Source organism: Zosterops lateralis, assembly GCF_965231275.1.
Source record: "Zosterops lateralis genome assembly, chromosome: 15".
In the NCBI taxonomy this organism is placed as follows: Eukaryota; Metazoa; Chordata; class Aves; order Passeriformes; family Zosteropidae; genus Zosterops; species Zosterops lateralis.
In genome coordinates this window covers 2,961,589-3,103,473 of record NC_139775.1, presented here as the reverse complement: position 1 = coordinate 3,103,473, position 141,885 = coordinate 2,961,589, and the positions used below count along the sequence as shown (strand labels likewise).

Below are 141,885 nucleotides of genomic sequence, written 5' to 3'. Positions count from 1 at the left end.
AAGGACTGGGGCAGGGACAATGGCTTGTACTGGCCAGCATGTCCTGATGTCACCTGGGCTCCCCAGGCCCCCTGCTCACACACACGTGGCAGTAACTTCCAGGGAATGGCTCAAAACCTCGAGGAGTGACCAGCACTGAGTATCTTGGTGTGATATTCCAGCACATGGATGGAGCTGGAAATGTGTGTGGGGTAGGGGCTAGTCCCAGGCTGGTTTATCATCTGAGGGTTTCTCTGTGACTGACTGATATGAGGAGAAATGTTCCCAATTCTCTTGTTGCCACATGCATTTGTTCTGTCTTGCCTGTGTTTTGAGGTTTTAAATATTCTCTTCCCAAAGGGGTCATCTGTTCTTGGTTAGCTACCATGAGGCCACCCCACAGCACTGGTGGATTTCAATGGCTAGAAGGACTTGTCATAAAAGGCTCTAAGCTCCCCAAAGGCTTTTTAAAACCACATTTTTAAATGAAGTTTAAGAATTGGATCTGAATGCTTCTGAACAATGTGATCCTGGAGCAGCTGGGCTGAAACCTATTCATGTTGGAAAACCGTTGCTGCATGTGCCAATATTGCAAGAGCAAATATTGACTTACAAGTATTGCATTTGCATCTATGAAGAATTCTCACTCTCTTGTTCGAGTACCAGTCCTTTTCACCTGCAGCCTTTCTCCTGAATAAATTGCTGCTGTAAATTCCACTGTTTGTTAACATCCTTGTCCTCAGGGTGTGGGTGTGCCCTTCAGGCTTTCATGGAAACACAGAGAGAAGATCACCCTTTTTATACAGAGAATTACATTTTTTTCTGAAGAATTTTTGAAGTTTGTGTTTTCTGTTTTCAGTGGTTACCTTATATGCTCATGGTTGAGCTCTGCTTAATTCCTCCTTCATCTGCAGTTGGGCAAAATTATTCCTATTCTCAAGAGACCTGAAAGACGAGAGCCTTGGGTTGGGAGGGAGGCAGAGTCCAAGCACATCTCTCACCTCTGGGGCAGCTGGAAGAAAATTACTCCAGCCACAGATGTCTCAGCTCCTCTGCCCACACGGCAGTGACAGCCCAGCAGCAGCAGCAGAACTCCTGGGGCTGTCCTGCAGCCAGTGGAGGCTGGAGCCAGGTTCACTTTGAGATTTGTGCTTTGAACTGTGCGACAATCTTTTCACACTGATCTGAAATGATTGTTCTGAGTGCTCAGACCCACCAGGGTACTGCTCATAATACTGCTTATAAGGCCAAGAGCTGTTCTGTGATGGAGGCCACAGAGCAATTAAACTTGCCAAGTGCAAATTGCATTGCAGTGACCCTAAGAGCTCCTGTAGGGGATGAGGGGTGGTACAGCCTGGGGAGCAAGGAAGGCTGGTGGCTGCTTGCTGGCTGCTGTCACCAGAGGCAGATGTGTGGATGGCCAGTGGAGGAACCCCCAGATGTTTGCATTCACAGGGAGATGAGACACCTGCAGAAGTTACAGAGAAGCTCATCAGGGTCCAGCCTAGAGGGTGTTATGCTTAGAGTCAGATCATATATATTAAGTGGTTTTCCCAGCCTAGGAAACCTCATGGCCTGGATGAAGGCTTCCCAGAGGATGCTGTAGAGCAAGCAGAGCTCTGTGAGTTGTTGGGGAGAATGGGATGTGAGTGTTAATACTGAGCTCTGTGCACCCACTTCTGTTTACAGCAGGGGGTTGACATGACCTGCAGCACAGTGCTGGGCTGAGGGGCAGCAGAGCTGCTGTGCTGTGCCTTGGGGACACTCTGGCACCCCTAACCGAACTCTTCTCCCCCAGAGGGGAGGCGCTGGGGCCCTGCAGTGTTTCTGGGTCGCTGCAGTCTCAGAGGAGCTATTCAAGGGGAAAAACACATGCACATTCCTGAGCACAATTCCTGAGCACAATGGAGCCCAGACGATGCTGTGGTCCAGGCTCATCCTCGGAGGAGGACGAAGCTTTACAGGAATACCTGAAAGAGGAAGACTATAGTTAAACTTCCAGTTCCCCCAGAAGGTGGAAGACAATAAGCAGCCATCAAAAGGCATTTCCTGCCCATCTATTGTTTCCCTCTCTGACTCTTGATCATGCTTTGCACATTGTCTGCAAGTGGACAGACTTTCTAATTATAGCACCAGGTGAAGAGCTGTGCACGTGTTGTGTGCCGGAGCCTTGGAGCAGTCACCGAGCAGCTGGATGAAGGTGTTTTCTTGCAAACCTTTGTGACTGGCAGTATTTCTCTGTCTCACAGTTGGCCTCCCCAGCTGTCACAGTCTCCCCTTCCCATGGCCTTTAATCCTACTGGAGGCTGGTGTGGAGCAGGGGCTGTTCTCTACCCACTCTCCAAGCACACACAGCACATCTCCTCTGCAGGTTAGGGCACCCGACCTATCCTCCATCTCTGCCAGTCTTTATCTCATCCCATTTCCTGGCCCCAGCTTTTCTGTCCTAATTAAATGGTAAAAACACGTGGGATCCAGGCCAGGCACGAATGGTTTTAGCAAAGCAATTAGCCCTACGTGAGCGAGGAACAATTAGCGCGGCTCTCTGGAATTCGGCCATTGTGCGGCTCATTGTATATTTTTGCCTTAAAAGGGGGCCAGCGTGTTGGGAGGGGAGCGAGGGCCCCCGTTCGCAGAGCCGGGCTGACATTTGCACTATGTTAGTCATGCTACATGTCAACATTTTTGTGAGCTTTCCAAAAACAGAAATTCTAATGGGATGTTTTAATCCCATCTTCACCCCCGCACGTCCCCCCGCCTTTCCCCCTTTCAACTCCCACCTCCCTCCTCCTCCCTGCCTTGCACAGCGCTAATACCATCCCCTCTCAGCTTTGGCTCCCGGAAACCAGGCGAAGCCAGAGCAGCGAAATTCCTATTTAAACTTGCATCACATGAAAAATGAACTGTTGCTTTTAATCCCTTTTGCAGTGGGAAGGGAGCAAACAAATTTCCCAGGGGTGCAGCGGGGAAATTGGAAGGGGTGGGCTTTTGGAAACACCAAGGCAAGCTGGGGGAAGTGGTGGGTGAATATTGACTCACTCATCTACCTTTGAAAAAACCCATCAGCAAGTAAATTGGGACACCCCAACGGCAAGGAAGAAGCCAAGAAGTTGTGGGGGCCCAGAGAGAAGCCGAATTCCCTGGGAGCAACCAACATTTTGAAACAGCCTTTGCAAGAGTGTTTCAAGGCCAGAGTGGCACATATATCTGATCTGGGTGGGATGCTGAGGTGTGCACAGGAGGCTGTGGGACCTACCACTGCTCCAGGGTCAGCTTCAGGCCCTGAGATGCTCAGGTCTGAGCAGAGAGTTAAAATACATCCCTGATCCTTCTGCCTGGCTCCTTCTGCCCAGGATGTTTGAGAGACCTGGAGCTGTAGGTAGCTGTGGCCAGGAAAAGAGTGACCAGTGTCCCATCACAGAATGGGACCAGCCTCTGCATCAGACATGGACAAAACCATGAGATTTAGGGAGTTATTAAGGCAAGCATGGGAGGCTGGACTTGGGGTTCAGCCTTTGTCCATCCAGTCCAGGCCAGTATGAGATTTGATTCCTGCCTCCTCCTGGGGGTAATCATCAAACACTTCCCCTGACATCAGCTTCTGGCTCCTCTTCTGAAGGGCAGTGCAGAGAGGGACAGCTCACAACAGGAACATGAGAAAATCTGAGGCCAAAAAGAATGTGAGGCCAAAAATGAAAGGCCAGGAGCTGTGAGCTCCACTGACCACACCTCTGGAAGGAGCTTGGGGCAGGCTGGCCATCATCTACAGCAAACTGTGATCTCAGCTTGTTGTGCTTCTGCTCTGCCTGTACAGATGGACACGTACAAACTGACACAGGCAGACTCCATGCACAGCCCACAGGGAATCTCCCAAGCAGTCACCAGCCCAGGGGACAGGGACCATGGGGTCTCTGCCAATGTCACCTCTTGGGAAACTGAGGCACAGCAAGCTGAGCTCAGTCAGTGGAAGGCTGCTGTCTGTCTGAGCACTGCTGAAGGCTCTGGCTCTGCCATAATCTCGTGTAGTGGAGGGTTATCAGTCACAGTCACTGCTCGTTTAATTATCATCTTTTTCTACCCCAAACCATGCTGCCAGTTAGTCTAAGCAGTGTGGAGCAGCAAATCTCCAACCCAGGGCAGCCCTAAATCTCCCTGGTTTGCTCTCAGGGTCAACACCAGATGAGGCACCTGCAGACAGCACCCCTGGCTGTGTGATCCATCCATGGCCCAGCAGCTGTACCCATGAAAAGGAAATGCTCCTGCCCTCCAGCCCAGGGATTTTAGGCTGACAAAGCCAGGTCCATGAGGATGGTCCTCATCTGCCCCAGGAGCTGCTGTTGGGAGGTGAGAGATGCACAGCCTGTGGGAAAGAGGTTACATCCAGCTGATTTTCCTAGTTCAAGTCCCCTTTCCCTCATGTTTTTACCTTCATTCCATGGTTTTAACATCCACATTCCATGCCCCAAAGGCAGGAATGGAAAGCTCCCCTTGCTCACCTTACACTGCCCAAACTCCCCTGAGATCAACTCGACTGTGAAGGCCTGAGAGAGGCATTAAATCAGCAGTGGATGCCCCACCAGCCTCCCCTCTCCCCACGTCTACCTCCCCTCCCCTGGGCTGAATAGGGAGCATGAGAAACCAGGCTGGGCAGGGACGGCCCCATGCCCCTGGCTTTCTTTCAGGATCAGAGCATCCATGGAGCCACTTGTGTTCCCCCAGCTCCTCTCCCCCCGTAATCTGGAGATGGAGAAAAATGCAGGGGTGGGGAGGGGGAGACAGGGACCGTCCCTTCCCGCTGCCACCACTGCCAAAGCCCCAAATTCTTAGACCTGGAGGAGTCACCACCGAATTCCATTCAACTGACAGAAAAGAAATCAAATCCTTTTAAAGAGAGCCCACTTTCCCCGCAAGAATGCTCCCTCGGCCTTTTGTTGCAGGGCTTTGCTTGCTCCCAGCAGCTCGGAGGAAGCTGCTCCAATACATTAACCAGTTTAACTTGCTCGTGACCCCCTCTGCCCAGCGCACAATGAAACTCCTCGCCCGCTTTTCTCCCTGGCTCCTTTTCAGGAGCTAAATCCCCCGCTGTTCCCTGCTCGCTGCCTCTCTCACTCAACCTTTCTCAGGCCTCTGCTTCAGCCCCGGGAAAATAATAACGCTTTGCATTTGTATAGCCCCCGGCCCCGTGGGATCTCACAGTGCCCCGCACGGATCGAATCGTGTCCTCCCGCCCCGCCGAGGGGACCGGCAGCCCCCAGAGGTGGAGGGGAAAGCGATGTAGGGTCTGAGGCCACGGAGGGTAGAGGGGGCTTGCAGCAGGACCTGGCGGTGCCAGCGCTGGGGGTTGATGGGCGTGGGGACAGCTCAGCGTCAGGAGATGCATCATAGGCACTCATTGCAAGAGATTTGTGTGCCGGGCAGGGAGATGCTGACATGCTCCACTCTTTGCAGCCACCTCAAAGGCACTGCCAGACCCTCTGCTACAAGGGCAGGGAGGTTTTTTTGCTCCGAAGGTGGTTAAAAAACCCATGATAGATGAAAAAGCTGAGCCCTTGCCCTGGCCCTGAATAGCGGAGCCTATCAGACAATGGGAAGTTAACCAAACCCGGAACGGGAGCGCAGAGTTCTGCCGCGGGGCGCTGCCGTTTTCCTACCAGTAATTGATGCAAAGTCTCTTTTGTGCTTTCAGAAAATCCCAGAAAGAAAAAGCGGGGGGTGAGAGGCAGCGCACGGGCAGTACCAGCCCCTGGGCCCCCTCCTCCGGCATCTCCCTCCCCAGCCCGAGCGGCGCAGTCGAAGCAGCGGCCGAGCGGCCGCACGTCGGGGCCGGACCCCGTTAAACACCCCCGACAGCACGACAGCGGCAAAGCCGGCCCCGACAGAGCTTTTAACCCCTGTCCCACAGAGCGCGTAAATCGCCCCGGGCAGACAATGCAGCTTTGCAGCTCCAGCGCGGCATTTCTCTCGGATGACCTGAACACTTTATTACTGGGGATTTATTAACCATTTTTAGCAGCCCTGAGAAGCTGGGAGCCTCTTAGGGACCACCTATTGAGTGCTGGGGTCAGGCTGCGAGCAGGGGCGATGCGGAGAGTTTAAACCAATTTAAACCGACCTAATGCCGTGGTGTGGTTGAAAGGGAGATGCCCCGCGAGAAGCCCCAGCCCTGGGTTTGGTGCGGGGCTGAATCCAGCTGCCGACAGTGGAGAACTGGTCTGGAGTTTCAGCGAAATGAATCTGAAGTGGGAGCGATCCTATCCTTGAGATTCGGAGGTTTTGAGCAGTGTTCTGTCTTGGCAGCATCCCTGTGGAGTCAGACAGCGTGGGGAGCCACAGCCTCACCTCACATCTCAGTGAGGGGAGTTATGGACTGGGCCCAACATGGGATCCTTTTGGGAGAGTGAGCGAGATGCCCCTCCTGGCCCAGCCTTGGCACCCCTTCTGCAGAGCAGCTGTGACACAACCCATCTCCCCTGCCCCTTGAGCTTTTTGTACCCAAAACATTGTCTGAACACCGGTGAAACGGGCACCAAACATTCCTGGGACCATCCTCCCCAGGCCGGTGCCTGCTCCCTGCCCCTCCGGTGCCATCCTGTGCCCACTGCGGGGTGAGCAGGGTGATGCTCACACCATCCAGGGGGAGACAATCCCTCGCTGCCGACACCCACGGCAGGTGAGGCCGAGGCAGGAGGAGAGGCGCCTGCAGAGGAAATCTGTGGGGATGCGGCCAGCGGCTGGACAGTCCCGGAGGAGTCTTGTTCTGGCAGGACAATGCTGCTGGAGGAACAACTTCCTCTCACCGCGGGCCCTGGGCAGCCGGGATGGGTTACAGGCGGTGCCGGGAGGCCGGGACAGCCCTTGTGGGGGCAGCACAGCGGCTCCTCAAGCCCCTGCATCCCTGGAGGCCGGAGCACAGAGATCCCGGCGCACACAGAGCCCGCATTGTCGCTCGCCCCGCGGCGCCGCCGGGACCCCAACATCTGGGCACAGCGCGTGTCCCCAGCCAGTGCCGGGCCTGCGGGAGTGCCAGAGCAGCTGCTCGGGGGAAAAGGGCCTTTCCTCCCCTTTTGGCTCCTGGAGAAAGGAGCTCTTTCTTCATTCAGGGTTTTGCTGCTCGGGCTTTTCAGCTGCCTCTCGAGCCGCGGTTGCTGTGCCATCGGGTTGGAGACAAAGGGCGCCCAAAAAAAATAAAAGCAAATTGAGGCTGGAAGGCTGGGCAGCAATAGCGGGAAGTGGGGAGTGTGGGATTTGGTTCCTGTGTTTGTACGGTCTAACTGCCTCTCTTTTTTAATTTTTTTTTCTTTTATTATGAGAGGCTTCTTTGGCAACCCAGGTCTGTGTCCAGATGTGGGCAATGCCCTGCAGAACCGAACCCCACAGTCTCTCTGAGCATTTCTAGCCTGGGATCAGGGTTCAAGTGCTGACCAGGAGAACTCACAGCCTAGAATCGAGAGGAGGCAAATGCTGGGGCTTGCCTGAGGAAGCAGTTTCCCTGCTTCATCCTGCCCGGTATTCTGGTATTGTTTATCCAGTGCCAGAGATGAATGGAGCACGTGACAGCAGGAAAAATGCAAGTTGGACAAGGTCCCTGCCCAAAAATGCAGCAGCCCCTGATTATGGCATTGCACTGCAGCCCAGGCCCAAACCCAAATCCGCCTCCCTGCAGCAGCACACTCCCTGGGAAAGAAAACCCCAAGAGTTCACTGCTTGCAGAGACAGAGGGTAAGGGGGGGAAAAGGCGCCAGGAAAATAACAAGGTGGTGGCACATCCAGGACCAGATTTCAACCCAGTTTTCTCTTTCAGCCACCACTTCTCCCACTGTCTGGCTGGGAAAATGGTGTCTCGTTTAAAAAGAGATCGTTATCATGATTAGTGATCGCTGGGGGCGGGGGCAGGGGGCTGCTTGGTACCTATGTAGCATTTATTTTCAGATATCCCAGCACTCTGGGGCTGCCCATCAGCTTCAAAGCACGGTGCTGTGCCCGGGATGAGGCTGGTCGAGGCTGGGAGCCTCTCCAGGTCTCTCTGAAGAAAGGATGAGAACAGACACTCCTGACTCCCTGCCCCAGATTTACCCTCAGAATGGAGCTTGGTGGAAGTGAGAGGCCTGCAGTGGTTTTTTTTGGGAGGGGGGTTGGTGTGTTTGTTTTCAATTATGCTTTGCCTCAGAGGAGACTGATGGGACAATGCCCGGAGTTTGGTCAGGCTGGTCAGCTTTCTGGAAACCTCCTGGACAGGGCTGTGAGAACATCTCGGGGCAGGGCTTTGGGGAAGGGGAACGCACCCTGTGCTGCAGACAGAGCAGCGAACGGTACTCCCAGCGCGCTGGGGGCTACAGGGGACCGGACCGGAGAGTCCCCCTGCCCAGGTATCGAGGAGCAGGGAGGAGCAGGAGGAGGCGGCGCACCCTGCCCGCAGCCGGCCGTGCGCTCCGGAGATGCAGAGCCCGGGGGCGGGCAGGACGGGCTGACAGAGCTGTAGGGGCCGCCGGGGAGGACTCGGGGCCCGGAGGGGCGCGGGCGGTCCGCGGGCAGGGCCGGGCGGTGCCCACGCCCCGCTCGGGGCGGCCCCGGCTCTGTCCCTCCCCGGGCGGGGCGGGCGCGGTTTAAAGGCGGCGGCGCGGCGGGGCCGGCGGTGGCGGCGGCGCGGAGAGAGAGGAGCGGAGGATGCTGAAGAGCTGCGGGAGGAAGCTGCTCCTGTCCCTCGTGGGCTCCATGTTCACCTGCCTGCTGGTGCTCATGGTGGAGCCGCCGGGGAGGCCGGGGCTGGCCCGGGGGGAGGCCGGCGGGGCGCAGCGGGCGCTGCAGAGCCTGGGGGCGGCGGCGGCTCCCCCGGCCGCGCAGGGGCCGCCCGGGCTCCGCAGCTTCGCCGATTACTTCGGGCGGCTGAGCCGAGCGCGCCGGGAGCTGCCCCCCGCCCCGCCGAGCCCCCCGCGCCCGCCGGCCGAGGACATCTCCCCCCGCGATGTCTTCATCGCCGTCAAGACCACCAAAAAGTTTCACAAGGCGCGGCTAGAGCTGCTGCTCGACACCTGGATCTCCCGCAACCGCGACATGGTAAGGGATGGGGACAGGGCTGGGGACGGGGATGGAGCCGGGGCTGGTCCCCGCCTCTGGCCGGGATGGAGCGGCTCGGGACGGGCCGGAGCCCACGCGGTCCTGAGCCTTCGGTCTGTGGGATCCGGGTGGTGCCGGGCAAATAGCACTTCTCCTTCCCTTTTCCCCCGTATCGCCGAGCCGGGCGGTGTTCCGAGCCTGGCCGGGCTGTGCTGTGGTCAGCTGCGTTTTCGGGAGGGTGAAATGCAGCGGTGCGGGGTGAGCGATGGAGAGAGCCTGCCCTTGGCTCTTCACGCTCAGAAGCCTCCCCAGACTCTGCTCTGGGGTCCTTTCCGCCGAGCACCTCCCATCGCACAGCGGGGCTGGGCTGCTTTCCGCCGGTGAAACTGAGGCACGGTGTGGGGTGCCCCTGGTGCCACAATCCGGGACAGGCCCCTGCAGTTGTGCTGCTCAAAGCACGCCCAGTTTATCAGCTCAGAGCTGGGAGGGTGCTGGGATGTGCTGAAGCTCTTGGTCTTCTCGCAAGGGACTGGAGTGGCTGGGAGCTCTTGTGGGTCTGCACCGGCTCACCCACACGGGGCAGCTCCAGCGACTCTGGTTCCTGCCCTTACTGATGTCCTGCCCGGAGTTCTGGCAGTCCCTTACTCTGTCCTTCAAGTACTAAAGCAAAATCCAAAAGAAAAAAAAAACAAAAAACAACCAAAAAAAACCCCCCCAAAAAACCCAAAAAAACAACACGCTGTTTCCTTAGGAAATGTGCTTTGCCTTTTGCTCTTAAGACACTTTTTCTACCGTTAGACAGCTTCCCCAAAGTAAGTTATGTCTGGTCCTAACCTTTTCTTCCTACTGTCTTCACGTGTTTCCTCCTGGCCTGGAGCTCAGTTTCTTGCTTGCAAACTGTTTTCCTTGGAAATCTGGAGTGGCTGAGGGTGGAGGCCGTGGGGGAAGGATTGCCCTGCCCCTGCCCTCCTCACCCAGCTCTGCTGGACCTTGTGGGGTCTTGGCTCCCTCACTGTACCCCAAGAATTATCTTGCTAATTTTTTTTTCCCTGTGAATTGTGTTCCCCCTTTTTTTTTTTTTTTTTTTTGCTCAGGTTTCCTGGGCTTGGCAGTGGATCTGCCACTTCTCCTTGGTCCAGTTATTTAATGGAAACCTTTTTTATGCTCTGCTGTCACTGCAAGGGGGTGGTGAGTGGTGGTGGAGTGAAACGCTCTTTGAGCACCTACAGATGATCCTGGGAATGGCTGCTCTTTTTTTTTTCTCTTCTCCTCCCTCTTGTGAGCTTCGGCTTTCTTCTAGGTTTTTTTTTTTGTTGTTGTTGTTGTGCTTCGTTTGTCCGTTTGGATTCCCAGAGCCCCAAGGCTCGGCTCTCACGCTGTCCCCCTGGGCAAGCTAACAAAGCCCCTTTTCTCCTGGCGCAGAGAAAAGGCTTCGCAGCCTCTTGTGTGGCACTTTCCATGGGAACGAGGGAGCCGGAGCCGGCCGTGTCCAGGTCAGGTTGCCTAGAGATGAGGGCCATGAAGCCAGGGGGGCCGCAGGGCGAGGTGCCTGCCTGACAAGCCAAGCCGCTGAGTGACGCCTCTTGTGCAGCACTTGAGGACAAGGAGCTGCCGAGAGAGCTGGAGGCACCACAAACTCCTGCCGAGCAGAGCGGGGCTGTGGGGATGGGAGGCACAGGGGATCGGCTCTGCTCTTCCCACACCGAGCCAGCCTCTGTCTCAAGGAGGCTCTGAGGCACCCTGGGCCTCCCCAAACTTGGCATCAGGTTGGGCTTTTTTGCCTGCAGAGTGTGGGATTGGTGTTATGGGGCTCTTCTCTCTTGCCTCCCTGCAGTTCCTGCATCCCTTCCTTGCCTGGCCCCTGGTTTCCACCCCAGGAGGGTGTTTTGGTGGCAGTGGGGCACTACCTTTGCTCAAACGTCTCTCTTGGTCTGAGTCAGGCCTGTCTCTGCTCATCCTCTCTCACTCTGGTTTCAGTAACGGTGCTCAGGCTTGTGAGCTGCCTCACCAACGTGGGGAAGTTCCTGCCCAGGGCTGAGAATCTCCCTGGCCTGACGCTGCATCCCTTTCTCCTGATCTCCACTCACTCAAAGCTCAGCCTCTCTCTGGCTGTTCGCTAGCCAGGCAGGAGGGATGCAGACCCTGCTGAGGAGGGGTTAAATCCAGCAGGTAGCCCCTGCCTGGGCCCTGGCAGATAGGGGGAACAGCCATTGTGTCCTTCCTTGGCTGTTCTTTGTTCTGCCCACAATAGTCCCTGTTTCCTGCCCTCTGTCACCTCCAAGACACTGCAAAGGGCACCCCCTTCTCCTTCCTGCCTCTCTGCACAGGGAGAGCACATCCCTGTTCCCTTCTAAACCTCCTCTCTGGGTTGCACAATCCAGGCCAGACAAGCTGCTTTTGGAGGAGAGTTATGGGTTTTCCTTTCCTTGCTTTGGGGAGAGTTTCCAGCTGTCTCAGTATCCTTAGGATGCTGGAGTGCGGGCCAGAGGAACTTTGCACTTGAAAGGAAAGAAAGGGGGGAGGAAAATGGCCATTTAGCAGAAATCCCGGACAGGAGCAAGCCCGAATCTACTTCTTTCGTGCCGAGTCGGGTGATTTCCAGCGGCAGAGCTGCCCAAGACACCCTTGCCGGCCCTGGGTTACCCTGAGGGCGGCCGGGTGTCCCCGGGGCAGGCCGGAGGCAGGCAGGCAGCTCGGCACACGCCTGGGAGCCCGCCGGGGCTGCAGCGTGGGATCCGCCGGCCGCCTCCCGCTCGGCGGCGCGGTAATTGCAGCCTTTGAAAAATTCCTGCTCTCGGGGCAAAGGGAACGGCTTCGCCTTCCAAAGAGCGCGCTCCTCCGACGGCGGCTCCCAAATTTCTCTAGCACCTTGGCCAGGGTCCCCACCCTGGAGTGTGCCGGCATCGCGAGTCTCACTCGCGCTCCCCCCAGAGCGGCCGGGAGCAGGGACTGCTCATCCCAAAGCAGCTCCGGGTGCAGCTGCCTCCCCCCGGCCCTGGGCTGTGTGCCAGGGCCTGCCGGGCACTGCCCAACTCGGATCCTGGCTGAGGGTCCTCCCTGCTGTCCCTCGGGGCGGCCTGTGTGGGTTTGAGGGGTGGGGGGCCCTTAATTGCCTGTCCCAAGCGATGCTGCTGTCCTTGCCCATAAAAGCCCTGGAGCCGGCGAGCGGCGCGTGGAGCACCGGGCGGGAGGGTGGGGGTCCCTTGCCGCACAATGAGCTCATTGTTTTTGAGGAGGTTATTAAAAAATTATAGCATTTAAAATTACAGTGGAGGATTCATCCTCTTGCTGAAAGGAGCAGGCCCCGCGGCCCTGCAAGCCCCTTCCCCGCCCCTGCAGGTCCCAGCCCTGGGATCCTGTGCCAGCACAGGCCTGCCCCCGGTCCTGGGGAAAGACACCACCGTGGACTGGGGCTGCTGCTGTTGTGGCACACTGCCATTGCAGGGACATCACACTGATCCCAACTTGTTGAAGAGGGGTGGGGATTTTCCCCCCTAAACCCCGAGGCTGGAGGGCAAAGAAGAACATTTGCTGTGGGGGGCACAAAGCTGAGCAGCTCTAGCATCATCCTGACCTGCTCCAGAGCCCCTCACTCCGCTGGAGATTGAGGCATCCCCAAACAGCACTTTTTTGCTGCCTCTTTTCTCTGCACCCAAGTGGGGTGGCTGTGAAAAGGGTCCTGTCCCAGCGTGGGGAAGTGAGATGTGGCGCAGGGTCAGGATTTGTGCACTGCAGGGTCACGGGGTGCCTGCCTGGCCGAGGTTCCCCTTTTGGCGTTTGTGCTGCTGGGATGGTGGCAGGCATGGGATATGCTGAGAGTGTGCCACCCTGGGAAGTGACAGAACCACTCTGCCAGGCAGCACAGAGAGGGCCCTGGTGACCCCGGGGTGGCCCTGGCTGGTGGGACACCTTGTGCAGCACCCAGCCATGAGCAACCCATGAGCTCCACCAGCGGAGGGGAAATGAGTCACCCTGAAAGGAGAAATGAAGGGGAGGCAAAAAAAAAAAAAAAAAAAAAAAAAAAAAAAAAAAAAAAAAGCCGTCTCCGAGAGCGAGGAGGAGGCAGCAGTGGGGGCTGCCGGCGGCTGCCTGGCTCCTGGGGGGGTTGAGCCCATTCTGGCCGCGGGGATCCCGGGTGCCGCTCAGTCCCGTGCATTGTGCGGGGCTGCGAGGAGCGCTGGCAGCTATTGTTCGGGACGGATTTGGCATCCTGTGTTTCTTGAAGCTGCAGTTCTGAGAACAATGAGGTTTCCTGCAGGGGCTGAGGGGGAGGGGAGGGGGGCAGCAGGGCCTTCCTCTCTTGCACCCTGCAGGAAAAGTTGCTGCAGGGAGTTCCAAGAGGTCCTTGCACCCCTCGGTGCCGTGGCTGGCACAAGGGCCAAGTGGGAGAGAGGTGGGTGTAAGGGCTGGGAGTGCTTGCTGGAGGTGATGGTTTATAGGTGACAGCTCAGGGATGTTGGCTGCAGTGTCCACTTGCACCACTATAAACTGGATGCTGCCTTCTAGTCTGGCATCCCACATGGGAGATGCCAAAGATGGATTCACGTTTTTTTACTTGTTTTCATCCTTTCCTGGCCTATCCCCTCCTTGGGCTTGGCTGTTACCTCTGCTCCTCTCCCCTGCAGCCCCAGGTGAAGGGCCAATGCAGACAAGGTGCATCTCCCTTCCAAGAAACACAAATTAATTACAAAATTAATTTTCAAAATGAAGCCTTTGATTTTGTTTTAATCCAATGTCATGGTGGGTTTGGGAGGGATGTGGGAAACAATAGATGCCCACATGGGGTGACTTGCAGCTGTGTGTCCCTGTCCCAGGCCCTGAGGTGCCACCTGGTCCACAAGCACCAGGAATATTACAGGGATGTGTGTGGGGAGAGGCCGAGGGGAGATGCCTCGGTAGGATGAAAGGTTTCGGTGCAGGCGAGTAATAAACAATTGTCCCTGTGCTCTATTTATAGAGGCTGAGTGCAGGATTAGTTGTGGGGTTATTTTTGGAGCAGCTGAAGGCAGTTGCTGGACGGCGCTTCTGAGCTAATCAAGCAAACATTTTCTGTCTCGCCTGTGTGTTCCCTGGCCCCCTCCAGCGGGGCTGAAACCTGGGCTGGAGTGCCAACCCCAGCATGGGATGGGCTTGTCTCAGGCATCCTTGGATGCTGTCCTCTGCCCTGGTTCAGTTTGTACCCCAAGTACAAATTGACCCTTCCCTGGGCACCGGGGGAAATGGGGACCAAAAGCTGTACCCTGAGTTGGATGGGGGTGACACTCCTTTTCTACACAGAGCACTGACCTCGTGCCATCCCAGCAGTGATGTGTCCATGGAGACACAGCAGCCAGGGCCATCCTTGCCCTGCAGCTGATGGGTCCCCGTTCCCCAGCTGTCCTCTCCTCGCCAGCGCTTCCCCATCGCCTTTGCTCAGAGCCTTCCTGACCTCTGGCCCTCCCCACAAGGCAAGCTGCACGGCAGGCTGTGCATTTGTGAGAACTTGCCTTCCCACCTCCTCCATCATTTTTTCCCCCTCACTTTTTCTTTTCTCCTTTTCAAGTCCCAAAGGTCACTTGTAGCCCCGTCCCCTCCCATTGAGCCTCGCGGCAGCTCCGGGCTCTCCCCACCAGCCCCGGCTGGGGACCTGAGCAAACAGGGCCGGGTTAACCAGTGCAGCTGTATGCTAATGACTGCTGCCCGCTTAACTCTCCTCGCTGAGTAAAGTCAACCCCACTATTGTACCCAGCTCCTCAAACAAGCCACAAAACCCCAGCGCGTTCCCGGGGCCGGCTGCGGGGTGGCACCCAATTTCCAGCTCACTTGTAATTCATCATCCCCAGCGCTCCATCGTCCCCCCTCTGCTGCCTCCTGCCTTCCCTCCCCAGCCCTTTTGTCTTTCTTCCTTTGCCCTTTTGTGCACGTCTGGTTTTTAATAGCGCTTGGCAGCTGGTTGTGGTTTCTCTCCTCCAGCTTTGTTTGCTGCCCGCTGATTGATGGCGATGCCTTTCCCACCCCCTGCTCTCTCCTCCTGCTTCTCGTCCTTCCCCAAATCCCAGGCCCAGAGCAGCCCCTCTAGTCCTCCTTCCTGGGTGACATATGCCAGGAATTAGCTGTGTAAATAGAGGAGTGCAGCCGGGCGGGCAGCTCAGGGGCCCGGGGAGGAGCTCGGGCGCTGCCTGGCACCGTGGGATTGTGCTGGGATGGGGCACTGGGGGACCATCCCCTCCTCGGGGCTGGCGGGTGGCACTCACTGGCCCTGTCCCAGCCCCCTCGGGTAGGACATAGGGGCAGAGAGGAGTCGAGGAGGTGTTGTGCAAGTGGCCAAGGACAGGCAGGTGCTGTTGACACAGGTGGGGACGCGGTTGGGAGCCGGCGCCGAGGGCAAACACACCTGCCTGGGCGGCTGCCCCGGCCACGCGCGCCGGCTCAAGGCTCAAATCCCTGCTCAGATCAGGCCGCCCTCTGCACCTGCTCCCTCTGTGCCCCCGCCTCCCCTTGTGCTGGGGACAGCCCCTGTGGCCCCCAAAACCTCCCTGCCAGCTGCTGCCCCGTGCGAGAGGGAAGAGGAAGGAGATGCTCTGTGTGGCGGCTGGGGTTTGCTCCCAGGGGAGCTCAGCATCCTTCCCTGTCTGAAGCTGGGGGTTTTGTTTGGGTGCCTGGTTCTTCAGTGCCACTTGGGGTTTTGATAAGGGGGAAGAAGTCACCACCAGCCTCTTGGAGGAACTGTTCCCAGGGGTGCTGTGTGTCACATCCAGAGCCACATGGTCTCAGTCCTCAGAGGTGCCTCGTCTTCTCTTTCAGACCTTCATCTTCACTGACGGGGAGGATGAGGAGCTGAAGAAGCAAGCACGTGAGTCTGTGGCTCTTGTTCCTTTGTGTGTGTGACCTGGCCAGGTCCCCTAAAAAGCTCCCACCTGTGGAGTGTGGTTGGTGTGGGGCCTGTCCTGGGAACTCTGAAAAAGCCCTCGCCACAGGAACCTGGCTTGAGAATGACACAAATTGGTTCACTGATAATGCTTAAAGCATCCTCTGCCTGGGAGCCCCATCTGGGGACAGGTTTACTTCCCAGTCAGCCCAGCCCATGCCCAGCATGGTGCTGCTGGGGATCACAGTAACAGGGTGGGGCGTCTTTGCACCACTTTGTCCCTGGGATGAGCTGGGATTGATGGCAACATGGACAGGGTTTCATGGGAGAATTTTCAGGGCTGGGGTCAGCGTGGTCTATTCTCCCCATGCAAATTACTCCTTTTCAGGCTGGGAGATGATTGCCTTTGAGCTAGGCAAGCAAAATAGGGCAGGATTTTTGCTACCATGTCCTGGGGAAGCTCAGGGCTCCCAGACACCCCTTCACCCCCAGGGTGGCTGGTGCACCCTGGGCAAGGTGATGTGGGGTGGCATCATGCTTAGAACGGGGATAGGGCTTATCTATGGTGCATTTGCTGCATCCACATTCCTTATTAATCCCTTCCCTTCTCTCACATGGACACCAAAGACATTCCCCCAAAAATTCATCATTTGCCCAAAACAACACAGCATGTGGGTCACTGAGCTTTGGGATCACCCATGAGTTCCATCCCCCTGGCACACCTGGGACATGTGTGGTGAAGTGTCACCATCTGAGTGTGTGGGGAGGTGTGGGATGCACCAATGCTGGATTTTGACCTCTCTTTTTTTCCTGCAGGAAACGTCATCAACACCAACTGCTCGGCTGCCCACAGCCGCCAGGCCCTGTCCTGTAAGATGGCCGTGGAGTACGACAAGTTCATCGAGTCTGGCAGAAAGTAAGCGGTGCCCAGGGCTGCTGTGGGGGGCAGGATGGTGCAGACAGAGACCATTGGTGTTTTTGGGGTTGTGCCTCAGTGTGGAGACTGGGGAGCTGCCCTGGCTGGGTGTGACACTGCTGTCACTGCAGGTGGTTCTGCCATGTGGATGATGACAACTATGTGAACGTGCGGATGCTGGTGAAGCTGCTCTCCAGCTACCCCCACACACAGGACATCTACATTGGGAAGCCCAGCCTGGACCGACCCATCCAGGCTACAGAAAGGATCAGTGAGAACAAAATGGTGAGCGTGGGGAGAGTTTGGGGCTGGTTTAATTTGGGCTAGGTGGAAAAGGAGCTGTTGTCTCACTGCATTGGTTCCCTTCTCTCGCAGCATCCTGTGCATTTCTGGTTTGCTACGGGTGGAGCAGGATTCTGTATCAGCCGAGGGCTGGCACTGAAGATGAGCCCTTGGGCCAGGTAAGAGCATTGGTGTTGCTCTCCCATGGGGACTCCTCATGGTCCCCTGGGCACAGAGAGGTGATTCTTGGGGATGGGTGCTGGACCATGTCCCACAACTTTTCTCCCTGCCTTTCTGGGAATGTCTGCAGGGAGCTTGGAAACAAGTTGGGAAGGGGTTCAGTTTCCCCAAAGTGACTTTTAATCAGAGCTGGGCACCCACTGACCAACCCCAGAACCCAGCAGGGTGCCTGCATCCCCTGGGCTCTGCTCCTCTGCAGCCCCTCTCTGTCTCCCCACAGCGGGGGTCACTTCATGAGCACTGCAGAGAAGATCCGCCTGCCCGACGACTGCACCATCGGCTACATCATCGAGTCCGTGCTGGGCGTGAAGCTCATCCGGAGCAACCTCTTCCACTCCCACCTGGAGAACCTGCACCAGGTGCCCAAGTCGGAGATCCACAAACAGGTACCCGGAGTTGTCACCTAAATATTGAGCATCACAGCTAAGATATTGATTGATGCATGACCTAAACAGCAGAGGGGAAAAGCTCCATCAGCTCATCACTGTGGGGTGATGCAAAGTGTCACTGGAGGCTTTGGGAAATGGGGTGAATTTTGCAGCTCCCCTTTCCTCTGCTTGATCCTTATGGCCACGTCGGCCGCTTCACCCCTCTGTGCTTGCCCCCCAGGTGACGCTGAGCTACGGCATGTTCGAGAACAAGCGCAACTCCATCCACATGAAGGGAGCTTTCTCTGTTGAGGAGGACCCATCCAGGTGAGATGGGGGGTCCCTATCCCCTACCAAACTGGGCTGCCGCGGGACCACCACTGTCCCGTGCTCAGCTTTGCTCCTCTCCCCCGCAGGTTCCGCTCCGTGCACTGCCTGCTGTACCCAGACACGCCGTGGTGCCCCACCAACATGGTTTACTAGGAGGAGCACGTGCCCCTCCAACCTCGTCCCGAGTCTCCCCGGTATCCGACGGGCGTGCGGGACCTGCGTGCGGGTGTGTGTCGGTCCGCCAGGCGGGCGGATGGACGGACAGACGTCGTTGCTGTGGTATTGCACAGTGTGTGTGTGTACTGAAGGCTGCTGTGCGGCCCCTTGAGCCCTGCCCTGCCTGCCCGGCTGCCCGTGCCCCCTGCCGGGATGGTGGGGAGGGACGGGAACTGAGCACTTATCCACTGGGCACCCTGTGGCTGCCGGGCCTCACGCCATGCGTGGGGAGCGGCCGCAGCGCGGGGCCCTGCCCCACCCCGGGCTTGCTTCTCCTTCATTTCCCCCCCCCCCCCCCGACCCTTTTCAAATGTTCAGGTTTTTTTGGTGTGTTCTTCCCTTCTTTGCATCTACCCCTCAACCTGTTCCCATAAAACCCCTCACCCACCCCATCCTCTCTCCCAGTCCCAAAATCTCAGCAGCGAAGCTCTGGCTCCTGGTTTGGATGAGGAGCCCTGTGAGCTCTTCTCTCTGGCTCGGCAGGCAGAGGTGCCCAGGGAAAGCCTCTGGCTGTGGCAATGGCTCCTCCAGGGCCCTGCAAAGCTGCTGGGTGCTCGACAGCCTCACTGGAGGGAGACAGTGGGGTGGCTGGGAGCTGGTGTTGGTGTTAACTCCACTTCCCAGAGCTCCCCCCACATGGGTGAAGTGCTGCCAGCAGCATTGATGGTGAACTATTTATAGATTAGTGTAAAAACTTTCTATAAATATGGGTGTGGGTGAAGGGCTTTTCCAGAGCTGCTGCAGTGGGGTGGTGGGCACTGTGTTTGTCCAGGGTCTCCCTCCAGTGCTGCTTGGGCAGCCCTGCAGAGGAACACCTCGAGGTCTGTCCAGAGGCTGTGTGGGTGTCCCCTGCAGGGCCAGAGCATCCTCCAGCCTTGCCTTGGCTCTGGGTGCTGCCCAAGAGGCACCAGCTGGGCACCTGCTACAGGCAGGCAGCATCTCCCAACCCTCCCACTGTGCTCTCTCTGATGGAGAGGGATTTATCCAGGGAGGGAGACGGATCCTCCATCCTCTGAGAGCTGCCCTGCCTGCCAACACCAGCCCTCTCTCTGCCCCTGGGCTGAGCCAGAGCTGAACATTTCCAACTTGAAGCTGAGTGAAAATAGCCCATAATGGGTGTGTTGTAAATATGTTATTGAGCCAGTATTTTTTTTACTGTGCCTTTTTTTTTTAAGAAAAAAAAAACCCACATTGAGAAATATGTAGATTTTAAAATGCTTTTTATACATTTTCTGTGGATCAGAAAAAGAAAAATCCCTGACCTTTGATAATCTGTTTAAGAAAGAAAAAAAAAATTGCTATGTCTTGTAACTATCACTTACCTTAATTTATATGTTCCAGTATCTGGAATGTCACTCTGTGCTTTTTGTAAACTAGGATGTGTTTAAAGCAATAGATGTGGGCAGGGGAACCAGCATGGACAGTGTGTTCTCAGGGACCTGAACCCGATCTCTGCCACGGGGTTCCCGTGGGAGCGGTCACCAATAAAGTGGCTTTTTTGCTGACCACAGTCACCTGGTCCCGGGCTCCTGTGTCTCTTTATGGATGTGCTGCTCTGAACAGCCCTTGATCCCCCGCAGATGTTGTCACCTCTGGCCGAGCTCTCAGGGCAGCCCTGAGGAGGGGCTGTCCCTCCATCCCGTTTTTCCCACGGGTACTGGGATATCCTGCTGGCCATTTGCATCCCGGGGTGTGAGGGTCCTCTCCTCCTTCCCCTTCCCAAAAGGCTCGGCCAGGGCTTGGCACCTCGGGGCTGGTTTTTCCCAGGCTCGGGGGTGGGAGGGAGGCGGTGGGGATGAGGTGAGAGCCGGTTGTTAGCAGGGTGTTGTTAACAGCCGGCGGGCAGGCGTGTGCGTGGGAAGCTTGGGGGCTGCGGGGGAGGAGCCCCTTCCCTCCCAGCCCTCCCCTCACCCTCTCCACCGCAGTTTCAGCCGACACGGAGCATCCACCTGCCAGAAACAAGCCCCGGCTTTCATGGGCTGTGGTGATAGCCTAAGATCTGCCCCCCCACTCCCCAAACCAGTCCTGTTTGTGCCATTGGTACCAGCTTCCACCTGTGCCATCCCCTCCTCCCCACCTTCCTGCAGAGCCAGCACCCTTTTTTTTTATTATTTTCGAGGCACACTTACTTACTTCACAGTTTTGCTCGAGTCTCTGGGTTATCAAGGGTTGGCCCTGCTAAAAATACAGCCTGGCAGGAAGTCGGTGTGTGCTGAAACAGCCACCCCTCTTCCCAGCACCCACTCACCCTTCTGACAGCCACAACAGTCCCCCAACCTCTGCAGCCCTTGGTTGAGAGAACCAGCATTGCCCCGACCCAGCCACCCCCAAAACAGTGCCCTGGAGGGAGGGAAGGGTGGATGGACAGCAGTGCTGCCTTCCCCCAGCTCCCTGGGGCCGGGGATGGTGCTCTGGGCGCAGGATGTGGTGCCCCTCAGCCCTCCCCTGGTGCAGGGTCAGAGAAGGGACCTGCGTCAGGCACAGGAAGCTGTGACACCCAGCCCTATCTGCTCCCCCAAGAGTTTTCCTATTGCTCACAGACTGTGGTTTCGGCAGCGTGGGCACTTCCCAGCAGCAGTGCTGTCACCCTCACTGGGCCTGACCCTCCCCTGCACCCCAGAAAGGACAGGGAAATGGGGGTTAAGTGCCCATCGAGGCACTGGGCACCCAGGGGCTGTGGCTTGGGGTTGGGATGCGCTGTAAGGAACAGGAGCTCCGGGCAAGGATAAAGGCTGGGGGGATGCTGGGCATGGTGCAACTCCTGGACAGGGCTTAAAAAGTAAAATAAATATATTTTTTTAAAAAAATTACAAAATAAAAAATTAAATGAACTAAAAAATAAAATAAATGTAAAATAAAAGAAAAGAAGTTAAATTAAATGAAATATACCCTACTAAGCCTTCAGGAGCGGGGGCAGGCAGCTCACCAGCCCTCCAGTTTGTCTCCCACCAGGCTCCCAGCCTTTCCCTCCTCCTTTCCCTGCTCGTGGGCCGAAAAGTAAATAAATACAGGCATTAATAAACAAAAGGAAAACAAAAGCAAAGCCTGCTGCTCTTGCATACTTGGCAGACTCGGCAGGCCAAGCTGCTTTCATCTGCACCCCGGCGCTGGTGTGGGACGTCCTGTTTACTCTCGCCTGCTCCGGCAGCTGATAAGGCAGCTGTACCTTTTGGAGAGTCTGCTGTGTGGTGGTGGGGTGGGGACAAGCCTGGCTTGTTGAGGACACTACCACCATGGAGGCACCGCTGCTGTTGACACCACTGTGCGCAAGGGATGCTGCAGCAGTGCTGGCCAAAGGCTTTCCCCATCTCTGGGCGGTTGCAACATCGAGGGCAGAGAGAAACACACTGATTTAGTCCTTTGTGTTGTTCCCCATCTCCTTTTTTTTTTTTTTTTTTGTTTAATTTGCATTTGGGCCACTTGCAGTCCCAGACTCCATGTGAGTCACTGTGTTCCCAGCCTGGCTGTGGGGACTTTCACCAGGGATCATGTGCATGGCGATGGGACAAACACCCGTCCTGGTACTGACGGCAGCGAGAAGTACTTGAGACTTGGGGTGGGAGGGCAGTGTTGGGAGACGGCAAAACTTGTGTGAATTGGCTCCAAGAGCCACTTCCAGCTGCTTTGGCCCAGAAAACTGGAATATTTGTGGGAAATGAACATAAAAGCATCCGAATCGCAGGGCCTGAGCGATGCTTGCAGCTGCAGCTTTGGGACTCGCCTGTCCCAGTGCTGGGTGGGAGAGTGCTGGGACCCCCACGGGGGCATGATCCACATCCTCAGCACCTCTGTGCAGCTGGAGGTCATTTAATCCTCCACCAGCACTGTCTGCCTTGGGGTGAGAGGCTGCAAAGAGTGATGGCTCTGGGATGGCCGAGACTCAGCACTGGGATGTGCAGAGGAGCTCTCAACCACTGCCCCTTTATTTTTTTCACCCTTCTGCTATTTCCCACCCCTGTATAACATGCAGGTGGTTAAAATAAATAACCCAGAAGCCCTACAAAGTTTATTTTTCCCTTCCTGACTTTTAAGACCAGCCTTGAATCTATCAAAACCAATCCCCCGTGCCCCAGAGCTCCCAGCAACTGCTGTTTCTTGGTCTGCCTCAGCTGCCCGGTGGGGCCAGTTCAGCCATTTGGCAAGCCAAGAGTGGAGGAGGAGATAAATTGAGCATCTTAAAAGCATCTGGAAACACTTCCCACGGCACTGCCAGATGAGATCTGCAAAGCCACAGCATCACTGAACAGCCCTGCTCCCAACCCCTCCTTCCTCCTCCTCGGTGGATGTGTCCCCCTTCGGCCCCTACCAGACCATGGTGGTTTCACCAGGGACACAGTGCTGGGTTTGTGTTTGTCTATGCTGAGGACAGGGAGCAGAAAGCAGCAGTGACACTGCACAGCAAAGCAGTGTCAGCACTGGGTGATGCTCCAGCCATGTCACCAGCCTGGTGAGCCCCCCTTGTTTAGGGTGGGCTGTTGAGTTAGAAAGCCCTTGAGGAGCAGGGGGCCATTCTGGCTCCCTGGTGAGCACCACATGCACAAGCCCCAGAGCTGATGTGTTTGGAAGAGATCCTGAGTGGCCGGTGATTTATGGGGTGCAAGCTCCAGGATCCGTGAGGTTTGCCTGGTGGGAAGAGGAAGCAGGTGGGAGAAGCACCAGCATCTGCAACACCTCGCAGTGAGCAGGGAGCTGTGCTTCCTCCCACTTCCCTCCACGGGCTGGGAAGGATTAAAAAATCCCTGAGCAGGGATTTTTGCTGAGAAACACTGCCTGCTCCAAGGCACAGCCTTCCTTGCCTGCAGAGCCAAGGCAAACGGCCCCAGCAGCCATGGAGACACCAGGTGCAGCAGGGAAAGTCCTCTGCTGCTGCCACCATCCCGGAAAAGTCCTCTGCTCTACCTCGCAGCAGCACCAAGGCACTGCAGTGTGACAGGCTGCTTCATCATCATGGCCACAGCCAGGCCACCCTCTGTCCCTGCCTGGCCACTCCCAAATGAGCTGGGACATTGTGGAGCGCTGGGACAAACCGGGCTGGAGACACGGGGTGAGGAGGAGCGCTGGATGGAGCATTCCCCTGCTCACAAAACCTCCCGGCTGCCAGGCACAGGGCTCCAGCATCCCCATGTGGTCACAGCGATCAGAGTCTCCCTGTTCGGGGTTTTCTTTCCAGCGGATGAGCCAGTGGACACTCAGCTCTGTCCTGGCCCAGCCTCCTGAAAGCACCAAGAGTGGGCTGGGGAGATGGGGTCATTCCTCAGAGGCTTCAGGAGGGGTTAGAGAAGATGAGCTGCGATTTCAGCTGCCTGCTGCCTTCCTGGACTTATGGACAGTGCAAAACTCCACTGGACCCTCCCGAAAAACCACAAATCCAGCTCTTGAATGCACCCAATGGAAGGAGCTGGGCAGGCCAGGCCACGGCAGCAGCAGGCACTACCTGCACAGTGCCACGTTCAGCAGGAAACGCGAGCTGTACTTTCAGCCATTCCCCACCCTAAGAGGTGACAGCAGATGGGGACACACAGTCAGTAACCATGTCCCACAGCCACCAGCTCTGCCTGATGATTTTCCATCCGCCTCCAACCCACGGGAGCTCCCAGAGGCACGGCTCGTGTTAGCACAGCTCAGCACACCACAGAGCAAATACGTTTGAAAGCATCTCCCCAGGGCATCCCTCCCTGCCTTATCTCAGAGCACTGAGATCTAAGGGACCACTACTGAAGGCTGATCTGAAGGAGAGGTTTATTCAAACACATACTTCACCCTTTCCCTCTGTTTTCTCCAAGCCCTGAATGGCTCAGGAGAGAGCTCTGCCCTGTTCCTGCTGGGACTGGGAGCAGTGCAGAGGGTGAGCAAAGCTGGAGCTCCTGGAACACAGGGAGAGGTCACCAGGAAGGTGGCTTTTGCATGTTCCCACCCCTGGTGGAGTCCAGAAACCTGGTAAAATATTTACACTGATGACTCTGACCTAGGCTTTATTTTCCTTCATGCCATGAGATTCCCTTGATTGCTCCAAGCCCTTTTAGAGCTTTAGGGAGCAGATTTAATCATCTCAGGTCAGGGAAGAAGATGGAAATGTGGGTTCATCCTTTAGATGGGAATAAAAAAAGAAGAGGGGAGACACATCTGTCAATTACTAGTGAAGGGAGAAAAGCTGGTGTCTGTTGAGATTCACAGCCACGAGGGGTAAGTCATGACAAAGAGCCCTCTGTGGTTCTGAACTGGACTTATGGGCAGGACTTGAGAGCACAGGTGTGGCTTTCAGCCATACAGCATTTAAAACAAATACATAACATTTCCAAAGACAGAGTTGAATTATTGCTTATCCCCACACCTAGGAAGGGAGAGGCTGAGATCAGAGCAAGAATAGCACAGGATGAGGGCAGGAGCCCCACACCTCCTTTGACTGGCAGGACCAGGCAGAAAACAGATGAGGAAAATTAGAGGAAGGTGAAGGTTTCAGTTCACTACATGATAGTGATGTGGTGGTGGGCCCGTGATCAGAGAACTGCACAATCAGAACTAAAAAGAAACCCACGATACCCTGGGGCAGCACTGAGCAAGGTGAGCCCATGCTGAGTTTCATCTTTCCCCAAAGAGGAACGCCTTGACTGGGCTGAGCTCCTGGAGCACCATCCCAGACCACTTTTCCACACTTCTTGTACTTGTGCTGGTGGAAATGAAGCCACTCACGTTTACTGCTGCTCCAGTGGGGAATAATCAAAGCAGCAGAGGGGCCTCAAGGGGTTAAAACACACCTGGCACAGGAGAACATCTCCCATGGCTGCTACAGCATCTTCTGCCCCCACAGCAGCCACCAGCCCAGCCCCACGCCCCCTTCTGGGAGAAAACACAGATCAATAACCAGGAACAGTGGTTTTAAATCATTTATTTTTAAAACATGAAACCCAAGCTGAATAGAAACCACAGAAATTACATTTAGGTTTTTTCGTTTAGTATTTGCAAACCAAAAAGTTACAGTAAAAAATAGCTACGTTACAGTCAATAGAACTACAGAATTAAAAGTAAAGATACAAAAATGGGCTCAATCCTCTTAAATCCTCACAATTTAAAAACATTTTGGGTAAGTGCAGGAACACTTGAAAGAAACTAGCAGGTCCGAAGTTTAAAAAAAAATTATATATATTTATATATTATATATGTATATAAAGTGGTATGATATACAACCATTATGGTTAAGAAGAAGAAGAAAACAAAACAAAACAAAACAGAGGAGTTAAAAAAAGGCCAGGTACATGTTCACCATTAGGTTTCTGTGCACAGTGTCCAAGAAAATAAACTTCCCTCTGAATGATGTGAATAAAACTCCTGGGGCCTCCCGTTACCAAGGGACCTGAGGCACGCGACGTGACGGCTGGGCAGCTGCACCCAGTGCAGAGGACAATGGAAGAAATGAGGCTTTTCTGGGACTTCAGCAGCCTCCTGGGCAGAGGGGCCACTGGAGAAGTCTTGGTGTGAGATTAGGGGAGGAAGAGGAAGGAAGGAGTTGGGAATTGCATAGTGAGGAGCAATGTGTTATATCAAATATGCAGAGCACCTAAGAGCTTCATGCTACAGTAATCCTCTTTAGGAAAGGAGTGTTTTGAACTTTCTGGTTGTCAATTTATGTTCCACTTTGTTCGTGCAGCCACGGGGGCTGGGTGAGCACACGGGAGCTCCAGGCCACCAGTTACCCATCCCTTGTCTCCCAGCTGGGCAGCACGCTTCACCATCACGGCTTGGCAGGGATCCCACACCCCCCTGACAGCACAAACCACTTGTCAGGCATCTAGGAACTGCTACCAAAACATCCCACGCTTCTGCTAGGCCCCCTGGACTGCCTAGGGAAGCCAGCCATAGCATGCACACCATGTCTGCCGAGGGGAAGGAGGCTGTGATGGAAGGAGGTACAGACCAAGCCTTGTCAGGTCTCTGTCTCAAGGCATGAGATCTGCTCCTCAGTGCCTCCCTGGGGGGCTTTTCCCCTCCCACCCAGAGATGCTCACTGAGTGGCACTGACATGCTTGCTGAGCTGGGGAACACCCTGGCTTCCCCTTGGACCCCAGGTAGGAAGTACTTCAGAGACAGCTCCTCTCCCCAGCTAAGGGGAAACCCACCCACCTCATCTCCTCTGGAATTAGGTGGGTGGCAGGGATCAACAAGCCAAGACACTTCTCTCTTCTTCAAAGGGCTCAGAATGGTATTTCAGTGGCTGCTGGGAGGAAAAGAAGGAGGCACCAGAAGTGAAGCCTGGGTTTGCTCCCACAGGTACCTGAACCTTTCTCTGGGGGCACCCACACACTCCTGTCTCCCACCACCTTCAGCACCCAAAGCTCTGTGAGCAATGGCTGAGCAGCTCCCTGAGAAATGGTTTAACTCTCAGAAAGGCCAAACTTTTCATGTGGTTTCAGGGAACTGCTATGGAAATCCTGACTTAGGATCACTTAAAACCCCATGCAATGTATCCCCCTCAAAGCACTCAAATGAACATCCCTTGCATCTTGGCTGAGATGACTGTACACGGAAAATCAACACCTATCAAATGGAGAAAACTTAAAAAGGACAGGAGGGGAAGGGAGCACTCCATCCTTCACATTTGGATACATGGATGCACGCTAAAAATCTTAGCTTGAACCCTTTTATCAGCACACAAAATGAACTCAGTTTAATAATACATACAGGATACAAACACTACAGTTATAATTCCCAAGACAGCACAAGAAATTCACAGCCAAGTCTTGATTTGATTTCCTTTACAATTACAATGCAGTCTTGAACACTGGACACGAGAGTCCAACATGCTATTTACATTTCACATTGTGGAGATGTTTGTGTGCTTGGAAGAGTTCTCAGTTCCAAAAGAAAGTGTCATTCACACATGATGATGCAGTGGAAATAAACCAAGCCAACCAGACAAGCCAATGACCACATTTGTGCTTCTGAAAAAGTAACATGAAGTGTCTTCACTGATGCAGTCACCTTCAACCGGACGAGCTGCCATCCATTCTGCAGTCAGCGAGGTGTCCAGAGGCCCATCTCAGCTCCCCTGACTTCTGGACCCTTTTTCTAGCAACCACTAACATGAGAAATGTCCGATAAGGTCAGCTGGGACACACCAAGTGATATGGCCTTGGCATTTTGTCACATTGAAAACAGAGAGACACGATGGAAGAGAGAGAACTCTCTACAGCTTTACCTCCTGCAGCTTGAAGAGTTTGGACTCCCTCAACCATGAATGCCATCCAGAACAGATGAGTCTTTGCCAGATAGCACCTGCTGTTCACCCGAGAGGGAGGCACAGAGTCTGGGAGATCTTGGCTTTTCAAAGTCCCCTCCTCAGACAAAATGTGACCATATGGATGAGACTGATTATGTCGCAGCCATAAGAATAGGCAAAGGCCATCTGTTCTTCAGCAGATCCATTCAGACCAGCCTGCAGAAATGCCACACTGTTGCTCAAGGTTCCAGTAAAATAAAAAAAAAAAGGAGAAAAAAAAAAAAAGTAGTAGTAATAACAATAATAATAAACCAAAAGAAACCCATTTGTCTGTGTTTCCTATCCAGCGCTCTGCACAGCATGCAGCGGGGCAGCAGAGTTCCAGGATGCTTTACAAAAGTGCAATATCCATGTCAAGTAAAGGAAGTGCTGGCTGGACACAGGTACACGGCTCACACCGCAGTCACGTCGTGCTGGCCTCCAGAGAGCAAAATGTTATCTCCATAACATTCTTTCCAGTTATATGTTGAAGTCACAGAGCACGTATCTCCACAGCTGTGCCTTGCTGTGAGCCCCAAACACTGTCAGGAGTTGTTCTGGGTGCTGGAAGTGGCTATGCCAGACCTTGGAAGGAAGCAGGTCAAGGTGGCTTCTCCACTAGATGCTGCAAGCCAAGGCATTGCCTCACTCCCATCATTGTGTGGCAGAGACAATGCCACAGTGACAATTTGGACCCAGCCCAAAGTGCAGCCACATGCAGGCTCAGGGTGCATTCTGTGCACAAAGAAGTCGCTACACAGAAGCACTTTTGTTTTCACAGGGGTCCCCACACCCTCCAGCTTCCAAAACACTTGCCTTCCACCTGTAGGACTGGGCCACAGATTTCAGGGCAGCTCCCCTAAAATTGATAATGTGAGTAGCAATTGGAGCACATCCTAGCAAGGAGGGATGATGGCAGAACAACTCAGTCTTGATAAGGATTATATGGCTCTTGATTCTTTCTTCAAAGTGAGGGAAAGGTTGGGGTTCCCCCCAGAGAGCAGTTGGGTGCTTGGGGCCCTGCAAGATCACCACACCCTGCACACCCACATCTCCTGGTAGGCTCTAAGACAGGATGGAAACCCTGGGGCTCGTGAGCCACAGTGTCCCTCCGTAACCACCTGTGACCACATTTCCCTGCCCTTGTTATTTGATAAAACAGAGGTATGTTTCAGTGTGAAGCCCATCCAACGTGTCTGAAAGGGCATCCTCAGTCCTGAGCAAGAACATCCTGCTTCCAGAGATTTATGGTGAAGTCTGAAGTTTATTCCAAACCTTTCTCTTCCTGTCTGTATGGTGATGTCTCCTCCCTGTCTCTCACTCCTTCAAATGGTAACAGCTGGCCTTGCAGTTTAGTAGTGGTTTCTATCTTAAGAGGAGTCTCAAAGCTTGCTCTGCCACAGAGCTGGTACCATTTCCCAGCAGATCCCTTGAGCCTGTTTAGCTGCCTGCCAGGAGCAGTTCTCACCTCACTGCAAGAAGGCAACTGACTTGAGTAAAGGCAGGTTGGTAATTCTGTGCCCCAAAAAGCAAACGTGGGGTAAACAGACACCGAGTCTGAACATCACTGAGGTGACAATGAACTGCCTCTGCCCATGGCTCCACTCCAGTTTGAGAGATGTTTCCCACTCAGTTTCCTCTGCCAGTTATTTAATATAATGCTCAGCAGCTCTGCTAAGATTGCCCCTACTAAGAGGTAAAAAGACAAAAAGGAACATCATAGTTACCCTACTGAAAGGGCAGTAGTTGACAGTACCTCCCAAGAGGCAGTCTCCTCTTCCAGCAGGAAGCTGTCAGTGCCCTTTGGAGCACTGCTCTTCAGTGGGAAGTACAGCACCAGTGAAGGATGTTGCCCTCTGCAGGCACCCAGCTGCCCCTTTGCAAGCCTTGTTCTGCCTCACGTCTAGAAAATGCCTTACATGTGCATTAGTATGGTCAGATAGTGGTTAGCAATGTGCCTTCAAAAACTAAACAAAATAGAATAAAATATAAATCTGTTCTGACACTCACAATGTTGTCGAGGGTTTCGGACTCTAGAACACAGAAGATACACTGACAATCTTGTGAGTTTGTTAGGACTAGAGGCTCCAGAAACCTCCTTCAATGCCATTTCAGCAACCCTGTGCTGTAGGTTATGATTTATAAAAAAGGAAAAAAAGAGAGTCTGGCAGAGTTCACAGGTCATTCCTGCAGGGAGAACTTGCATTTGCTATGAATCCATTGGTGCTTCCAGTTTCTCTTGCTTTTGCAAGCTGACTGTCCCATAAGATCTAGCATCAGAGAGCCAAAACTCTTTAGTGCAAAAATACCTCCCATAAAGTCTTGTAAGTCTTTCCCTGGAAAAATTTGGCACCAAGTGAGTGGCTGGCTCCTGTTTGATCTGCATCAGCCTAGGAAAGGCAGCACCCAGAATGCCATCTGCAAATCCCTGGGCTTCCCTGATGGAGCAGAGAGGTCAGGTCCAGAGCAGTGGGCAGGGTAACTGACTGGTGCTGGGCCCCCCTGCTCCTCCTCAAGAATTCACGTGATATAGAGGGGAAAAAAAAGGCATTTTCTTAATGGACTTAAAAAAAAATAAAAATAAAGAGGTTGATCAGGGTAGTGAAATGGTTTGCTCTTCTAGAGCAAATTCCAGTGGATATGCAGTGACACCATGAGACAGGAGGTCCCTCCTTCCTCACCCAGGGCAGAGCACCAGAGGATTCCCACTGAGACGCCACGCTCTGCATTCCCTCGCTGCACTCCAGCCACAGGCACCCAGCCCTGCTTCTTCAGTGTCTGGCAGGCTGCTGGTCCCACTGCAGAAGTGAAGAAGATCTACCACCATCTTTCACCAAGTCCCTCTTGGAACAGAAGGGGGGAAGAAGGAGGCAGAAGGTGTTCAGCACCTGTTTCTGACAGGCTGCTCTGGTAAACTGGCCCGAGGGCTGAGGGGCAGAGTTTCCTGCCCAGGTGCTGTCAGCTGCTGGCCTGCACACCTTTGCTCTCTTGCACATCAGGTACTACAAGGTGAAGGCTTAAATTCAAAAGTAGCTTCCACTCAGTGGGCAGGTACCAGGTTGGAAGGGTGGTCTGGACTGGAGAAACAGAAGGAGCTGCACTAGGTTTTAGAACAGCAGGATTGTTCTACGAGGACAGCACAGGGGCACAGCAGTTGGCACATTGTTTAGTCTGACTGCATGTGTGAGTTTTGTTTTTTGTTTTCATTTTTGTTTTTTTTTTCTTTTGCTTTTGCCTTTTCATTTTAATGCACACTGCCAGCATCTGGACGAGGTTGGTTGGTGGCGAGGTATTTGGCTCTCATGCTGGAGGTGTACTGGAGAAAGAAAAGACAAGACAAAAAAACACAAAACAAACAAACAAAGTTAAGTCAGAATGACTAATGTCACGATGGAACCACAGATTTCTACCACTTCTCGGCATAACATGGTGTGTATTTACAGCAAGCATCTCAAGGAGCTGCTGACTCAGTCTTAAGAGGAAAGTTTCACAAGTCACTGCATAGTTCACTCTGAGCAACATTCTGCCAGTCTCCTGCAGAGGTGCTGGCCAGGTCAGTGCAGACGTGCTGGTGATTTATCCAAGCTCTCCAGAGAAGGAAATCCAATAGTCACTAAGTCAAAACATGACATATGTTGTTTGAGAGAAGAGAGGGAAATGGGAATGATGCGGATGTAAAAACCCACCCCACACTTCATCCTCTCTTAGTCATGTTACTGCTTTCAACCGTGCCAGAAAAGGAGGTTGAAAAGAAAATGGGTGCTCACTGCATCTTCACATTGCATTTTATAGCAACAGGGGCATCAAAAGACTGCATGAGCCATGGATGGGCAGCTTGAAAGAAAAGTGAGGAATAACAAAATGATTTATGCCCAAGAAAGAACAGACCCTATCAGGCTGGAAACAGGCTGCCATCAAACAGGATGATATTAGCAAGTTATCAGGTGGGTGAGAGCCCATTGTGGTTTGGGATCTAAGCTGTGCACTGTGCAGCAGCAGATGAAACTCCAGCGTGGGGGTGAGAAGAGCAAGTCAGAAAGATGAAGGTTAGTTCAGTTTGGAGGTGGTGGTGCTGTTCTAATTCTCTTTTATTCTAAGCAAGCAAGGCCAAAACAGCTCCCAGAAGCTACTGAAGTAACTTCAGCTTTGTGTCATTCAGCTTTGAATAATGAGCTGAAAAACATGTAAATAATGTCCAGCAGTAAGAACAGAACTTTGCCTCTTTACACCAATGTATTTCATGATTTCTGGGTCCTGCTACCACAATATTAACAACCAAGCAATGAGGACAGACATTTCATTCCTCTTTTTATACCCTCTGGAGCCTGAATAATTCTATAATATCCACAGCTTACTTCCCAAGAGTGCTCTTCAGCATACTGACTTTTTATCACCTCTTAAACTGAACCACATAAAACAGCCAGTTAAGCTGGCAAAGAGACAACTGAAAGGCAGTTCCACACCAGGAGGTGTGATTTATCTTGCCCACTGGGAAAGAACATTATGAGGCATCTTTAGGCTCTCAAAAGCTCAGCTGTCCATGGGGGAATTTTCAGAGAATTAACAGTATTTTATCAGTTTTCCTTCAAAGACTGACCTGGGTTGAACCTCTGCATAATAGAAGAGAGAAACTGCTCCTCTGGCAGAGCTGATCCCATCAGCACAAGATGAAGACACCTGTGGCTTATTTGCACACTCAGCTTTTAGTGTCTTCCATAATTGGAAAACTTTTTTCAGAACATGTATCTTAATATAAATCTCTGGCCCAGAAATGGCATCTATATTTAGCAGACAAAGGGTACATCTGTTCTTTCTAAGATGTATTTTTTGTCAGCAAGAGGGCAAAAGATAGAAAATAGCAAGCTGAGCTACTTTAAGGACAATAATCTGTATGGTTTATTAAATATGATTACTGTTTCAGAGATAAAGTTTAGGGCACTATTAATACATAGGAAAATAACCCAACAGGCTCAGAGAGGTTTAGAAGTCAAAGAACTTTCTCACAGAGTAAGTAGGGCACATTTCAGGTACTGCAATGCTGAAATTATCAGCCAAGCCTCAGGCTAAGAAGAGGGCCTTAGAAGGAAAAATGCATTTGAATGCCCAATTTCCATTTGCATTCTCTGTAGTGACATGTGACAGGAGATGAGTATGAACAGAGAACTTTTCCAGGTGCTAAAGTTTTGTAAGAAGTATTTAGAAAAAAAAATAATTCCAGCTAAGGTTATTGTGTATCTTTCTGGACAAGTCATACAGGTTCAGCACACCACATGCAACATAAACTTTCTTTAAAGCATTAAAATCAAGAGGACCACTTGATGAATTGCATTTCAAAGATGTACAAAGTACACCCATCGTGGTGGGAGAAGCTGAAGAGTTCCCTCCTTCCTCCAAAAAGAAAAGACCCCACATTGTTTAAGTGTCACTAAAACAAAGTCACCAAGAACACAAGATCTAGAGAGTCAAACAGAGAGTATTTTACATTCAAACCTACCTGCAAATCCAGCACAAGGAACAAATCAAGACTCAGAGCAGTCAGAGTTAGGGCTGATGTTCTCTCCTTAACTCAGGATTTTTGCACCTTTGTACCTCTTCCCAGTTCAACTGAACCAGTTACTCCTTCTGTTGGGTATTTTTAATGACCATGATAAGTATGACTGAAACCTGGCAGTAGAGAGCCAACACTTCCCAGTGCACCTCTCAGCAGCACAGCTCTAGCAGTGTGCTCTGGATCTCAGTCCCAGCATCACCCTCCAGGTACAAGGGCTTTCTCCACATGCTGCAGTCCTTCCTCCAAGTCCTTCTCTGCATCCTCTGCTGGGAAGCAGAGGAAAGATGCTGTGGAACACACAGGTCCCAACATCTGGACAGGCCAGCAGATGAAGATGTATCAGCAGACACTTGCCATTTTGGATATGAAACCAAACTATATTATCCAGAGTTAAAATAGTTAGGCCTTCAGTTGCTTAAAAAAAAAAGTCACTATGGCTTTAACTCCTGTAAAAAGTGATTCTAAAGACAGAAAGCCTGAGCACAATTCAGACCAAGGAGGTTTTGGACTCCACTCTGAGGCACACAGATGTCAGGTTCTCAGTTGCATTTAGTTTCCTTTAAAGAGGAGCTTTCATAGAAGGTTAAAGAACACACACAATTCAGTCATTCTTCCAGCACACTCACTGGAAGTACCCATGTGCCTACACCCTCATTTATCCTTTCAAAAACAGCACAGAGGACAAGCTTCTACCCATACCTCCACCTCACTGTCAGCTTCCCCAAGAAGGGCACCTGAAAGAGTTCTTGTTACCATTCCTGCTGGTGGCCTGGGCTATTCAGCACAGCCCCTCTCAGACACTTACCAGCCAGCTCTGACAAACACAGCTGCTCGCACACAGGTTTATTTTTGTATTTCTCCAAAGAAAATAAAAGTCCCTCCTTCGCATTCAGCCCTGTTGAGGGTATAAACTTTCATAGGTGTGGTTTGCCAGCACATACTAGTTAGGCACTTAACACACATAGCCTGGGCACAAAGGAATCATTGGTGGCAAAAAAAAAAAAAAAAAAAAAAAAAAAAAAAAATTAATAAAATTAAGGGAATAGTCAGTTCATTTTAGAGGCCATAAATTCTACTTACTCCTGTGAAATCCATGAGCACTTCACAGCTAAGCAAGCTATGCTGAAAGATCACTTACTATATGAAACCATAACCGAGTACAAACCATTTACTATTTGTGGTTAAAAACCCACGTGAATTTCTCTTGAGCTACCCTGACTTTGATTTCCTGCCAGAGCTGTTCAGGTACTCCAATAAAGACCAAAGCTTCTGGATTCAAGTTCTGAAAGGCTGATCTCAAACAGCTAGAGCACAGTAAACACAGAGGGTTTGGTGTTATTATGTATGGGAGGAACAAGATGCAGGGAAACAGCTAATTCCAGCCAGTGGGTTCTGAATTCAAAGGGACTTAAGTCTTTCAAGTCAAAAGAACTGAGCTTCTGTTGGTTTTGTTTGTTTTGAAAGCCTTGGAAAGAATGCAGTGCCTTTTCCATGGCCCTTCAGACAGCCACATTAAGCTCGGGTGGGACCATAGATAAACAGAAGACAGTGCAGACTGGGATCAGGTCATGTTCCAGCCCAGGGATTTCAAGTCTAGAATGAAGGCCATAGAATTCCCCTGCCTTCACCAATATTTTGTTTCATGGCACAGATCCATCTAACATCGCTACAATACCACCTACAGGAACAACAAAGCAGAAAACCCAGCACAAGCTGAGGCCCAAGAGCAGTCTTAGCAAGACTTAAGACTGAGAAAGCTTTCAATGGGGTTGGCACCATGCTTCCAGACAGGGTTGTTTGCATTCATGCACCGTGGCAGGGGCATCAAGACACCCGATGCAGCAGTCCCCAGGCAGGCAGGCAGTGAGGGGCAGCAGGGAGGCAAGACCAGGCACCAACAGGACACAAAGGAATCCAGTGCAAGGCTGGAACAGCAGCAGCTTTATGGACAGGTATTTCTGGGAAGAGAATGCAAGATGTGACTGCGTGAGGCAAAAGCCACGGGCTCCCTGTTCCCACTGGAACCAACACCTTCCTGGCACTGCATGAAGCACTGACCTTCACACCACCTGAGTTGTCTGGTAGCCCTAATCATACCCTGTATTTAACCAGGCTAATAACCCCCAGAAATGCAGACCACCTCCTCTTTCTGTGGGCATGTGGCTTTGTCATGAGGGAGGAAACATTGGCTGTCTTGGAGAACACCAGCAGCTACAGCCCATGAGGAATTCAGACAGTGAAATGGAACTAGGAGGGCCCTGCTTACAGAGTCTGTGGGACATGGATGGGATGATTCGGACACACAGAGAACAAACAAAGCAGTAAAAGGTTTTGAAACAGGATGAAACAGATCTTAGTGATTATATCTGGACCCTTAGGGAAGCTTTTTTAAAAAAATTCTGCTTCTTTCTGACCTTAAATATAAGGACAAAAGGAAAAGCTGCACACAGATCTGACAGGCATTTAAGTAACTCTTCAGGACAGTTTAAAATTAAAAACCCTACAAATGAGCTAAAAGCTTGTGGCAGGTTGGTATTGATGGGTTTGGATGTCATGACTACTGAGGACAAGCAGAACAGCAGCAAGGGCTCAAGGAGAGCCAAAAGCTGAATTAAGACAACCATTCCTGACTGAAGTGCTGCTAGATTGGTTCTTTTCACTTCTAGAGAATGGCTTCTTGTGATGGGAGAACTTCTGTGTTGCTTTTGAAGTGCAAGGTAATTTCTACACTTGAGCAGCACTCAGCACTTGGTGTTCAAGCTGTTCTGAAGTGTGGCATCCAAGCTGAAGCTGCTGTGAGGTAGCTTTGGTGAGGCAGGGGCACCTGTAACCCTCACACCGTGCACCAGAAGCCTCTGGAAGGTCGATACTGCTCCTTGAGTCTGCACCAGAGCCAAAACGGAGTGTTCACTTTAACCCTGGGCAGGAGGGAATGGGGTGGGAGGTGCAGAGGGGAAGGAATGTGAAGAAATAAAAGGCACTGGCCTGGGATAAAGAGTGCAGGGATGAGGGGAGCGGTTGGGAGTGGAGAAGGGGTTGAGCAAGAAGGACCTTTTTTTGCAGTACCTGTTCCATTTGCGGGCGCTGTTACCAGTATGTCCGTGCACTGTCCGAGGGCTTAAGCTGCCAGCTCATATGGCTGCTACTGTCCATGGCAGCCAAATACAACTGTGATGACGCAAGAAAGAGAGAGAAAAAGAGAGTGCAGCCTCAACGTGCATGAAAAACACAGTGCAAGCAAGTGAAACCGTGGTGTGTGTCAGCGACAAGGTGGGTTCTACCACCCTAAGGGGATATCCCTGTGGCAAGAAGGAGAAAACAGAAGGAATGAGAGAAGGAAAAACACAAACAAACGAACAAAAAGCCAGGAAAAGTAACAGACAAACAATGCAGCAGGATCATCAAGTCTTAGTTTTCACCATCTGTTCACAGAAAGCTAAATGGAATAGGTCAGCTCTGTCTACCCACTGGACATAACCTACTTGGATGGTTAACTCCCTTCTCCTCCCTCCCAAAAAGAGGCAGGAATGTGTGCATTGGTATTCCCTTTCCATCTCTCTCCTCCCACAGACAATTTGCTATGAAAAGTTACCATTTCTTCTGCCTCAATACTCTCTCAGCCACCTGCTATGGAGAGCTGCAAATACAAAAATCCCAGAAAAGCCTTTCCCTGTTTTCTGCCAGTATGAGAATAGACAGCATTTTTCTTCTCAACACTGCCTGTCTACTACATCCCTCCAGGAAACACATTTACCCTATAGCCTGGTTCCTTCTCTCCTCTGGGGAGAAGCTCCCTTTCCTATAGGTGCAGTGCTGCTCCCTCATCCTCCCCAGCTCCTGCACTTCCCCATAGCCCACACTGATGGCTGCCAACTCAAGTTACTCTGAAGAAAAAACCCTTTATCTACTCCCAAACCCCAGCCTAAGGCACCAGGACTCAGATTCCCAATCAGGGCATTAACACAAACAGCTACTGAAGGACTTCTTGCCTCACTAGAGCCCCGAGGAGGGAATGTGCTTTCTCTGAAGCAGAAGAGCTGTAGGGCAAGGGGAAGCAGGACATTGAAGGAACATGTGCCCTGGCAGTGCCAGAGGGACAGTGCCCTTCCACCCCAGGAAACAGCAGCAGTGCAGCAGGTCAGGGATCCTGCTGAGAGCGGATAACGTGACCGGAGCTTGCCACCAGAGCACCGGGGTCAGAAATCCCCTTTGGGAAGGGTGGAGGAGGTCTGGCCAAGGACAGAGACAAGGATCAACTCTGCACATTTCCACCTCTACAGCAAGATGAGCTGGTCCTCTTGAAGTGAAACCATGAATGTGATGCTTTCATTTCCACCATAACTCCTACTCCTTCATCCGCCAGGCTCCTCTTCCTCCCCTTCCCATCAATTTGAACCAGGCATCACAGAGTGGATTTGCTTTACCTATACCTGAGGGCTGGTTGATCATTAGGCATTTTACTACTCATCCTCTGTAATCACACCACCGAGTTAGTGAGCACTGGGATGGCATATTCTCCAGGTTCTGCTGTAAATCAGGCTTACAGGATCTAGCAAGGGAGGGCAAGATTCATTTAGTTCTTACCCAGACATGAAGACAAGCCCATGTTTTATCCAGCATACAGAAATGGCCATTAGGCCATTCCAAATACCAAAACCTTCCATGAAAGTTTCTTTTTTTTCCTCCATAGGAAATTAAATACAAAAATAGATTTCAAAGAAAGTAAAACAGTCGTGAAAGAAAGATTAAAAAAAATCTCAACAAAAAATAATACAGGTTTCATCCTAACATCTCTTTAGGGCAGATTAAGGAGAGAGGTTCAGCAATAACTCTGAATTTACAATTTGAACAAGTTTCTTTTTAAATTTGAGGAACCAATGGCACAGATAGCAAGTACACTGCATGCAAGTGAATCATCCTGCTGAAGTCACCCATCAAGATACTCATGCACTTCAGTGGTGGCAGGACTGGGCCCATAGGATTACCAGTGTTAATTGATTGACTTTTAGTCTTTTCATGTGCAATGTCCAAAGCAGCATAGCAGGGTTTTATTCTCCATGGCAGGTGAGACTCAGCTTGTCTAATCCAAGCTGCTGCCATTTATGGGCCAGATCCTGTGTTTGGCTGCACAATCAGCTCCCTTGGGAGTACACAGGAGTGGCAAACGTGTATCCCCCAAAGCTGCTGAAGCAAAGAGCAGTAAAGAGAGACTTACTGAGGGAGGTGGGGACTCCCGGCCAATGAGCGGGGTATTCTCGCAACGGGGGTTCTGGAAATTTGCATTCTGGCTCCTAGGAAAGGAAGAGACACATGGTAACGGGGCACGTGCCATGCTTCTCTGGGGAGGGTCTCTGGTGGGGACACAGGACAGAGCATCCTCACCCCCAGAACTACTCTATCACTTCAGTCTCCTTCAAAGATTTTCTTACAGGCCAGGTGGATCCTTCTTTTTCAGACAAGGGCATAAAACTATCATAATTTTCCTCAGATTGAGCACTATTTTTACATTCTTACTCAGAAGGGCCCACAATGAATCACATCAAGTGATTTAAAAATAGGTCCTTGTGAAAATCTGCCTCCCTGCAGCATCAGAACTGCCAAGTGGCAGAAATGGAGACAAAATGAGGACAACGTCTAAGGGGATAAACAAAATGATGCGACAGCCCAAAAAAAGATGGGCCCTGATGATAGTCCAAATGCAATCAGGGTTAGGCACTTCTGGAGAAAGCTCTGAAGATCCCACCTGGACTAGGTGGTGCCAAACTGCAACAGATGTCAGAGCTGGCTGCAAATACTGTAGAAAGAGAGAGCCCACAGGTTTTTTCCTGGCTCTCAGTCTTTTGGGAGGCTTCTGGCAAGACTTCTCTGTCTGAAGAATTAAGTCTTCTGGTGATCAGAATCACTGTGTAATAAGAAGCCCAGACAATATTTTCCTACTTCTATCCTTAGACATTTTCCTGAGTCCTGAAGCACAAAGCTGTTCCCAGTTTGGAGTACGCTGTCTAACAAAACTCCATCTAGTGCAGCCCTTCCAAGTCATTCCCTTCTTCCATTAGGTGCCAATCAGAAAACAAAATCCTTCTCTGCTTTTTACCACTTGGTCAGAAGTGCCAACATTGCAGCACTTGAACCAACAGAAATGAGGGGGAAGCAATGTGGAGGAGCTTCTTGTGGGGATACTCACATGTACTCCGTGACGGGAGCATTGCTGACTGTGTGTGCTGCTGCAGGGATGCTGGTCTCACTGCCATAACTACTCCCACAGCTATAGAGGCTGGGCATGTGCACTCTGTACAGATTATCGTGTGTCTGTCTACTCCCTTGAGCAGCTGATTCTTCTTCCCCATCATCATCTGAGCCTCTGCAAGAGGGAGAAAAAGTTCCTCCTAGAACCCTACAGTGACCCCACATGTGGGGTTTGCAGGAAACCATGGTGATCCTAGGAACCTCCCAGTCATCTTCCACACCTCCACATTTTGTACCCGTTTGGGATGCCTCAGGGTGGCAGTGTGAAACACAGCCCACACCACAGTGACTCAGACCTCCTACAGACCCCATCTGGAGGTGCTCACTGCGTGATCCCCTCCAGCCTCCCTGCAGGCTTCTCTCAGGGCTTGGCACACAGGTCTGCAACTGCCCAGCTGTACAGCCAAAGGATGGATACACATCCTAAAAATATACAGTGCTAAAGAAACTGCACAGACAACAAAAAAGCAAGGCAATGGAGATGTAGTGCCATGCACCCCACAAAAACAGCCTTCAAAACTGCAACCCGTGTCCTTCCATTTCTTGTACACACATCCAAAGAGCTCTTAAGGATGAGCCTCTGCAGACTTCTCTGAAGTCCCATTCTGGTTGCAAAGGGTCTGCTTCAGCTTTTAGCAAAATCACAGGAGTCTTTACAGAGACTAAGCTGCAAAGTTTGCATCTAAAGGCTTTATCTTCTAAAAAATGCCAGGATTTTAAATCAGTGGAGAGCAGAACTGTTTGCCAGCTGGTTCCCTCCGCCTTCCTATAGTATTCTGTAGCCCCTCCTATATAATACACACTGCTATTTCATCTCCCTAATTAGGGGGTGGAGCACCATGCTCTGAAATATATTTAATCTGTGCTTAAAGCCAGTGAAGGGTTCTACACAGCATGGACAGACATCACTAAAAGCTCCCAAACATCACCTGCAGCCTCTGCACCACACGGTGGCACTGGAGATAAAGGAATTGCAGCCTGCATGGTCTCTTACTGGCAATAAATTGTGACATCCTCCACTTCCTTGGGGGGAGAAATGGTGCTCCACAGAGTGCAAGAGAGAAACCTTCAGTTCCCAGCAGCAGCCTGAGCCTGCTGGGGTAGGCAGGGCAGGCAGCAGCCCACAGGGAAGGCAGTACAAGAGATGCCACTGGGCCAACCTTTCTCCTTCCAACAGGCAGACTGCCCTGCTCGTCATGGTAAGGTCCCTGCAGCTGCCTGTGGTGAGGTGAGGAACCAGCCATTTCCTCTGGGGCTATTCTGGCACTTCCTAAGGCCAATTCTCTGTGGGCACTGCAGGCTGGGCCAGCTCTGGCTTCCTGCTGTTGTTCAAGGCCTTCTATTTTACCACAAAAATCAGGACTGTGGGAGAGAATTTGCTGCAGTCTATTGCTTTTCTGCAAGAGTAGAAAACTCAATGGCATTTTAACAGCTGCCAGTCAGTGAAGCAAAGGTTTGCTAAAGACTTACTGATTAATCTGGTTTTCATCATTAATACCAGTTCCAATTTGCAAGTGTCTCACCTGCCCATGTTGTTGACAACAAGACAGTTCCTCCTTTCCATTATCTATGCAAGTCAGTCACCTCAGCATGAGCAAAGCTACAAAGGCAAGTGTAAACTGCTTCTTATTCCAATTCTCTTCCCCATAGCAGAACAAATGCCTCAAGACAACGTAAGAGAGTAAGAATTTTACAGAGAGAGCAATAGTTCAAGCATTACCTCTATATTACAGCTATAGTCATTCATCTGACTTGACTCACAGCCCTACAGTGTGCTGAATATTCTGCACACAGAGCATTCCAGTGCAGTAAGGTTCAGATGTTAGTATCAACCACAGCCAGAGGAAAACACAACCATTTTTTTTTTTTTTTTTCTGTTAGACCTGTGCTTACAAAGCCTCATCCCTCACACTCCTGGGATCATGTGGGAATGAACTCCATATGCTCATGGGCACAAGTCTAGCACAGCCAGTCTTCACTGGGAAAGAGCTCTACAGTGCTGCAGGACCTAAACCCTCTCTGTACCTCTTTTGCTGCCAGGTGTGTGGGACGCTGCAGACAATGGAACTGAACATGAGGGCTGTGACAAAGGAGAAGAGAACCAGGTAGATGAGGCCTTCCACTCCATCGTAACAGAAGCCTGTCAGAGCCTGGATGTAATCCTGCAGAGGGAAAGGAGCAGAGTTTCCTGATCACTGCAGAGTTAACATTGAGCTCTAACTCAAAAGCCCTTATCCAGACTACACTCTCTGAAACAACTTAGAGACATCACACTCCCTTTTCTAGAGCATATTTCCATTTTAATTTCAGGCACTTGAGTGTTTTTCATAAGTGATCTAACCCTTGTTTTCCCTCACAAAGACCAGCTTGGATTTAGACACAGAAATATTTTCAACCGCCCACAGTAAGACTTTAAGAGGAGCAAAAATAAACAGTCAAGGCAAACATCCACCCAACTGAAGATACAATATTTTTCATTAAGCCTTTCAACTCCCTCACAACGTGCCATGCCCAAGAACAGATGCATGATCTGTCTGTGTCTCTGCCTTTAGAGAGGCAGTGGGACAACAGCAAGGCCATGCTACACTGCTCTGAGGCACTGCACTTCATGGCAAAGGAAACAAGTTACTTCCTATACACAAAAACCCCAGACCTGAAGGCCTCTATGGCTGCACTTTTTAGATGTATAAAGGCATATCATCTAGCTTCCTGTGTTAATCTTTAAACTCAAAGCTAGCTTGGTCCAAATTGTCATTCCCCTTTCTGATACAATCAGTAAGTAAAAAGCTGTTATAAATTTCCACCAGAGATTTGTATCTCCAAACTAATACAGGCTCTACACACCCTTTGTTCTTTCTTAGCTCAAGCCCAGCTACCAAGAACTCACCAAATGCAGACTCCGACAGTCTACTAAAGCTGTCAGCTGCTGCAAGTTGATCTCTGTTGAATTCAAAACCTCCTGGATCCGAGTAAGATACTCCTGCAAACAACAAACCAGTGATTAGTGCCTGGGAATGCTTAGCAGGAGCTGGTCCTGGGTTCTGTACAAAATTGATGGAAGCCCCAAAGAACAGGGAGAGGACACTTGAGGAGAGTTACCTTGGAGGTGGGGTGCTCCTTGCTCGCTGACTTCATGAGTTCCGACACATCATCCTGCATTTCTACCAAAGCCTTGTGACTTCCTGACAGCTTCTGCTCAACACAAAACATGCCATGTTTCAGCAGTTCAGGCCACATGGACCAACAGATCTCCTGGGAAAAGACTGAAATACTATTTCCCAAACACTGAAGCATTGTCTGTATGAATAGTACTAGTTAAAGATGTCCCAACTGACAGGAGGGCAAGCTGCAATAGGGTTAAGTTTTACTTTTAGCAAACTGGAAGAAGTACAGACAGAGAGAAGAGGAGAAGGGAAGAACCAAAAGAAAAAAAAAAAAAACAAACACAAAAAAACAACAACTAAAAATCCCACACCACAAACAAAGAACAAAATACATTCACAAAAAATGTACACACAGCTGGGGCTGGCTCTAGGACAGAAGGGAAGGAGAAAGAAAGGACACAAAGCACTCAAGTTCTCACCACAGAACACAGCTGGATGTTTTTACCAGATCAGATGGATGAAAAAGACAATGTTAACTGTAGAGGTTGTTTGTGTTAGGGTGCAGCCTTCACATCCCTTTAAAGCACCATGAGGATTTCACATGCAATAGCATGTCAGGGAGTACATGGAGCAACCAGAAATGCAACAGATGGCAGAGGTGCACCAAACCACTGCCTGAAGTGTTCTTACCCCACCCTTTAAAACAGAGGAAGACAAGATTTTGAAAAAAATCCTAAATATAAACGGTGAAGCAGCTGGTGTCTGCCAAATGGTGGGTGGTGTGGGCCCGTTCTGGCCTCTGATGCACACGACAAAGATTGGAATGGGCCCAGGTGCTGTTCTTCTGCCCCCACACAAAAGAATAATGACTCACATTTATACCTCAGGATAAATCCCTTGGATGTTCAAAGGTTTGTAAGAGGCATCTGTGAAAAATACTCCTTCACCCACAGAAGCGACTGCATTTTGGGAGTGGAGTGTTATCACTGTTTAACCCAAAAGAACCTTCAAGAAGAGATTCAAAGCAGGAATTACAGACTTTCCCAATCTGGCATTAATTTTGGTGCTGTGTCTCCACAGTGCTGCCCTTTAGACAAGTGCTTTGTAAACAGAGGAACCACCAACAAAGCCATTACACACACATTACACCACATTACACATAGGCCCTTCTAAGGAGGTGTCCTGAGCCTGAGGCTGTGCAGGTAGTGATGGAGTTGGAAAAAAACTCCTCCCTGAATCACAGTGCCACCTCCTGCACAGCTGGGAAGTAGCTACCAACAGTCAGAGTGCTCCCTGAAGCAAACAGCCTGGAACTGGCTGCCTGCTGGCACCAAGAGCACTTCCCCTGCACCCTGCAGGGTGAGGAGTGCCAGGGGTGGAAGGAGTTAGGGTGCTCACACTCACCTGCTGGAAAGGGTTGGGGTAGCCAGCACTACAGGTCATGTAATAGCGGAGAGTCTCTGTGAAGACACAAGAGGAGAAAGTCAGGCCAGGTCTGTCATTCCAGCTTTGCAGTGTGGGGCTGCTCCACTCAAAGTTAGATGGAGCACAGAAAAAGTTTTATTCAGAAGTTGGCACTATCCATCACATAAACCTAAGACAAGACATCAGTCTAGGACAAGTTCAACTACACTACAGTGATGATGTAAACTTACATATAAGATTTTTACTGTGCTCTGCTCACAACATCATTTGTTTCCAGGCTTGAAGACACAGCTGTGTTCCTCTCATTCAAACCAGCCTGGTGGCCTCATGAGCCCTCTACAACACTACATCAACTGCCAGCACACACAAATTACAAATACCAGGCTTTCCCCTGCCATCCTCAATAATATTATCAAGGAAGGGAAGCTCTGACAGACTTGATCATCCAAATGCCTTTAGATTATTCCTCAAACATTCATAGTTCTTCTTCAGATGAATATGAGCATGCCAGTTGCAAGGGTGATGCTGGCATGGTAAAGACTACAAATACCCTAAAACACATAAACCCTCTGCATTCCCCCCTCCACCAGTATCTTTTCCTCCATTCTTTATAAATCTTCTGTCTGTGACTTTCAGTAATGCATATTCCAGGCTGCACAGCTATTCTGATGAGTCCCAGCTCAGGAATCAGTAAAAGGTACAACGAGAAGCAAGCAGAGCCGTGAAGGAAGCAGACCTGACTGTATCCTGACTCTGCCACACTTCCCATAAATATTGAATGCACCTTTCGGCGAGGCAGCCCGCTGGAGACCGAGTGCTACAACACAGCCTGTCAGCCCCTGAGTGCTGGCAATGCAACCTGACAGCTGTTATTTATAATTCATTAGCCTACTCTGGGGCAGCTCCTGCCAGCTGCTCCATCTCCCTCCCACCGACTCTTTCTCTGGGACGACTTAACATCTCCCCAGCCAAGCCTCTAAGCAGCAATTAGCAAATTCTGGGCAGACAGGAGGGCAGCAAGAAGTGCTTTGTGCCTCACTTTGGGCAGACCACAGAAGTGACTGTCCACGAGCACCGAGCCAAGGAAAGGGCTGCTCCTCCTCGGCTCATAAATCACATACAATGGCCGTGTGAAAATGGATTAAAACACACCTGCACTGAGAGAGCAGCAACAGCAACCCACAGCATCACACATGGTGACCCAAAGGAGCTGTGATCTTGTCACCTATTTATTTTAAACCAGCAAAACCACTGAAAGTTTCTCTTAAGCTCCCACAGTGGTATTAAGTTTACATTGTCTTTTTAAGTGCAATAAGTTGCATGACATTCTGCAAATGCAGAGCTCTAGAAATGTTTCTTGAGGGCCTTCTGGACCGTCCCTGGTGGGCAGATTAGAGATGCGAGTTCCTGATATCATAGTTCGCAGCTTGTAAGCTCAGGATAAAGATTGCTGGTTACAAGTGAAGCAAAAAGCAGCACAGTGAAATAAGTGCTTGCCTTGCTTCACCCTGGAAGGCAGGATCAACAAGGATTCACTGTGGTAGTGCTGGCTTTGCTGCTGACAAGTGTGACACTCTACATAAAACATGCTTCCCCCAAAATGGCACAGCCATCAGGAGCAGCTTTCCCCTGCACTGAACCCGAGCTGTGCTGCTTTAAATCTGTGGCTACAACAGGCAGTGAAGCTGCCTTCAGGTCATCCTGGACTGCAAAGCCTGGAAATTAAAAGGACCATGTCCCCTGCCTCCATGGCACCAGGAAAAGAGGAAGGAGCAGGAGGCACCTTCACCTGTTTTAAAGCTGGTGGAGGCTATCCTGCACATCACCAAATCTCATATTTCTGACCAGAAAACTGCACTAATTCATCCTTTGATAACAGCTCCAGGCAATTTCTTTCTATAATTATCTTTCTGGTGCATTTTCCCCTCAAGGAAAATTCCTAAAGGTTGATCTGATTTTTGAAGCTGGCCTTTAGGCAATCTAGTTCATAGCAGCAGGGTTAGGCAGGGTCACATCTGCAGCTGCCCATGCCTGCTGTTGCTAGCAGCAATCCTCCTGACTCACTCTTGGTGCATGGGCATTGTGAGAGCAGAAGGCAAGGAAGGGAACTACCTAAAATGCTTTATTTTTGCAAAATCTGTTTTTCCTAGAAAGGAAAGTAGAGCTTCCTACTAAACACAGCTTCAGCTGCTAGAACTACTTACTGCTCCTGCAACCATGGAGACCTACTACTCACTTCAAAGCCCAGCCAAAATGCAAAAATGGTATTATGCACCTGCCAAAAGGCAGTGAGGTCTGCAGAGAGCAATGAGAAAAAAAGATCCTAGTTCCCAAAAAAATTCCTCACACCTAGAACAGCTTTTCCCAGCTCTTCTTCATCTCTAATTGAACATTCTCTTAGCAGTGCTCATTTTGCCTATGCACCCAGATGAGGCTGTCTCTGTGGGTTCAATCATCAGAGAAAGCAGCTGTGGTGTCAAAGGCAGGCAGCTCTTTTGGCTGGAGTTTCTTGCCCAGGTAACATTCTCCACCAGGAGTTTTGCTCCCCCAAGGCACCAGTCTGACAGCAAAGAGAGGTGTCTGCATAATATTTAATTTCTCTGAAACATCCTATTCTTATATTGGTAAAAGAAAAGAGCTTGAAATTTCCCTATTTGCCCTCCACCCAAAGCTTTCTGCTTGTCAGGAGTCCCACAACACCAGGCAGGAAAACAGCTTCTCAATGCCAGCATCAGCTCAGCAGGGCTCTCTAGAGCACTTCCTTGGGCAAACTCTTCCCTGCAGGGTACCCTGAGCTCAGGTAATCACTGTGCAGACACCACTGCCCCCACCTGAGGTTTTGCCCTGATCTTACTCCTAGACAGGTGGTGATGGTGTCAGTCCTTTGTTTTTTTCAGCTCTGGACTTCCAAGATGAGATTATTGCATCAGTGGGAGGCCAATTAGGAGGGTGGGGATGACAAGAACCCTTCCTGCTTCAATCTGAGCAGCTCAGCCTCAGCATCCAGCCTGAGCAGCTGAAAGGCTCCCTTATCCATCCCTTGAGGTTCACAGCTCCCTCCATGAAGAGAGTGGCTGTTCACCAGGCAGACTTCTAGTAAGAGAATCTGGAGAAAGCTCCTCCTGTTGTTTAGACAGATTGTGCCTTTTTATTTAATTTTATGCAACAAATCATCAGATAATAATATAATATCAGTGAAAAAGGATGGGACTAAAAGATGGCCTCCTGCTTTGAAAATAAACATCTTGGCTGCACCAAGTCTTTTTACTAGCAGCAGGAGCTGATTATACAGGCACTGTTCAATTCCATTGCCTTTATCTCAGTTAATGAATACAGGGTGAGTTAGGCACATACATCAGCCTCTTCTGCAAAATTATTTAAGTACTTCCTTCTCCCAGAAACCTGCAATAAAGTTCTTTGCCTCCCTTTTCTTCCCCCATCACTTTTATAATGCAGCACATTTTATCTGTAAAACAAAAACATCTCTAGTTAAAAACATGACAGTAATAATGCACTTAATCAGATTATTCTCAGCTCCATTAATTCCATTTAGATTTTAATACAGCAGTTAATACATAAACAAGAATATTAACATACTAGTTGCCCAGTATTCAACTTAGTTATTTTTCTGTGAAAACTACAACCACCAGCAGCAAAAACACACCACAAATATCGATGACTCAGTCCCAGGCTGAATGTCAGAGCATAGAGAACCTCACAATACATTGTGTGTAACAACAGCAACTCAAAATAGTGATTAAAGAGAAAAAATGACCTAGCACTACCAAGCTTCTTAGGATTTCTTGCTGGTTCTTATATCTTTAAAATTAGATGGCAACACCTTGCCCAGCATGCCAGACCCCAGCCCAGGCAGATACCTCAGCAAGAGTCTCAGCCCAGCTTCAGCTGAAGTGATTCCCACAGCAAATGTGATTCCTACATCTGTGATAACTCCCCATGGATTCTTCTTCCATGATCTACCTGAGCCCCTCCAGCCACTCACGCTCTCTTTTAGTGTGTCTACACCACTGGTAAAGTTGGAGAACATCATCCAAAAAGCAGAGAGAGCAACCCATAGGGCATAAAGCACTAGAACCAGGGGATTTCAAACAGGCCCCTTCCTCTGAGAGGACAGCATGGATGCTGGCTCCAGCTGACTGTCCCTGTCTCCTGGAGCTCCTCACTCTCCTACATATGCCTCAGCTGCTCACAAAGCAGCTGCTACCATTTGCATCCAAGGGATACTAACACTTATTCCAGACTTTTGAAGAGGTTTTATTGGGATTAAAGTGTAATTGCCACACTTCAGTCCTCATGTCATCATTTTTCTTCCTGCTCAGATGCATGGGAAGATCTCAACGTTGAGGGCCAAGAGCTATATCCATGAGCTCCCCATCAGAAAATGTGACACAGCACTGAAAAATCACATGGGAAGACAGGAGATTCAATCATCTCCCAGCCAGCTGCCTGGTGCCATGGCAGGCTCAGAAGTTGGACAGATTTCCTTCTGGAGAAAGGAGAAGGTGCTCACCAACGCTCCAGGGTGCCTGGCAGCAGGAGCTGACACACTCAGTGCCCATAGAGGGGCCACCCTTCCAACCCAGGCCTGTGGCAGCACCTGCTCTTCCTCCTCTTCACCATTTCCCTCAGAGCCATTCAGTGTTATTTATGGAGCTTTAACAACTGTTGTGTGGTGGTGCTGCAGGAGCAGAGCCTGTTTTCCCCCGGAGGAGCCAACCGTCCCTACTGGGGAATGCAGGAGGAGGGATGGAATGCCAGCCCTGCACTCCCTGTCAGCCTCCAAAGGAACCACACTGATAATGGGACACCACAGCAGCCCAGCAGCCAAGGACAACTGAAATGGAGAAGCAGCACAAAGGGGCCTTTCTTTAGTGTCCCAGAGTCAATCTGATTGTTACCAAACATGCTCCAGAGCCAATCTGGGTTACCAAATTATCACAGCACACAGCTGGCAGCAGCATCACCTATTTCCCCTTTGCCTCACTGACCCACTTGCCTCCTTGAGAAGCCAGGAAGCCAGCTTTGTCACCTTCACAGCCAAGAGAGGATTTTCATCTTATGCTAAACACTCGATCTCTTCCCTCACCACATTTCTGTGTTGCCAAGAGAGCTGCCTGGCTGTATCATCTCCTTCCCACAAAGTCAATAAATAAGGCACTCCAAAAATAAGATGTAGGGTTGTAATATCAACCTGTACATATTCTTTTACACTACATTCTGCCTACAGAAATTTATGGTTTTTATTGTTTCCAATCCCTGCATCCTCAGCCACGGCTACATACCTAATTTCCTACCAGTTGCACAGTGAGACAGCATTTGGCTAAGCACAGAGCACACAGAGCAAAAGCTCTTTGGTTCCACCAAATAAGAACCAGAAAAAACACAAGTTGCTCCTTTTACAAATCAGTGTCATTACCTGTTTGTGTTTTACCATACACAGAACTACATAAAGGAAATATTGGGGGAAAGAAGGCAGGGGAAAAAAGTTAACTTTGTAAACTAAGCAGCAAACTCAGTCCTAAAAATACTTTTCTTTTTCAGCACTTATTGTGTCTCTACTGGCAGGCACCCAATCACCTTTTTGTTAAGCCATGGTTCTCAATGCCCTCTTTGCCCCACTGAGGATCAAATTGGAGGCATCCCCCACCTCACCAGCCACTTCAGTCTAAATCAGGAGCACCAAACCCCAAAGATATCAGTGCTTCAGCTGGAAGCCACTGAGATGCAGGCACATGCTTTAAGTGGGACAGGATACACAAAGCAGTCAAAATCCTGCATTTATAATGGAAAGGGAAGTTCATACTTCTTTGTGGCTGTTTCCATTCACTTACCCTTCAAAAAGGCTACTATTTACAGCCATCATTAAGAGAAAAAAAAATATATATAAACTGTTGATAAAAGATTTAAAAATATGTATGCTAGATTTTGGAATACAGACCCAAGAGCGAGGTTCAAAAATGACAACTCAAACTGCACACTGCTACTGCCACAGTTCTGTCACTTAGAGAGGAGAACAAGACCCAAGGGTGCTACATTTAAAGCAAAATAATCCAATAATACAGGGACTTCTGTTGTGCCATTTTATCAGTTATTTCCACCTAAAGGTCAAGGCAGGAGAAAGGTTCTGAAGGCGTTTCTGCTACACACTTCTGACCAGAATGCTGCTTTTCCAGAGCTCCACAAATTTTGTTTCCTATGTATGCCAGCTCCTCTGTTTCAAACACAGCTTAAAATTCTCAGTCACTGCCATGCTCCACTTCTGGAGCTGCAGAACCCCGTGCCAAAGCCAGCCCCAGCACTCACCAGGACTGAGCACTGCATTCTCCTCAATCACTTTGGAGACATAAGCATCAGGGTTGATACAGAAGTCACTGGAGCCCTGGAGAGGTGGAAGACAAAAGGCAAAGGGAATGTCAGAGCACACCAGCATCAGAGAGCAGTTGAGCCAGGTTAACATCAGGGAACCTTCTATTCTAGGGGTGTTTCAGATGCTGAGATCTCATCACCATCCCCAGCAGCACTGCTTTACACAACCACAGCACTGCTGTAAGAGCTACCACACCCCACCACTCCACAGAGAGGGAGCAGCTCTGGACTTTTCCTAACCGGAAATTGCTAGGACAGTTACTTAGATCAGGATATGCTGTAAAATAGGCACAGCACAACATTAATCTGGTGTCTGCTAAACCTGCAGCAAAGGGTGGATGGGATTTGGATGTGAGCCACTTACCACAGCCACAGCCAGCTCCAGGCCCAGGGATCCCCAGCTGACAATCAGGGCAAACACCCCAAGCAAGCACACCCTGTGGGAGACAGACAGATGGCAGATGCAGCAGATCTGGTTTCAAGCCGTTCCTTTCACTAGATGTATTATTTGGGGTCCAAAGCAATTGCCAAACCCAAGAAGTTGTCAACTGCTGACTGTATGTTCAGATAAATAATCCTATTTTAGATGTCACGGACAGCAGCAACCAGAGAAGTTCCTATCCAGCTGTTGGTTACCACATTACCTGCCCTAGAGCTACAGGGGAAGGGAGAAGTAGGGAAGCAAAATATTATCCTGCTTCTAGCAGGGAAACCAAAGACACAAAGCCTTTGAGAGGCGGCTGTAGGAGAGACAGATTGGCAGGAGGTTGACTACAGTCCCATCACTCCCACTGCTCCCATTCTGGACTTAATTTTCCAGGTCCAAAGATGCCCAAAGAAAAATATGCTAAATAAAGAAATCATCCCCAAAACCATACTAGTCCAAAACTGGAGAAATCTCTGCCATGTCTACAATAAATGAGGCTGTTGGGTGTAAGCTCTCTATGGCTACAGATGGTGGGAGGGAACACAGCCCCTGTTAGGACACCTTGGTTCTGAGCTGGTGCACCGGAACAACATCCAAACATCCCACACAGCTCCAGGAGAGAGACAGTCACCTGCAGACAAGCAGCTTGGAACTACAGTTCAGGTGCCTACCACTGCCATGGGAGTCCATCTCTGCACAGATTTCAAGTTTTGTTCTGACAGCTGGACCTCATTACTGTCAGAAATAGTGGGATGTGTCAGAGGGATGCAGGGGGATGACAGGGCACTGCTCTCAGTGACATTCAGGAGCACACACTCATGGAAAAGGCTTTTGCACTTCCCAACCAGCACATTAACTCTTCACCCTTGCTGTCAGTATGAGTGGTAGAGATATTTAGGCTATAATGCTCCTCAACTCCCTCAGGTACAGGGCTGCAGACTAATAAGCAGTTTCATTTCATCTGTTTCTATCTTCAAAGTAAAGAGACACTGGCTTGCTCTCTTAGGGATGCTTTTTCCCCTCAAGCTTTGAAACATAAGTAGATCCCTTCCCACCCACACCCTGAACAACACAAAAACCTGTTCATAACCAAGACATTCTTTATTCAAACCTAGTACAACCATCTCTGTGAGGAAGGGACATATCTTTTTTCTGCTATATTTGTCTCACTGAATACTAGAGCTTTAAAAAAATAAAACTATGGGCCTCCATCAAAAAAACCCCATATCCCTCAGTTTCGTAACTTTTTTTTAATTCCAAATAATCCTTATTCTGTGAGTGGATCTATGGCTCATCTTGCAGAAGTAAGGGAGGTTCACCAGACTGACATCTGTGCTGCACTCTGAAATTAGACACTAAAGACTTTATTATGCCTTTTCCAAATGGATGCAAAAATTATCAGCCATGGATCAGCAAGGTTCTGTGGGTTTATGACATAAGGACAACACAGCTTGGTGCCTCCAGCTGAGCATGTTAATCAATAAGACACATTTGTTGTTTTACTTTAAATGAAGATGACTGGGTCAGTAACTGATTACTTGGCTAAAAGATCTAAACCTGGCATTTCACCATCTTGCCTGGCTGTGATTCACTTGTTTCTTTATGCCATGTGCTCCCTTTAGGGAATGCCTTAATATGAACTTCTGGCTAAAGGGAAATGAGATTCTAATTTAAACCCTGGGCTTGCCATCTGTGCGTACACTTGGACTTTTGTCTGTAAAATCTCCCAGGTATGAAATCATCTGGTAAATAATAATTCTGGATACACATTCCAATTATTAATGGCATCATCACGAACCAGGATAAACCCTTGGCCATGTCAGTTATCAAACTGTCACTGTGTTTATGATACCAGGATCTCTGCCAAATATGCCAAGATAGGGAGAGGAAGAATTTTTTCCTGGAATGGGGCATTTTCAGTGCTTTTGAGAAACAGGCATGCATTAACATTGCAGTACCATGGCAACAAGACTCCTGCTCATAACTGTGCAAAAACCATTGCTTGTTCTCAGTTTAACATTTCCTCAGGTGTGACAGCCCCAGGTAAGGAGAGCAGACAGTGACACAGAAGGCAATGCTGCAGCTTGTGTAGACACATGCAAGGCTTATCATCAATTAACAAACACCTTCCCAACTGCAGAGAATTAAGGGAAGATTTTTTTTAAAGCCTGTAATTTTAAGGAAGGATGTTCACATTGTTATCTCCCAGCAAGTGGAGGCTTCCAATGGCACCCAGTGGAAGGCAGACAGCCTGGATGAGCTCCTCACCTTTGATGAGGAGGCAATGAATACCAGCAGCATTGCATTCTACAGCTCGAGAACCTTCCTTGTACAAAGCACTAACTATTTCCACAGCTACACTCCACAGTGTCTCTCTACTCAGAGGGAAGGGGTAAGATGTTCAGTTTCAGGTGTCCTTGATATCACCTGAAAACAGGTAGAGGTTCCCACTAGCAGGCACTTGCATTCAGTGACTTTCCTTCTGCCCTGTCCCCAAGTCAAGACTTACCCCATCAGAATGGCCCTGGAGTTTCTAATGAGCCCAAAGAGCACCAGCAAACATATCAGGACATTAAACAGGAGCAGGCCCAGGTATCCCAGCCACCTGCAGCAAACAAAAACCATAGTCTGCAAAGGAAAACTGGTGTGGAAAAAGCACAGATCCAGAAGCTGTTGTGACTTCTGGGGAAAACACAGACCTTCTCTTCTCCACAACCACCTCCAAAGATTAATCTTCAGAGAGCTCTGGATATTTGTGGGATTGGAAGGTGAGGCAGGTAAAAGCATTAACACAACATGCTCAGAGCAAATAGTTGTGGAGAAATGAGACTACTAGTGTTTTCTAGTGGGATGTTATATGCACTGGTCATCACCAGAGGAAGAAAAGGCATTGCAGCTTCTTGGACTTCCTAGATATTTGTTAGGAAATGCTTCAGTTATTTTTTCCACATGTTTGGATAGAGATTTTCTTTTGTGGAATACAACTGATGCAATATCTTATTTAACATGTTTAATGAAAAGGAATGTTAGGCTGTGGTATTAACTTAGAGAACTAGTGCCATTTTCTACTCTATTTAATGTGTTCTTTATGCACTTATTAGGACAGAGCAGAAGCTATATCTGGGGCTGGTTTTTATCCCCAGTGCTAGAACTCAAACTGCAGATTTTGTATGTTGAGAATGAATTTCTCATCAGTTGGTAATAAAGACACTAGAGGAAGAAAAGATGTGCATTTTGATCTAAACTGAATGCAGTCCAGCAGTAAGAAACAAATCAGCTCTGTGGGCCAAGAGCACCTGCAGCAATATACAGAGCCTTTGGCTCAGCCACCCAGAACATGCACATAATTTTTGCAGAACAAGCCAAAGCAGATGCTACAACCATTACACTACAGCATGCTACACACCTGTACCAGTCATAGAGGTCAATCTGAATTGCCAGCTCCTCCAGAGACACCTCGTCATTCTTCCAAAAGGGGATCTCAGTCGCTTGCCTGACCAGATCATCCAAGAGACTTTGCAGTTTCTGGACAATGTGCAGGTAGTCTGTCTGCTTCTTGAACATCTCCTCCAGGACCAGCAAGTTTGGTTCCACTGTTTGGTTCAGGGCCACTGCAGTGTCCAGAACCTATAGTATGGGAAAGAAAAAGGGGGATAAACAAATTTTTTAAAAAAATAATTAAAGTAGAGGAAGGCAAGGAAGTAAAAAGGGAATTCATTCTTACTAGCAAGTCATGGGCAGCTTCCAGACTACCAGTCCTCTCTCTCAAGAGGCTCAGACTGCTTACCCTTCAAAAGCAACTTAAATAAGGGAGATTGTTTGCAAGTAATCCAATGATGGCCCCTCAGCTGAGCCTTAACACACACACACATATTTTGCAGCCATCGAGGTTGCAGTATGATACCATGAAATTAGAGATAGCACAGGAACAACCAGTGGTACTAAAATTCTACATTTTACTAAGATCTGTCTGCTTTGCCCTGCCTCCTCTTCCGGGTGTGGAAGAGAGAGCTGATCACAAGCTGTTTTTAAAACCAGCAAAGAGAAGGCTTCACTCAACAAGCCGCGTTCACTTTGTTATTTTTAGAAGAGCGGAAGAAATCACCCCGCCACTAATGGAAATTTTAGCACAATTCCGAGCCCAGATATGAAGAGAAAACAGGAAGAGACACAGGCACAGCCAGATCCAGGAGGAGAGGTGCTGAGGGAGGCTGCTCATGGCCACAGGTCCCGTTTTTGGGGTGCTCACCCTGTCCTGGACGCCGGCCACAGTGCGGTTGGCGTGGCGCAGCGAGTACGTCAGCCGGTGCACGCCGTCACTCGTCTCCCCATTCCCGTAGAAGCCCACGGCAATTCCAGCACTGCAGAGGAAGAAAAGCAACAAAGGGCAGAGGTAAGGCTAAAAGGCAAGTGTGTAACATGGGGCTGATGACTCCAGTGCTCTGGGTGGTCACACCGGTGCTTTCCATAAAAAAGGCAAAGTGCTCCGTCCAAAGAGAACCACGGCCATGCTGCTCCTTGGTTTCCTCCTGTAAACATTCACAGCCAGCAGCTCTCCACACAGCATCCACATGAAACAGACAACAAGAGTGTTTCATTCATGGTACAATAATGAAAACCTGTTAGAGAACTGTTTGGGAGCTCAGGTCCAGCCATGGACAAGCAGAAATCCATCCTGAGAGAGCTGCCACTGCTGTGCTGGGAGATATGTGCCTTCTCTGGACATGAAATACAGACTATTTTGTTACATTCTTTTAAAGCAGGACACAAAGAGCTTGCTTTGACTGCTTGCCCATGGTGGTGGTTCCTCCAGATACATTTTCCATGCCCTCTTCTCTACCCTGTGAAATATCTATGAACATTATCTTGATTTATCTTCCCATTAGAAACATTTCTGTCACACTGATTTAGAGTACTGGGAAGGGAGGCTTAACAACTTACTGGGACAAAAGGCTTATTTATTTTTAAAGCAAGCAAATTTCAAGCTTGCAGACACAATTCAACTCCAGCTGCTTAGCAAATTACCACCTATCAGCTGATTTTCTATAATTGTCCACACATATCAGTCTGCCCCAATTATGAAGTAAACCATATTAGCTTAAGCCTCACTTAAAAGAGGAAGATCCTGTAAATGAGTTGCAACCAGAGGATTATCTCATGCAAGTCAGCAATACCTCTTCTATTAAGAGATCACTGCAGGAACTCACAGTTCCTCTTCCCAAGCCCATATTTCCTAATAATAGAGAAGGAAAGAACTTGTGAAGGGATCACACAACTAAACTCAGGGCAAACAAACCTCACCAAGGTACAGTTTTTCTGTTCCTGTGTTATATTTAGCTTGAGAGCACCCAAGACCTTTTCTAGGAAGGTTCTCAAGACACCAAGGTTGTGTTTGTGGCAGTGCAAAGGAAGGTGGTGGTGATGATCCTGTTGTAAATCTAAACTTATTCTGGATGAAACATTTAGTTCCTTCACCACAACTCTGTGTACTGTTCCTGCTCTTGCTCTTCTCCTGCAGGAAGACAAATTCCATCCTCCTTTCCAGGGCTCTGCTTCAAAAGAGTGAGCAGAACAATGTAGTTCACCTGGTCAAATGTGACAAGAAAGAGAAGCAAAGATCATGATCTGGAAGAAGATCCACTAGGAAAATCTGTGTCAGCCTCATGCTTTTTCCAGCAATTGAATCTCCATAAATTATAGAGAGCTTGGCCCATAAAAACCTCAGCTGAGGAGTCTTCTAGGGACAAGAGGCAGCCTTCATAAACAGAAAGAGAGGCAGCAGCAGCTATGTAACTAAATATTTAGCATTAGTAAAAGAAATGGGCCTCTTTCTCCAGGAACACCATTCCTCAAACATTTTCCTAATGCAAATTGTGCTGATAACTAAAGAGAGAAAAGCCCTCTGCATTCCTCCCTGGTTGCAGCTATTATCAGAGCTTGATAACACATGCCTGGGGTGCACGGGGGTGGAAGGGATAAAAAAGACACATCTCCCCCTCCCCCTGAAGCAGAGATTACAGATGCAGAGCTATGCCCAGGATAAGGCACCCCATCACAGAAATTACAAAACCAAATTTCTCCTTGTCTTATCAGAGCAAAGAAATTCACACAGACCCTCTCAGCCTCCTGAGCTGCAGAGAATGTTAACAATTGTTTCTAGCATAGACACCAAATACATTCCAGAACATTCTTGACATTGAATAGGCAGATCTGACCCCTTTAATTAGCGAGCAATTTCTATTCAGCCTGTTTACAGCTACTAGAAGCCTATTCTTTCAGCAAAGGCTTGGTAAGTGCCCAAAAGCTGCTGCTTGGCTCTCAGTATTCCCAGCACAGCAGCACAGTTTTGGTGGGAAAGTCTCAGAAACGGGTCTCTGAAGTAGCAGCAGACACCTTGTCCTTGGGGATGCTGCACAGATCAGGCAGTTCACTCACAGGTACCAGCTATGAAGTGCTGGCAACACAAAGAAGTGACTTTGAACTCGTTGCCCTGTTGGAGGCAGATCCACCCTGGCAGTTTTCCGTAGGCTTCCCACCCTGCCCAGTACAAACCACAGCTCCACTGCCCCGGCCCTCCAGGCACAGCCACTGCTCCCGAGAGAAAACACTACAGCCCAACAATTGGGATAAAAGCCATTTAATCCCAGTAATAAACTCCTCTAGACATGAGACTCACACATTCACTGCAAATTACACATGAAGTGTTAATGATTCCATTCCTGCCCTGCCAAAGGCAGCTCTGCAGTCACACCCTGGGCTAGCAAGGGCCACTTACACTGCCAGCCCTTCCCCTAGGAACAAGCCGTGCAGTTTTGGGGCTCTTCCCTTTTTTATCAGGGTAGAGAGGGAAGGAACCCATCCCACAAGCCCGGGCTGGGGGCAGCTGTTCCTGAAGCTGTTCCTGCAGAGCTGAAGGGCAGGCAGGGGGGAGCTGCTGCTGCTTAGCTCTGCTTGCATTTGGCTTCATCTAAATCCAACAGTTGTTTCAAATCCCTGCCCACACACACACACTGATATGAGTTGCTATTGTTTAAATCAGATTTAAGGATTTGTGCTAGTTTTTAACTACCTTTTATATGATTAAAGGGGAACAGAGGGGCTCCTTCTATTTAAGAGCATTCTTTGAAAATAAAAATAGATCAACTCATCTTAACCCAGCAGCGTAAGTCCTTGGGGTCATGATAAATCACCAGGCTTCTTGCACGAACCCCGGAAGGCACACTAGCCTAAGATACAGCAGATCCATCTCCCAGTACAGGATGACAAAATCATCACCCAATGGATGTATTTCTGTCACACAGCCTGGATACAAGAACAGCATTCCTGAATAACACAGCTCTTTTCCACCCTAGCACCCTCTGGAAGATACTCCAACACATTTTCAGTGCTTCTATAGAAAAGTCAGGTCTATTTCTGCCAGTCTTGCTTCTGTTGCATTCCCCTTTGAGTGCACACACCCCTCTCTCTTCCCAAATCCATACTGGCCCACCCTCAATTCCTCTTCCCAGACCTACCTTTGTCAGCCTCCCGTTGCTTTCACTACCACCACACCTTTGCTTTCCTTCTCACTCATATTTTTGAATAAAATCCTTAAAAATCAATCTATCACGGTCTTACAGGCCATATAAAAAGTTGCTCCTGCTGTTCAACACTGTACTTTGGCCACTTGGCTGCTCAATAGCTTTAGTAAGTTTTAAGAAACCCACTTATTTAAGTCAAGAAAACACTGCACTTGGAGCTTTAAAGCTGTCACCACCAGTGCACACCCACAGACACACACCAGGGACACAGAACTCTACAAGCTCTTCAGAGAGTTGTACAAGTGAGATGGAAGAGGGGCACACCAGGATTTCTGTCTTTTCCGACAGATTGAAGAAATTCAAGTGTGGAGAGCAGCTTTGCCATGGTTTGTGTGCAAGAATCACCTGAGCTTTGGACACCTAGGTAAAGAACCACAAGAACCAATTAACTGTAATTCTGAATTTTTTTGCAATGTGACCTACAAAAAACCAAAAAGAAGTTTTCTGTATTTACACATGATGAACATCAGAGCACTGATCTGACACAGAGAGGATATATGTGCTTTCTAGTGGTGAGATCCTCCTGCTGTAATACCCCCACACACTGTGACCCTCTGGGAACCCAGACACCAGTCTGGAAAGATGAGCACTAGCCATTCACATCACATCCCTAGAAATGAATAATCTAACTACACCAAGTCATCTTTAATTACAGGAACTTCATAAGAAGAGCCCTTTTTAGACTTCAAGTTCTCAGGAGGAATGTTAATTTGTCTGTCTAATTACCACCTTGCACTTTCGCACCAGGGGAAAGTGCTATTACTGGCACTTGATAAAACAAGTTTTTACCATTTATTTGCACCCATTTCTTTCTGATACCCTCTCCACAAAGCTTTGTCCCCACCTTTGGAGCTGAGGGCCCTTCTGGGAGAATTACTGTCACCTAACCTGTGGGTGAGATGGTTTATAGGACAACTCCCCACACACAAAAACCAATCAAAATTTGTAAGGACTAGAACTGAAGTATTAATGAAAAAATCTAGGCTAAGCATTCCTGCAGCTTTGTGGCAACTGGGAAGACTCATTAGAGGCATTTTGTTGGAGAGCTTCTGTTAACCAGTTATGCCTCTGCTGGCTCAGCACTGTCCCTGTTGTGGGTCATTAGGAAACAGCTATGCCCAGCACACAGCAGCACTCAGAGCACAAACAGCCCCCTGGGACTGAGGGAACCCAGAGAAGCATGTTCTAGGCACAGCTGGATCTAACCAGAGTTAACTAGTTCTCAGTTAGTAGGACAATAGTCCCCTTCCAAGTACTCAGACAGACCAGACCTGCTGCTGGTTGGAACTTCTCGGTGCTTCAGCACCCAGAGCCACAAAACTGCCTCCCAAGTGAGGCAGAGGGTCAGAACAGCCTTTTACCCCATTAGAACAGCTGGTCTGGCTCTTCTGTTATAGTGACACACAGCTGGGGTAGGATAGGATCTATCCAGTGGGCTAATCTTTAATCAGTGCTAGCAGGAAGTCCCAGGTAGATCCCAACAGTTGGAGTCAACTTGTCTGGAGCTGTGTCTGCATTCCCAGGCACAGACAGAGCACAGAGTGCCAACAGACACTGCTTTGAGACCACTGTGGCATCCAGCTGCTGCAGAGAGGCAGAAAACCAAGCTCAGCCCTGCAGGAGAGCAGCAGCATTTGGACAGCACCTTCCTCACAATGATGGTATCAACCTGCTTTTGCTCCAGCATGTTGATTTCAGAGAGGAAATCAAACAACTAATTAAAATAGTCAAGAAAAATAATCATCTAATGTCACTGTAGGTTCATATAGACCCTTACGTTATGTGCCTTTGTTTTATAGTTCTGCATTTAATACTTGCAGAAACAAATTGTACACCAAGGATGAGAACCAGTGGTTCAGATTTTGAGGAAGGCTAAGCAGCTTTCCAGCTTGTGGATTTGACAGAGTCACATCAAGTTTATCAGAATTAATATGCTGCCCTTCCAATTTTAAATGATTGCACATATGCTCTGGAGAAGTGCAGAATACCTCCTTCTCACCCTTTCTACAATCAAAAACAAACACAACTACCACAGGGCAGCAGCTGCCTGGGTCACATTTGCTGCATAACAATAGCTAACAAGGGCCTGTAGCAGCAGCACAACTATAAATAGCATCAGCCAGAGCTTCTGTAAGAAAAGGTTAGGACCACAGCTCTCCCAGTGGAATGGAATGGATGCAGCTGAAGCTCTTAAGATGACTAAAATAAAGGTGAATGAGGCTGAGACTTCTCTACAAGTTGTTCTGTGGTTTGCCTTTCCACCCCAGGCACCCATTTGCACCCAGCAAAGCATGGAAGAGCTCCTTGCAAACACAGCAATACTGGCTGGTACACAAGGTCTCCTCCTTAGCCCTCAGCCCCCTGCTTCTACAGGCAAATCCATCCCCAGCTGCTAAACTCACCACAGAATGTCTGCTCTGCACTGTTTGTTCCAACACTTCAAGGCTCTGCTGTTCTCTTAAGTGAGGGCCTCGAAAGAGCAAACACAGAAATGCATCAGCAGCACAGTGCAGCTCCCCAGCAGATGACTCTGGCCTTCAAGGAGCACCTCACCTCCAGAGGGATCACACGCACACACACCACCTATCATATCAGCAGGCTAATGCAAAAACGCAGCCACAAGGCACTGCCAAATACAATTGTCTCATTGCTCCCTCCTCTCTGGACTAGGGGACTGCTCCCAGACCTGCCAGACTCACGGAGGGCCAGCTGAGACCACCTGGAGTCTTGGGCAAGAATAGATGATGCTTGGAATTGGAAAGAAACACAAATTGGAAAGTGCTTGATGCAGGGCACACATCCAGAGGACTCATTCTGCCCAAGTCAGAACAAGATCAGAGGCTCCTTCCATATCTGCATGTCCCTGCTTTCAGATGCCACATCATTCACTTTCGAGGAAATTATCTCCTTTTTAATTCTCCTGCCACCCATTCTCTACTAATTACTGAATTTTTTCTTGGTTTTCAGCAATCCCTCTCTCCACCTCATCTCCAAAAGCTTCTATTGCTCAGCCATAACAGGAAACACTGCTGACCCTGGCACCATTACCAGCAGCCCTTGGAGATGGCACGTTAGCGCAGATAACAAAATGCAGCAGGCTACAAAATCTGAACATTCCCTCCAGTAGAACACCAATCCTCCCAAACCCAAAAGAATAATCTGTAACTCTTTCTTCCTAATCTACTCTCCCACACATGGTGATTCTTTTTGGACACCAGGCTCTGAGAAATTTGCGTTTAGACCAGATAAATATTTCAGCTGTATCCATGCTGTTTAAGCGATAAGCTCCCAAGGACTGAGGGTCCTTGATTTATCACTTGAAAAGTATCAAAGAGCAGGGCATTAACTATTCCTTTTCACATTGCTCAAACCACCAGGCAGCTCCACAAGCAGTAGAAAGGAAGGAGATACATTACAGACATTTAAAAACAGACATACATGCAATGGAAAGCGGGGTTATTGCCAATACGCACAAAGGAGAGGCAGAGCATTTGAGGTGTCAGGGTGTGTGTTGGATCTAATCACTAATAATGGGATGAGTTTTTTTTTATTTCATTATCAGTTTCAGTGGAGGTAGAGACATAAAAGACGGTAAAACTCATGCTATAACAACAGAAGTCAAAGTTCTCTTTGTTACAAGGTCTTTTAAAAGTTTCTTAGCCAATAGGCTGACACTGAAGGTTTACAAGTGTCTACTTAAGCCAATCAATAAACACTACACCTTACAGCATACAATAGTTGCTTGTTCTATATTTTTTTGTATCTTAGAAACTTTCTATGCTCCAAACATTTCAAGGCCTAAAACTCAACTCTGTTTCAAACTTCTATCTTTGTAAGCTTATACTGAAATTCTTGTCGAGCCATGAAACAGTTTTATTGGTCACAGCCCAGTGCTTCATGGGCCTCCTTTAGATAGTTCTAGCAGTCTTGGTAACCTGTTTCTCAGCCTCTTCTTTCTTATTTCAGTACTTGTTGGAAAAGATAGGACAGGAAGGGCTTGTGGATATGATTGCCTGGTAAGAAATACTGGAGATGTAAAACCTGCGAGTGAAATAGAAATGAAAGCCAGCTGTGAGATGTGATCATGGCAGGCAGGAAGACTGTGATTAGCTGGAGATAGGTGGAACGACAGAAAACAAAAGGACTCAGGAATGTAGCCCCTCTCCACCCTGCCAAGGTATCAGGGGAAAAGTAGATAAGAAAAGTCATCTTTAGAATATAAAATGATATGGTAATATAGTAGTTCTCATAGGCTGCATGCAGAGTTTGTAGGTTTTGTATCTTGTGCCGGTTGGTCACTGTAAATTAGAATATTCAACACAAAAGGAGATAGAATGTATTGTAACAAGGTGCTCACTCTCTTGCTGCTCTTACCGCTCCCTCTCTTACCTCTTACTCTGACCTCTCACCGCTCTTAGCCCTCTCTCTTACCTCACTCTTACCCCTCTTAGCTTTTTTACCTCCCTTACCTCACACCCTCTCTCTTTGGGGCTTCCCTCCAGCTGAGGCTGGTGGCTGAAGGCAAAGCTCTCTTTACCCACGAGCCTTGTAATAAACTCTTGTGTTTCTAGAATACTCAGGTCTGCAGAGTTCCTTCTCCCTGCTGTCCATGGATGCTCTTACAAGTACTATTTACGTTTGAGTCACCTCGACTAATTGCAGAAGATTCTGATGAGGATGACTAAAGGTGTTTTGGCTGGAGCACAGTGTTCAGACACATTTGGACCTACCTGCAGACGAGGGTGGCGATGATGACACACCAGGCTGTGCAGCAGCAGTCGGCATTGAGGTGCTCCTCGCTCTTGCGGTGCCGGCAGCACAGCCAGAAGGAGTAGAACAGCAGGAAGAGCAGGTCCAGAGCCAGGCAGGAGAGAGCAATGCCACCCAACAGCAGCAGGGCCTGCAGGAACAGAGATGGCATCATGGTTTTTAGCTAGAGGAGAAACAGTTCCCTGTAACGACCTGTTACTTTGGTTCTCCTTTTCTTCTTTTAGTGTGTGTTAATAAATCTGTCTTTATACCTTTAAGTCTGTGAGGGCCTGAGAGATTTTAGCCTGCTAGCAGCTGCTAACTTTTTCCCCAAGGAAAAATTTCTCAAGAAAGCTTTTTCTCAAAACAATTTTGGCAAACAACTCTCCTTTCTCAAAACAATCTTTGTCCAGGGTGATGTTTGCTGTTTCTCTGGTTTAACCAATGGGATTAGAGAGGTGTCGTTCCTATTCACCAACCATGTTAAGTCTGTATGGGAAAACCTTATAAAAGGTAGTAAGAATTTAGACAATAAAGCTTTTTTCTATGCTCTTTGCCTTCTGAAATATTTGGAGTCTTTTGTGTCCTACAGTGACAAGTCTTGCTTTTCTCTTGGTCCTATCTCACAGAGGGGAAAAAGAGTGAACACTCAGACCACTGCACTCAATTTGGCAAACGTGAAACCATTACAGATGGGTGCCACATCTGGCCACAGCAGGAGAGGCCAGCCAGGGATGTTTGAGGGCTCTGCATGGCATACCTTGAAAACAAATCACTTGGTGTGTTTGGCATGTTTTTAAAATATCAAGAAGTGATTTTTTTTTGTCTCACTCGGCCCCCTCTCTCCGCCCCACTTGACCAAACCACATTCTGTACCTCAGCTGTAAATAGCTGAGCCATTTTGTCTGTCCCAGTCTGCAAACAGCCTAAGTTAATCTGAGGGTTTCCTCTTTACTACTAATCACAGGTCAGCAGATTTAGAGAACAAAAATAATAATAAAAAAAACATTCAGCCAGCTGCCTCTATCTGTACAGTTTTTCAATCTTCATGAATAAATATGCAGGCTTATTCATTAGAAATCCAAGTGCATGAGTGGGTTTGAAAGGGGGTGGAATTTATTATACATGCATTTTAAAAAAAAATCATCAATCTCTGTGCAATGCTTCTGTTCAAGGTAGACCTAGAATAAATGCTAAACCCCTCCATATACCATCCACATATATAGGTACAACAAAAGTGGATGTTACAGACACACTTGAAGCAGTCACAAGTTGAGTTAGTGTGAATTATACCTATTTCTAGTCATGTTCCTGGGAGGAAAGGGAAGTTGTAAGTATTTAACTTCCAGTTTATTTTTATTCATAAAATCCTGCCTAAAATCCAAAGATGTAAACCAATTTTGTTAAAAAAAATAGCACTTTAAAAAATGAATCCATTCCAATACCATATCCAGCCATATTTTCCCACCTGCATGAATCAAGCAAAAGGATGCAATTTTATCCATAAGGTTTTTTTGATAAATCCTTGTTAGTGGTGACAAATGCCAACTTACTAGAAATTATTTAAATAACTGGAAAGAGTCCAAGTCACTTGCTGCTGCCCCAATATCGGGAATGCCGACACAGATCTGTATCAGCTAACCTAGAACAAAGGCTTGGGTTTTCAAACCAGTATCTCTTTTCCTTCCCATGCAGAAATTCCTTAAAGAACATTTATATGCTTCCTCCTGATTGAAACAATCACTTCCTTCTGATCAAAAGGAATACAACAAAGAATGCTGAGATTAAAGTAAAGAACTTTCACGACTGGTGCCTGTTTCTAGCAGGGTCTGGTAGGAACTTGCTCTTTGTAGGCTTTTCTTTCCCCCCTGCTCTGCTCCACAGGTACCCCCTGCTGAGTGATTATCCTGGCAAAAGAGCCACACCAGGTCCTTCCCAGCCAAGAAAGGAGGTGCACAGCAATGAAACCCAAGTGCTGCACCACAGATTCTCCAGGCAGCCCCTTGCTCTTGGCTTTCCCAGCCTTTAGAAACCCTCTCCCCAAGCCCATGGAGTGCCCTGGGACTGGGGGGAGCTCACAGGTGCTGCTTTCCCAAAACTAAAGAGCAGAAACTCAGCCCCTGAGTGGTGCAGAGTGAGCTCTGGGATCTCTACCAGCGAGGAGTGGGGGTGGAAGGGAAAAAGCCCAATCCCCCTTTCCCATGCTTTCTCCAGATGGTGTGAGCACTGCTGGAGCTCCTGAGCAGAAAGGGGCCTCTGAGAGGGGAGCTGCACTCAGAGCCCCACGTTCCCCCACTTCTGAAGCCTTGCCATGAACGAGCCCTCCATGCTAATTTAACTAACACATTTGGCATACCAAAGCTCCTCAGGGATAGCCTTTATTTTTTAAACATGTCAGGCTGCTGTAAGGCAAAACTTTCCTGCCCTGCTCGCCTGCACTTCTTTCTTCGCACCCTCAATCCTCCTGCACATGCTAAAAGGCATTGCTGCTGGAAAGACAAACTCAGCTGAAAACATCCTCCCAGCAACACTTTTATCAGCAAAAAATCCACACTGCAGCTCCAGATGTAGGGGAACCTATTCCTTTCCCATTGAAAGGAAATACTAAAAAAAAAAAAAGGAAAAATGAATATTAGATTGCCAACCAGCAAGGAACCTGAAGTCCTTGCTTTGAAGGGACACTTAATACGTGCTTTAAATTTGCATCAGGCCAAAAGGACTTGGCTGGCCACTCCACCACAATCTGCATTTCATTTTCCAGAGAATATTTGTTTTCCATTAATGGATATGTGCCATGGCAAGTGAAATCATCCAGCAGAGCAGTTATTAATCTTTCTGACTGATGAGTCAGTTTAGGACCCAGGGACTGGCTGGCAATGAAAGCCTCGTCACAACCAAAGATATTCCTCTGCCTGCTTGTCAGGATTAAATGGCAGTATTTAAAAAAGGGGGGTTGAGGCTGGATAAACCCTTAGACATTCTATCCTGCAACAGCAAATCTGGGGCTCGGTTATCCAAGGCCACATTATCCCAAGTAAATGTAAAATTATGCACTGGGCCTTTTGCCACGAAAGAGCATCAATTTGTCTTCAAACATTTGCTGAGCTATCAGAACCTTTATAGCAAATGATGCATGAACTGCCCTTACAGGAAAATGGAGACAACTTGGAGGAACGGCATTTTACCACTGCACTGACACTAATGGCAGAAGTGGAGACAGAGCAGTCCCTGAAAATGAGAGTAAATCCAAGTGGTATCAGCCAGACTGGCAGGAGAGGAGGCTACAGCGTCAGGAAGCCCTTTCAAAATAAAAGCTGCACACAGGGAATTAACCAGGAGCATTGCTGGCTTGGAGAGGCACCAGGGAACCTGAAAGCACTGTGCAGGGATGGTGCTGCAATGTTAACAGCTTTCCCAGCTCCAGTGTGGCTGCCAGGATTTGTGGTACTTACCACCTCTACAGGAGTATGAAGCCAAAAAAAAGGGCAGAAAACATCTAGAGTCTCATGTAGAGAAAGCGGAAACTCAAGAGCACAGCAAAAACCTCCCCCACAAATCCACCCAGGGGCTGGTCAGCTCATCCCTGTGGTGTGGTGTTGATATCATTCCTAACTAAGGACTTACATGCAGATCAGCCTTCAGTTTGCTCAAGCCCTGCTCTCCAAGACTCTGCCTTATGTTACTGAGGATCAAATAAATCAAGATACGGCCATGTGTCCTGGATGAAAAATCTCCATATGAAACAACCACTTTCAGCTTGCAAATTCCAAAGGGTGACCCACACTGTTAGTTATCTGAATGTATCTATGGGCTGTGGTCCTGGAAGGCTAATTTTAGCTGCTGAAACTGCACTTAAGAGAGGTTTATTTCATCCCATCCAACTGATGAAGTCACAAAATCTACATAAGAACATAAGAAAAGGGATATACAAGATGTATCTATTCCCTTAGAAAGGGTGAAAGCCTAAATAAAGCCACAAGGCAGCACAGTGCAGGAGAGAGACTCTGGGCTGCATTCATGTTAAATGTCAAGGTTTACCACTACATTAAATGTTTGCTCATCACCTGAAATACAGAAAAGTCTTGGCTTAGTGACTCTTCTTCACACCATGTCCCCTCTGCCATTTGGCACAAAATGTCCTGGCAGCAGGACAGGGCTAAGAAGTTGATTCTGAATACACAAGGACTCAAAACAATCTAGGTGTTTATCAGGTACAAGTTCTACCAATATCAACTTATGCAACTTCCAATTACCACATTCTTTCAACTTTAACTGCAGTAACAGCAGCACAGAATAGTAAGAAGCTATGGAATAGATGATTGCTATTTTACTACTGTTTGGAAAGTCTACCAAAACTTCTTAAGAAACTTGAGGGCAAAGCTGAAGCCTTCAGGTGGTTCCTGAGAAGCACTGCAGTTTCATTTTTAAATTTTCCATCAACGCTTTTAAAGGTATTTCATCTTAAAACTTTGTAATTTCAGACCACAGAACAAAAAGAGCTGCAGCTTTTGAGCACCTCAAGAACACAGCTGTCTTAATCATTGCCAGATTGAAAATGGTTTACCTTCAAGTCAGCTTTTGCCAAAAGCAAGCTTTCCATTGAATCTGCAGCTAGTATTTTTTCTGTATTTCCATGCAGCGACTTGTGATAGTGATAATAAAACAGAGAGAAGAGGTTAAAGGAGTGTGGGAAGAGAAAAACGTTCACCCAAAAGAATAAATGAAGCAACCTGGGCTGCTGCCAAAGGAGCACTCATCTCTATTTATTCCATGAAGGACGGAAGTCATCTTAGCAAGAAAAGAAACTGCTGTGGGATAGTGTCATGCCTACACTACTTCCTACACTGCTTTTTTTTTTTTCCTTCCAGACTTCAGGACATTTCTCTAAAAAGCTTATGTACTCACAGATAAGCAGCTATGTTCTACCAAGCTAACTGATACTCTTTTTTTTTTTTATGCTGGCAACACGAGGAACACTCTGACCTCTCCACCAACTTGTTCCGAACACGCTGTGTGTTCAGAGACTCAATTTTCAGCACTTAAAAAATGCTGTATGAGGTGTTTGTTGAGATGCTTGAGTGTCACAGGATGTCACTCATCCCACAGCCCCTACAGAAGGGTGAGGAACACAGCCAACCATGCGTTGGCCAATGTAAGGTGGGGGGAGGATGTGGAAAGCACTGCTGATGTCAGCACTGAAGCATCCCTGTCTCCTCACAGGGGACAGCTCTTCCCAGGCCAATTCCTGTGCTCAGCACTTGTGAAGGAGCAAAGCTGGGCAGGAAATGGGCTGTGGAAGAGGCTTTTCCCACGGTACTGAGATGAATTCTCTTCCATGAAGGATCCCTCTGCAGCAGGGAAGAGCACCATGGAAACAGAGAACAGGTTCCACCATCTCATCCCCTTCACAGACATCTCTCAGAGAAAGCACACTGGTAAGGGAGTGCAGGAGATCACAGATATATTTAGGGCAAGTCCATGCTGGTGCAAGCAATATAGGCCAACACTTTGCCTTGAGCTTTTTTTGGCTATTGGCTTTCCTTTCCAGAAAGCAGGAAATGCCAAGGATTGTCTCATGCCTTTTTTGCTGTTGTTGTTGTTTGTTTTGTTTTCTAAAAACACCTTAAGACAATACAAGCAGACACATTAGAATAAAACCAGATCTGCAGCTGAACCCCATGTTAGCATGACTCCCCCACTCAATTCCATTTACCACACTGGTTACATGAGCAGGCCAGTTTCCCCAGCACTGCAAAGCTCTGCATAGGCCTGGGTGTTATACAGTTCATGGTGAACTAAAGCCACTTTAATTACAAATGAGTGTTCACACAGGGTTTTAATGTAGTTTAACTAGAATTCAGTGTCATTTAATTCACTTTAGTACATTTAAAGTGGTTTAACTAATCTGTTTTGCATTCATTCCTCCTGTTAATTCAGATTAATTTCTCAAGTGTAAGCAACAACTAAGAGCAAGGCTAGGTTGATTAAAGATTCATCATAATTTCCTCCATACTTACATTGTGACCCCTTATTTCATAATTAAAGACTTTCAGCTCTGCCTTTATATTTGGTCCAACTCACAGAAGCAAGCACTGTAGAGGCCAAAAAGACACAACTTGTTGATCCTTGGCTTATTGCAGCAACCCACTCAAAATAATCTCTGCTAGGATTTTGAGAGCTGTGGTTGAAAAATACATAGCTCAGGTATGTCTGCACACCTCAGTTTCCACAGGTCACACAGGGGCAGGTGCTAGAATTCATCAGGGCAGCTCATATCACACACCAAACAGAGATGGAAAGCACAGAGTAGGAAGGATTTGCTTAACAATTGGGTTGGATATTTTTTCCTGCCCATGAATGCAGATCTAAGCTGTGCTAATCAGCAGTGAACACTGGAGTCCTATTGGGTTGAAGTCAAATAACAATCCATTTATTCCCTTAGTTGTTACCAACTCAGCAATCTCCATCTTACACAGCAAGGAAACGTTCCCAGAGGTAAGGGGGTCCTCTAAATTGGATGTTCTTATCCCCAGTTTCTCCATAGTGCTGGCTGAAAGCCTCTGTGCAGTACAGTGATGAAAAGAATGAGACACTCTCACCAAACTCAGTTTCCACTGACAGGTCCCCACAGACTAAATCTTTATTAAATGAGGCTTAGCTCAGAACTGGCAGCTTGTCAAATGAGCGTTCTCGCTGAAAAGGCGGATTTCCTTTCTGGGAATTCTGTGAATTCCCTTGCAGGACTCTAAAAAAACCCCACCACCACGGATGCATCAGTGTTCATGCAGATCTTTGCCCCAGATCCCAGACCAGCCAAACGTGCAAGGAATCCTCATGGGAACAGGCCTTCAGCTTCAGAAGGTTATTTCTTCCTAGTGTTCCCAGCTGGACAAAGTTACAGCCATTAGTTAATTGTGTTAAAAGGCAAGAATCAGATAATTATTTGGGATATGGAGGTGAAGGGCACCAAAAGGGTAGCTGGAGGGATTTGGCAGGTATCCTGCACCACTCACATCCACACTCACGTCCCAGCTCACCCCATGGCACATCCACACAATTCCAGCAGACATTCCTTTCCCACAGCAGATTAGCTCACACATTCCCACCCAACAGTGGCTCCTCTACTCGAGGTCTTTTAGAAGCCACTTGATTTCCTTGCTTAGAAAACTATATCATCCATTAATGCCTTAAAACACAGGCTCCTCACAAGGTCATTTTCCAGCAAACTGGATAGTGGAAAGAAACCCCATGCTACAAAGGAAGTATGAATTTTATGCTCCTACAACCCAGGGCTAAGAAAGCACTGCCTCTATTGCCTGGCTCGTGCTCAAGTGCAGTATGAATTCCCACAGCAAGGCAATTCCCCATCCCCAGCCCTCCCACAGGAGCTCAGCTCTGCTCCTGCAGGCCTGGAACTCCCTGAAGGAAGGACGTGGCACTGCCTGCAGCCAGGGACAAGGGCACAGTTGCAGAGCTCAGCACGTGAGTGAGGCAGCACTGGAGTGTTTAAAAAAAAAAAAATAGAGCAGGAAATGCTTAGGCCTGAAGCCCAGTGATTTAATCCAATTTCCATCTTTTTCCCTTCCCCCTCCTTTAATGTGCACTCTCAGAGACAATACACTTCATTTAGAGGGGAAAAACATGATCTCTCCTATGTGCCTGTCCTTACACTCTATCAAGCCAAGTGCTGGGACACTTTTTTTTAAATCTACGATGGCCATTCATGCTCTGGCACAGACAGCAGCCTCAAGGATTTCCTTCCAAGACCCCAGCTGTACAGAGTCTGTGCTTTACTCCACGTTAGCTGCTCTTCAGCTATTGCTGTTCCTTACTAGATTTGGGTTTCAAACCCAAGTGTTCATCCTGCCCTGGTGAATTTTAAGAATTCTCCACAAAGATTGGGCCTTCCACTAGAGGTAATTACATGCATCATCTACAAGCCTCCCATTCCTCTGCAGATCCCAAACCCTGCCCTTTCCAGGAGACATGGCACCAGTACAGATTAAATGCAGTATTTAGGCTTAAAGCAACTTCTTGATCTTCATAATCACCTCTCCTTAAACCAGACAACCAAATCTGGACTGATCGGGCACTATGGAGCTTGGAGACACTGAGCCCAATCCTGGGCTCTGGTGTCCTGGCAGGGAGGTCACTGCAAGCTGCACACACCAGTCACCAGTATTTTGCCATTTCTGCCAGGGAGAGGATAAACAAGGCACTGGGGAGGGAGAGGAAAAAGCATGGAAATGAGCAGAGCCACCCCAAAGTGGAACAGAAAACAAACACTTGTGGAAACTTTCCCCAACCCATCAACAGGGTTAGCCCATCCCATCAGCAGGAATGGCAGTGTTTCCATGAGCATGAGTGCTGTAGATAATGTGGTTCTGCTCCCTTCTGCCATTATTTTGCATTATTTTGAACTTGCTGGTTTGTCTTCAGGCACCATTTTAATCCCATTTATGTCTTGAGAGTTTTGGCACTGAGCATCTACAGCTGCACACTATAAACTCAAGCATTACATTTGCTGCACTGAGCCACAAAAGTTATACAGAATAACAGAGAGAGAATCCAAATTGGAATGGAAACTCTTAACATCAAATTGTTACTAATGTTAGACTTGAGAGGCAACTTATTGTTGCCTTTTTTTTAATGTATACAGCTTGTTCCATATCATTAGCACAATGAAGAGGTCTTTTTCTAAACTGCAGCTATTAGGAAGATGTCTAAGTGAGAAGTTCTAGCACACACTTTGGCATTTGAAGGCACCTGAGTTTTAAAAAAAATTAAATTAATTCAAAGGAAAAGATGTACTTTCTAGCCAAGACTACAAATCAACTGCAAATGGCTTCATAAACTGCTTTTATTAGCACTGAATGGACAGGAAGGGAAGCAGCAATAATTGGGCTTCTGCATTTATGTGTCAGTGGTGGCAATGGGTCATTTTAGTGTACTCAGGTGTCTCTGACAGGCAGATCCACATCCAGTTTGTGCTCAGTTTGCAACCTGAAGCGAATCTTCAGGATAATGAGCGAGAAGTTTTGGAACAACATGAAAATAACCAACAGGAAAACAACAGAGCACTGAGTTTCCATAATATTTACCCTATCCAGATTCACTGGCATTTTTCTACGTAAGTGCAGCAGGTCAAAAGGCTGTTTACACAGCAAAAACTGAGAATACACCGTAAGCTACTACAGGGTGAGGGAAAGAGCTCTCCTGATTACATTAGCAAAACACTCTGGTCTGGCTGCCCCCAGGACTGACCCCTGGGAGGGGACAAAGAACAAAAAATCAAAGACACACTGTCCTACATCTGCAGAAAGTCACTGCCCACTGTGCCACGGTCAGCAGCCACCATGACATCTTCCTTAAAATAATTTGTATTTGCAGTCAGCTTCAGTCAGTATGTCACTCATGCAGAGAGGCTGTGGGGCGCTGGGAAGGGGCAATATCCCATGGGAACAGCTTCTGTGAGTTTGGGAAGGGAGAACAGAGACCTCTGACCCGTCTATTGACCGTGGACCTGCACTGACCTCCTTGCACAAACAATGCAAACGTGCCATTGAGCTGCCAGAGACAAACAGGTGCCACGCTTCTCACCATTAATTCACTCCAAACTGCCTCTTTTGGGACTACTAGAGCCAAAGATCAAAAAAAGAAATAATTAAAAAACAGGGGAAAGAAAGGGAGGAAATCTCTTCCTTCAACTTAAAACTGTACCTTTCCTTCTCACAAAAGAGGCTCCTTCATGTGCAGGAAACATTTCAATATCAACTCTTCTTTCATTTTATTTTGGGGTTGAGTTGCCTTTTTTCCTTTTCTTTCTTTAAAGAAGAAAAAAAGCTCTCAAAAAAAAAAAAAAAAAAAAAAAAAAAAAAAAAAAAAACAACCAAAAACAAAAACAAAAAACCCTCAGGGACAAAGACTACTAATACTCACTATTGAGAACCTTCAAACCCATAAAAAAAAAAAAAAAAAAAAAAAAAAAATAAAAAAAAAATAAAAAAAAAAAAAAAAAAAAAAAAATAAAAACCCACACCACAGAGGGACTAACAGAGGAAGCAGATATATAAAAAAAACAACTATCCAAGCTAGCCAAGACCCACCACAGTCACAGCTGGAGCCCGTGTTTCTGCACCACTGACAACACTGGGAGCTTCATTAACCACTTCTCCTCAGCCTGTGCAAGGGAGGCTGGGGAGCTGAGAAAGGCCTCCTGCAGGCTCTTGGCCAAATGTGAGAAGGGATTAGGGCCTCCTCAGGCTGCTGCCCTGGAGGGAAATGCAATCTGAATGGGGAGTTTTTCTCACCAGCAGAGCAGAGCTGCAGATGCTCCTCTCAGCAGTCACGGCCAAGTTCCCCTGAAGAGCAGCACTTGGTGAGTGGTCACTGCCTCACCCCTGTGCTTCTGTTCCCCACCATCATCCTCATAAAAGGGGAGCACATCCTTTTTAAATTCACCTCCTGAATGCCATTCCTGAGTGAACACTTATAGATGCACTTACAGATTAAAACTCTTGCAGTTACAAGGCAAATCTGATGCCCCAACACATATTCACAGGCTCTGGTTCTGAGCAGCTCTTCCTGCAGCTCCTTCATTTCCCCATGGGGCTGGGGGAAGAGGGGGATCTGTCTCCTTTCAACTGTTTCAAAGCTGTTCAACTCTCTTAGGGTTTGCCTGCAAAGCTGAAAGCTGTCATGGGCCACTGGCCTAAAAAAGTTTAAAGTAGTTGGTTTATATCAAATGTTTAAAAACAAATACACCTCACTTTTAGCTTCCCACCAAGTTTGGGAATATGTAGGACACAGGGTCTATTACATTTGGCTGTAATAGAGGTTACAGCAGTTAAAAGGAGGAGGTGTTTGCCCCACTGTCTTCTAACAGGATTTTTCATTAGTTGCTTTGCTTTCCCATGACATAGACATCATATCCACTGGAAATCAATGCATTTTATAGGTAATTTAATACACACACAGCCTGCCCTCAGAGATCTCTTTATCCTGCTCATGAGATCAGTGCTGGTGGGATTCCTCGAGTTCCTGCACTGACATTCATTCATTCAGCAATTCTTCTGAACCACAGAGATTGATTTTTCAGGAAAGTTCCCAGAGTTCTCTTAGAGGTTCTGCCTGCACTTATGTCATGGCTATATTTAAAGAAGGAATCCCACTAAAGTGGTTTATAACGTGCTCTGGCAGGACAGTGTAGACAGAGCTAAATCCTATTAAGCTACTTAAGTTGCTTTCCCCCTCTGAAGTCATCTGTCAAATGCTGGTACTAGACATAGCAGCCAGCTATCAAACTAGCTTATCAAGAGTCATGCTTAAAATACCAAACAAAACTGTAAAATGTAATCATCACACACATGGAGAAGAGAAACTGGGGCAGTGTGCTGTTCCAGTAACCTCCTGGGATCCCAGAGGGTGGAGAAGGCTGGTGATTAGCTTTTCATTACAGTTGTATTGTAACCCACTTGCACACCACTGGACCTTATTAAAGGGAAAATGACTGTGTCTTTAATGTTAGCCTTGACTCCTCTGAAAGGACTGTGTGGACAATACATGAATGTGAAGCACACTTTTAAAATAGAGATCACACTAACAGGGCAGGAGGGGGTACCTGGGAAAACAAAGCCCCATTCAGCCTTAACTCAGCTCCCCATGGAGAAGGGGGAAAGCAGCATTCATGGTTATTTCATCTCCTTTTCCAGTAACTCAAAAATAGGCACCACAGAGTCCTGAAAGGTTAATTCCCATAAATGTTAAATGTCCACATTTAAAGCTCCAGCTTTACAGCGTTCACTCCACTATGTCAGCGTGTCACCATGGCTGTGACAACATGTTACTGAGATTTCAGAGACAAACCTCAATTCCACACATTCCATACAATAGGAGAAAACAATAGGCTGGAAAAGACCTCTGGAGGTCACTGTAGTGCAACCTGCTGCTTAAAATAGGGCTAATTTTATAGATGGGGTTGCTCAGAGTCTTGCCTGGGCAAGTTTTGAGTGTCTGTAATGCTCGAGTTCCCAAAGCCTACCTCAGCCTCTGCTCCAGCAGTATGAAAATGAAGGCTCATAAGTGTTCCACATTCCACTCACGTTCCATTTCCCATTTGAGCTTGAGGTTGTTGTCTCTTGTCCTTTTGCTGGGCACCTCTGAGAAGAGCCTGGAACCATCTTTTCCAAGTCCCTCCTTCAGTTATGCAAAGGCTGCTCACAGATCTGTCATTTCTCCTTCTCTGCAGGGTGAAGGGTGCCAAGTCTCCCAGTCTCCCTTCACTTTGACTATCTCATTGCCTTCCCCTACTCATGGTCCAGCCCTGCAGCCCCTCTCCTGCCCTGGGGCCCCCAAGGCAAGGGGCAGTTACACAGCATTTGTGGTGGCACGCAGCTGGAAGAGAGTCCATGCTTGTGAGATGGCTGATTACACCATTTTGGGGCTACTTTCAGCTTGTTTACAGGGCTGGGCAAAGCACAACCCTTCAGAGCTCAGGTTTGCAGAACCCAGCCCACCTGATGGGGACACCAAGCACCCAGAGGTGACAGATTTTCCCCACACTGGGCTCTGAGGGCATGAGAAACACCGAGCACCATCAGAGTCTGACACTCAACAACGTGCATGTTGTTCCTCAAAACAGCACCATGAGACAGCTGAGGGGAGAGGAGAGGAGAGGCAGGGAAAGGGAGAAAGCAGCAGTAGAGAAGTTACAGGCTTCAGACTGAGCACAAGGCACTTTGGGAGTGATGGGCCAGCCCAACTGCACGGATGCTCCTGCATCCCATTGGCTGCTGCCTTCAGAGCTGCACAGCAACCAGCCCTGGAGGTGGGAGTCTGCCAGCTCTCATGAGAGCTCCCTGCTCAACCCTCCTCTGCATCCCCACAGCCTGGCCTGCTGCTCACCCTGCCCAGCTCAGCCTGGGATTGATCCCGCACCGAGGTCAGGCAGGGAGACAGCCAAAGCAGACAGGACCTTGCTTAAACAAACGAGCAGCCACAACACCAGGCTGTCACAACAGGAGTCTTGGATAATCACAGGCTCTGTCCTCATCCACAGCTCAGGTTTCCCTTGACAAATGGGAAGGCAGAAATAAGGAGGGGTGGAGGGGAAGGGGTAAGATGTGCAGCTGTGCTTGTGCCTGACACAGCTCAGAGAAGTGCTGACACCCAAAAGGGATTAATACTCCTCAAAGGCAGCACGACACAGCACAAAGTGCTGCTTCTGGAGGTGTTTCACTCCATTAATTTTGGAAAGTGAGGGAGAAAGTGGTCTCTACAGAGAAAGCTCCCCAGCCTCAGCTTCCCTATGAAAGGGCTCCAAGCCCAGGGTTCCAGACCACACCAAAGTTCACAATAGAAGATCAGAATTCTTGAAGAACAAGCAGGAAAGAATACAGAAACTGGCATGTGGGAAAGCAGCTGATCCAGCTGCTGGGCTCACCACCACCACCACAGGCACAGAGCAGGTCAGGAAACCTGCTGGGGATGTGGAGGAGCAAAGCCAGTTCTAGTGCCTGAGCACCACAGCTCACAGCAGGAGAGCTTGTTTCAGCTTCCCTCTTGCACAACAACCTAAACCAAATCCCCAAGAGATCTAAGCAAAAATTAATCCAAGACACAGGACTCAAATGCAATGATTTGCAGGCTCTAGTGAAAGAAATGTCTCGAATTCTCTCCATCCAGACCCCAAGTCATTATATGCACTTAGAGCTAAGAAAAGAGTGAACTCCCCTGCCCTATTTCCCAGTCTGTGCAGGAGAAGCTCATCTTCTGAGCAGTCACTATTGATCAGCTGCCTCTCCTCAGACAGTGAAGCCCCACAGTGCTCTGGGAAGGGGAGAGCAGCAGCACCTCTCCCTTTTTGCCATTACACAACTGTACTTACAGCAACTGTTTATGCAGGCAGGAACACCTACCTGCTTCCCAACTATTTATAAACCAGGAGCCAAGCCACTGCAGAAACAACTGTGTTTTGTGTCACTGCCTGCCCTGAATTCCCTGCCCCTCAGCTGAGCAAACAGCACCCAGGCAGATGAGAAGCACTAGCACGAAGTCAAATAGATAAACTCAGCTCCTGACTAACCCAACTCTGCACTGAAACAGGAGGCCCTGAAGCAATCCATGCTGCCAGCTCTGCTGGGGATAGAACAAAGAGCAGATTTAATATCTTAAAGACAAACCCCACAGATTTCCTGCACGCAAACATACACACACCCATTGCTGCTATGGTTGTCCCAAACAGGGAAAAGCTCCAAGAAATACAGCACCTTCATACTCTTTCTTGTCAGGGAGGAGTAGATCCTGCCACCCTGCTAAGTAGTAAAACAATTTAAAAGTTTTTAGGGACTAAGTGTACAAATTCGTTTGAAAATCTGTCACATCCCTGTTGGTTGCTTTGAGCAAAACTACTTGTAAAGACATTTGACAAGCAGACAGCTAAATATTAGATTTCTTTAGTACTTGGCAGCAGCCAAAAGGGTCTGTAATCATTTATATGGGCCCAGTTCTCAAGCTTATAAATTACTGTTATTTCTGAATCAACTTACTTTTACTTCAACAAGAAAAAGAAGAGCTAAAAAGCATGGATTTAATAAGTGAGATCTCCCCAGTTTGACAAAGCACTACTTTCCTCATTAACAGCTCCTGCTGCAAATGAAGGTGTCAGACTTTTTTCTGTCTCTTCTCCAACATCACAGCTGAACTTTTAGCAACAGAAGAAAACAAAGCCACTGTGAAAAGTTGTGACAATTGAGGCTGTGATGGGAAGGGTGGCTCTCCCTGGGCTCAGGCCATCACTCCCCACATCACTGGTGTGGTCTCTGAGCTGGAGACAATGCCACTCTTACTAGGACTGTTCCCTTTTTCCAGGAAAAGCAAACAGTAGGTAGCACAGCTGCTTCCAAAACCTGTCATTTACCCCATCCACAGAGGGGAGATATCCAGGTTTTCCTCTATTTTCTTCTCCTCTTACAGAAAAAGGCTGTAAATCCCTATGTCCTCAAGTGAGACTGACTTTACACAAACACCAAGATGTGCTGTTTAGGTGAACAGAGGTCACCATCTCCCATCTGACGTGATGGGGCAGCAGAGAACAGTGGGCACAGCTCCACACTATCAAACAATTTCAGCTATTTCTGCTGCTGTCCTTGATGATCAAAGCTTTTCCCTAAAATAATAAGATCCCAGGGTCCTCAAGACCAGCTAAGACGGGAAGAAGACCCTTCCCCTTTCAGGATGCTTAATATGGAAACAAACACCACACAAGCTTTGTGTTAAACTGATGCACAGGAGCCAGAATTCCTTATTAAAACCTGCAACTAACTTAATCAAGGAATTCTAATATTCATAACTGAACTTAAAAGCACTACCCTCTGGGAGACCAGAGAATTTCCCCTCAAAGCCTGTTCACCTCATTGACAGTCCTGTTGCTTTTCATAATCTTGTTCACAAATTCAATCAAGCTCCAGATAAAATCTAATCAAGTTGGACAAGCTGAATTGCAAGGGCTGTTGTTTCAAGTCCTTTAACAGGAGGTCAGCTCAAAGTAAGCCTCTGATGTCCCAGGACTTGAGCAGGATTATTTCATGTAGTTCATGGCTCTAGGCACCAAAGACCATTTTAGCCCCCCAAACTATTTTTAATACTCACTCTAGTGGAGCATTTGATCTTGAGACAAGCTAGGTTTAGTCTCCAGTCTTTTTTGCTCAAATCCTCAGTGATTTCTCCAGGCACAAAAGTGGCTCTCTCAGGTACAGGAATGAACAGCTATTCACAAAAGTTCATTATTATAATTGCTTTTCAACTGAAGTTTGTCCCTCTAGAAAACATCACCATCCCTGAGAACTTCTGCTAGTCTGGAGATACTGACCATTCCAAAGCAAATGTAAAAGCACCCAGACTGCCAGGGCAAAGTGTTAAGGAAGACCTCATTATTCACACTTTAGACATGCTGGTCACTTCAGTCTGCCCTCTAGAGATACTCTTTTCCTTTTCCCCCTCAAAAAAAAAAGTTTTCATAACAATATTAGTCACAAACTTCATTATAACTAAAATCTTAAGAGGAGGACACTACTTTTTCCCATCATCATAATTCCACGGACAACAAGACAATGAATGGCCTCACCACCCCAATTCTGAACACTGGAAAAGTAATTATTTCTCAGCTACTGAACAGATAAACAGAACTACCAAGTTTCCAGCCAGAAAGCCACTCCCCTTCTTCCTCTTGTTCAGCATGTGTAGCTCTGGTCATTTCCGACTCTGATTCCAGCAGGAAGAGCTATTTCAGCCAGTGCCCAGAAATAAGAAACTCAGAAACCCAGACTCACTGGCTGCACTGCATTAAAAAAGCACTTGGAAAAAAAAAGCCACTGATTAAAGGGAGGCTGCCTTTATCTCCAACACACCAAACATCTGAAAGGATGTTCCCTCCCAGACACTTCAATGTATCAATCCTGGTTCCCTTCCTTTCTTTTCTTTTTTTTTTTTAAGTGTCTATAAAATAAAAGAAAGTGTTTGTTAATTTAAGTATTTATCCAGCCAGCTTCAAAATTAAAATATTTCTGCTCTGTCTCCAGTCCAGGTTGGTCCCTGGTGACTATCTCCAATATTTTACATAACAATATGTCTTTCTAGAAACTAAGCTCTAGGGAAAATAAAGAAGTAAGGAAGCTCGAGCATATTTATCAGGCTTGGCACTTCCTATCTGAATGCAGCACTGGAAAACCATTTCCCTGACAAATAGATGTGCCTGAACTGAGTCCACAGCCCTGCATCTCCCCTTCAGCCTCATCACTCTCCCAAAGAGGAACAGCTCTGAAGAGGCCTTCAAAATGTAGATGGACTTGCAAGTGGGGAGCTTGCAGGGAAGGTAGGGACTGGAGCAGCTTTACAGACACCAGGGCTCTGCTGGAGGGATCTGTGCCACTGCTTGTCCAGCTGTGGAGTGGCATCCCACCCCTGGCACATCCTATCTCACAGGTCACACCCAGAGCACACCCAGTGAGGAGCAGAAGCACATCCACCACCAAGGAGAGCATCACATCACATCACATCACAGACAATCTACTGCTATAGAAGAGAAAAATTGATCACCTGCTCACGTGGCAACAAGAACTGTTCAGGACTGTTAAAGTGATGGAGAGAGTGATCTCTGAAAAGGATGGGTTGATGTAGCACTTTAAGAGGAATGTTCCCTGCTCAGCTACAGTTCTGCAGGTCACAAATTAACCAGAAATAAAATGCTATTACAGACCCTTTCACCAGCAGGCCACTGGGTTGTTCCATTTGCTCTCAGCATTGTTTCCAACTCCAAACCAGAAAGAAGCCATAAAGGGCAGGAAACAGCTCATCTATAAGCCAAAACCAGAAGTGTGGGTTTTTTCCATGATGGTTTTAAAAATGGCATGGTTTAGGAAAGCCTATGGGGTCACATGGAGACAGAAGTCAGCCAGCAACCTTTTATTTGGCCCCTGATTTCTGTTTCTTGATTGAGCACTCCAGAATATTCCAAAAAAGAGATTCAGCACAAAGCCTGCCATGTCCCACACTTCTCCACCCAACTCTTAGTGCTGAAGCACTATGAAGGCACAGGGAACTTTGTTTCTGTGCCAGGTTTATGTCAGCCCAGGGTTATCACAATTAATCTGCCATGAGTATCCACTTTCATTCCTGGATCAGATGTTCAGTCTGGTTCACTGGGCAGCTGCTCAAACACCCTGGCCCCTGGCTGGCAGGGCTGCCCCTGTGCATACCAGGCCTGGTTACACTATAACTGGAACCAGACCTACCTCTGAGCTGCTTTAAAAACCTGTTTCCAGCCTGGCTAGTTCCTTGATTTAATCAATGAGCAGCCCCAGAGTGCAAAATGTTCCAGCCACCCTCCTGGACCATGACCTCAGGAACCACAAACTTCCACTTCACACAGGTGTGATTAAAAGGTCTAAAGCTGCAAATTTTATTAGGGATGGAAGAGTCACATCAGTGTTAAAATTCCCCAAACAGGACCTCAGATTTAGGTGCCATTTACACAAAGACTTAGTGTCAAAATCAAAATTTTGCACTATGTCTCTGTTGAGGTCCTGCCTGTAGGTGCCTCTCATAGACAAACATCCATGTTCACAGCCCAAATCTAATTTTAAATCATGTTCAGTGTGTTAGAATACAGTACTATCCATTTCTTTACCTTGTTCAACAAGCAATATGAATGTATTTTTTTCAAATAGGTGCTGGATGCAGTTTCACCAACACACACAGCTCTTGGCACTGCAGCATTGATACAGCAGGGCCACTCCATGGGAAACCAGGACCAAAAAAAAAAGTCTTTAATGTCATTAAAAAGTAAGAGACTTTGAGCACACAATTACAGACAACGCCAGAAAACCCTGGTCAGAATCTCCCACCTCACAACGTTTAAAAAAGAGATTTGCAACTCTGTAGAGAAACAGACCCATTTTCCAAAGATTCAGATCACAAGTGCAAACCTTGCAGCAAAGTTTGGGCTCCATCTAATTATGGGATTTCCTGGAGTTTCAGGGTACACACAGACAAACCTAAAGTCAATTTGTTTGAATGGATTTCTACAACATAAACATGTTTGGGTTTGATTGTTCAGGGGTTTTAAAAACAACTTCAAAACTCTCCTCTAACTTGTAAGGAAAGTGACAACACCAAGTTTTCTCCTGGGCTCTTTGAGTATATCTAAGCACCTGCACATTGCAAAAAGAATCTAAATAAAAAACCACCAGCAACAACGAAACACTCAAACCACACAGGACTTGAGAACACGTAGTTTATCTGCCTTATTAGAAAAAGCAGTCTTTCCAAACACAGCACAAGGGAGGAAATATTTTTGCAATGCTCCACAGTCCCCAGAAGAGTGACCTCTCCTAGCACCAGCCCAGCCTGTGCTCTGCTGACTGGGACAGCACCAAATCCTTCTGCTCTTCAGAGATGCAGAAGAGGAAGTGGTGATACTTCAGGCAGCCAAAGCTTTTCTTTTAAGTCCAGGATTGAAAAAAGTGCAAGACAGCAGAATTATAAGTTGCTCGATCATAATTCTAGCAGGAAACACTCTGCTCTTATCAGCACCGCTTCAAGCCACCCTTGTTATGCTAATCCAGTAACTTGCTAACGCTGAAGCGCCCTTGATAGAGGAGCATTGTGAGAAAATAGTCCTTCGACGTTTGTTTTCACAGCAGCTACATCTGGGGAAGAAATTACTGCAAAGCTTCTACCTCTCTGCAGAGCAGTGCTTGGATCAGTTTGAGAGGCAGAAATGCCAAGTCCACACGCCCTGTGGAAGCTTTACCTGCTCAGAGCTCCACTGACCCACACCTTGCAAAGAGTGCTGCCCAGCCCTCTGCACTGAGTGCTGTGTCACCTGGACACAGGCATGGAGCACATTTTATTGTTGGGATTGCTGCTCCAGTGTGGCCTGGAGTGCCAGTGTTGGCACAGCGAGCAGTTCCCCTGTTCCTGTCACACCTGGTCACCAGAGGAAAGCTTGAGCAGCTCCCCTGTTCCTGTCACACCTGGTCACCAGAGGAAAGCTCCCATCCTGACATGCCTCCAGCTGTTCTGTGAGCACCATCCCATGCACGACTTGCATAATGCTGTGATGTGCACCAAACACCAGCCTTTGTCCAGGAAAAAAGTTCGCCCCACAAGCTAAAAGCAAAAGTTTTGCCTTTTACAGAAGGCACTGACTGCAATTTGATTTCTCTACTTGTGATAAACTTACCCTCTGCAACTTTTCACCGTGTATTTCACTGGAAAATTTAAGCCACTTTGAACACTTGCTGTTGATAATGGAGACTTCCCCTACTTCTCCACCCACTAAAAGACACTTCATCTCACAACTGCAGTTCTGTATTCTGAAAGCATCACATCCTCCCACCAGCAGACAGCCTCACCAGTCAGCAGCCCTGGGCCTTTGACCTTGAAAACCTTAAACACACTGAAGCCTTCCTTCAGAGAGGCCACAACACTACTCACTGAGGCCAAAACTATAAAGAAGTAGAAGGAGGAAATATGTTTTCTTTCACATCCCAAACTGGCTGACAGCTCCCCACTCACAGCGTAATCCTGAGCTATTCTTCCCACCAACTCCTTTTTTTCTTGTTTCTACCTAGATATGCTGAGACTCCTGTATCTACTGTGTATTTCTGTGTCTAACTGCTGCCTTTGCATTAATAACCAGTGTTTTCTATCCATGAAGAATCACAAGACAGAAGTGCTGCAGCAGAAGAGCTTTACAGCCCAAGCCCAAGGTGTTGCACAACCACCCAACAAACCTCAAGGGAAAGGAAAGGCTCCTTCCTCCACAGCCAAAACATCTGCTGTGGTCACAGCCCTGACACAGCACCTGCAGAAAGGCAGACACCAGAGCAGGGTTCACCAGCACCTGCTGGACAACAGGCTCCAGTGCTCCTGCCCACCAGACCCTCACTGGGAGGGACTTGCACTTCTAACCCACAAACCAGACCCTTTTTCTTTCCCTAACATGTTCACAGCTACTGACTGGCGGATTTGGGGTTCCAGTGACTTTCAGAATGAAAGCCCAGGAGCACAGACTCTCCAGTCTGCTGCTTTAAGCCTCACATCTCAGGTTGGAAACACAGCCCACAATATTTAAACTGGAAGTACAAGGAGGGATCCAGCAAAGGAAGAAGAAATCCAATGGACAACAGCCAGCTGCCTCCTCCACTTACTACTCTGCTCTCATCTACTGCAGCTCTTTGAAGCAACACAGAGTCAGGAGAGTCCTGGCCTGAAAGTTTTTGGGCAGGATACAACATCCAGGCCACAGCCATTGATAGCTAAGCAATGGGTCATTCCTGCTCTGACTTTTGGTCTATCATTCAACACACACCTTGTGGTGCCTTAAAATGAATTTTGTGTATGTTTGTAACATCACCAAGGTTGGTCATTTCCACCAACAACAACACAAACAGCATTTATCAGGCCTTCAGGGAGTATTTACACAAACTCAAAAATTAAATTAGGCTACTTTTAAAAACAGCTGTTAGTGCCAGATCAGCATTCTCAGTGAGAGGTTCCAGAATAACAAATGCAGAAGTACATGATATCACCCTTTCTTGCTGCTGTGGTTCCTGGAACACATTTTCATCAAATCTACATCAGGAACTGGTGCTTAAGTTACTTATTTGCCTGCTCTATTTACTTCTATTTCAGTGTCTTTCAGTTTGCTGCTGCAGGTGGATGGACTTTCAGCCACCTTATCTTGACCAGTGAACCACATTCCTTGGCTTTACATCAACCCTCAGCACTAATACCTACAGTTACCTTCATGGCTAACTTTGCATTTGCAGATCAGCAATTTGCCTGTTTGGAGCATTATCCCAAAGTGGGATTCACCAGTGTGTAAAGCAGAAAAACCCCAGGCTATGCATGAACTCTACCAAAAGGGAGCCAGGTGTGTATCACTTTGCATGAGTAGTTTTAGAGATATTTTTAAGTCAGGCCACACCATACATTCAACTTGCACTTGAAATATCTCAGGCTTGAGATCCACCCTTCCCCACAGGGATATTTTCTTTCTATTCTTAATAGACAGGTAATTTAAACCTCATCTGTGAATGTATTTTGAGTGAGGATCCTAATCAGGACAAAACCCCCACTTGCCTCAGTGTAGCACTCACAGTATCTCTTACTGAACCTTATTCTCTAATCAGGTGGGGCTGTCAGACCTCACTGATTGCAGGACCAGCAGCAAAAATACAATAAAGAAGAGACTCATGTCCTCCTCAGCAATTTTGAAACACTACTAGTGATCAAGACCCCTTTCTACAAACCCAGCTCTCTAAAAACACCATCACTACAAAAAGTAGTTCGGGCAACAATAGAGAGTTAGAGCTGCTCTGACCAAGCCCATTCCATTGGTGGGGAATATTATCCTCACTCCCAACCTGGACAGAAAGCTGGATCTTTGACAAGAGGCTTTTCACAGCACTTAAGGGCTGGCAGCAGTTGCCCAGGATTTTTCACCCTTTTAGCAGGTGTTAAAGCTCCTGGGAGGGAGCCAAGCAGTGCTTTTGACTGACTGAAGCAATCCAGTCATTGGTTACATCACCCAAAGGCTGCGAAGAGTGAGAGCAATTCAGCAGAAAGAAGTTTTGACCAGCCCCATGATAAGATACCCTGAAGCCACAGGCCAAATATCTGCAATAACTCCCGTATTTTCATGCTGCCTTTTATTGAATGAAAGCAAGTGGTGCATAAACTGCAGAACAAAGTAGAGAGAGCAGCTGCTCGAACACTCTTACAAGGCACTCAGTAACTGTTCTCACTTAAATCTATGCAGCATAAAACCAGCTACAATACCACTGGCAGTAATGTGTGCAAGTAAAGTAGTTCTCTTTCCTTTATGGGTCTGCAGAAGAACATTACATGACACTGTTTTTCTTCTCTGCAGAAGGAGCTAAAGACAGAGGCTTTTGATTTTGATGGTTCTTCCCATCGTCTTTGACAATAAAACAGCTCAAGTTTATACTAAAAGACAGCGTAAGCTTGAATGCATATTGAGAAAGTATTTTAATTTAACTCTGCAGACATTAGTGAGAAAAAAATGCAGTATTTTATAGCAGACAAACCTTACCCTCTACAGACTGGAGGAGAAGAATGTCCATGATTGGGAAGTGGAAAAAAGGAAGGCAAGAGATGGCTCGAATGTGTCCCTGGTGCCTTCAGGGGTTTAATCTCATCAGCTGAGACAATGCAGGCTGGTGCACTTGCACCTTGAGATCAGTAACAGGCTCTCTGTGGGCTTTACCTTGCCTTGCCAACAACACAGATTCACCTTCTTAAGGCTTTGTCACATTAGTTTAAGGACACACCATACATATGAACCTGTGCCCTTCCTCCTCCCCTGTCCTCTGGTGGCACAGCCCCTGGTGCCACACACACATCACTATTTACCCTGCTTTGCTCCAGGATAACAAGGGTATTTCCAAGAGGGGCCAACTTCCTTTCTGAATTCTTTGTGCCCCCATCCTGTCTAGGTGCCATAATCCTGTTTATGACATGCTGGTTGCTATGGAAGTGATTGTATTGCCACTAGATTGTGCCCTCAGGTGGAAAACATGTAAGGGAAGGCACATGAACAGGTTTTTGCATACATTTAAAGACATGATAGTGCAATCCCACACGCAATGACTAGGAACTTTAGCAGTAGCTTCCAGACACAGGATATGGGCATTTGGTTTTCTCCTTAAAAAATGAGATTTTTTTTCATTTTCCTGTCACTGGCTGCCACTATTTAATTTGAGACAGCGCCCTACAGCTGAACAGTACAGTCCCAGCCACTTTCCCAGGCTCCTGAAAATACTTCTGCACTCAAAACACTGTCTCTGAAGATCAGGGTGAAAGACGTGGCAAGATCATATAACCAGGCTCCACAACTCCCACTGCCCTTTTGTTGATTACTGTCTTTTACAGAGCAGGGATTTAGAGAGCAGAGGCAAGGGAGACAGATCGTCTCAGATCTGACACGCTTGGTGAGACGCATGACTAACTCAGCTTGAGCCAGGACGTGCCTGGAATGTGTAACCCCACCTGGAAGCCTTTCTACCAGGGGCACAAGCTTGGGGGGTTATCTGGCTGCTGCCTGCATGGTAAAATACATGACAGCAAAGAGTGCAACATAAACGGCCTAAAGACCCTGTTCCTTCTGAGCAGCTGGGAATCACACAGGATGCTTTCCTACCTACTGAGACCCCACTCAGCAGCACTGGGAGAGCTTTAGATCTTTACAGCCAGGATTGTGCGAGAACCAGCACCCCAAGTGCAGCATTGATGGCCACAGGCAGTGGCCAGCACCATTCCCCCAACTAACAGTACAGGGACACACCTCCAAACCTCAGCTTACCCACCTACATCAGCAGAAATACTGTCCTGGAACACGAAGAGCCACACAGGCCAGACCACAGGTGTACAAGATTCTTACCCCAGTACAGCTAGTGTTTTGACTACAAAAAGAATACACCACTTTCAGCTGACATCAAACTTTTCACCACGCAGAACTTCCTTACTGCAGAGTTAGAGCAGCGCTGCGGTTCTGTTTCACACGTGTCCTGCTCTTAACAGGAAAAATATATTCCTCACTGGCAACAAAGCTGAGGACAACAGCAGCTTCCAGAAGCTCTCAGCCCTGTTTACAGTTAGCCATATTCATAGCACAAGGCCATGACCACGCAGCGACCAAGGTCTGAGTGCAACTTCACAGAAAATACTCAGGATCTCTGTTTTCCCAGGAGACGTGACCAGTGACTTGCTGGAAGGCAAGAGCATGTCAAAGGCTAGCTGAACACAAACTCAAGGATAAAAGCCTAGTTGATCACATCTTCAAGGATGACAGCCTTGTAGGACTAGCTTTAGTATCAAAGAAATGTTGATGGATGTGTTTGTGAGTAGGAAGCAAAGAACTAAACTGCTGGTGAATCCCAGCTGAAGATACAGATGTTAGAAAGGAACATTCACTCAACATTCACTACATCTGACAAAGCAGCAAATTTCACTTTGGCAGAGACAAACCATACATGCCTGGTTTGAACTTGAACCTCCACAAGCATTCACAGCCTATCCTGGAAACTGGTTCTTTCTTAGGAACCTTGTGTTTAATTTATTGCATCACATAATCAAGACCACCCTTCCTGGAGCCAGCACATGTAAACCAAAGTAATAATTAAGTTAGTGATGAGAGTCCAGCCCACAGGTTACACCTGCAGAACTACATTTCACCAGTGGTATTTGTTACTGCTGTGGTCAAAGACATACATCTCCTCCCATCAGCAGAAGGTGATTCAGATCTATCCACAAAAATGAGCTTGGATCTGCAGAGGACAATAAGACGTGGATCAACCACAGGCAGAAGATGTCATATCTAGCAAATAGGTAGTAAATGTATTTAGGACAGCAATAAGACAAGCAGCCATGTCTCAGAACAACATTTTCTTGAGAACAAAATTAACAGTGATGAAATACTATAGCAGGCAACAGAATTTTAATAGCTGCCAACAAAATCCACACAAAAAAAGGTTGAAAGGGCACTGCAGTGAGACACACATGGCCCAGCAAGCAGTTGCCTCAGTAAGAATTTCAGACATAAGATACAAGCACAGAGACAAGGAGAATTAACATGCCAAGGGGGGATTAGGGAAACCAGATCCCCATAACTTCTCACCGTCCTCTGCTGGGAGAGGAGGCAAGTTCACAGCTTGTCCCTTCCTCCTTCTCCCACAACCTCTGCATCACCCGAGGCGAAAGCGAAGCTGCACGAATGAAAACAGCAGAGCCAGCCTAAACTGTCCAACCTTGTTATTTACACCTCAGCAGAGCCCTCCCAGCATCCACCATGGTTCACACGGCTGCTCCAAGAGCAGGGACCTTGGAAGCACCTCCCAGAGCACCGCCTGTCCACATGGAGAGCCCTGTCAACAGCACCTGACCTACTTCATATTCATAATCTCCAGCTTGCCATTTGATATTGGAGCATTTTAAATGCTGAAGAGCTTGTGTTTGGAGAGATTTTTAGTTTGCAGCAGGTCAGGCTGAAAAAGCTCAAAAAACTCCTCCAGCCTTTGCAGTGATCAAGAGGTTCACTGCTAGAGTACAAAACCTGCCCCAGAACAGGGTCTCCAAGACCAGCCATGAACCTCAGCAGGATATTTACCAAGTGGTACTTACAAGATTGAAAGGCAATTTTAACCTTGTAAATTTGCTATTCCAGCTAATTAACTAAACTCAGATCCAATGTTTGTTGTCTAACCTGTAGGAATTTTAAATATGTACAGAAATAAGGAAGGCCAGCAGACCCAGCATATTTGACCTCGGAGGCCAGGGATGAAGCCCAGCCCTACCCAAGTTCCAGGCACTACTCAGTCTCATAAACCAACAATAACTCAGACTGTGTGGGGAGGGGATGGGAAGGACAAACAGAAGACAGCAGCCAAATATTGTAATGCAAAAAGACATACAAGAAGTGTTGTAAGGTGGTTTTAAAATAGCACCCTCATCAGAAGTAAAGACTTCTGTTTAGCTACAGAAGTGTCAAACAAATCATTCCATCCTCACTGGATGTACTATCTGTGCTTTCCACTAAATCCAGACAGAAAAAGACCCAAAACACAGCTGATCCACTTTTTCCTGCCACCTACTCCAATTGAAACAGTTTCCCTCTTAAGGGAACATGAGCATTAATACTTGCCATTGCCTAGCAGTACCTCTGATCTACTCCTGTGCAGTAGCTTCCATTTTTTCAAGTCCAAAGTGTTCATTCTAACCTCACTCAAGCTAAAAATCCTAAGGAAAAAAATATTAAAAAAGGAAAACTATCTTTTCAGTCATCTCTGTCTAAGCCCAGTGGCAGCCAGCTATCTCCATCCCCAGCCTTTTCCTGGGTCTGTGCCTTTCTCTGGATTGCTTGCACTTGACAGCCTGTCAGTCCAATGCTAAAAGGAGATCATACTATCAGGGTCTGCCATGGCATTCACAAGGATTGCAACTACAAGCAGAGATGCAATAGGGTAGAAATGACAAGTCCTTCCCTGAAATCCTTCCAGCCTTCCCTCTAGTTCTCCTTCTGCAAAAGAAAAAAAAAAAAAAAAAAAACAAACAACAAACAAACAAACAAACAAAAAAACCACAAAAAAAACCAAACAAAAAAACAACAAACAAACATGAGCGTTTTGAAGGTACCAGAAGCAGCACAAGCTTCTCTCAGAAGACCCAGTCACCTGTTGCTGGGGGTCACACACACACATTAGTTCTGAAAATTGCCTTGCTTCCCATTTCAGAAACAAGAAGAAATTACAAAATAATAGAAGTTCACCATTGATTTTCTTCCCCCAGAAGACTCAAAAAAAGTACCTGGTACTTTTTATTGTAGAACACCCAGCTATTCCTTAACTTCCAGAAAGCAAAATGGGTTCTGTGTGCAATGTCTGCAGCTGTTCTTGTTACACTTATTCCAAAAGTGTAATTCCCTCGGGTGCTGAAGCTTTAATACAATATTCCATATTAAGATAATACTTTCATTACATTCTCCTTCCTCTTTTCTCTCTTTGAAAGTTACATTATTACACCTCCCAAGGAAGAAAAATATTTATAAGCAGGACAACTCCACCCTTTCCTCTCAGTTCAACACCACAAGGCAAGATTCAGCCAGAGGTCAGTCACAGCACACACTACTCAGCTGCCTCTTTCATTTCTATGCCCTTGCATGTTTCTCACCAAAAACCTGACCTGAGAAGAGTTCACCACATCTGAATTGCCAAAAAAATCCAGGATTTCTGCAATTGATGCAGCACAGCTTGTTACAGCTGCAAACGTTCCTGGGCTCTGATAATTATAAGCCCATGGCTGGGTGTCTAATTAAAGGAGGAATGAATTAATGAGTTTTACCAAAGGCTTTTGAGTCACCATTATAATTCTCACCCTTAATCGGCTGCAGGACACTCAAAGGACACCGTGAGCAGGATCAAGAGCAGAGAGGGGGGAGATAAACCAGCCCCAGCTGATGCTTCCCCCATCACGTCCCTCTCCAACGTGTCACTGTCATTCAGCCCCCGACAGCCAGATCAAACCCAGCAGGAAAACGCCTGGCCTTTTTTTTTTTTTTTTTTTTGACAGCTGAATAATAATAGTAATAAAAAAGCGCTTCCTGAGGCTGCCACAAAGCGCAGAGCAGGCTCTGAATGGCGAGATGCGGGAGAGGCTGGAGCGCTGACCCGGCACTTCCATTCACCGGCCCAGCCCCCAGCCCGCCCCACCATCCCGGCTCAGGCTCGGGCTCCGAGGAGGCAGAAATTGAAAACACGTTTTCATTGAAGCGCAGCTTGAATTTCATGAATTCCATTACTCCATGACTCTCTCAGCATTTCCTGGAGCGAATACAGTCAGAGCAGGGGAAAGGGGATGGGCAGCGCTCCTGGGTCACCCCTCTCACGGGCTGGGGGCAGCGAGGATGCTACAAAGGCTATTCCTGAACTCAAGAATACATATATGAGCCACGAGCTTAAGGAGGAAATAAAGTAACCAAGTGCCGGAGGCCCCGGGGCAGTGAGAGCTCCAGGCACAGCCCGGTGAGGAGCGTTACCATTGCAGAAAGCGCCTCTCCGGCAGATGGGGCGCTCTCAGCACCTACAGCGAGTGTCACAATCACCGCCTTATCGGCTACAGCAACCTGAGCACTGCTGAACTTCACAAAAGCTCACCCCGGGGAAAAAAAGATTATAATCAGAGAAAACAGGTAGCACCGAGCAGGTTTTTTTTTTCCCCACATGTGCAGCTGTAACACAATCAACTTTGGAATTATTCAGGCGTGCTAATTAACACCCTATGGATAGCTGTGATACCATTAGCAATACCTTTAATGCTCTGTCACTGACACCGGCTTCCCTTTTCCCCCAGCCCAGGCCGGGCCTTATCTCCAGGAGCATTACATCATCTGCTGCACCAAGGCCTCCTTGTAACAGACACTATTATGCAACTGAAGTGCCTCCATTTGGATTTTGGCGTTATTTTGAATTTCGGCCTTGAATAGGAGGCTTGTTTAAATTCCCCGCATGAACAGCAGCATTTTACAGCCTGAAAAGGGCGTCCGTGCACAGACACCAACACTGGCATAACAACGCGCCTGAATGTGTTATACATTTGTGAAACATCCATTCCCCACATTCCCTTTTCCCCTCGCCCAGGAATAAGTCCCGCATTGTTGGGGCCGATTAGCAATATCTTTCATCCCTAATTTCACACTACAAAGGCCTTTCATGCATATGCACGTGTGGCACCATTCTGAGCCATATCAGCCAGGAAAAGCATTTAGGAGTGACCGAGGAAATGGCAATCCGAGGGTGCAGCTCCAGTGTAAGTGAAGGTGGAGGGGAGTGTCAGCTCTTTCCCTGGATGGTTTCAATGCTGCTCTTAACCATTGACCAAAAACCGCTCATTTGGTAAAATAATAACTTCAAAGAGGGCTGGCACACATTACATCTGCTGAAGCAAGCAGCCTGATAAGCATGTGAAAGCGCGCATTATTGCAAATGTTACCCTCGCATCCCGGCGCTTGGAGAAGGGAATGGCACAAGTATCTGACTCACACCAACTGCTGTGGCCATGGATTGCACGCTAACCTACTTTTCTTTTTTCTCGCAAGAGAATAGCCTCGCAGCCTTAGCACACAAATGACTACTTTGTGAAAACGTGCACATTTGCAGCTTACCAAACCCTAAAGCTCACAATTACAAGAACAGACTCAAAAACTATAAGTGGCTCATTACGCAGAAATCTAAAAAAAAAAAAAAAAGAAAGTTTAAAATGAAAGCTTTTGCAACATGAAAGTGCTCTGTGTTTTGCTCTTTCCCAGTTTATCTAACACAGAAAAAAAAAAATAGCATCAGCATGGCTCTGCCCCACAGCCAGTGTTCACTAAGACACCTGGAGACCCTTTCACCATGCAGCAAAAATAATTTCTATTTTGAGAATAAATGTCACCAATTCCTAGTTTTTTACCACTGCAGCACAATACCAGTCACCCCCTGAAGTGGAGGAAAGGAGAGAATTTCTAACAGTGATTACTTTTTTGGTTTTTTTCAGACTGTCATATGAATGAATCCCCAGGACTAGAACTTTTATGTGAACTCGATCCTCCTTGATTTTAGCTCATCTGTCTTGTTAATCATTGTCACCAGCAAGAAAAATAAAGATCTGGTAGGATGACATACCCAGAAAGTGCAGACAGCCTTGCCAAGAGATGAGCAAAGTTACTGAGTTCAGATATTATTATTATTATTATTATTTCCTCAGCATACATCAATAAGTCCTTGTGTATTACGAGTCTTACTCATGTCTTAAAAGTGAGAATTGAGGTTCAGTACAGTAGGTAATCCTGATATATTACAAAGTTACTCAGGTCTCATCTGAATCTTAGAGGAAATAAATTCCCAGACATCACATCCCTTCCCCCAGCTATGGGAATCTCATTCAGCTGAAAACAAGCCAAGTTCTCCTACTCGCTCAAGGGGAATGGGAAAACTCACTATAACTGATGGAAAAGTTACTATTGCAAGTTAAAACAGAAACAAGGAGAGGACTGACAGTCACTAAGAGGTTAATGCCAACGAGGTGCTGACTGCCCTCCACACTAAGAAATTTAGAGTGAGCACCACCTTACTCACTGCTTGCTGCAGCCACCCAAGCAAATTCACTTGACATCAAAGGCTGTGAAGGAATGACTTCAGGAGAAGCTTTGGCCTTCAGCACACCCATCCTCACAGCACAGGAGTGTCCCCTGGCAGGGGTCACAGCGGGGTGACCGCCAAGCTCTGCCACAGCACAGTCATCAACACAAACATCATCCATTCTGGACTTCACCCTTCCCATCAGTAAGTGCTGCAGGAGGAAGGGGAGCAGGAGAAGAGGTGTAAAATTAGCCTTGTCTTAGAAGAGAAAGGAGAGGAAAACCAAACCAAACAGAAAGAACCCAGAAATTCCAAGGAATTGGAGGGTGCTTGTTCCTCCAACTCAATGCTCTGAGGACACACGGCAAGAAACCTGATGGGACACTGGCCCATAACATCCCTCTCTCTCATACTCAATAGAGAGGTTTTTGTTTACAGGTTCCAAAATAAATATAATCCCAAAATACAAGTAAGAGATCCAGAAGACTTGTGGCACAGCCCGTTAATCCACATTCAGAGCCTTGGGATTAAGTCAGAGAAAGCACCTGATTTCCTACACTTAATCTCCAGTGTCATGCCTAATGGGATAGGTTCTTCTGGGTGAGAATTTCTCACTTTCCCTCATAATGAAAAATAAAGAACACTAAAAATCCGCACCAACATCTGCTTTAAGCACTGCTTGCTTTATTGGATCAGCATTTAAACAAAGGTGCTTTGTTAACCTGGAGACCAGAGATGTTCCTCTGCTCAAAAAGGCACAAAGGGGAAAAGAGCAAAAAGAGACAAGACACAGTAAGACTGAGCTGAATTTCCTTACCCCTTTCTCCAGACTGCTAGAGATCAGGCTTTGCAGACCAGGAGTCATATGGTGCTACACTCATGTGGATAAAAATGGAGCATTCTCAGGAAGACAAATGTTGTGTAGGTGCAGAAGCACCAGGGAGCCAGTGGCTGGCCACCAAAACCAGACACACTTTAAACTCTGCTCCTACCCTTCCAGCTGAGACCAGCATGGTTCCTTCAGGGCACCACATGCTCCATAAATGTGACTTAAGACACATTTGGGAAGCTCACCAGGCTGGGCATCAGCATCTTCTCTGTGCAGGATGAAAACTTCTAGGATCCTACCCAGAGGAAGCAAGTGTGGTTTACAGCTTTGCCTACTCACCTGCATCTACTTTCCTCCATGCACCACGAGGTGTTTTGCATTTCTCCAAGACACCTTTTACCCTTGTGGACTCTGCTAAACCATATGTTTAGAATAGTTACTTTTTTAAAAAACTAAAATAAGGTAATCTACAGCCAGCTTTTCCAGAAACTGTCAGCTCTCAGGGGACCCTCTGAAAACGTGGCTGCACAGCGTGGGTCAGCAAAACAAAGCAAGGCTGCAGACAGAAAGCTGGCAAAGGTGGACTTTTTTCCTCTCTGCATACCATATGCTGCTGCATGACTGGATGAATGGTCAACAGAAAACATTTTATGTCTACCTTTGGTAAAAATCAGCCATCAAAAATTGCCTTGGTTCTACATTTTTGGTTATTTGTCGTGATGCACCTCCTCAGTAAAGGCTCTTCCAGATCAAAGGCAGAGGAGTCAGAGCACAGGACCAGTTTGCTGATGGGAGGCATTACTGCATGGTTACTCATGCAGCCAACACTGATGAGTAAAGGGAAGAGGGAATTTACCAGCAGCTCTTAAAAAAAAAATCAAAACAAGTACAATTTCATCAGAAAACATTGGCTTCTACTAACAGGGGTCACTTAACCTTTCTGGAAACATGAGCAAACTGGTGCTACAGCAGGATAGCTGATCAGACCTTGGAAGAGGTCCATCTATTCTTGAAAGAAAGAAACCTTCAGTCCAACCCCTTTAAGAAAGGCACATTACCCTCTGACTTTGAGCCAAGTAGACAAAAACACGTCATCCAACTTGATTAATACACATGTTTCTAATTTACAGAAAGACTCTTGGTTTCAAAATTGAAATAAGATGCCAGTACAGTAGAGGAAGTTCTAAAACAATCTCTATAATCCAAGTTTTTTGGCAGTATGGGCTCCATCATGTTTCTCCAGCCAAGAAATGCTTCCAAAGACGACATTAGCTGTTATGTGTAGGAAAACAGCCTCACACAGCCAGAAAGTACCTGACAATTAATTCCTTGCTGAACCTTTGGCTATGGGTTCAAACACATATGCCCTGGGTTAGAGTCTGCAAGCCAAAAAAAGGGAAGGATCGTTGGGTTTACACAGCACCTTTCCCTGCTGGATCCCTGCTCAGCACACGTACAGAGGGAGAAAAAGAACATTACAGCACGAAAGCAGTGACAGATGTATGATAGGAAACTCCTGGGTGACAACACTGAAGAGAGCATCTCAAAGCCAAGGACTAGAGCATGTCCCTGCTCTTATCACTGCTTCCTTCAGCACGATTCTGCATCTTAATTGGTGTGAATCAATCATCAGTCATCTTCCAAAGCACAAACAGCTGCCATTACACCTACTAACCATGCATCTGCAGCTCTGACTCGTACTGAGAAGGCACGAAGCAGTGCAAGGGAAGAGTTTCAAAGATGCTGGAGAATTTTTCTTTTTTCTAGCCTGACTCACACATAACCTATGTGTTTACACAGGTTCGTGTCAACATCGCCAGTTTCCAGCAATGAAGAAAAAGCAGAAACCCCAAAGTGCTTTGTGGCTTAGCTTTTGCAGCCTCTTTTCTCCTTCACTGTTCACTGTGCATTTCTCAGCCCACAGTCAGACTCCAGAGCTGTAGTCTCCTTTTCTGTCAGTACACAGACACCCTGACTGGAGCAGATATCCTGTTACCTGTTGTTGTGCTGTGTTACAAAGCTTTTCAGCTTTTCTATTTCTTTGCAGCACCTGACCTCCACACTACCTCAAGGCTCTTAACCAACTCCGCCCTGAGAAAGAAAGTGAATTCAATGCCATGCAGCTAAGTCAGCCACAAGTAGGAGAACTTACACTGCTAAATAAATTAAACTAGTGACAGCAGCAGGCTCAGGACCATCTCACTGGGCCAGCCAACTCAACTGGAAAGTAGGTGGACAGTTCTGGTAAGATCATCGTGATTTGGTCAGCAGCAAAAGGCAGGGAGGCCTGAACTGGTACTAGCATGATGCTATCAGAAGGAACAGGAGCTCTGCTCCATTTTTACATTCCCTTCACTCTAGAATTTGTGACTCACTACACAATGAAAAGGCTTTGCAGAGCACTGCAGTATGACTCAGATGAGAATACAGCCAGAACAAAGCTGTTCATATCAAGATATTTTCAACCCCAATGATTCATGGGAGGATTAGGGAAAGAACTGGTCTGATAAGATCCTCTGTGGGGAGGACTATGGAGCAAGTCCTGCAAGCAGCACATGAAGGCAGCTCTGGTAGGACTCACCAGCATGCCAAACCCCTGCAGAAGAAGTATCACAACCTCAGCTCATTCTACATGGAGATTCACCTCAATTCCCCCAGAAAAAGAAAACAACTGGTTGTACTGCTTATTGTGGCAGAAGCAGAGCATCTGAAGGACATCAGGATGCACATACATTTTTAAACAATCTAGCCCAGAGGGGAAGGATCTGTTCTGCTCCTCCACATTCACACCCTGGTCTAACCTAATGCAACAAGATATGCTGTGGGAGAAGATAAAGAGTAAAGTAATACCGAGAGAGAATGTTTTAGAGCACAGCTCAGGTGAAGGAGGTATGCAGCCAAAACCTGCAGCTGCACTGATCTCAGCCCTTGGCAGCAGCACTGCCATGAGCATTTCTCATGCTCTCAGACAAAAGGAGGAAGCCCCGGTAGGTTGGTACACAATGGCTGCAGCTGCCTTGAGACAGCCCAGAGCACAGCAGGCGTCCCTGCTGCTCTGGCCAAGGGACTACTTGGGACACAACAGCAGATCTGCCATTGGACCTACATCCTGCTAGACATCCCCATCACACAGGGTCCCAGAAGACTTGACAAAGACCAAGACTTCAAAGACTGGCAGTGCGTGCTTATCTGCCTGCCTTCAGAGAGGTTTCAGGGCACAATCACTGGGCTGCTGCTTCAGGGGAAGAGCAGCTTGGCATTACACTAATCCTCACTAGGCAGAGGTGCAAAGCCTCTTCAGGCAGCAGCCTCCTCACCTGCAGCAGCACGCGGCACTGCAACAAGTGACAGGACAACAGGCAAACCCAAGCCACTGCATTCCACTTCTGGCTGGAGTGGAATATTCAGTTGATGCACAATTTCAAAGCCCGTCATTGAGACACAGGTACGAGAAACAGGTGGGTATTTACTACAAGGTTACTAAAGGAAAGAATTTTATAAAGAAAGTGCTGCTTTCCCGTGGTCAAGGGTTGGGAAATCTTTTCTAGGGAAGCAGTGAAGAGTCAGAAAGGGCACATTGCTTCCTTCCTCAAAACATGTCAGAGTGGGACTGGACACTGAGCCCAGCTGTATGGCTGTTTATGGCCCTGCTGAATTGGAGTCACAGTTTACCAAAGGTAATCCTTCCTTACTGCAGCTAGGGACTCACTGCCCTTACCTGTCCCCATAAACTTCATCTAGCATCCTCCCACTGACCTCTCCTCAGCCTCTGGGGAAATCAAATACAGTGTGTAGCTTAACAATTCATACTTAAGAATCAGTATCTATCACTAATGGAAGAGAAAACAAACAAACAAACAAAACCTCCCAAAACCCCCACAATTTGCACCAGTGAGACCCACAAAGTAAAGAAAAAGAAGTCAATGTTAAAATTTAAAAATGGACTTGCTAATTTTGAGGATGTATGTGATCTCGCCTGGTAAATATGAAAGGTTCCTAAAGAAAGGGAAGACAATGCCAGCACAGGCTGCAAACAGAGCAAAAGGTGAAAATTCATTAAAAACAATCTAGAATTCAAACCAAAAGGCCTTCAGAAGCATTGAAACACAAGAGAGCATTTAGCATTACAGTTCCCAGTCCTGGATTAAGTTTCCCTGTTTCACTGCATTAGAATTAATCTCTGTGCCTGCGAACTCCGGAGTCAACTTGCAGAGCCACAGCAGCGTCGTTATGTAACCACAGCACTGGGAGCACAGGCTGCAGTGCTGGAGCCTGCCTGCTACCCCTCACCAACACCAAAACCAGCAAAGCTGCTGCTGCTCACATCATTCTCTTGGCGACAGATGCCTCAGTAATCCAGACATTCGGGTTTGGATTTGATAAGATGTTTTCTTGGGAGCTGATGTTAAGATCTAAAAGGCCACTGACTGCTGTGCAAGGAGTCCTTAATGTCATCAGGGGAGGGGAGGCAGCTCCACAGGAGGAGAACAGCAGAAGGCTTTAAGTGGGAATATGATTACTGTAGAAAAATTATCTGACAAACAAACACAGCCCCAGATTATTGCTAGGAATGCTTTTAAGCAATTTGAGTGAGAACTGGTACATCTGCTGCCTATTCAAAAGGTCACCGAGTGCTTATTTCATGATAACACACTCCCGAGAAGATCTTTCAATGAACTCTTAACTTCTGATCCCCAGGATGGCATATCCCTTGTTTTAGAGGCAGCTACCTTCTGAGGTCACGGAAATCCAGCTCAGCTGCTGTGCAGCCTTACATCTGCATGTGGCCATCTTGAACTCTGCTGAGCCAGGGGAACTAAAACAAATTAACAAATTGAAGCCTCAAAGCACAAAGTTACTCAAAAGTCCCTTTGATTTGCCTGTATGAAGATGTTTCTTTGTATCTACCCATGGCTGTTTAAATACATCTCTCACATTTTGCTCTAGCCGCGGTCCTCAGATCTGTTCGTCTGTTTAGAACAAAAAGCCAAAACACACTGCTTCCTAAAGTCTTTCTAATACTTTCTCCTTCTAGGATAAACAAGACCCGCTTAGATGCTTTAGCCCTCATTCCTGTGAGCACGATAGCAGGCTGTGTATATAGGACACTGCAAGTATGTTCAGAAAAGCAAAATGGTGTTTTCAAACCCAGAGACCGTGGCAAAGCGAGGGAGCAGAGTCACTGCAGCTCTGTTCCAAGATGACAGCAGAGAACACAGATGTTGGAGCACACAGATTCACTCCACAATCATTTTAATTACATGCCCAGCCAACCGAGCACAGGATACAGGCTAAGCAGCATAAAAAAAAAAAAAAAAAAAAAAAAAAAAAAAAAAAAAAAAAAAAAAAGCTGCACGCAAGTATTCTGTGAGCATCCCTCCTGTGCACTTGATGCTAACGCCGCTCTCGTGCATTAAGTCATCTGTTTTCCAGCAGGCAGGCAGCCGGTTTGGGAAAGGCTCTGCTGGCCGCGCTGCGGGGCCGGCGGCATCAATGGGATGGCGAGCGGGGCCCGCACAGGGAGGGCTGTCACAGCCCACGGGGACACCGGGCCGGGCCAGGCCTTAGCCCGGGCAGCGCTGGGACCGGCCGGGGCACACAGCCGGGGCACACAGCCCTCGCCCCGCTCCAGGGGCCCGATGCGGGTCAGCGGGCACGGCGGGATCCGGCCCGAGGCTGAGCTCACTGAGGAGGGCTCACCCTGGAGGGCTGTTCCAGCCTCAGAGATTCTATCAACCTGTAATTTCACCGTCTCCCGAGCAGAGCTGGGGCTCCGGGCAGGCTGGGGGCAGCCGGGGGTTGTGACCTCCCGCCCCAGCCCCGCCGGCGACACCCGGCCCTGGGGGACACCGGCCCCTCGTGCGGCGGGCACGGAGCGGGGACAGCCGGCACCCTCCGACACCACCCGGGAGCCCCGGCGGGGGCCGCACGCCCCATCTCCTCCTCCTCCTCCTGCTCCTCCTGCTCCTCCCCGGGTGCGGGCCGAGCCCCCTCCCGCCGCCCGCCCGGCCCGGGCAGACCCACCTGCTGGTACTCGGCGTCGTGCGGTCGGAAGTCGCTGGCGGTGAGCTCCCAGCGCAGGCTGAGGTGCGGCAGGCGGTGCAGCAGGCTCACCCACCAGGGCGGCGAGTAGCTCACCCCCGCCATGCCTCGCCCCGAGCCCAGCCGCCGGCCATGGAGCGCTCACCGGCCCCGCATGGCCGCGCGTCCCCCCGGCCTCTCGCCGTCCCCCGCCCGCTCCCGCTCCCTCTTTGTTCGCCGAGAGGCTCCGCCGCCCGCTCCCGGCGCCGCCCGCCCGCTCCCATTGGCGCCGCCGCCCGCCCCGCCCCGCCCCGCCCCGCCCCGCCCCGGCCCCGCTCGGCTCCCCCGGGAACGGGGGTCTGTGCCGGGCCCCGCCGCGGGGACGGCTTTGTGCTCCGGCAGGTTTTGTTTGTTTGTTTTCCCGTTGCCGCCAATCCCGCGGTTCGGGTCTCCCCTCAAAGCCCCGCGGTTTGTGCCGCGCCGGGCGGGAAAGGCGGCCACAAAGTCACTCGGTGCTGGTTCCTCTCCAGTCCGTCTCAGTGCCCGTCCTAAGATCCCGAGGCAGCGAGTTTGCCCTCTCTGAGCTCACAGCTCCCAGAGGCAGAACGTTGTCCGGCGCTCCCTCGGCTGGGCACACGCACGGCAAGGGCGGCAGTGGGAGCGCAGGTGAAGGTGAAGGAGACACCTCGCACTGTGTGACAGCACCAGGGGAAAAAATATAAAATAATGATTTGGACAAAGTCTTGGAATCTCTCAGAATACCTCAAAAATGTGCGGATTTGACGCTAGAAGACATGGTTTAGCAGCGAACATGGTCGTGGTGCCGGGTTGATGGCTGGACTTGGTGATCTTGGAGGTCTTTTCCAGCCTTAATGACTCTGTGACTCCCGTGCTGGTCACAGGGCCTCGTGTGGCAGGGGTGGTGTCCATACCCAGCATCAAACCACATCCCCACCCCTCACACCAGCACCTCTCTCTCCAAAGTAACCCCACTCTGCACGTTCCAGCCCCTGATGCCCCTGATGACACCGATGCCTTCACCAGCTGATGGAACTTGTTCCCTGGCACTGATTACCCCAGCCTGGCTTGGTCTGCCCAAAACTCGGGAAATTTCTAGAGGTACCTGGGTGTCTAAAGATATGGATGAGCCTCTTGTGTGATTTCCAAGTCTGCCTTCCTGTTCCACAGAGCTATGTAGGGCTCTGGTTCAGCTTCCACCCTCCTCTCTGCAGGCAAAGGTTTGGCCTCATCCAAACCCTGACCCAAAGCCAGTGTGTTGCTTCATCACCTTGAAGGGACCTACAACTCTCAGCTTGTTTGGATGACATCATAAATCAGAGCCATGAATTAAACACCTGAATATTTCAGCAATGACAGCATCTAACTGCATAACACCAGAGCTGTGCATGTGGTGGGCTCCCCACAGAGCCACTCACACACCATTTTCACAAGGATTAGACTCTGACCCAATGGGAAAGGTTTTTCACTTCTTGCTAAACAGAACAGAAAGTATTTTTAGGTAAAAGGTAAAAAAGATGAGTATACCTTCTCAGGGGATAATGTCAGAAACAAGTACATAAATATTCTGGATAATGCTAAAATAGCGAAGTAAAATAGAAAAGATGACCATAAGCAGCAGCAATCCCAAATTCATTCACTTTATTACAAAGATTGTACTGCTCCTGTTGCAACTGAAATGTACAAAAATATTTGCTGCTTTCTTTTAAAAGGAATAGAATGAATAATTTAATTCTTGCTGTAAGTATGCAGTGTGGCCCAGCATTAATGCAGGAGCTCCTAAACTTGGCCAGTCTATTCAGACCATCACCCAAACCTTCAGCCTCTCCATCCCCGTGTCCCCATCCCAGCCCTGCTGCAGCACATCTCACCCACTGCTGATTGCCCAAATCACTGTCTTTTAAATACCACTCAGCATAATTTGGAGTTGGCAAGGGAAAAAAGGACCATCCACTCCTCTAACAGACTTCAGGCAAATGATTTCCAGGTCTCGCAGGCATGAGAAACTCTCATCTGTTTAGAATTAGAAACTGTTATGGTCCATGAAAACTTAGAGAATATCGGAGTGCTGTGTATCCCACTGGAAAAAAAAAAAGGGTAACACCAATTTTTTTCTCCTAAAGGGTGGCAGATCAGTAGACATTATGGAGACACCCCTTTTGCAAATATGTTTTTATTCCTTTTCCCAAATGTAGCCAGGATTCCATGATTTACACGTTGTCTGATGCATTTCATAAAGAAGAAGAGCAAACACTAAAATGGGCCATTTAACCCCTTAGAAGCAAATAAACATATTTCTGCTGATATTCTGAAATACATCAACTTCAATAGCTTTTGACTAGGCTGGGATTTTCATATGAATACTATCAGCACAGCTAAAAAGAAATCTTATCACTCACAAATAGCATTAAGACACACGTCAGAGGGTTCAGAGCCACGTGCTGTGTGCACAAGTACAAGATATACAAGGGTATAAGATACAAGACCTCAACTCCCTCCAGCTTTCTCCAAGAGAAGGGTTCATTTTTCTGCAGGAGGATAGTTGAACATTAGCCAATTTTATTTTCTTCCTTATAATTTTCATTTTTTTCCACAGTGCTGGCAAGGATGAAGAAGGACTCATTTCAAGGGCCAACGGTCTAACATATTTCACCTCCAGTTTTAACAACACAAAGAGAAGGAGCAGAGAGACCTGGCTGGGAGCAAGAGATCTCTGCATAAGCCCCTTTTGACACAGAGTTTATGCAATTTGGTGATAAAACGCTCAAGGCTGGAATCCGTCCTGCAGATGTAGCTGCAGCCACGGGGCTCTGGATGGACACAAAACCCCCACCAGGCTGCAAATCCAAGCACCTCTGTCAGCATGTGAGGGGCAGGGGACAGAAGATGCAGCCAGGAGATCTTGTTTGAAGGGGCTGATGTAAATCAAAGTGCACAAAACGTTTGGCATAAATGACAGGAAAAGCTAGATGCTGTTCCATGGGGGTGGGTGTTTGAGGCACTCTCCAGGGCTGGGGGTGAGTGGGAAAGGGAGCAGCTCAGCAGTGCTGGTGTGCCTGCCTCCCCTCAGCCTCCTGCTGCCCAGACAACTGGATTAAATTAGAGTAGAATGAGGATTGGGGATTACAGAGAAACAGAGGCATCAACAGTTTTCATTTCTCCCCCATAATTATTTATAATGATATGGGAAAATGAAGAGCAGAATGGATTTAGCAACTGAGGAATAAGAGACAAACCACAGGATCCAGCACTAGCCATACTTTCCATGGCATTTCAGCCCATTGTGCCACATCACAAAGAAATATCTGCAATTCTTGGATGTCTGGCATCTCTCATTTGATCCTGTTCAGGTAACTCTTGATTACATGACAAGACAGTTATCAAGGGTCTCCTGTTTAGGTTATAGCAGTCTTTTTTTCCTTCCCACACTTTGTTTTGCCAAAGCCAAATGAACAAACGAGACACTGTCATGACATCCCATGAATAAAATCCAACAGTAAATCACCCTTGCATGGAAAGCTGTTCTACAGTCAAGCAAAGCAAACTGCAAATGTCAGCCTGTTCACTGGTAATCCTGCTGAAGAGGAACCCAAAGAGCTGTATTAGTGTTTGCTAACTTGCTCTGACAGTGGCTTTGCTAAAAAATCACTGGATAAAACAGGCAGATGAGAAACGTTCCACATTAAAGACAGCAAGGATAAAAAGACTAGTTTAAACCTCCAAAATGAGGCAGCCAGTGCTGTCCTCCATCCTCTTGAGACCACCAGGCAGTCTGCAGAAGCACTCTGAGAAATGTAGCATTTTTCACTCTCCACAAGCTCCTGATTCCAGACTGCTGGAGTGGCAAGGAGAACACCTTTTAAAACAGCAATCTCCTGGCCCCAGATTTTCTGATTCACTATGAAATTAAATAATTCAGCTTTTAATATACCATGGAGCAAGGAGTCTTCCCCTGACTGTCAAACCTAATATGTGCCACAAAAGGTTTTAGCCAACAATACAGATTAAAAAAAAAAAAAAAAAAAAAAAAGCATCCAGTTTGCACTCCAAGTGCCAGCAGATGGATGAGTTACCCTCTTGAGACAGGACTAAATCACGGGAGGTCAGGGGGAGGTCAGTGAGAGAACCGTGCCTCGGCTGTCAGGCCACACTTCTGACTCTGCCGCTCCATAAACTCTGCCCTTACATCCAGCCGTGCCTCCTTCCCGCTGAGCTAAACTGTGCCTCCATTAAAGTTACCCTTCCTCTCCTCCCAGGCCTTCCTCTGTAATTTTCTGCTCGAAGTCAAAGGAAATGACAAAGCCAGGGCTGCTCTGGAGCCTCCCCCAGACATCACTGCCCCTCGGTGACAGCTCGGCCTCCAGTCCAGCCTCTGCCTTCCCAGCAAAGCCAAATTCAGGGATTTTCCCAGCTGACTTTTCCCAGACTGAAGGACTTCTCCCAGTGGAGGCATCTGCAGGCAGGAACATATATTTGGGTTTTCGTGACTTTCCTCTGACGTCCTGCCAGGGACTTTCAGGTTTACACAAAGAATAGCCACTACCAAGGCCAGCAAAAAGATTTCAGCCAATTGAAAGAACCAGTAATAGAGGGTTAATTCTCTCATTTCCAGTCCTGAGGCAATATTCTCTCTCACTCTCATGTTTTACTGGTCTTTTTAAACTGAGTTCTAGGGAAATGGGTGGAAGATGTGGAAATCCTATTGCAAAAGCACCTGCCCGCTCTTTTCCCCTAGAGAGCCACACAGAGAACATTCTATTATTTAGTTAATTGCAAAGAAACAATTACAAAGGAACTTGGCAAACTCTCTCTAATCACAGCAAGACCCACTGCAGTCCAGTAAGTTCAGCAAATTAGCAAATAAGTGAACATAAAAGGGAAAGAATAACACAGCTCAAATTGCACTTTGTTCGTTTGTTTTGTCGCTCTTCGTTTCTATTTAATTATTTAAGGTATTTCTTCATAACATTCTGGTACATTTTGTATAATAATGAAGGTTTACTAGCATGGAAATGCAATACGTGGCTATTAAATGTCTGCTAAGGGAGGGAAGAAAACTGCCAATTCTCTGAGTACATCACAGAGAGCCTGTTCAGGAAAAATTTCCAGGTTAGACAAATAGAAGGTTCTGCCACAGTTTGTATAAGTTCCAAATAAGGATTATTGCTCGATAATGGCAATGTAAAGCAATGTTTGTGCAGAACATTGTGACTTGTACTACAGGCACTCAGGGTCAATCCCATTTATTAAAAGCTCTTCTAATTTTCCATGCAGATACCTGGAGGCCATTCAAGCACAGCCTTTTGTTACAGCAGCACTGTAACCAAGTGACAGATTTTACAGTATTTCATCCCTGAAGTCACATTACAGCAAAGACTTCCAAGCCGTGGTACATTGCTGAGGCAGAGGCTCCAGAGCTGATGGGCTGAGGAGGGGAGAGGAATGAGATCTGGGTGTGGGATTGTCTGGCTGACTATGAGGGAGGTAAGACAGTCCCTGACAATAGACGTGATGTCTCTCCTGCTTCTGCCCAGACCATTTTGAGCAAAGATTTTATGAGCCCTCTGCTCACACCACCAGCAATGGAAGCCCTAAAGAGGCTTATGTGCTACCCAGTGCAATGTGTGTGTGAGGCAAAACCCTCCCAAAGAGAGGGGAGCCGGGACAGCCTGAGCAACACCTTGTGCTGGGACATTGGTTCAGACACAGCTCTGGTGAGGGGAACACAAACACCGTCCTGGAGTGGAGGGAGAGTCCAAATGCTCGGGTTTGCAAAGGGTAATTGGGACAGCCAGGGAAGAAGGGGCAGTGGACAACACCAGTGTAATTCCTGAGAACACAGCAACACTCCCTGTTCAAGGCTATTCCTCGAGCACAGCAGGAGTGGTTACTGAACACCACTGGAACCAGTGCCAAACACACACCAAAACTAGGGCAGGCAGTGGGATGTCAGCACTGCCCCCACCGGCAGAGCAGCACTTCAGCAAACACAAGGAAACATCAGAGAATTGATGCAGAACCTGACCACCAACCACGCCTGAAAATCCCTCCCTAAAAACCTGGAGTCCAACATGGAAATTCTGCTCTTCGCAGGTCTTAATGATGCCCATTAAATGAAACTTTTCTCCCCTTAAAAAGTTTGTATGAGGAAAGTAATTCATTAGCTGACAAACCTACCACACAGAGATGCTGCAAAACTTGCAAGAGTCAAGGGCATTCCAACTTCAGCTGCAGACAAATTATGGCTTAATATAACTAAGTGTGAATGTTTAATTGCTTTCAACTGAATTCGACCAGTCTGCTCCAAGAAATAATACCAAATTTTTCCATTCATGCCTCATGGATTACCTCTGGTGTTTAAGATTTAAAATTGAAGTTCTTTGTAAGAAATCCAGAGAATATGCCAGTAGAGCTGAGAGGAAAGAATTAAAAGAAAAAAAAAAAAAAAAGAAGAAAAAAAAAAAAAGTGAAATTTAATTAATATAATCATCCAACAAAGATTGTCTCATCTTGTACTCTCACAGCTGTTGCAGTCCTACACCAAGGACTCTGCTTGACAGGATGACTGCAGGATTCCCACGTTTTCACAGCAGTTAACACCGTCTTCTATTTCCATAAGCCAGAATAAGGCTTCTTTGAGGATTCCTTAAAGGCTTTTTGTGGACCTGGAAAGGAATGCACACGTCCCAGCTCTTCCCAGAGCTTCACAAACAGCAACACTAACCCAGGTGAGGAGATACACTGTCAGTAAACTCTTGAACTCTGTAGTCTTCCTGCTCTCCCTCAGTTGTGGCCAGACCAGTTTTTTAAAGCAAAAACCCATCAGCTCTTCCAGTACCACCAGGCTTTGGGCAGGAACACTGCTCATCCCTGATGGGAAAACCTTGAACCTGCACTAAGAAGAAAGAAGAAATTTCATACCCTAAGTGTTTCAGTTATCTTGTTAATGTCCAAGCAGGAAATCAGGGATAAAAGGTCATCCCAGGCGCAAAGAGAAAACAGGAGTGGGCAGCAGGGGCCAGAGGGGCACTGAAAATACAGCAGCAGCAGAACAAACACATCAACATTCAGTTATAAACTTTATTTCAAAATTCAACAGTTCAAAGAAAATACATTGCAATTGTTTTAGCTTTTCAAAGATCCCAAAATAAATTATATAAAATACTTGCACAGTTCTACATATTAAAATGATCATAAAAATTAATGGTGCTCTCATATGCCAAGATTAATCCTTTTCCATTCTGACTACACTAGAAGTTGCCTGTGCAAGGATTATTTTTAGAGCTGTGCAGGAAACAATACAGTTTTCAGGTCTTGATGCCTCAGTAAAGATTTACAGGCAAAGGCACTTAAGGGCAAAAAGAGATCAAGAGAGATAAGATCCCATTAAAGTCAGATCTCTGCCCTCACACACAATCTCCAACTAACATTGCTGCAAACTGCAGAAGGTTTTAAGTCAGAAACATTATTCCATATTGACAGAATGGAAAGTGTGTTTTCAGATTACACAGGATACAGGGGAGTTGCATTTTAATCCAAGGCCTTGACACCCCCACAAGGTCTCCAGGGCTTTCTACAGAGGTGTTTTTCAGAAACTGTGTTTGCATTGGGCCTACCTTGGCAGGTTTGAGCCACGCTGATTTTTACTGTTGAGGAAAAAATGCCATTTATTCAAAAATTAACTTTTTCTTCCTTCTTTGTGCCACACTTCCTCCCAGATTTATGGGTGCTGGCATTCAGGTAGATAACCACAGAATCAAACCTAGTGTCAACATCTACTCCCTCCAACACATTCCATCACAGAGTACAACAGAACAACACATTAGGCTAATACTGAGCAGGTTTCTCTTCCTACTGTACCGCATCAAACTTCTGATGAGTAGTGAACACATAATTATCTTCCAAAGTAATTAATGAGTTTGAAGGCCATCTCAAGGTTAGTATCAGATTTTTTGATAGCTGGGAGACAGCACCCCCAAATTTAGAAACTTTCAGACACATTTTGATTCACCCCAGGAAACACTTGCTCCTTTTCACCCTGGTTTGTGCCTGTGTCTGGGTCATCCCAAGGTCCTATGTCCCATTTATCCCAGATTTTGTTTATTGACAGGGCTGCTGCTGGTCACATGCTCAGCTCAAACACCAGCCCTTCTGCTCTGTCTCAACTTCCTAATCCTGTCATACTGCTCATTACAGCACAGCCAAGTAAAAGAATGTTTTCTTTATTGCATTTGCTGTCCCAGTATCTCCCTGCAGGATGACAGCCAGGCAGGTATTTGGTATCAGCCTTGGTCCTGACACATTATACACTCTCCCTTTAACGTGTCAGACCTCATCTCTGGTTACTCTCTGGAGAGATCCATGACACAGTCACAGTTACAGACCTGAAATTTTATACACAACAACTCAGTACAGCACTGCTTCCATTTAGCAAAATGACCCTTCTTAACCTGACTCCTAGAAAAAGGAGGAAACAGATCCAAGCTCCTAACAGAAGGATTCTTTCCCTTTTCTTTTAGGAATATTTTTTTATCCTTCCTGCAGATGACAGTCATGTGAGCAAAGCACCAGCAGGAGAAATTTACCCAGTGGGAGTGCAAATGACATTCCTCAGACTGCTCTGGGGATGGAGAGCTCCCAAAACTGCCTTTGGAAATAGCACAGGCAGCATTTCCACCGATGGGATTAAATGAAATCAGCTGCATTGTGCTGCAGCCATCCAGTTTCCTCTTTGGCTGCAAGTACTGGCACAAACTCTGATAAGCCTCAGATAGTGCTTCATTGAAATCACACAACTGAGACAGCCCTGACTTATTGGTATTCTGAGAAACAGTGGTGACTGATTTTTAATTTAGAAAAGGTGATAAAAATCTTATATTTAAGAGTGTGCTTTCTGTTTGCAGGAGACTTTATTACTCTTTGATGACAAAGAAACCATTAGTGTTTCCAGAAAACCTTCACCACGTGCTTGTAAAATTAATTTCCCCTTCCAATAAGTATCATGATTTATCGAGTTCACCTTAAAAAAAACCCCACACAATTCAATGTCTTTGCAGGATGTTGGTGCAACAGTAGAAACTACCAAGTCAAAAAGTACAGTCTGCAGAGAAGATCTGGAGAGACCCCCTCTGATTAAATCCTCTCAACAGCCCATCAGGCCTTTGGTCTTTCCAAGGATAATTATATTGTGAGTGCTTTTTCTGGATCCTAATTTCTGTTATAATCCAATCTACCACTTCTGCTCCCAAACCAAACTGCCTGGATCAGGTATGAGCAATGCAGTCAGGTGAACATTCTAGAAAGTTCTATCTCCTCTGCCAAGTATTTTTACACATTAAGAGTTGACCCTGCAAAACACACATAATTAGTGACTTTTTAAGCAGAAAAAACACTCACAAGGATATCCCTTCACAGCACACTCCTGCCATTACACACCTGCCCTGACAAATCCCAAAAGCTGATTATGTCATCAGACATTTCAACACAAAACAGTACTACACATATCATCATACACAAATGGAAAAGGTCAATAAATAAGAAAACCCAGCTGATACAGTGGGCCTAGAATAGCCCTATTATAAAGAAATGGCTTTCTAAAAGCCTTTACAAGGTCTGCACAGACTGTAAATGTTCAATATAAAAATAAACAAAAAAGATATTAAAATATGATACAGTAAAAATTTTAAATAGTGAAGCACAGATAACAAATACCAGTTGTACCCCTTTGCATACATAGGCTAAAAACTGGAGTTATGTCATTGACCACTTTCTGATTAAAGAAATTATTTTAGTTGACCTGAAACAAAACTTTGTTTGACATGAAATATCTTAAGGCTTTATTGCTTTCGTTTCAATTTGGCAATTGAATTTACAATCCCTATTGTGAAACTAAACATTGAAGTGTCTTGGTTGAGTTTTTAAATCCAAACTCTCTGTGTACCAGGGGGGTAAGGTTAGCAGTCAGTCAGTGGCTTTTAGCCATAAAGTCTGCAGAGATAACACATCAAACAATTACTCATTTGTGGCTGAAATGATGTGAGCTGTCATTAAAAAGGGGCTGATATTCTCCTTTTTCCATCTTTGACATGCTTGATCTTGGTACAAACACTTTTGTTGGTGAACCAAACAATTCAAGATCACCAGAGCCTGGTACCAAACCTCAGAAGTGGGTGTAGCTTTTCTTCACCTGCAGCAGGGGAGGGACAACAACAACATCATCATCATCATCACTGGAGCCATCGGAGTGAACCTCATCCAGGGGCACACAGGGAGCAGAGCAGCACCTGCCTGAAATGATTCCAGCAAACAAGGTCATCAGCAAACAACCCTGACCAAAACAAACCCTTGTGTAAGTGTGGTATTCTCTGAGCCATTAAGCTTTACCTGGAGCCAGCCAGTTATGGACGACTCTGATCTTTTTGTGCATGGAGCTATTTCTGCTCCTCTTTAATGAACCAGAGTGCACAGCAAGGGTTGAGCTGACACACTGACCATGCATGAGTTCTCTTATTGCCTTTAAATCTTTGCAAGGGGTTACACACACCAACTAAAGCCATTTGATACTGAAGCCATTGTAGGTCAAACACAAATATTTATTAAATGGCCAGAAAAGGAAAAACTGACCTAAGCTTAACCTATGCAGAGAGGTCACAATGAGAACTCGACTCAGATACAGATGGAACAAAGGGAAATAGATAAAAAAAAAAAAAAAAAAAAAAAAAAAAAAAAGCTCTCAGTCACTGCCTTAAACCCTTATGCATGCAAAACACCCAAAATATTGTTCACATGCTGTTCTACTGTAATGACAATAAAAATAGTGACCCCACCGTTGGATTTTTCCCTTTATTTTTTATTTTGTTTCTTTGCTATTTTCCTGGATGTGTTTCTATGCATCTCAATCATTTCAGTGTTTGAAGAAGTGTTCAGGTTGTGAACAGACATTCCTGATGATTCCAGCAAACACTGGAGAATCAGAGGCATAAAATGAGTGTGGACAAAGTCCCTGATACAAGAAGAGCAGAACCAGCAGCTTACAACCCCTGTGCAAGAGATGTAGGAACTAAATGATGACTGCTATTAATACCTTCCAGCACAATATCCTCCCCTCAGCTATTAATACCTTCTGGCACAATATTCTTCCCTCAGCTCCACTTATTTTTCAGTTTCAAACATAAATTCTCTGAAAAGACTCTCCCAGAGAAGAAAACAAATCAAGACAACCTGTGGTAGAAAGAGGAAACAGGCAAGAAGCCACAGTCTGAGGTTGTGACCTGAACTGGAGGGCACACAGAGAATATTATCCAGGGAGAACAGGCCTGCCATGGGCCTTGTAGTGAAATAAGATATTTCTGACACAGGGAAAGAAATAGCCTGGTATGGAAGAGCAGGCATACACTGAAAGTGGAACATGGAATAAAGAAAAGGGACCACAACTGGCCCAGCAATAGGAAAAGAGTGACAGACAGAGCCTGTGAATGGCAAGGGGGATGCAGGGAGGTAATTACATTACACTGACCTCAGCCTAAAAAGCAAGGAAACACATGATTATACATGAAATAGCTTAATATTATCCAAATCATCCTTGATTATATCCTGCTCTTGACATATGAGATTTTCTTGTCCTCATTTTCAGTTTGATATCAACTTTATCTTGGTGCTTGTGAAGGGTAAACATGGATAAGAGTTAAGGGTTCTATGAAAATTCATTATGATTGCAAAAAGCCTGAAATGAAGTTAACAGTTGCAGCCAGAGTGGTCAGTAATATGCAAAGAGAAACACTGCCTTTAATCAAGATTGCTGTGCATGTACAGAACATATTCTTCCTTCCTGCCACTCCCCTGACAGAACCAAACAAAACACAACACCAAGTTTCACAGGCTGAATTGTTAATATCTGTTTCATTTCATGGGAAACAGCAGAAATGGCTTTATAAAATCCCCAGGTCCTGAAGACAAGCAGAGCAGCACTGAATAATACACTTTTAAAATTTTTTTCCTTCTCCTAGAAAATACAGACATCTAACCTGATGCAAACAATGAATTTTAAGTCTGCAATGCCACACCAGGATTATATACATTCATTCTGGCAGATGGATAAGGTTTTTGCAAACACATTTTCATCTTCCCCATTGTTCTTAAAATAATGTCAAAAGGGTAGTGAATTGAAATGATTTATTGCAATACAGATATTGACTGCAAGCCTAAGATCATTTCAAGACCTAGAGGTCATGAAATGCATAAATGGAGTTGGGACAAATGAAGAAAGAACTTGTTCAGCAGCTGCAAGATTTAAAGCTGCAAGAATTTGATTGCTTTTAAATCACTCAGCTGCTCAACAAGCTCTTTGTCTCATGTCCTTTCCAAGCTGCAGGATGACCACTGAAATCCCAATTTATCATCAAACCCCAATTTTGCCAGTGGATTTTTGCATCAGTCATGAGCTCAGGGTGGACTTTTAGTTAACTTTAACTTTAATTTAAGCTACATAAATCCACATGGCAATAAACCAATCAGATCATCGAGGGGTTGCATTTACACCAAGATGTTCTTCTTTTAGGAGGTTTTTTCCCAATTTTGGGAGATTTTGGTTAAATACTCCCATGCACCAGGACCTAGTACTTCAGAGAGCCCAGTGCCAGGCAGTCTTTGGGCAGCTGTGCAGTTACAGAAGCACATCCCCAGTTTGCCTCTCCACAAACCACCTGGACACATTCTGTCCTCATCCCAGAGTTAGAACACATCTCCCATATTCATAAAATCAGCAGCAAACAAAGCCTGGTCTGCTCCCAATGACTCCTTTTTGATTTTCACCAGGAAAGGAAAGAAGAAAGTTTGAAAGTATGGTTTCCTCTCTCTTTCTCTCTCTTCCAGTATAAACTATTCCAGAACCTCTTCACTCATCAACTTGTCATCATGATCTGCAATAAAACTTAGCTTAGGAGACTTCATAGCTACACAGTGACTGTGCTCTGCTGGTATTCATACGACTGTGTTTACTGGACTTCCCTCTTCTTACACTCCTCTTTGGGTCTTAGAAGGATGAAGCATTTAAGGGATTCTTTCTCTTTGAGTAGAATTTCACAACTGATTTACCCAGGCTTCAGAGTGAGCACGCCAGTAATGACTATTGCATAGAGCTCAGGCAAAACAGGGTGCTGCAGCACTATTTTTTTCCTGGATACTATCACCAAACATAATTGAAGTCACTCAAAAGTCAAACATCTTCAGAAGCAAGTGCTACCTACTCCTTCACAAAGCAGAATGTGCCTCTGAATATGGAACACAGTGAAGTCTTTTAAACACATTTTCTTCCCCTGAAGTGTTACCTCTGTTTTCACAAGCCCTGCAAATCTGGCTTATTCCCCACCTCCTATCTTAGAGAAACAGCCTCACTGCTTTCAGCACTCTCTGTCTCTGAGCAAGCCTGCAGGGACTGGCAGCTTTTCATTGACAAAAAAACTGAGTCAGTGTTTCTCAGGTCATACTCAAAGCTGCTCCTTTTTTCCCCAACTGGTCCATAAAAGCTAAAATATCCCACTCTGGACAGAACCAGACCTTTTCAATTTAACTCTTTTGAAGCTGCATGTCTTATCTGCAGCACTGCTTTGCCTTTCTTACTCAGTACTTCTAATATCCCCCTAAAAACATCTTTGGCTTTAACTCCATCTTCTCACAAACAGCAATAAAGAATCCAAGAAGAAAACCAAATGGCACAAGAGCCATAAAAGAGACAGATTTTCTCAGTCTGTATTACAGTAGTACTTGCTGGCAATGTTATCCAGGACTTCATCTTTTCCCCTTACAGCAGCAACTGAAGACTGCTGAAAAAAACGTGACTAAATGCACATGGCTGCCCAGGATGGCTCTTTTTAGCAGATGTCTGTCTGTCTTCTGCAGAAACTAAGTCAGGGTGGTGAAAATGCTCTCAGCTTCTCTATGGCTAAGGGCCCAAAATGTGATGGGAAGTGCCATACTCCAGCTACAGGGCTGAAAAGGAAGCAGAGAGGCAATAGAGGGGAACACCACGTTCCCTCAATAATTACCATTCACACCACAGAGACCTTCCAAACCACAGCTGGGACAAAAAGACAAAGCACTGTGAAGAAGCTGGTGCTGAGATTGCCAGAGCTTTTGTTTTTTTATGTGGGGAACTGCACGTGCCAGCAGAAGCAACATGTCACCAAATGAAGCCACACACATGGAGTACAAGGATGCACATGTGTGTGCACATACAGATGCTCTCTATAAAACTGTGCCTGCACACACTCAAAACACCCAGACTTTTGAACACAGGGGAGGGAGATTACCAGGAACAGGAGATAGGAGGACTGAAGGTCTCTGGAGTGCTGCTGAGCCTGGTGTCTTCTCTGGGATGTAAACTGCAGGATCTGCTTCCCCACTGGGGGCACTGGGCACAGAGGGCCTGCAAAGAGACACACTCAGAGCATGAGGCACAGAACAGTGTTTGCAGTCTCTCTTCACAGGCTGGGTTGCAAAGTTTCTTGTGTTGCTGCTTTTCACCTGCAGAAGTGAACCCAGACACTAAACAGAGGTGACAGCCATGTAACTCTCCTTGTAACCATAGCAGCCAACATTAAAAACTTTCAGAGCAGTAAACCCTGGAGAGAAAGGAAGTATTTTTCAAGCAGAGTCACCATAAACCTAAGCAGTAATCAAATCCCTGCACCCTGCCTGAGCTAAGTGACTTGATGGCATTCTAGCTTCCCCCACATAACCCTTCACCTGCACATGTCAGGGCTTCAGATTCACACATTAAGCAAATCTATCAGCAACCTGTGTGATAACAACAGTAACCTTTCTGTTCCAAAGAGTAATTATTTCACTTCACTTTTTCTCACTGCTATGGAAGAACATGCAGCAGGATATGGGAGACTCCTGCTGTCACAAAGCTCCTTTCAGTTGGCACATCTTTTGAATCTTCTCAGAAACAAGCTGTCCCTTGTCTTTTTTGTACCAATGGCCTTGCTCTCCTTCTCTGCTAAGGAACCCACACTAAAATTCTATTAAAAAATATTCCTCTCCTGTAATAAAAATGATTTTGCTAGTGCACATTGCAGAAGTATCTCCTCCTTGCTTACCTCTCCTGGAGCAGTCCTGTACGTGCTAAGTGAGCCCTGAAAATGGACTGGATGAATGTCACAATCTCATCTCTCTCCTTGCAATCAGAAGAAAAGCTGAAGGAGTCTGACATGGAAGACAGGCAGGAGTCCTGCAAAGCAATCAGATTAAAGAAAACTGACCTTTTACAGATTGCACAGAAGCTTGAGAGAACCTTTCACAATCTCGCTCTTGATTGTGAAACTGGCAGTAGAACAAACATCCCCATCTTTTGGTCTGCAGTTTTTAAGGTTCTGTAAGACTAAATCAGCAGGAAATGCAAATCTGATCATCATATAAGCTTTGAAGCATCAGCATTCAATTAATGAAAGAACAGACACCTGCAAGGAAACTTCATTTATTTTCCAGGAAGGAAACCTTTTGAAGATTAAGGAGGTAAAACAACCTTCATAATGGATTTATCTGCTCCGTGTATCAAGCCAAATATTCAGCCTTCCTACATTGGGCCAGTTTACCAGAATCAAAGAGTATGGAAAGTGCAATCAGATGGACAAGCTGGATGGAGAATTACAAATTAACTATACTCTGCTAAAGGTCCAAAGGATACTTATACAACCTGGCAAATGATTTATAGAAACTGAATATTTAATTGTAAGGAAATTTTTTCATATTCAAAACTAAATAATCTGGAGCAAACTATGAGAGAGGACACCAAGCCTTGGGCTGAGCATGCCTTACCAAGACTCCTTTACTTTTCAATCCAATAAAAGATGTTTTCCAGATTCTTATTGCTGAACTTTGGTGAAAAAAGTTTATCTGTTACTCTAGTGATTGAGTAGTGAGCCCTCGAGAGCAGGTAAAGCTTTGAACAGCACTCCAAATTAAAGAATTAATGGGTGTGTTATCTGATGGGAGAACCAGGGGGTAAAAAAAGGACTTAGTTACAGCTTTACTTCTAAGAAAAAATGTGAACTACAGAAAGTAAGAAGGGAAGCCAGGGAATGAGCTCAATGTCTTTCTAGAATTACAGTGGTGTTGCCAACCAGCACATTAAAACAATCACCAGGTGATTCGACCAATTAAGCCCGGAAGTAAAGTCCTTTACAGTGCAAGATAAACACAGAGTGATGCTGGGATCCACGATTACCTCAGTGGGAGACTCTGCATCAGGCACCCCGACATCCAGCAGCATTTTCTGTCGAGATAAATGTCCTCTGAAGGCTGCCTGCAGCACAACAACTGCCTGCCATGGAGAGAAGCGGCCATTAGCTCTTCTGAAAGATAACCCACAGATATTACACCTCCAGGGTCAGCTCTGGGGTTTCAATTCCATCTGGGAGGTGTTCAGGACTGATCCTATCAAATGAAGTTCTAGCTGCCAGCACCAGCCTGTATTTCACCAACACAGCACCACGTTCCCATTCCCACATTAGATTCTGCCTACCCAGAGGGCTCTGAGATGCTCTGCTACAATCAGAAACCAAGTCAAGCCTGGAGGACCTTGTGGGGATTACACTGAATGCAAGGCCTTCCACTGCCCTCAGAGATTTTACTGGGTTTTAATCAAGAAAAAGCATTTAGAACAGCATGCTTGTGTCATGTGGTTAGAATTAGTTCTAATTTCTGAAAGAGGGATTTTTAATGTTTTGGAAGAAACAAAGGTAAGATGCTATACTGTGCTATTTGGAAAAAACAGTTTAATTAAAACCCTTTTGCAAAACATTCATCAAGGAGTGACTTTGTGTGACAAACTCATCAATATCTTCATAATTCTCACAGACATTTCTCCTTAGCAAAAGCTCCAAATCCTATTTCAAGACTTTCTGAAAATTATAATGAAAATTAATTCAGGATTAGAATTATCTAATTTCCTGTCTGTTGGTATCAGACTTTGTTCAGAATTTTCAGAAGTTTACAAGTTGCAGAAGGTACCAAGTACAGAAAATTTGAAACCAAAAGGGAAACACTGAAAAAATACATGAAACAAAATCAGGATGTCAGAAGGAAGATTACAGTGAGCCTGAAGAACAAATATTGTCTTGGTTGTTTGCCCTTTGATACAAATTAAATCTGTTGTACTACTTTGTTGGGTGTCATAAATACACTCACCTCGTCCAGAGCAATTTTTTCTTTCTGAAATGAAAAATGCACATGTTAATGCCAGAAATATATACAAGTTTCAGCTAATAAAGATTTGCCAAATTTTCCCAATAATCAAAAGACACAGAAAACACCTGTCCCAATCCCTGCCAAACCCCTGCCAACAAAATCTTTCAAGATGTGTGGATAGATGCTAAAGTAAGAATAAGATTCAGAGGGGGATGTCCTTGCTGTTCCCTGACAGGAGAATCTCACCTTGGTTTTGTACATCTTCCAGTATCTCTGGATAATTTTGGCTGCTTGTTCTTTCCTGTGATTTTCTTTGCCTGTAACTGTGCAGACTGGTGGAGCCTGCAAAGGAGAATCTCTGAGTTAGCACAGTAAAGACACAGAGCTGTGAGGGAACAGATTACAAATGAGTCAGGAAAATCAGCACCAGAGCTCATCCTGCCTGCAGGGCAGAAGGAAGTTCAAGAGGAAACTCTTAGTTCTGAACCCAGCTCATGTTCAAACTCATCCTGGAGATGACTCTTGGAGGGAAACACATCCCTGCCTCCTTTCAGCCCTCAGCAGGGCATGGGAATGGAGAAGTTTCCATTTGCACACACTCCTGTTTTTCTGTGCATTGCTAAGGCACTGCTAACCCGCTGCTTTGTTGCTCAGAAATGATCTGTGTGTTATCAACAGGCTGAGAACAAAAATCAGGTTATCTGATTTTGCAGTTCTTCTCCAGGAAAGACAAGTATTAATTAACCAGGGAGGTCTCTTATGCCTCATCCTGGCAACTGTGGCCCCATAATCATCTCTTTAAGCTTGCTGAGAGCTGGCCATTGTATGGCACCAAGCTTGTGTAAGTTGGCATAAATCTACTCTCCTATCTTAATGAAATTAATTAGGGGAAAAAGGAAGAAACCAAGAATAAAACGAGGTTTTGTTCCAGTAATTTCTCCTGAGGTGTGGTTGCATATTCCACCTCTCACCACTTGATCCTTTAGATCCCTAATTATCCCACTCTAATTGTCATACCTCACTTGCCAAACAAAAGTTAACTGCAAGTTCAAAAGACTAATTTAATTTGTTGGTGTAAAATTTTAACTAGAGGAACAAGAGATTATATAGACTCTGAAAAAACCCTCTTGATTCTGTGAAAAGGATTTATTTATAACCTAAAACCGCCGAGCTCCAGGCTTAAGTTTAGCAAATGGATCATGTCATATTAAAAATGACAACCTACCATTAAAATGAGAAATTGGTTGGAACTTAGTGATAATTACAAATAATGGGAACATTTCAATAAATGGATGGTTACTGGCCAAGAATATATATAGTCTGCAAAGGGAAAAAGGAGCTGTTTGTTGGCTGTTTTTAAAGACTCCAGTTATTTGGTATTCAAAACATCCTCTAGCATCCATGAGCCTGTGACACACAGAAGAGAACCTACAGAATGGCATAGTAGATCAGAAACCAGAACCCTCTTAAGCCACTGGACATTTTTATTAGTATTTTTTACAACGTGTATTTCAGGGTCTATTTATTTTTAAGTGCAAATCAAAATCCCTAATAATAATTTCCAAGTAGTATTTAGTGAAATGAGATTAACATGGCCACAGTGCCTCTGAAAGCAGCTCTGTCAGTGTCCATCCATCTCTACTGGCCAATTACCTCACTTGGAACAGGGACAGAAGACTGCAAAGATATCAAGCTCAGACATATTTTACAAAACCCCCAATTGATTACAGAGCCACATCTAAGACTGTCCAGGATTTAACAGTTGCACAAATATATTTATTAGGTATCAGAAAAAAAGAAAGAAAAGGTTATGAATATTTCAACTCTAGGAAAACTTCACTTGAAAGTGAAGTTCACTTATTTCATTGTATTGACATCTTCCTTAATTCTCAACTCAAATATTATGTTCCACCAGCAGCAGAATTAAAACCCCCTCAATTTCCTTGATGAGTGTTCTACATCACCTCACTTCCATCCTAACAGAAAAGCAAGTGAGTATTATCTGACTGGACAAATCTTGTGCCCTAAGTGACCACCCGGCCAGCAGAAAATACACTGAAAAGGGATTTTTATCTTCTGTCAGTCTGCCAGTGAGCACATTTACCTGTGTCTCCATCCTTTATCTACCTGTCAACTCCTACAAAACCTCCCTCCCTCTACAAAATCAGACTGAAATTAGGCAATGGCCTCAGATTCTGTAAGAAAATAAAAGCAACCACAATTTTTTTTGAAGTATTGGGGAAAGCCCCAAACAATTAAGAGTTTAAGTCATTTGCAACATTACACTGAACAAGAAAAAAAAGCAACAGCAATGCAGAGAATCACTAACAAAACAGCTTCAAAAACTCCTTAAGTTGCAGTGTTAATTATTGAAATAACTTATTTCTAACAAATATTGGGAGTGAGTTAACCATCATCATTATCTCTGTGACAAGATTTTTAATGCACCTCTGAAAAAAACACAACCAGCAGCTCTTTATACTACCAGCTCCATTTGAAATCCATATTGGGCACAAGGAAAAAAGAAAAAACACAAACAAAAATGTGGCTGTACCTTATTAAGCTTTTCCACTATATCTTCTGCCATTTGTCTTTTCTCTTCCTCCAGTTTTAACTCCAGTTTCCCTACTTTCTGTGTCAGGTTCTGGATTTCCTCACTATGGTTGGAAAAGCAAAGAGGTTTTTAGCTTATAGAAATTTTCTGTCGACCCTGCTTTGAAAATACTGAACCTATTTCCTAACACTTGGTTGTTTTGGGTTTGTTTTTTAAGGCCAAAGAGGGAAACTGCTCAGGATGACACCTGTTCTCATAGTGACAGACACAAAACATCAATTCTCAATCTGTGATAGCACAGCCTTATGCTAAAATTAAGAAGTCTCAAGGTTCCTGTGGTAGCCTTGATACTATTAATAATGTATTTAGATCTGCTACAGTTTTATATTTGTCAGTCAAAGTCCTTTTTCACAAAACAATATTGAAATCACTTTTTTGTGCCTCCCTTGCACAGGATTATCACTCACACCTCTACAGAACACAAGGAGTAACTGAAATGACACAGAGGCAATGGTCTAGAAACACAGGCTAAGGTCAAGAGTAAAACATTATCCTACAGAAAAAAATGTCTGAGTCCAACATAAGAGCTTTTTCCATTTATCTTATGAATTTTATTATAATTTAAATCTTATTTTTACTATACTACTTAATCTTCCACTTCCTCTAAAAGCACTCTGTAGAATTCTGCCCCTAGTAACTTACTCCATCCCTCCAAACACTTCAGCTTAAAAGAATCCCCAACTTCTTGCAGTTCAGATGAACTCCTATCAAATTTGAGCCACTTCAAAAGAGAATTATACTTTAGGAGACTTTCTGGGGGGTTCCAAAAGGATCTATTAATACAAAATGCTTTACCTTAAAGTCTGCTCTTCTGTACTCTTTTCTTCCATCTTATTCTGCCACTTCTGCAGCTCCAGTTCTACTTCAGCCTTAGCCTGCAGCAACTCCTTGATATCTAATCTACAAAGGTACAAGGAAATCTATGTGATCTCTAAGACATTCATACTTCCATAAAGTAAGTTTTTTTTTCTTTAAACTGCTAAATCAGTTGGGTTTTCTCAAATTTGTAAAGTAACCAAATGTTTAATTTTTCCTTTTAAACCAAACAAGTGCAAGCCCCCATTGCTGAGGAGCAAAGGCCTCCTCATGGGCTCTCATGGGGCATTTTTGTTCAGAGGTGACACAAGAAGCAGAGTGTCACCAACACACTCCCTGTGGGCAGGTCCCTGCTCACAGTGCTCAGATTAACCTGCCCCAAGGCCCAGACACACCAACCAGTCTAAGTGGGAGATCAGGACAAAATATGTTGAAAGAAAAACCCCACACAATTTTTTACAGCACCATAGGAGCAAGAAGTGCTGCATAAACATATAACCCTTCAAAGGGTTTTCAGTGTGGTTGGCAGAAAAATAAGCCTTGAAAAATGTGCTAGAAACAAGCAGAAATTCTCATTTTCCATCCTCTGGCTTTTTTTTTTCTGGAATGTAATTTTATGAAGCAAGTAGGATTAGACAGAAGCTTTTGAAATAAAAACTGAAGAGATTCTCAAAATTGATTTTCTAGCTGAAAATGTGAAGTACTTATTACATCATTTTATACCAGGAACGATGAAATAACTCACACCTAGAGAAGAACATCCCAGACAAGAGTCACACTTACTCTTTACTGAGCAGCAGATTCTGAAGTGCCTTCTTATCACTCTTCAGTTTCTTCACCAGCCTTTGGAGGTGACAGCATTCCTCACCATGGTCTGAATGCTGGGATGCTGGATGATCCAGGTCCACAGAAGGTGAAGATGACACAGCAAGCACTTGTGATGCCTCACTGTCAGCTGAGGACACCCTGCTGCTCTCCATGGCACACACTTTCTAAGCAGGGTAAATTTACATGGAAAACACATACACACACAAAGAAAATTAAATTTAGCATGAAATGACTTTATTTAGGCCGTGAGAAAAGATCAAATAGAGGTTAATTCTAAAATGTGCATCTATATCTAAGAAATGTGATAAAAGAAAACAGGGAGGGAGGGCTCATGCTACAGGCAGCAGGTTGTGGGTATGAGGCAGAATGCAAAAGGCTGAGACACGGAAGGACAACATGCCAAGAGCACAAGGCAGTGGTTCTGCATTTTCTGCTCCCAGACAGGTAAGAAAGCCACTTAACTATGACCACTTACTTTTTCTAGATCTGAAATCTTCCTCACCAGCCTCTGTCTGCTCCACTCACTGTAATCTAAATACAATAACAAAGCTTTAAACATATAACTACATCCATGGAGCAACACTGTTCCTGCTTTTTTGAAACTTCTGGCCATATCAAAAGACCATTTAAAGATCTCTGAATGTCCACTTCAAGTATCTACCAATGAAAAAATGAGAATGGGCTTGTAATATCTGACTTCTAAACCAAATAGGTCTGAAATCAATATAAGCCACTCATGTTCACCAGTTTTCAGCTACTGAAAAAGTTTCCTCTACCAATTCCAGTTTAGAATTCTCAGGGACAATAAGAGAGGAAACACAGATCTGACTGGAGAAATCAGAGACCCCTGAAAGAAGGTTCTCATTCCAACTTTGCCAGTCCTGAACCTTCACCTTTGTAGTAACTCCCTTATTTCTACCTTTGTAGGGTCCTGCTGTCGCACACCTTTCAGATGTCCCCAAACCCTTTGCCCCACACTCACTGATTTCCAGGCACGTACTTTTTGTTTTACTGGGAGGAGGGGAACTGCTCAGCACATGGCCCAGGTCTTCCTTCAGCCTCTGATTCTCAGCCTGCAGTTCCTTGATGTTCCTGGACAGCCTCAGCACAGCAGCATTCAGTGCCTTTAGTCGTTTTTGGGTGTCTCCGCCCTCTGCACTTGGAAAAGGGGTCAAAACCAGAGAGTTAACTTAAAAGCAGAGAAGAAAGAAGCAGCATTAAAGAGTGGAGTAGATTCACTATACAAGTCAGATGGCTGAGTTGACAGCCTCAGTTCCCCCATAATAACATTTCTCAAGGTTTTTTTTTTCCTTAGGAGTTACCTACTCTTTTCTGAAAAAGCATTCAAAGATCATCTTGCTCAACACTTCCACAATTGTTTTAATTTGCGTCAAAGAAAAAAGATACTTTGAAACATAGAAAATTCATTTGTTACTTTTACTTCCTCCCCCACTCTGTTCCATTTATGCACAAACAAAAGCACTTGTATGAATGTTATCTTATTTTCAGTTTGTTTTGTTAACCAACCTTATAATGCTTTACCAACACTCTGTGAACCTCTGATTTAAAAAACACTTCAGCCAACTGTGAGACTCCTCCACAAAACTGCTCAGCTCAGAGAGCCAACCTGCAGGCTCTGAATGGCTTTTGTTCACTAACAGATATTGAGATTGGGGGGGGGAGAGAGAGAGGGATAGACAGAGATGGAATAACTCTCCATCAAACAAATCCAACCCAAGTGTATTTTCAGATAACTGGGAATGGTGCTCTACTGTAAAAGAAACTCCTTGTGTCTATAAATCCCAGAGAGATTTGGAACAGATCTGAAGAATACAGCTAATATAGAAATGAAAGGCATCAGAAATGGGAAAGTCTGTTATGTGCTAAAATTACTTTAAATGTACTACAGGGATTTTAAATTTTTTTCTAATGAGAGGGGGGAAGTAATCTGAGCTTCTTGATGTGCAAAGCTGTAACATTTGTTCACAAAACAGATTTTTAGTGAGATGAAATATTTTTTCTTTACTGCTATGAGAAAATTCTTAAAAACTTACTTCTGGAATTAAAGGCCTGAAGGAACCGATGGACTTAGTTTTGCACAAATGGCCCTGCTAGTGACAACTACAGAACAGGTTGTGAAGGAATCTTACATCCCATCCACTGGAATAATTACAAGGTAAAAGGGGAGACAGGCTACAGTTAGCTTATCAGAGAGTAAGGCTGAATTTTTAGCTGATCTTCTTTTTAGAAATAAAAGAAAGTTAAGAAAAAACAAACAAATTAAGGCTGTCCAGATGTCATGCATGACTATTCACACAGCTGTCCCAGGAAAAAAGAGAGTAAAAACACGATCAAAATGGGGTAGTGACAGGAATCATAAAAATCCTAACCATACCACTTAGTGACATTATTTTAGGCTCATCTAAATCTACATTAAAAAAATCTATTTCAGTCCACTTTGAGGACTTGAAAAGTTAGTTTCTAGCTACAACTGGATACTACAGCCTCACATATAAGTAACCATACTTCAGTATTTACACTGGGAAAGAGAAGCCAAATGCCATTCACTTCAGCCAGAACTAATGCAGACAAGCATCATGAAAGAAATACTCTCAGACAACTCTTTCAATATGCCAAAGTCCTGACCTTCACCATGATTTATTATTTCAGTGCTCAGCCTCCCCAGCAGAGACTGACAGTCACGTAATGGAGAGAGACTGCCCTGACCACCACTTTTTGAAGCCATGAATAAATGAGGACAAGGAGGAGGCCTGATGACTCATTTTCACCTGTAAATAAATTAGGTGTGATGGCTTAGAGCCTCGAGAGGCTGCTTACTTCAAGCCTGAGCCAAAGGATTTATTTTTTTAAAAAAGTGACAAAACAAATTGCAGTTTCCAATCCATGAGTGACAGCGAATTAGGGAACACAAGCAAGTATAAATAATGACCCTAAAGAGGTCTCACATGTTTCTATCAATCTAAATAATTACACTTAATGTTAAGACAGTTGTCTCTGCTTAACACTAGGAGGTCAAGTGTATCTTGAAGTGGTGTGGTAACTAATTTTACTGTCCTACAAGACACTCTTTCCCTTTTTTCAGCTCAAATAACACTCACTTGCAGTGATGCTTTTAATTTGTTCTCATAGTGGAGCTTTGTCCTCTGCCTTTGTGCTCTTTTATTGCCTCTATAAACTGTTCACCCTCACACCATGCCCACACTTGCACACCAGTGACAAGCACTAGTACCAGCTTCTCTGACAGAGTTTACTAAGTCTGTGTCTCTGTACCAAAGGAAAATGTTTACCCCAAGAACATTTTCTTTGCAGCACACACTCTAGAGCAAGATGCAGAACTGACTCAAGAGTGAAACGCCAAACCTGCAGGGAGTTTGTTTCGATTACCAGTGATGCCAGAATAGGTGTGATCATGAGGGAAGATGGAATAGAGATAAATTTTCAGCACTATCATGTACTTTTTAAATAGCTCTGGTATTTTTCCACATGCACAAAATGATCTATCTACAAGCAAAAAAAATGTGACTAAGACATATTTCAAGGCTGAGAAGCCAACCCAAGCAGTACCAAAAAGCAAACCCAGCAATCTAAATGAGAAAAACTGTTCCCATGTAGTAGTTTTCCATCAGCTAAAGTAGGACACAAGTGATGTGTCAAACACATGCATGCAAACACTTGCATCAGAAGAATTAAACATACTTTTTCCTCATAGTCTCAGACTTGGCCAGGAGGAGTTGGAGGCGATGAACCTGTGAAATACAGATTCCATGAGGGAGCATTAGCAAAGTCAATTTCCACAGCAACATTTGTGCATTAGGTGAAAATCAGAACAAGACTCTTTGGGCAGCGGCAGAGCTAATGATGCCATCACTAAAAATCAGGCTACTGTTATATTTGCTTCAACATTACACTTAGGGATGTACAGTGGGTTCTTTATTTGCCCTTTTTTATTAACACACTCAACTTATTGAAGAAAAACCTTTTTTCAGTACATACAGCTGGAGCTATGAGCATAACTATGAAAACCTGGTACCTATGCTGCTAAGGGACAAGAAACTCATCTTAAATATTCCATTTACACTTTGACTCAACAACTGACCAGCTTCCTGTCCTGCATGCACACTGAAGGACCTGCCAGACATACCTGTTCATAGTAGGTTTCCATGGCTAACCTCACTTCTTCCAAATTACTGCTCTTCATGTCTGCCTGGAATTCACTGAAAATAGAATAACAAAAAATAATCCAGTCAGATCAGCAAAGACACTGCGACCTGGTGGTTTTGGTTTATAATTGCCAATACATTCTTGGAGGTTTGTTAAAATGTCTTAAGGAATAGAACACAAATGGATTTCCAATTTTCTTTATTAGCTCACCCAACACAAGCCTCTACCCCCTGCCCCCTCAGAGTCATACTTAATAACATTGTCTTTCTCCTTGCAGTGCTCTTCAAGCTTGACAATCTTCTGTTTTAATCCAGTAACCACCTACAGAAAGAACAAAGAGCTCATGAGTCCTTGAATAATCTGTCTCTTCACAGAAGGTCTATTCCTGTCTGCCCTGTCTTTATAAATTGTACCTAACCAGATATACTCCTTTCTACATATTTCAGTACTTAGTAAATCATACACATCTGCTACCCTGTGAAAAGGGAACACTGATGAAATCAGATGCCTGATTTCATAATGAGTTTAAGGGTATGGATATACAACCATAAAATAAAAACAACATTGCCCATTACCTTGCCAACATCCAAGCAGCAACCACTAGGGAGACTACTCCCTAAATAGACTCAAGACAATGACAAAGAAAGCTCCTCAAAATAATGTGAATTCTAGATCTTTGTTACTGACTCCTTACCTGCTAACAGAGATAAAGGTTATGTGATTCCCTAACTGATTATTCTTTCTGACCTAATTTTATTTTTTCATTGTGTTTTAGCTTAACAACAGGAAAAATGCCAAATCAAAGCAGGAAGTGATGAAGACACTCTTACCCATCCATTATCAGTCTCCTTTTCTGACAAAGCTCGTGCCAGCTCAGAGCCCTGAAAAATAACACAGAAAAAGAAAGTGACCAACTCTACCAATTTATTCTCCTGCTGGCTCTTTCCACAGAATTTTCCAACCTGCTCAACTCCACAGTCACTTCACAGTCCAATGGCTGAAATTCTGTAGTCCCTATGCCCATAGCTTTTTATTAGCACACTTTTCTCAAGATGCAGGTCTGCACACAGTGACACAAGAAATTCAGTAAGATTCAAGTCTGACTATAACCACAAATGCTTCTTGTCAGGGCCTGACAAGGCTGCTCTTCTGCCTCCTGCTCAGGTCTCAGGACTGTGTGAACCCATAACCCTGCAAGAAGGTCATTCTCCTCCCAGGCAAAATATTTAGAAGGTGGGCTCCTAATGAGAGAGCATTTTTATTTTACCTTCAGAAATTAAAGGTATTTGTGCTAAATGAACTGTAGTGCCTGGCATCATCTTCCCTTGAACTGAGCTGGACTGCTGATCTGAGATGCACAGACCAGAAATCCTTTCACATCACCTCTCATATTCCAGCTCATCACTCCTAGGAGTCACCACACCACAAACTTCTACTCTCTTGCCTCACTTTTATCCCCTCAAGAAATACCCACCCTGGAAGGATCCAGCAGTTGTTCAATTTGTTTATCCTTTCTACTGTTCTCCTCCTCCAGCCGACGGAGCTTCGTTTTCATTCGGTCTCCCTCATTCTTCTGAGCTTGGATTGTCTGAAATAGGGGAGAAGAATCTTAAACACATTTCAGAAATAGGAAAATGCAGAGTTTTCACACAGAAACACATTTTGATGTCAAAGCCAATCCAATTACGATGGTAAAGATGACATGGAAAAAGAGGAAAAACCAGCCAAAACACAAAACCATCACACTGGACCAGGGCAGACACCAGGACAGCTTAGGGAGGAGGCAGAGAAGATAAAAGGAAAAGATCTAACAGAAAGGCAACATAAATGATCAACCACAGCCAAGCTTTTTGTCTAGAGGTAACCTCAGAGTTCAACAAGCCCAGTCCTCACCCTTCACACAGTGCAGTGACCTCTACAGAAAACCCACTCCAACTATATCACCACAGTGAAATTATCTTTGACAGACACAAGTTTTAGTTTAGCCCTACATTACAAATGCAAAAAAAATGTGGTGAATGTCCCAAGTTGTAGAAATCAAAGTATTCTGGATCATTAAGGGCAGAACACGTACAGGATGGAGCAATGCCATGAGTTTTTTTGTAACTATCAGAGAAACTGTACCTTTTTCAGTTCTATAATTTCATCATACATATCTTCTTTCTCTTTGTAGTCAGGAGTTCCAGGAATGTAGCCTACAGAAAGGGGTAGGTAAAATAAGTAGATCCAAAAGAGGTATTTTTAACCAACCAGAAACCTTGTAGTTAAAGAGAAATATCGAGAACAGCACTAAAGTGGAAACTAGGGGTTTTTTTTCTTTCCTTGAAGAAGAAAATCAGCAAGTAGATTAATTTTAGCAATAGAGGTGAAATGGAAGTGTTACTGTATGAAACTTCTGCCAGATTTTGCAGCCAATTTTTTCCTAATTAATTCTCTTCTCCGGTGCTATATTAAAATATCCATCTCAAGAAAGATACAAACTTCACAGAAGACTGCAGTCTTCTCATCCCAATAAATCCAGTATTTACAAAAGATTTACAAAAGACACCTAAAAGATGTCTAGAATACATTTTTCTGTTTATGCTTAACATGCACAAATATATCATCTTTGAAAGTTGCCAGAAACTGTCTATCACCAGTACAAGTATAGGTGTCATTTTAAATGGAAATGGAATTTTAAACTTTACAGTTCTCCTTTAAGAAAAGCAAAATAAAACTTTAAAAGTTTGCTCGTCTCATAAAACTCATTTGATTTTAATGTCACAACCACATGATAAAACACTTTCTAGAGAAGAAGTAAAAGGAGTCAATTACATAGAATTTCAGGCAAGCAGATGGTTTCTATCAATGGTTCCTAAACTATGTTTTGAAGTCACAATAAATTGTCTACAGCTGTCCCATTGATCCACATTATATTTGCAACATTTTCAGCTGCAAATGCATGGCAATTTGCAAAACTTCTGAAAGCTAATAGTGATTTATTGCTCAAAAATGTTGGAAATCCCTGCCTTAACCAATTTAGGAATCTCAAAAAGTATCTCATGGATCATATTTGGACACATACATTTTAGTAAACTAAAATGGCTCTTGCTTTACTGAAGCTAAGATCTTAAGCAATGTGTGTTTTTAGAGGTGGGGGGGAATAATTCACTTTTATCTACTACACCATTACAGAGTTTACCATTTCTGGAAGAACGAGAATGTTTTGGCTTTTTCATTCCTAAAGCTTCCTTCAAATATTCTGGAGTGTTGCTGGGAATGTTCGTTCGCATGTGCCCCATATCAATATCTGATTTCAGAGCATGGCTCATTCCTGCCAAGAGAAATGGAACAAAAATGTGAAAATCAGGGATAATTGTGAATTAAATTTGTGGAATTAATCTGAGCAAATGCAACATGGAAAGCTCCAGATGCTGTTAATTATTCCCTCTATAAATGCCAGTGCTCAAGATCAGGTAATTCCAACCACCCAAATAAATAACAGTGAAATTAATTCCTATGTAACCTTTAATCAAACACAAATCTATTTTTTAATAGTTTATATGTTAAGCTGTCCACAACAGGGAACTTTATCCATAAATGCAAACAACATTTCTATACCAATACCTTGTTTCAGCAATCCCAGCCACATCTGCCTCTGGTTTTTAACAGCTGCAGTCTCAAAACCAGCACTGCCCGTTCCCTGCAGAGATCGCCAAGCTGCGGCTTTTCTCGGATACAGTTGTGTGCTCGAGCTGTAGGGAGATTCTACAGCAAAAGAAAATATCTCAGTGCTGCCTTCAATAGCTCAAGGCCACTAAAATTCTTTTTGCCTTGTTCTTCAAAGTTCCCAGACTCAATCCTATTACTTGTAAAAACAGAATTTAAGAGTATGTTCCATACTGGCTTATACGGAGCAATGAGACGGTCACATTAAAAAACCCCAAAACCAAAAAACTATACTGTACAGAAAAAATACAATTCCAAAAAATGAAGAGGCTTAGAAAAAGGCAGAGTGACAGTAGAATGACCTAACACATGCGGAAATATTTATGTGTACAGTTTGGATAGGCATCCGTAAGATACCTGTACACCTAAATGTTGTTCTTAACAGCACCTTAGGGTAAAGTCTTCTTTGAAACATTCACTAGAAGCCTATGAAAGAAGGTAAATGGAAAAGCATAGAAAAAAATATAAACCCCAGAAAAAAAAGGACAAACTCAATATTAAAGGTGCAGATCTAATAATAATAACAACATTGCATTGTGAGAAAAACCCAAAAACAACTCATTACAGCAAACTAAAGAAGAATCACTAAATCTACACACAGAGATATGACTGGATGGTAGAGAGCTCCAGTAATTCCAGAGTCTCTCTACACAACAGTTATCCGTATTTCTTCAAAAACACATGGAGAAAAACAAATTCAGAATGGTAGCCATCAGAAGGCATAACATGAGAAAAAAATAGTTTATGCTGGAGAATCAAGAATTACAAGCAACCCATAAATGTCAATTATTTCAGTCTATATAAGTTGGACTTCACAGGTTACAGAACAGATCTCACACAGGTGTGCTCTGCACAATGCAGTGAATAATTCTGAGGAGAATTCCAAGGTGTTGTCTCAAGTAAAGCTCCCAGTTCCTGTGTCCCACAAATGGATCCCGTTTTGGGGTTGCAGATTAAAAAGTTTTGGAACACTTACTTGGTGACTTTGGAGGCTTGTGAAAAATCTTCTTCTTTAACTTCTGAAAGAGAAATGGGGTTTTTTTAATGTATTGAAAATGGTCATCTCTTAAGATTTCATCATATAATCTAGAAATTGCTTTCAATCTCCAATTTCTATTAACATCTTTAATTCTAAGACAAAACCTTTTCTATAGAAAAGAAAAATAGTAGCATTGAGCATATGCAGATTTGGGCACAGCAATGGTCACCAGAATTATGGTGGTGCCAACTGAAGTCTGATTATACAGACAAATTGTCAATTCTTGCTCAGAACATTAGACCATTCCCATCAATATTAAATACGAGTAGCAGCAAATTCAGCATGATCCCAGAGTAGAGGCTGATCTGTAGAACCCTTTAGCTAAAGGAGTTAATCAATTCCATTCAAGATTACTTAAGCCCACAACTTGCTAGAACAACAATAAAGCCAAACATCATTTGCAGCCCCAGTGCTGAGAATCTGGAACCAGAATTACATCTGAAATCAGATGTTTGTGACTCAAGCCCATTTCAGTGCCACTGTTCCCTCTCCTCTCTGAGGGTGCTTGGTGGGCAGGAGGCATCACACAGACACAGCAGGAGCTCGAGGGGCCTTTGGGGGCATAAATCAAAACTCACCACGGCTGTGTCTGACTCGCAGGTGATCACAGACAGGCTGTCATCCCCCTGGGAAACACAGACAGGACATTTGCTACTCAACAGCTGCTTGTGACACACAGCCAGAAAACTCTGACAATTCAACAAAGCTGGAGCACAATAAATTCAAACACATATTAACAAATTAACAAACACATATTCAAACACTGTGAAAATAAATTCAAAGTAAACACTGTGACCAAAGCCTCTGTTTCTCTTCCACTGCATTGCTAAAATATCAATTGTTTAAGATAAAAATAAGCCGTTTTATGAAAACACTAAAGTCATTGAAAGATGGTGGGGCTCTTGCTGCAAAGGCCAGCATCATTTGCTCTAATACAAACAGTTTTGGGATGTTGTGAAAGTCACTTCAAAAATGAACCATCATAGAATGTTTTGGGTTGGAAGGGACCTTAAAGATTATCCAGTTTCAACGCCTGTGCCATGAGCAGGGACACTTTGCACTTGAGTCACAGAGACTTGGCACTGCAGTGCCCAGCACCACACCAGCTGAACCTTCAGCTGGCTCTGCATCAATTTCTCCACCATTTAAGCTGTAACTCACTCAGCTCTTCCCTTCCTCACTGGCCTGTCCTACCCCTATGGGATATGGGATTGTTCAGTTCCTATGTTGAAAAGGAAAATTGCTCAGGCTGAGGGAAAAACCCTCAAACACAAGGAAGACACAAATTTCCCTCCCTCTCAAATGCAAGCATTTCCACGGCTGAAGGAAAATTTCCACTTAGCTTTCAAATTATCTGGATGCTGCCCTCACATTCCTTTTTCACTTGCTGCTGACTCTGTGGCACTCAGCACCAATCTCTGGACAGATGCTGATCGCTGTCTGTAAGAGGCAGGGGAGGGGATGAAGTATTTTTGGAAACCTTGGCTGGCAGAAGAGGAGCAAGGATTGACAAGAGAGCAGGTTAAAGAGCCTGCCATGCTGGCTGAGGGCAAGCAGGGATGTGTCCTCACACACCAGGCCATATAGTTTTTCATTTCCTGAGGCAATGCTCCTTGCAGCACACTGATTTATTTTGTTATTTTAAGGCGTCTCATTCTGAAATATCTCTCCCCCGACTGCAGTTATCGTGTTTGCAATCAGAGAACGTGGAGGGTGCTCAGCCTTGATAAATGGTGACAACAAAACATTCTCCTGGATACAAACATGCAATAACAGCCCCACCGCTATTGCTCGGTAACCTCCAGAGCCCCTTTGCTCCTGCAGAGCTGCCCCAACCAGAGCCACCCACAGCAGGAAACAAAGGGGCTCAAAGCCTTCCTCCGGCTGCTGAGGGGGTGGGAAACAGACGCCAACACAGAATCACAGAATTGTTTAGGTTGGAAAAGCCCTCCAAGACCATCGAGTCTCACCCATGACCCAACAGCACCTTGTCACCCAGATCATGGCACTGCGTGCCACGTCCAGTCCTCCTTTAAACGCCTCCAGGGACGGCAAATCCACCGCTTCCCTGGGCAGCCCATTCCAATATCTAATCACCCTCCCTGTGAAGAAATTCTTCCTAAGGCGCAACTTAAACCTTCCTTAGCACAGCCTGAGACTTTGTCCCTTCTGTGCCGTGCTGAGGGACTGCCAGGGGGACACAGGCAGAGCCCAGAGTCCCGCGGGCTGCAGACGGTAGGAGCCATCGCGCTGCCCCTCCGAGGCACGGTCTCTCCGGCCCGGCAAGCCCGGGATGCTCCGAGGTTTTGCCCCGACCTCGCGGGAGAGTTTCCCGAGCCGAGCCCGGGCGGAAGCAGGCCTAGATCCGGGACCTTCTCCTCCTCCCCGCCGCTCAGTCCTTACCAGCTCCCCCTCCGCGGCCGCCTCGCCGGCCCCCCGAGCCATGGTGGGAGAGCGGCGGGAAGGCCTCACGGGGCGGCGGGGCCGCGGAGCCCGACTCGGGCCGCGGCTGCCGGTTCGGGGCTGGGGGCGGCCATGGCCCCCGGCGGCACTTCCGGGTCGCGGTAACCACGGCAACCCGCTGGGGCGGTGACACATGCGCAGTGCGGCGGCGCGCCCGCGGGCAGTGCCAGGGGAGGGCTCGGCCCGGCCGCGGAGCGCGGGTGACACCAAGTGGCCCCGAAGGGAGCCAAACCCCGCCGGGCGGCGGAGCGGCTTCCGCGAGGGCTCCGCTTCACTGCTGGGCCGGGAGCGTCCGGCCCAGAGCGCCGGGACAACTGCGGGCAGGGCGCAACTCCATCCCGGGCACCACGGGCATCATCCCGCAGCCCTCGCCGGCCCCGGAGCGCGCCCGGGTCACGGCCCCTGACCGGCCGCTGGCCACGCCCCTTCTGCCGCGGCCACGCCCCCTTTGCGACAGTCGCGGTGCGGCCGGGCCGAGCAGGGGTCGGTGTCGGTCCCGGCTCTGTCCCGGGTCTGTCCCGGGCTCTGTCCCGGTGCCGGTCCCGGTGCCCCCGGCATGTGCGATCCCCAGTCCCGGTTCGTGGCCCGGGCCCGCCGCCGCTTCGCCATGACCCGCGAGTGCGCGGTGCTGCTGCCCGGTGTCTGCGCCGCCCTGGCCGACCCGCGGCAGCCCGGCCTCGACGACACCTGCCTGGAGAAGCTGCTGGACTGGTTCCGCAGCCTGACGTGGTTCGGTGAGTGCCGGGGCTGCCAGGGGCTGGTCCGAGGGAGGTCCATCAGAGAATCGCAGAACAGTTCGGGTTGGAAGGACCTCTGGGGATCAGCCAGTGCAACCCCCTGCCAGGCCGGGTCACCTGGCGCGGGCGACACGGGAACAGGGGTCCAGGTGGGATTTGAGCGTCTCCACGACTGTCTGAGGTGCTGTGACACCTGAAAGTGCTGTGGGTGAACGCGAAGTCATCAGTTCTAACAATTGACAGGGCTTACCTCAGCTCAGGGAAGCGCTTTAATGAGACAGGACAATCCTGGCAGTGACCTGCTGTTTTCTGGCCTCTCCTGGGCAGATCCGACGGTGGAGCTGGTGCAGGACAACCCGTGTCTGACAGAGCTCATCACCTCGGTGCTGGCCCTGCAGGACCCCAGCCCCAGCATCCTGTCCTTCACCCTGCAGCTTGCTGGGATCCTCGCCTCCTCCGAGAGCCGCTTCCAGCACCTGCAGGTGAGCCCCTCACCAGGTACCTGCTGCTGTGGGTCTGTGCCCTCCTTCTGCAGGGACAACCCCTAAAATGTGTGTGTTCTGCTTAGTAAAGTTATGGCTTACATGGAGCAACTCAGCAAAAGTGACAACAAAGTCCTGCAGTCACATTCCTGTTCAGTTCTCATGTAAAGCTGCTTCTCACTTGTCTCACCACAGTAGGAGGGTGAATGCTGATGTGTTGTGCTCCCCATTTTTAGTTCAAAAGAGTGTATGGGGTGACACTGCTTCACAGCAGTCACTGCACAGTACTGTATCCATCCCAGGACAGATCCTGGACATTTAAACTGCACTAACAGATGTCATTTTTCCTCTGTAGTAGGTTGACAGGAAGTTTTTGATCCCCTGCAAAAATGAGGGCTGTGCTTTCTGCAACAGGATACATTTTAGTACAAAACCCAAAAGACTCCATTCAGGGCAAAGATGTGTATAAACAGGTGTATAAAGCAGTTTAATGGAGCTGATACACGTAAGTTGTCCCTTGATACCTGAAAACAAAGCAGTTTTGCTTTTGAACACTCTAGTTTGTCCATATGTTGCGTTTAAGCGTGAGATTCTGAAAATCACCTGTTTTAGTGATACTTGTAGCAACAGGAGGTTTCACCGCAGTACTGATACTCTTGACTGGGCCATATCAGCCCCTTTGCTCACTGTTTACTCCGTGTTGTGCCCTCTCTCAGCAGGAGAAGCTGCTGGGGAGGCTCTTTGGCCGGGAGGGGCCCCGGGGCGGCGTGGCGTGGGAGGAGGCGTCGGTGCGCAGCGCCTGGGTGAAGGGTGTGCACAGCATGGTGCACCACCAGCCTGCCCTGCTCTTCCTCTGCTCCTCGGGTGAGTGTCTGCTGCTGGGACTGCCAGCTCCCCACATCTGCTGTGTCCCTGCCCTTCCAGGCTCTTGGCTCACATGTCAAATGAGGGAGATGGGAGTCTTTGCTTATTTAAGGTCAAAATAAGCCTTTTGTCAAAAGCACCGAAAGTTGAAAGATGTTGGTTGAGTTAGCTGAGTGTTAAGTTAACTTTTGTTAAGGTAGTTATGCGTTTGGTTTTTTTCTCCAAACACTGAAGGTGGTGCTCTTTTTAGAGGGGAAAGAATCTTATAAAATTGCCCTTATAAAATTAAGAGTTATCTGTGTTCTTACTTGTAACTCCTACTAAAGGATACATTTCAGCATGATTTTATGCAGAAAAGCTAAGCAGAGGCTCATTTATCTCCTTGTGCTTGCACACATTTGCAATCCCGTTGTTGTTATGCAGGTATGTCAATTCTGCTGTTAACACCTACTTTAGTTCCTGTGTACAGAGGGCCCTAAAAGCCTGGATTGGTATTAAAACACAGCAGTGCTGCTGTCCATGTGATGGAAAAGTGGTACTGATCCTGCTGTTCATGTTTTTCCTACTGATTATGTCCATAAATACACATCGAGTGTGCTGTCAACTCTCCTAATGTTACTGATGTTATATTGAAGTCTGATCCTGAGTTATTAAACCCCTGAGGATCTGCAAACAATTCTGTTTTCTTCTTCTGTTTGCTTGTTCTTAAGGACTGGCTGACTTTGAGTAGAGACTACAAAGTATAACAAAACCCCACTATCACCATTTAAAGCTGTGTGGTACCTGAATTAAAGTCATAAATGGTTGTTTGTTCCTCCAGTGACTTGTTCTGTTTTCCCACAGGAGGCATGGATGTGATCTTCACTCTGCAAGGGGATCCCAGCCTGTTTGTGGCTTCAGCTGCCAGCCAGCTCCTGGTGCACATGCTCACCTTCTCCCTGGAGTCTGAAACATCTAAAGCTCTCAGTACAAAGGACTATGACTGGCCAGCTTGTGCACAGATGATTGTAAGGCACATACAGGAGTCACTTCAGTCCAGCTCTGCCTCTCACATGGAGCAGTCACTGAAGCTGTTGAGCAGTTTGTTTGGCAGTTGTTTTGGCAGTTGTTATGCTGCATGGACAGAAGTCCTTTGGTTGGACATAGCAAAGCAAATTGAATCCTTTCTGCTGGAGGAGGCTGTTCCAGCACAGCCCCTGCTGGCCAGTCTTTTGCTGAACGTGGCACGGTAAAGATCTGGCACCTTGGAGCCTGTGCTGAGATAGATCTGTTTGCCACCATGGGATAGGCTACACTTACACTTCTCTCTTCTCAGATCCCCTGTGTTTTGTGGCACTGAAGGCAGCTTTTGGGCACTAGTAACTTCTGCTCTGGAACACTTGACCCCAGTACAAGCAGGTCCTCTGGCAGTGGGACTTTTGAAGCTCTGCAAATGGTAGGACTGCATGCAATGAAATTTCTGCACTTTGCACATGTTTCCGCTCCATAATTCCCCTTTAGGTAGCAAAAAAGCAGCAGGAAATAATCAGATGAATACAGCACATACAGATATTGATTTACAGGCTAAGTAACACTCTTGTCCTAAAATAGAAGTACATTTTTGTTGACAAGATATGCCTCTCTCCCAGCCTCCTTACACAGGATCCTACTCTCTATTTGCATAGCTTGATAAAGCTGCTTCTAAATTCCAGAGCCATTTCTCCTTTTCAGTTAGCAAAGGGACCTTGGAAGAAGGCTCAGATTGTGATATGCTTTTGTTGCTCTGTCATTGCTGGCTTGTTTAAAAGCCTGTATGAAAATCATTGTCCTGCTCAGCATTTGGGGGCAGGTATTTGGGAAGGAGTTGAAGTTTACTTGTGTTGGTAACTGCTGTTTCCTCCTTGAAGCCCACAAGATGTCAGGATTCAGGCACTGACTGTTCTGCTTCAGCCAATGGACTGTATTTTGAGAGCAGCCTCCCAGCCTCTGGAATGTGCAGGTACAGTTGTGACAGAAAAGTTAAGAGGCCAGTCTGCTTGCCAGTATTTTAAGTGCCTGGTGCAGACAAAACTGGAGGAAAAAGTCTAGGAGAAGTCAAGGACAGTAGCAGTGTTTGTGGTAAATCCTACTGCCAGTTGTATTTGAAGGGATATTCATCTACATCACCTGAATATCTTGGTTAACTTTAAAAATGTCATCCTTTTCCATTCATTGATGACCTGAGCTCTTCCCTTCTTTGGTCCTCTAGGTTTGCTGGATGAGTCTGTCAGTGATCCTGGCACTGTTGAAAGTCTCCTGTCCTCCAAGACAACTTGTGCTGGTCTCCTGTGTCAGACCCTTGCCCACCTGGAGAAGCTGCTGTCTCTGGTAACATTGAGAGAGGGAAAAAAAAGAGCCTGGGAATCAAACTGGTCTTTTAAAGACAGTGTTAAGATGGTTGAAGACTTTTGCAGTAGAGAATGTGCAGAATGTGGAGAGGAGTTGGCAGTGAGGGTTTCCATAGTTTAAGGAAATTTAGCACGGTAGGCTCTAAATAGGAAAACAGAGCAATACTGAGACTTTTAAAGAGGGATTTAAGTTTTAGATTTGTCTTGATGAGCTTTGTTACCATACCTTACTTGTATTGCAACTATTGATCCTGAGAAGAAACACAAATTGAACTGCTTTCCCAAGCAGTGAGAAGAATCTCCTTCCATCTGTGCAACAGTTCTTGCAAGAGAGGAGGATAATTTATTTGTAGTTATTGACATTGTGGTACTTTAAGAACCCACTAGAAGTTGCAATTTTTGCTGCCTTCTGACCAAAAATTGCTCTATACTTGAGACTATTGCAGGAAACTCTTTTATTTTCCTTCTCACCCTTAGAAACATTTAAGAGTAGATTTACCCTGTGTGTCTTTGCTGCGCTCTCTCATGACAATATTACAATTCTGCAATGGCTTCCTGAGCCCAACTTCTCCTCTGGGAAGCACAATAAGCCGGAATTTGATCAATTGCTGCAGAGTGCAAAAGTCGGCTCTTGATGTCCTTGCGGCACTCTCAGAGGAAAAAGGTGAGTTAATCTTTGCTTTCTTATCCAAAACGATTTTACAATTACAATGCTGTGTCTTTTTGTATTTCAGCAGGGGTTTGGCTGCTCGGTCTCTCAGTGTTGGTCCTTTGGGTTTGTTTTCTCTGTTTCAGACTGTGACACACTCATAGGAAGCCTATTTGATGTCCTTCTGGCATATCTGCAGAGTCCAAACACCAGCCCTACTGTGAGTATAGAATTAGGGAGGGATCCAAGTCTCTTAGCTTGCCCCAGTGAGGTGTAATTCTGAGAAAGAGTCTGTCTGCAGTCATTTCTTAGCACACTTTGTGTTAGAATATGTGGGACACTTGTCTTGTCCTGGGTGGCATGTAGAAAATAGCTAAAATTGTAATGAGCAAGTGGCTGACCAGTACATGGAGAGTTCTTGAGGAGACAGGAACCATCATGTCTGAGAGTAGCACTGACATACTCAACTTGACATGGTCATGAAGTATTGAATTCTTTTTATTAAAGGGATTTTCTTTTTATTAAGGAGATTTGGTTTTTTGCTGTGTTTTGTTGGAATGATTCCGATGGCAGCTGCAAATCCAAAGCTGGAGGTACTAGGGCTTTGTAATACTAAGCTGAACACAGGGATTTTCTAGGTGTTTTTTAGAAATTATATTCAAGCACAATTTATTTGTGGCTGGCTTCTTAGTAAGGAGGCACATGCGCTTGTTTACTCTGAGAATTTCTCTGTAAGTTTAAGGCTAAAATGGATTTACAGGCATAAAGGCAACACTGCCTCTTCCTGTAATAAAGTCTATCTGCTTTACATTGCTTCAGGTTCTAAAGAAAACCTTTCAAGCTACATCCAAGTGGTTGGTGCACGTTCAAGAACTGTCCTGCTCCAACAGTCAGTGGCAACAAACTGAGAAGATTTTGGAAGGTAACAAAGCTGTTCCGGCTGGGACAAACAGCAGCTGGTGGCACACATGAAATCTACTCCTGCCTACCATTCCTGCTCAAAGCACTGGATTCACTTGTTCACAGTTATGTTGGATTTAAGTTTAGCTGCCCAAATAGTGCTTTGCAGAACTCTGGGAGAAGCACACAGCAGCAGCAAAAGGGATTGATGAAATGATGCAGAGGTTGTACAGGGAGTGTGTCAGTACGGCTTGGTGCTTTTCATGTCCGTTCAGGTTTGTCACTTGCCTTTCACAGATGTGTTTGTGGTGCTGCAGAAACGTTTGTGCAGTCCTTGCTGGGAAGTAAGAGATTCTTCCCTGGAGTTCCTCACTGCCATGGTTAAGTGCTTGAGAGGTAGGTGCAAAGATTTACCAGTTTATATTTCAAGAGTATTTCTTTTAATGCTGTGAGTCAGTCAGGCTGGTGAAGCATGTCCTGATCTGTAACTGGAGGGCTGAGAAAAGAAGGAAGTGTCAAGATTTTTACTCTTAGATCATGATCAAAATCTGACAAAAGTATTAATAAACTTACCCTGCTTTTTCTGTTGAACTCAGATTGCTGTACCTGCCTCAATGGCAGTTTTGGTGAGTTAAACTGAGGGGTGTTGAGACATGTCTGTCAAGGCAGGTGACAGTGCTTATGGCAGAAAATACTTTCTGCTTTTCAGTTTGCTCTGCACTGGAGTCTGGTTTCTTTCAGCAGGCTGGGGGCTGGGCTTTAGGAGGCTAAAAGCCTAGACCTGCTTTATATGCTTGGGATTAATTACTGATGTTCTACTTTACTGATAGCTCAGGCTTTGCAGCAGGTAGCACTGAGGCAATGCTGATTTTCCTACAGAACTCTGTGATGTTGGAAGGGAGGGAAAAGTTGTCAGCTGCTGTTGTCCCCAGGTCACAGCAGTATCCAGCGTGCTCAGCTGCATTAGCACTTTAGCCTGCAGCCCCTCTCAGTGCTGCAGTTACTTTTGTTTTCTCTGCCATATGCCTGACAACAGGAAAGGAAGACTATTTTTTCCTCCTTTAAGCAAAGGCATAAATTTGATGAGGCTGACTGGAACCATGTCCCCACTTGCCCGCAAAGTTTTTTCTTGCTGCTAAAACAACTCTAAATGCAATTTTCCAAGTTCCAGTGTTTGTCAGGGCTTGACAAAAAGCTGCTGGGAGAGAGGGAGCCTGACAGAGAACATCTACCTGGTCCCTGCAGCAGCTCCTCTCCCTGGCAGCTCTCCCTGCAGGCAGTGACCATCCTTGTCTGAGGCAAAGGACTGTTTGCATTGGAGACAGCTTCATGTTCGGAGGGAATAAAGTCTCACTCCTTTGGATTGCTGTCTTGTTTACAGGCCAGAAGGAGTTCAGGCAGTGGCTCCTGTCCTCAGAGGTGCTGAGGCTCACAGAAAACCTGCTGGAGGACCCCGAGAGCTACGTGCGAGCCAGCGCTGTGACTGCGGTGGGACACCTGGCCCTCATCACTTGCTTTGCTCCAGAGTCACCTCTCACAGGCAATCAATATAACAAAGAGGTAGGATAACCTTTTCTGCATGAGCAGAATTACCCACCAGTTTACTGCTGTACTGCTTATAGCTTTCTTCACAAGTTATCTGCTCATTCAGGCATGACAAGACTTTTCACCTCTGCTGTTCTTGTTTCTTTGTGTGTTCCTCACTGTGTTTTCTCTTTTGTCTTTTTGCATCTAGAACATTGTAGCAAAGCTTCAGGAAATCTTGTCAACAGACTCAGAGGGCTTTCCTCGGAGGGCTGTGATCAGCATCTTTACCAAGTGGCTGAGAGAAGGCTGCACAGGTCAGCTGGAAGATACAGAGCAGTTTGTCTCTAGAGTCATCCAGACTGTGGAGCGGGACCTAGACTGGGAAGTCAGACTTGGCGGTTTGGAGCTGGTTGAAGTTTTCTGTAGTCAGACCATTTGCCAGCTGTCCCAATGTCCCTATGCTCCTGTCTCCTCTGCAGTCACAAGCTCCACCCCTCAGAAGGAGCTGCTGCAGGTGTTCTGTCGAGCAAAGCTGTTTGGGTTCTTGTTTGGATCTCTGTGTGACTGTGACAAACCCGTGGGGCAGAGAGCCTGTGATGTGCTGGTTGGCTTGAGAGGTCATTTCTACCCCGTGAGTACTTTGGAGAATCCACAAGAGGTTGAAGATTCACCTGCAGGACGTGGCATTGCCTGGTTACAGAGGACACTGAGACAGGGCTCTCTGGCTCAGAACTTCCCCAGGGATGGTGGTGGTGGGGTGGATTTCCAGAATCCAGAGAGCATGATGTTAGCTTTGGGAGCAATAGACTTACTAGAGCTGCATGATGAGCTGAATAAAAGTAGTGACCATGTGGAGGAAAGCCCTCAGTCCCTCTTACGGGACATCCTTGCTACTGTGGGGACCATAGAGGATAATGAAGTTGACTGTTACTGAGCACAGCTTTTGCTCTGAGGGAGCAGTGCTTAAATGCAGTTTTCTTCTGGAGGAGAAGGATGGTTTTGTTAGCTGTGAAAGGGTTAGAAAATCTTTGCTTTAATACTGATGAATTTTTTTGTTGTTGTTAAAAAGTGTCATTTCCAATAAACTTTGTTTCTTTTTCAAAGTAAAAAACATTAAGAATGGCACTTTTTCTTTTCTTGTAAGTTGTTGTCTTTTAAGAAAGAACCAGACCATGCCTGCATAAGGAAGCATTTTAAAAAAAGAAAAGAGTGACTGTTGTTGCAGGCTCCTTTTAGAGCCAGAGTAGCTAAAACTGATGGAGACTGGTTTTAAGGGACACTTGTTTTGACCTTTCTGTATTTATTCTAAAGACAGAGCTCTCAGCTTCCCTTGTGCATTTTGAGGTCTAGAGCAGAAGGTGGCATTTAAGGAGTCAAAAACTGATCATCCTTAGCATTACAAATTTTCTCCTATAGATCACAGACTTGTTTGATCTCAGCAGTGACACCAACATGCTGACTTTGGTTTTAATTGAAGCCAGAAGCAAGTCCATTTTGCTGATTT

General features: G+C 46.6%; 4 protein-coding genes across 6 annotated transcripts; 2 read left to right on the top strand and 2 right to left on the bottom strand.

Annotated features, from left to right (window-relative positions):
- Positions 1–8,568: 8,568 nt before the first annotated feature.
- Positions 8,569–19,732, top strand: LFNG (LFNG O-fucosylpeptide 3-beta-N-acetylglucosaminyltransferase). The gene is made up of 8 exons (XM_083872561.1): positions 8,569–9,033; positions 15,817–15,865; positions 16,697–16,796; positions 16,928–17,081; positions 17,172–17,257; positions 17,539–17,704; positions 17,928–18,013; positions 18,103–19,732. Exons 1-8 carry the CDS (start codon positions 8,644–8,646, stop codon positions 18,167–18,169), a joined length of 1,098 nt encoding a protein of 365 aa, XP_083728687.1. The 5' UTR covers positions 8,569–8,643; the 3' UTR covers positions 18,170–19,732.
- A 7,134-nt stretch (positions 19,733–26,866) lies between these two features.
- On the bottom strand, positions 26,867–100,142 carry TTYH3 (tweety family member 3). 2 transcript variants are annotated; one of them, XM_083872683.1, is made up of 15 exons: positions 100,005–100,142; positions 62,936–63,105; positions 54,875–54,986; positions 54,032–54,252; positions 53,135–53,230; positions 50,563–50,635; positions 50,136–50,211; positions 43,791–43,846; positions 42,382–42,474; positions 42,170–42,262; positions 41,308–41,444; positions 39,221–39,397; positions 38,252–38,327; positions 36,103–36,204; positions 26,867–30,801 (listed from the first exon to the last, which is right to left on the bottom strand). In XM_083872683.1, the coding sequence occupies exons 1-14, from the start codon at positions 100,125–100,127 to the stop codon at positions 36,124–36,126; spliced, it is 1,584 nt and encodes a 527-aa protein (XP_083728809.1). In that variant the 5' UTR covers positions 100,128–100,142; the 3' UTR covers positions 26,867–30,801; positions 36,103–36,123. The 2 variants fall into 2 exon arrangements, with proteins under 2 accessions (XP_083728809.1, XP_083728810.1); XM_083872684.1 differs by lacking the exon at positions 36,103–36,204.
- Positions 100,143–107,098: 6,956 nt separating this feature from the next.
- On the bottom strand, positions 107,099–132,922 carry IQCE (IQ motif containing E). 2 transcript variants are annotated; one of them, XM_083872681.1, is made up of 22 exons: positions 132,797–132,922; positions 130,972–131,019; positions 130,331–130,373; positions 129,253–129,393; positions 128,828–128,959; positions 127,771–127,841; positions 127,121–127,234; positions 126,477–126,527; positions 125,897–125,967; positions 125,627–125,699; positions 125,182–125,231; positions 122,465–122,622; positions 121,940–121,995; positions 121,420–121,628; positions 120,616–120,720; positions 119,761–119,863; positions 117,453–117,548; positions 117,207–117,230; positions 116,245–116,340; positions 115,118–115,248; positions 114,326–114,441; positions 107,099–110,306 (listed from the first exon to the last, which is right to left on the bottom strand). In XM_083872681.1, the coding sequence occupies exons 1-22, from the start codon at positions 132,836–132,838 to the stop codon at positions 110,179–110,181; spliced, it is 2,058 nt and encodes a 685-aa protein (XP_083728807.1). In that variant the 5' UTR covers positions 132,839–132,922; the 3' UTR covers positions 107,099–110,178. The 2 variants fall into 2 exon arrangements, with proteins under 2 accessions (XP_083728807.1, XP_083728808.1); XM_083872682.1 differs by having other exon boundaries at positions 130,331–130,370.
- Positions 132,923–133,448: 526 nt separating this feature from the next.
- Positions 133,449–141,486, top strand: BRAT1 (BRCA1 associated ATM activator 1). The gene is made up of 13 exons (XM_083872268.1): positions 133,449–133,590; positions 133,921–134,075; positions 134,792–134,939; positions 135,783–136,167; positions 136,255–136,374; positions 136,826–136,917; positions 137,167–137,285; positions 137,783–137,969; positions 138,101–138,174; positions 138,774–138,876; positions 139,152–139,250; positions 140,236–140,414; positions 140,590–141,486. Exons 1-13 carry the CDS (start codon positions 133,464–133,466, stop codon positions 141,313–141,315), a joined length of 2,514 nt encoding a protein of 837 aa, XP_083728394.1. The 5' UTR covers positions 133,449–133,463; the 3' UTR covers positions 141,316–141,486.
- Positions 141,487–141,885: the final 399 nt, after the last annotated feature.

Bases quoted from the DNA above. Each gene is read 5' to 3' on its own strand.
- LFNG (XM_083872561.1), top strand. From the start codon at position 8,644: ATGCTGAAGAGCTGCGGGAGGAAGCTGCTCCTGTCCCTCGTGGGCTCC. The intron at 9,034-15,816 runs GTAAGGGATGGG...CTTCTCTTTCAG, and splicing joins TCTCCCGCAACCGCGACATG to ACCTTCATCTTCACTGACGG. The intron at 18,014-18,102 runs GTGAGATGGGGG...TCTCCCCCGCAG, and splicing joins GTTGAGGAGGACCCATCCAG to GTTCCGCTCCGTGCACTGCC.
- TTYH3 (XM_083872683.1), bottom strand. From the start codon at position 100,127: ATGGCGGGGGTGAGCTACTCGCCGCCCTGGTGGGTGAGCCTGCTGCAC. The intron at 53,231-54,031 runs GTGTGTAGCATG...TGTTTGCTGCAG, and splicing joins GACCTCTATGACTGGTACAG to GTGGCTGGGATACCTGGGCC. The intron at 50,636-53,134 runs GTAAGTCTTGAC...TGTCTCCCACAG, and splicing joins TCCAGGGCCATTCTGATGGG to GGTGTGCTTGCTTGGGGTGT.
- IQCE (XM_083872681.1), bottom strand. From the start codon at position 132,838: ATGGCTCGGGGGGCCGGCGAGGCGGCCGCGGAGGGGGAGCTG. The intron at 127,842-128,827 runs GTAAACTCTGTA...CCCTTTCTGTAG, and splicing joins TTCTCGTTCTTCCAGAAATG to GCTACATTCCTGGAACTCCT. The intron at 116,341-117,206 runs GTGAGTGTATTT...TCTCCATGGCAG, and splicing joins AAAAAATTGCTCTGGACGAG to GCAGTTGTTGTGCTGCAGGC.
- BRAT1 (XM_083872268.1), top strand. From the start codon at position 133,464: ATGACCCGCGAGTGCGCGGTGCTGCTGCCCGGTGTCTGCGCCGCCCTG. The intron at 136,168-136,254 runs GTAAAGATCTGG...CTCTCTTCTCAG, and splicing joins CTTTTGCTGAACGTGGCACG to ATCCCCTGTGTTTTGTGGCA. The intron at 139,251-140,235 runs GTAGGTGCAAAG...TCTTGTTTACAG, and splicing joins CATGGTTAAGTGCTTGAGAG to GCCAGAAGGAGTTCAGGCAG.